This window comes from Phodopus roborovskii, unplaced genomic scaffold (genome assembly GCF_943737965.1).
Source record: "Phodopus roborovskii unplaced genomic scaffold, PHOROB, whole genome shotgun sequence".
Classification (NCBI taxonomy): Eukaryota; Metazoa; Chordata; class Mammalia; order Rodentia; family Cricetidae; genus Phodopus; species Phodopus roborovskii.
In genome coordinates, this window is record NW_026126407.1 from 21,819,325 (window position 1) to 21,963,209 (window position 143,885).

The following is a 143,885-nucleotide window of genomic DNA, read 5'->3' on the forward strand; positions in this document are numbered from 1 at the left end:
TGGTACCCAGTTCTGGCCAGTGTATCCACTCTGTGTATGCTATCCTCCCATAAGAACCACCTCAGTTCCACTGTGATACTTGAAATTTAGACAAATTAAAGACAAGCTGGCCTGGTGATGATGACATACAACTTTTAATCCCAGTGCTTGGGAGGCAGAGGCAGGAGAATCTCTGGATTCAAGGCCAGTCAGGTCTACAGAGTGAGGTCTAGGACAGCCAGGATTACACAGAAATAAAAAGAACCCTGTCTTGAAAAACAAAAAACGAACAAAAAGACAAGCTATAAGGTACTTACTAAGTCAAACTACAGAAGCTATAGAGTGCTGAGTTTGCTAATATCCATAGTAAGAATAAAGGTGTCCATGAAATTGAGAGGAAGGACAAAGGAACTTAGTGCTTGTTTTGCTGAGGTTCCTCAGTCTCCCCCAGTTCCAATCACAGGATAGAAATGTTGAGTTAAGGTGGAAAAGAAACTTAACAGAGTTTGGAATTCTCAGTAGCTTCAGGTATCCTGAAACAACCCCAGTGAAGATGCCTACTGTAGATCTCTTCTATTTGTACAACCACCAATATCCAAGCAAACTAAGGCATCCCTGCTAGTTAAGGAAGCACAACGGGCCACACACTTCCCCAGGCTTCCCTTGACTTCGCTGTTCCGAAGATTATAGATGAGGGGGTTCAGCATGGGGGTGACAAGAGTATAGAATGCTGATACAACTTTATCACAGTTAGCTGACCTGGAAGATGTGGGTCTCATGTAGATGAAAATGGCAACTCCATAAAAGATGCCTGCTACTGACAAGTGTGAGGAGCAGGTGGCAAAAGCCTTCTTGCAGGCTTCTGAGGAGAGCATTTTTTAAGACAGTGGCCAAGATGAGGCCATACGATGTCAGGATGAGGAAGAAGGGGGTCAGAAGCATCAACACACAGCAGATGTACATGACAAACTCAAAGGCAGATGTGTTACTACAAGCCAGGCATAATAACACAGGGGCCTCACAAAAGAAGTGATCTATTTCATTCCGGTTGCAGAACTGGAAACTCAGGGTAGCAGCAGCCTGCATGGCTCCATCAACTCCTCCCAGGAGCCAAGACCCCAAGGTCAGCCTCAAACATACCTGCCAATTCATGAGAACCAGATAGCACAGTGAGTGGCATATAGCCACATAATGGTCTTAGGATATGGCTGCTAAGAGGAAGCACTCTCCACCTCCCAGTGTGAGTGAAAAAAAAAAAAAGTTCTGGAAACCACAACCAGCTGAGGAGATAGACTTCTTGCCCACTAAATAACCAGCTGCCATTTGGTGGAGACCAGCATCATGTCATAAGGGAGAGCTGACTCAGGAAGAAGTACATGGGTGTGTAGAGCCGGCAGTCCAGTCCTGGTGGATCAGGAGAAGCAGGAGGGTGTTGCCTACCATGGAGTTGAGGGCCACAGTCAGAACCAGCACAAAGAGAACCAGGTGGGCTCTGGTGCGGTTAAACAGTCCTAAGAGAGTAAACCCTGCTGTGGCATTCCCCTTGTCCATGATTTATAGCAGAAGAGACACTGCAATTGAAGGGACAGAAGAGAATTTGACTGTTTGTGACACTGTGTGAACTAGGCATGCCTAGAAGGTTACTTATGAGAAATGGTGAAACCCACTGCAGATCCATCTATGCTTGCAAAATGTTCCAACATGGTCACAAATCAACACAAGCCTTTTCTCATTTCCAAGGTTTAGCTGACACATGTCACCAGCCCTGGCTGTCCTGGAACTCCCTCTGCAGACCAAGCTGATGGGAGATGTCCTTCTGTATATGTTTCTTTTATTGGTTGATGAATAAACACCGTTCAACCAATGAGGCAGGAAGATAGGTGGGACTAGGAGATGAGGAGGATTCTGGGAAATGTAGGCAGAAACAGTTGTCGTGTAGTGGAGAAAGGAGTAACAGGTCCGATCCTTCTCCAGTAAGACAGTAAGATAAGGCCATGTGGAAATACTTAGATTAATAATAATGGGTTAATAATTAAGACAGAGCTAGCCAATAAGAAACCCTAGCCACCAGTCAACAGTCTTAGCAGTTTTTCCCAACAAGAAAAATACCTTGAGAGAGACTTAACTAAGAATTGCCTGATTCTAACTTCCAAGGCAACAATGGGGTGGGGCTTTAAACACTGAAGATGGTAGAAGCCCATCTTAGCCCAGATACTGCTCACAGCCACTTCCTTAGGACATGGAGGTGGGTGCTTTTAGGCACACACAGGAGACAGACAACAAAGCCAATAGTCTACTGAAATAGAGGGGTTCCTGGGAGCACCAGCACCAGAGAAAGGTTGGAAACAGTTCGGTATTCACACACCAAGAGCATACCCTCATGGAAAACCCCAAACTCAGTATTCAAATGTTAAAGATGTAGGAGAGGAAGGATTTTCAGTTTGGGGGACAGGTAGGGACTGTGAAAAGGGTTAGGTATGTCTTTATATGTAGTGGTCCAGGGTCAGCTCAGACTCTGATGCCAAAGCCCCTCATAAATGCCTTTGTTTTGTTGAATGGTCTGTTTCTTGGTAGAAAGCTGGCACTCAGCAAACATAGATACAAATCGCAGACCCTCCCTAAGAAAATGTGTCTGTATTTCCTATGTCAAGCTCTGAGGCTGAAAGTTGGCTCAAAGCAGTCAACAGGGTGATAGACTGTGATGTTTGCCTCTGCAGAGGGTCCTAGACTTTCTGTCTCCCTTCCTATCCTTTCGCCTCTGTTGGGCCTTTTAATCCACCTGTACTTGGTGCCTCCCTCCATTCTTTGAGGCTATAACAAAATACCATATCCTGGGTACCAAATAAAGAATGGCATTGTTCTTTAGTGTTCTGCAATGGGGAAAAAAAATCTACATCTGTCAGGGACCTGCTTCTATGTTATCAGATGGTAGAAGGACAAGAAAAGACCAGAGCAGGCTGACAATGAAAGTACTTTGGATGGACTGAACTTTGAAGACTGACTGACAGGCGCTTCAGTGATTGTGGAGGGATTGGGATATTGCAAGTTCAGAACCAAATTATCTTTGGCCATCTTTAGTCTTCACCTGTACGAGACCCTAACATATTAATGACTGCTAGGAAAAGCCTTTGTAATAAGAGGAACACTAGCTTCCAACTGCTTTAAGACCAAGAATGCTGTCAGATAGCACATGAGCCCGTACCCAGATGCCCCTGCTTTACTGTAACCTGCCTACTTGCTCTTTACCCTAAATGTCTTTGAAAAGTATCTTGATGTTTAATTTTTCTTTATCCTATTACTATAAAAATCTTATGAAACTGGCACTATGTTGGAACATGGAATTGTGGGTAACCTATATCTAGAAGGGACATGGTTACTAATATTTGACGCCAGAATGAACTCTTTTTCATTTTGAGATGAGTTGTGTGTGGGATTTTTGGTATGGAAAGGGTCAAATGCACTATTATTTCATTTTATTATTTGAGACAGGGTCTTATGTAGTCCAGGTGCCCTAGAACTTAGAATTCTGTATCAGCTTCCCAAGTGCTAAGCTAGCAGGTGTTTGTCACCGTGTTGGGTGAACTAACATTTTTATAATGGCATGAGTGCTCTCTCATCATGAGAGTGGAGCCCTGAGTCCTAATCAGCTCTTAAAGATTTCATAGTTAAACACTATTAAAACAGAAATTTGGAAATTTCATTATAATTGAGTTTTTTTTGGTTAGTGATATTTGTTTTGTTGTTAAAGATGTTAAACATAGCTATAATTTTAAAGCCATAGTCCTATCTGCTTATCTCCTTTGTAAGAATTCTTTAAATTGTAAATGGTCTTGGAAAATTCCCCCAAAACATTTTGACATTCGTTTTATGCAGTTATGTTTTATGTTTAATATTCCTTACTGGCTATGTATGTATTTCATTTACAATTTACTCCACAATAACAATAAATTAGGCACTACATTTTAAAAGTTACTATCCATTTATTCTTCTGTCTCTTGCTGTTTAATGTCCTATGACAAAAAGCAAGTTACATGATTAAAGTCTGGCTAACAGGCCTGTGTCACTGGCTCTTAGCTCTAAGACTTTATTTTAAAACAGAGTAGTTAGCACAAGGGAAACTAGCAGGGCACGTTGATTTTCCAAACACTTGGTAAAAATTAGAGTATAAAATAACAAAAGAGCATCAAATAAGTTAGTGAGTTCAATGGAATAGATAAGCTGAGTTTGTGAGTGACGGGTGCTGTTTTGATGATCTTCCCTCTGCCAGTTTATCACAGTCTCTGTAGCCACTTCCTCAAGGCTTCCTTAACCTCCTTGTTCCTCACACTGTATATGAGGGGGTTCAGCACCGGGGTGAAGATGGTGTAGAAGGCAGACACCACCTTGTCACTCTCTCCTGGCTGGTGGGACTTGGGCCTCATGTAGATGAACATGATGGCCCCGTAGAATAGCCCCACCACAGCCAGGTGCGAAGAGCAGGTGGCAAAGGCCTTTTTCCTGGCTGCTGAGGATCGCATGCGGAGCACCGCGACAAGGATGACGGAGTAGGATGTCAGGATGAGGGAGAATGGGATCAGGAGCATCAGTACACAGCAAATGTACATGAAGAACTCAAAGACTTTGGTGTCAGCACAGGCGAGGCGCACCAGAGAAGGCGCCTCACAGAAAAAGTGGTTGATAGCTCGAGAGCGGCAGAAGGGGAAACTCAGGATGGTGCCCGCCTGCATCAACCCATCAGAGGCTCCCAGGAGCCAAGACCCCAAGGTCAGGTGTGCACACAACTTAGAGCTCATGAGGACGTGGTAGCGCAAGGGCTGACATATAGCCACATAGCGGTCATAGGACATAGCTGCCAGGAGGAAGCACTCGCCTCCTGCCAGGGTGAGGAAAAGGAAGATCTGGGAGCCACAGCCTACAGGCGAGATAGACCTCCTGCTCATTAAGTAGTTGGCTGCCATCTTGGGGATGATGGTGGAGACTAGCATCATGTCCATGAGGGAGAGCTGGCTGAGGAGGAAGTACATAGGCGTGTGGAGCCTGGGGTCTCTATAGATGAGAAGGATCATGAGGGTGTTGCCCATCAGGGAGGCAGTGAAGATTACTAACACAACAGAAAACAGGAACAAGTGGGCCTCTGTGTGGCTGAAGAGTCCAAGAAGAATGAAATCCACCCCTGTGGTGTTAGTGGAAATCTCCATGACTGTGGTCAAACCTGGAAGACAAGAGGATTTTTTTTTCTTTTGAGATAGGCTTTCCTGGAACTACCTCTGTAGAACAGGCTGGCCTCAAACTCAGAGATCTACCTGCCTCTGCCTCCTTAGTGCTGGGATTAAAGGCAGGTCTGAGAATCTGAGAATGTTTATTTTTTAAAGTGACTTGCAACAGTCTTAAAAAATATTTGTTCAAATAACAGTGAAGTAATTAATTGTTTTTCTACAACCAGACACTGGGGTTATGGACCTTGCTGCACAAGCTTGAAGATATGTGGATATGAGAACCCACATAAAAAGCTAGGTGTGGTCCTCATGTATCTGTAGCTTAGCTCTGTGAAGGGCAGAGATGGAAGGATTTCTATGGCTCCCTGGCTGCCAGCCTAGCTCCCAAATGAAAGAGCATGGTTCAGAGCAGTGTCAGCGCCCTCCTCTGGCCTGCCAGTGAATCCACTCACATTAGCATATATGTCTCTCTCTCATACACACATGCACACACACATGCACACTTCTGCATTATCCACATTTGTTGTACCATATTTTAACTTTCAACTGAATTAAATTAAACATGTAGAATAAACAGTCTACTGATTTCAATGTGAATGCTGCTATGTAAGGACCTTTGCATCTTTCTTGCATAGCTATTAAAGTGGTTCCCTATGAAGGTAAGACAAAACTCTTGTCATCATACTTTGCCATAAAGGGAAACCATATAACTGAATTTCTCTATTCCAAATGAGGTTCTGCTGTCCTATACCATATGTAATAATGACCACAGATATTTCATGCCCCAGAATCATGTCTCACACTATCAAAATTTCTTTCCTGATGAGAAAGGATATTGTTCCATGTAGATTTCTTCTCTTTCTCTTTCTCTTTCTTGGTTTTTCAAGACAGGGTTTCTCTGTGTAGTCATCCTGGCTGCCCTAGAACTCACTTTGTAGAGCAGGGTGAGCTTGCAGTCACAGAGATCTACCTGTCTCTGCCTTCCAAGTGCTGGGTTTAAAGGCATGTGCCACTGCTGCCTGGCTCATGCAAATTTTCTTTTCACACTAATTATCTTTATCAGGTACACTCTTAAAAATGATACTAAATTCCATCAAATATTCCTATAGAAGATTAACAATTTCATAGAAATATGGAAGTAGGGAAACATAGATTGTGTTGCAGACTTTCACACTTAAGTAATCCCATATTCTTAAAGAATCAGACAGTTAACATGTGTGCAAATGAACATCACACAAAGTCATGCAGATTTCCAGGGTCCCTCACAAACAACATGCAGAACACCTCACCAGATCCCAGCGTGGGGGGGGTCTATTCTCACTATCACTCTGGCTTAAATCTCTTTCCTGTGAAGATCTTAGTAGAAGATGACTCAGGACTTTCTCCTCTACTTGCATGAAGTTCATCATTTCCTTCCAAACTCATATAGCTGAAGAGCAGCAGGTCAATGGTTGCCAAGGAAATTCTGTTCAAGTTTGAACCATAATCTTTATGTAAGAATCATTTTTCTGGGTTTTCTTTAGTTTGACTGGAATAAAAAGATAAATTTGTGAGTGGGTGTTACACATTGTATAAATTCCAACAGATTTTTTTCAAGACCCTTGCTTTGTAGATGAGGTTGGCCTCGAACTTGCAGAGATCTGCCTGCCTCTGCCTCCCTAGTTCTGGGATTAAAGGCATGTGACAGCATACCCACCCACATGTGTGTTTTCATCTACCTATTTCGACAGTTAGGTGTTGCCAGGTGTAACAACAGTCATCTTTCATAGAATAACATGAGCATTATTAACTTTATGTCCCGTGTGTCTCGATGCAAGGCAGAAAAACTCTGCCCTCCTTAACCTTTCAGCTAACTTGAAAAATTGCATGTGAAATTTTGTTCTCACTGGATGTACTGGCCCGCACCTTAAATTCCAGCACCTAGGAGGCTAAGGCATGTGAATCTCTGTGAGTTCTAGGTCAAACTGGTTTGCATAGTGAGTTCCAGGACAGCCAAGGGCATACACTGAGAGACTCTATTAAAAAAAAAGAAGAAGAAAAATTCCCTTGTTTTCTACTAAAAAATGTTTCTTATGTATTTTATGACTTATGTACAGTGGCCTATTATAGTTATATATAGTACATATATCTTCAACCTATTTCACACATTTTAAGTTATTTTATTGCATTATTTTAAACCTATGACATGTGCTTAGAATACTAGCACATTACTGTTTCTCAGAGGTTGGATGTGTCTCACTACTGCAATTCTAGGAAAGCTAGTAGTTATTAAAACATGAATTGCATCTATGATCATTGTAGATTTAACATTACTGTGTGCTAACATTGCAAACATACTGTGATACCCATTAGACCCCCTTCTACACACACACACACACACACACACACACACACACACACACACAAGACATATACACACATAGACACACACATACACAGGCATGTACACACATACACAAAGGCACAGACACAAACACAGACATACATGGGAGACAGGGAGAGAGAGAGAGAGAGAAGAGAGAGACAGAGAGAGAGAGAGAGAGAGAGAGAGAGAGAGAAGAAATATAAAATAAGTTTAAATAAAAGTATTTTTCCAGGGTCAGTAGTGCAGCTCTGTGGTGGAGTGTTTATTTTCCATGTATTGAAATCTCAGTTTTGGTTCCCATAGCCACAAAATCCTATTACAGTTATCTGAAAATAGATGTGTCATACTCGAATATTTTTTATTAATTTATTTTTTTATTTTTATTTTACATATCGATCCCAGTTCCCTTTCTCTCCCTCTCTCCCTCTCTCCTTCCCTTCCTCTTTCCCTCCCCCTCCCTCTTTCCCTCTCTCCCACCCTCAGGGTGGGAGATGCACCCCGACCATCCTACCCTCCCATCACCCTCAGGGTGATGCCCACCAGGAGGGGTCATCTAAATCTGTCAAGTCATTTGGAGTAGGGATCAGGACTTCTCTCCTGTCTCTAGGTTAAGGATATTTTTAAGAATAAAAAAGACGTATCCCAGAACTAACTTACAATAGAACTTGTTTAAAAAAAATGTTTTCAGTGTCTCTTCGGACTCCCATGTCATTCATGTTTTGTAGATTTCTTCTTCTCTTATGTCTGAGAGTCTATAATTAGTATTTATGAGAGTTTCCCCTACACCACCACTAAAGCATTGCCTTTTAAAAGTCAATAAAATATTTATATGTCACAGAACTTATTAATGCTTCAAATTTGTAAGTTATTTTAAGTTTAGAAGCAATCAGGTAACAAACAAAATCTTATAATGAGCCACTTCATGACAAAGATATTTACTCAGGTGGACATAATAATGTGAGTTCAAAGAATAAAATGCAAGATAAATTTGGAGATCAAAATAATTGCCATTTTTGTACCCTGCTTACCTGTGCACTGAAAATAGAATGAATTTCCATTCTTATTCATTTTCTTAATAAAAAATAATATAATAAATAATAGGCTCTTGAATGCATAGGCTAGATGAAATGATCAACTTTCAAGTAATTGATAAATTGGATTTGGATAGGTTATACAATCTGTCACATAGGGGCAATAGAAGGCTGTTTTGCTACCAAAAATATGCTTTTGCAAAATGGAAGAAAGGAATAATTGTTCCTGCAGACTCCACATCTGGAGTGTGTCCATGCGATTACAGTGCTTTGAAGTCAAACACATTTCTTAGACCAGCCATTCTCAATCCCTTTGGGTTCGAATATCCAATATCCTGCACATCAGATATTTACATAATGATTCACAATAGTAGCAAAATTACAGTTATGAAGTAGCAATGAAATAATTTTATGTTTGGGGTTGCCACAGCATGAGGAACTGTATTAGTATTTGGAAGGTTGAGAACCATTGTCTTAGACCATAAAAGTCCCCAGCCAGTATTTTGAAATAGGGACTTAATTGTCTTCCATACTTGTTTTAGTAAAATATGGTAGTTTAAATGGAATACTCAACCAATGATTGTTCTCTAGGAAGCTACTCAAAAAACATCACTGGAGCCAGCAAGATGCCTCAGTGGGTAAAACACATTCTATGAATGTCTGAGGACTTGGATTTGATACTCAGAACCTATGTACAAGTGAAAGGAGGAAACAGACTCCACAAAACTGTCCTCTCACTTGTGTGTGCGTGTGTGTGAGTGCACACATGCACACACACATATATTGATAATGATGATGATAAGAATAATAATAGAATTTAATGGCAGAACTGTCACTAGTCCTAAAGGGAAATGCATAAAGTATTTAAGTGATGAAATAGAATGCAGCCATCTATCTTCGGGTTGGACTACATTTCACTCTCTACTTTCCTGGATCCTCCTTTGGTACTGTCTGAAATACTTCAGCTTGCTAAGAAAAGCTATATATAATCAAAATTTATAAATCTTATAAGTTTTTAGTTAAGTTCTGAAGATACATAGTCTCGATGGACATCAGGGCACAATTAAGACAGTTGTCATGCTTATGCGCAAAATACAGTACTGAGCTTTTCTGTTTCACATTATAAGTTGGATTGTACTGAACTCAATCTCAGGGCAGAAGTGAAAGCAAAACAAAATTAATATACTATATAATCAACTTAGAGTGGGAACATAGAGCTGGCTCTGTACCTGGGAAGGATAGAGGTTTGTCCTGGTTTTTTTTTTCTAAGAAATAACTTAAAAGAAAGGGCAGAAAGAACTTACATTCACAAAAGTTTTTAACATTTCTCTAAAATGTGTAATGAGAAAAGCTGTCGTAGAGTCACTACAATGGAACAACATGTAACAACCCAATAACCTTCTTTATTACATTAATAGGGACCAATGTCTTGCCTTGTGGATTTTACAAAAGCTTTTGACATAGAGTTAAGAGAGAATGCTTATGACATTATGGGGGGTGAGGTATAGATACATTGGCCTCTCTATTCTCAGAAATGCTATGAATAATGCTACAGTCCCTAAAATTGTGGAAATGGAATATATCATTACAAAACTCTGAGATGACACCACATGCAATTCTAAGCACACAGTCTCAGGGACTGAGCACTCACCTTTGTGGGGAACATCTGCTGTGTGGGACAGTCCTCACTCAGGTCATCCCACAGTCAGGCTACAGAATCCTCAGTGAGAGTGGTGTTAGTGAAAACCAGTCGAAAATAGTCCTCTGTTTATTAGCTCCCTAAAGTTAATTTTCAAATCCCAGGGTATTTGATTCCTGAAGTAACTGACCCATATTGGTAAGATCAGGATACAGCCAGTTTGAAAGGGTTCCACTTTTTAATATCATTACATGTAATAAACTCATGACCTCACTCCTGGGAATGCATCAGTCATGTTAGGCTGTACATTAGTGACAATTTGTGTGTTGAGAATGATCTGGAAGTTAGATGGAGATGGACACAGAATGCGAGAAATACTTTGCCTATAAAGCTACTCTTTGAAAATGGGGATTCTCAACTGAAGAATTAAAGTTTGTAGCCATATGACTACCATAGACTCAAGCTAATCATCTGTAAAAAGGGCTGAAATATCTGTCCTCATCTGCTTTATTTACAGAGGTTACTGAAAAGTGGCTGACATGCACCAGGTTTACTCAAAAAGTATCTGCTCCCACCTGGCCTTCTGATTTATGTATATAGTTAAGAGGAGGTGTTTGTCTAATGCCTTAACTTATTAAAAATATAAATTAAATCTATGTTACCTTACTTAACGAAGTTGTAACTGACTGGACACCATGCCTCTGGGTGTCAACTGGCTGAGAGGTGAGAAGTCTGTTTGAATTGTGTTCTGCACAATTATGCAGGGATTCTTGAAGCCAGCATATAGAGCTGTTTGCATTTTATACTTAAATAGATTGGTACCTATCGGCACAGAGAAGAACAATTAAGCAGTTCTTGCTGGTATACTGTTACACAGTAAGGTAACTAGTGTTAATAGACTATTTAGTTCAAAGAAACCTGGAACAGAAGACTCTGAATATTTTTTTACCACAAAATTATATATGTTGTATGCCATAACAAAAAAATTATTTTGTGCTCATTGCATAAAAACTTAACATGTAATTAAGACATTCGTAGACTAATAACTCTATCTCATTTTCAATCCCAAATCAAGAAAACAAGATTTTAATTTTAATATTCATTTGATTTGTGTGTGTGTGTGTGTGTGCGTGTGTGTGTAGGCATATGCACATGAGTGTAATGCCCACAGAGGCAAGAAGAAGAATTTGGATCCTCTGGAGCTGAGTCACCTGATGGGTGCTGGCAATTGAACTCAGGTCACCTGCACTAACTGTTAAGCCATCTCTTAAGCCTCAGGACGCTTATTATTGGCAATAGAAATTAAAATACTGTTTATGGATCTTTAAAATGAATCCATAAAATATCCTCTTTTTCTTGTTATTACTTGAGATCTTTCAGTATTATTGGGTGATACTATTATATTTAATATTCAGTCTTAGTTTAGTAATATCACAAAACATGATGCTTATTAGGCATGAAGAAGTCCTTGTATTTATTGGAATATAAGATATTAAGACTTGCCTGGTGACAGGAGATGGCCAGTTCAGGTTACATATTTACTATTGCTAGGAGTCTAAGCTGGGGTCATCCTTATAGATTCCTGGGAGTTTCCCTTGCACCAGGTTTCTACCTGACCCCCAAATTCTCCTCCTTTCCAGGAATCTCTTTCAGTACTCTCCCATGTTACTCCCTTCAAACCTGATTGCTCATCTTCCCATCCCCATCTGCCCTTAGTCCACTCATGAAATCTCTTCTGTTTCCATTTCCCAGGGAGATCTGAGTATCCATCCCCACCCCCACCATGAACCCTCCTTTGTTACCTCGTCTCTCTGGGTCTCTAGATTATAGCATACTTATCTCTTATTTTACAGATAATATCCACTTATGAGTGAGTACATGCCATATTTGTCTTTCTGGATCTGGGTTACCTCACTCAGGATGATTTTTTTTTCTAGTTCCATTCATTTGTCTGTTTTGAAATACAGCCTATAAAAAAGAGTTACAAATGTTTAGAAACTAAAGAACAACCTGTCTTAAAATTAGAGCTAGCCACTCCATATGAAAGGATGACTGTCTCAGAGTAACCTGCAGCTTTCCTAACATCTCTCTCTTCCCCCTCCTTCCCCATCGCCCCCCTTCTCTCCTGCTACTAACCATAGCCATTTTCTCTTGTTTGTTAAAAAAAAAAAACCTTTTGCTACTATATCCACCACTTTCTTAATTGACAAGAACTAGAGCCATCCTTCAATCAGGCTACCTGTATGCTTCCTCTCTACATTTAGTTATTTTATTTGATGTTGAGAATATTTGAAATAATTTGATTTCTCATAATTCTGCTTTCTTTTGGCTGTCTGGTTTCATAGCTGTAACTTCATATGGAGTGGCTACTTCTAATTTTAAGAAAGATTGCTCTTCCATTTCTAAACTTTTGTAACTCTTATTTGTGGGTTGTATTTATATTTGTTTTCTTGTGTCGGCATTACTCCATACTGCAGTTTGGAAAAAAACAAATAGAAATTCACCTTGTAGAAGAAATCAGACAACAACATGGTATCATTTTGACTTCTTTCCTAATAGAACTGTCCTGTACCCATGTATCAAATATCAATGGGGATAAGGATGGAAAGGAGCAGCTAAATGCATTAGAGGAACTGTAAAATTCTGCCACAGAAGGACCGATGATCCAGAGTCAGAAAAGTTAATGCAGTATAAACAGGAAACCCTTCTTTTTCAGGATTGTCATAGGCACAGTTTGCAAAAAGTGCAGCTATTGATTAATGCAGTGTAGTGCCAATTAGATGTACTTTCCTAAGGTTTTTTATTTATTGTAGCATTTTCTTTTTCATCTTCTTTTTTATTACATCAGGTATATTGCCCTGTAAATTGCAGTAGTGGTACCAGGAATAAAAAAAAAAATAAGGAACTTTTAACTTTTCACAAAAGAAAGAAAGAAACCCATTTCTTGTATGCTGATTTTACTTTCTTAGGTCAAACTGAGTTTTTTTTTCTTTTTCTTTTTCCTTTTCTTCCTTTTTTTATTATTACTTTAAATTTTAAATGTCGATCCCAGTTCCTTCTCTCTCCCTCCCTCACTCTTACCCTCTCTCCCCCATCATATGCTCCCTGACCACCCACCCCTCCCATCCCCCCACCCCAATTCCACATGTAGGGTAATGCCATACAGGTGGAGTCTTGTAAATCTGTCAAGTCATTTGAAGTAGGGACTAGGACTTCTCTCCTGTCTCTAGGTTAAGGGAGTATCCCTCCATGGGGGATGTGCCCGCAAGGTCCTTTTGTGTACCAGGAATACATCCTGGTTCCACTGTCTGAGGTCCCTTAGACAGCTCAGTCCTTTTAGCTGAGACCCATATTCAGGGGGTCTGAGTCAGTCCCATGTTCATAACAGCATTATTTGTAATAGCAAGAACCTGGAAGCAACCTAGATGCCCCTCAACTGAAGAATGGATAAAGAAGATGTGACACATCTACACAATGGAATACTACTCTGCAGAAAAAAATAATGGAATCTTGAAATTCGCAGGCAAGTGGATGGCACTAGAAGAAACCATCCTGAATGAGGTAACCCAGTCACAAAAAGAGGAACATGGTATGTACTGGCTCATATATGGATTTTGGACCTAGAGCAAAGGATCACCATCCTATAATTCACATCACCAGAGGAACTAGGATACAAGGTGTATTCTAAGAGATTCATATAAAGTCCCTCACAGAAGATGGAAGGGACAAGTCCCCCAGAGCACATAGGAAGTGGGGGGAGCAGTGAATGGAGAGAGAACTAGGAGAAAGAGAAGGGGAGGAGAGGAAAACATGTGCGACTAGGAAGATTGAGTCAGGGTAGGAATAGAAGACAGGGGAGAGAGAGAGAGAGAGAGAGAGAGAGAGAGAGAGAGAGAGAGAGAGAGAGAGAGAGAACATAAAAGAGGGAGCCATTATTTGTTTGAAGAGAAAACTGAACCTAAAGAAAGGTCTAGAGACCTACAAGACTGCCACCAACTAACAATTTGAGCAACTGTGGAAAGGCTATCATAAATGCCCTTCCTGGATAGTGAGATCAACAACTAAGTTTCCACCATCATGGAGCCCTCATCTAGTACCTGTTGGAAACAGAAAGAAACACCCGTAACTTAACCTTGAGTCAAACTAGAATCCAGATGCATTCTTCATAATTGAATTTCAGGCATAACATTCCTGTAACGTGTCATATGTAAATCCTATGTCAGATACACAGAGTGGGGACAAATCAGTCCCTGATTAGAAGGCTGCACCAGCCACCTCTCTCTCCAAAAGACTGCTGCCCTGATTTTCTAGATCCTAGGAATGAGTTTCCTTACTACAGGTCATAACATAGCATTGGACTCCTCATGCATTGAATGTGATGCTTGATCAACAAGGGACACCACACTGAAGTACCCAGAGGACAAAGACATGCACATAAAAGATTCTGTACCTGGTCAATGGATTAGACTTCCTGTGATTATGAAACATTAGGATATTACAAATACAAAGCAATTTTTACAGATACAAAACAATTTCCCACAGCCTATCTATACCCCCTTAGGAGTCATTCATTGCCAGTTTTGTTTCTGAGCCACATCTCTGTGCCTATCAGATGAAACATTTTGGAATGTTTTGACTCATCAGAATACTAGCTTTTCTCAAACCAAAAGCTTTCCATATCACCAGGCAGCATCTGACAACCATAGCAGAGAATTTCCCACTTTTCAACAACCCGATCCCCTGATGTCTCCATAGTATAGCTGGAAAATGCCTGCGGTTAGGACTTATGACTTGCTTGTGTTTTGTAATTTTCCATGAAACTTTGGAACATGTCATGGAGGGCAACAGCATGAGTCCATGTTCCTGGTCCATGATCACCCACATTAGTCCAAGAGTAAGCTATACCTCATTCCCTTGAACTGAGAGCTGTGTTTTGTTTTGAGACATACATGAGTACATTTATGTGCAAATACAGCTATGCTGAGAACTTGAAACCTTCTGGGCCTCATGCATGATGCAGATTTAAATTCTTTTAACCATTATCATAATATAGGAGCTGAAGGGATAAATCTGCATCTTGTTCTTTACTTTTCTCTCTCTCTCTCTCTCTCTCTCTCTCTATATATATATATATATATATATATATATATATATATATAATCAAGGAAACACACAATTTAATTCAATATGCCTCTTCTTAACATTGTTAACCACTTTGCTTCCAAGTCTTTCATATTGTATCATGGAACACCTCACAACTATTTATTCTTCAGTATGACATAATTTTGAATGATAAGACTACTGTTGCACAACATTAAACAGCTACCATCGACTTCATAAAATATAGCATTGACAGGATACAAATAAAGATTTTTGATTGTACAAGAAGCATGTCAATAAAATTTTTAGAACAGAGAGCTGATTCTTCAAAAGGAATGATCATGCAATGAGTCATGATGGATGAAAAAAAAAAAACAATAGTGTGTAACCTGGAATGACAGATGTTTAGAGACAAGAAGAAATTATTCATTCCAAAATTCTTGCTTTACTGTTTTTAGAAAGAGGGGCCTCCCATCCAACAATTTCTTCAGAGCCTCTTTGACATTCTTATTCCTGAGACTATAGATCAGTGGGTTCAACAGAGGAGTGAGTATTGTGTAAAACACAGATACCACCATGTCCTCTTCAGGGGTGTGGAAGGAGACAGGGAACATATAATTATAGACAGTAGCACCATAGAAGAGGATGACCACAGTCATGTGGGAGGAGCAGGTGGCAAGGGCCTTCTTCCTGCCCTCTGCAGAGTTCATCCTGTGAACTGTGAGGAGGATGGATGAATAGGAGCTTGAGATGATTGTCACAGGGATGAGAAGCATGAGCACACAGCACAGGTACATGAGGGTCTCATAGAGCCAGGTGTCTGAGCAGGAGAGCTTTGTCACAGCAGGGACTTCACAGAAGAAATGATGAATCTCCCTGGATCTACAGAATGGAAAGGTCATGGTGACAGGAGTGAGCATGAAGCCATCCAAGGATCCCAGGAACCAACAGACAGACATCAGGAGGAGACACACCCTTCGGTTCATGAGGACAGGATACCGGAGTGGATAGCAGATGGCCACATAGCGGTCATAAGACATGGCAGCCAAAAGGAAAAATTCTGAACCTGCAAGTGTCAGGTATAGGAACATCTGCATCCCACAGGCAGCAGCTGAGATCTTGTGGCTCCCCAGGACCTGGTCCATGAGCATCTTGGGCACAGTGACAGAAATGTACATCATGTCCATGAGGGACAGCTGGCTGATGAAAAAATACATGGGTATGTGCAGGCGGCTGTCAGAGAGTATCAGAAGGATCAGGAAAGCATTGCCAGACAAGACCATCAGGAAAACCACAAATATGACCACAGCAAGCAGAGCAGGGTGTTTGAACTGAATGAAGAATCCTTCCAGGATGAAATCTGACTGTCCAGTGTAGTTGTTCATCCTGGTGGTGATGTTCACAGGCGTCTCCAAGGCAACCAAGAATGGTTTGAGGTTAGTGACTACTTACTGATATGTGTACAAGCCTGCTATACTGAGGAAGTTCCCTGAACCTGTACAGTGATAATCTATATTTAGCAATTTAAAAGTGAAGAATTCACATCTTTGGTTAGAGCTATTACAACTCACAGTAGAGCTACCATAGTTCAAGGTCATGATCGTTCCTGATAACAAGCAGTGACCTCTATTAATAAGTTCTTGAAATCTGTTTATTGACCAAAATGAGCAAACAAAACAATAAAAGACAAATTCACATAGGTAAAAATAGACACATGTTTTAAGAATTTCAAAGTTAATTGTAAGAGCCATTGAATAGTTTTTGTAATATCAACACATTAGGGGATCCACTCTCCTTTTTGTATTCATTGAAGAATGTGTGTTTTTTTTTTTAAATAATATGGTAAGAGATCTTAATTGAAAAATCTATACAGTTCATTTAAAATTGAATTTGAAGTTTCTTACATATGTTTGTTTTGATAGATAATGCTCTTTAAATATACATTCATATAAGCATAGTCATATGAAATATAGATACAATAATACAGAGAACATGCTTGCTCATCTAATGTTGACTAGACTGAGATGATGGAAAGTCTCATCCTTCTCTGGCATCTACTTTTCTAAGTTCATTTCCTTACAGGGTCCACAATCGGATCTAAGCATCAACTTAGAAGTCCTTAAAGGACCGTGTCCAGCCAAACTGCTGATGGAGCAGAGAACATGGCCAGATCCATGACACCTTTGTATAAATATCAGACAAACCTGAAACCTATGGGAAGAGGACAGAGATACAGACAGACAGACAAATAGACTGAGAGGTAGGAAGACCTATTTCTATTTTAAAGGACTTATTTGTGAAAAGAAACCTATCTATTCTAAACTCAAGCTCTCCAGAAATCACCTTAAGGTACCTGCTGACCCAGGGTATAATTGTGGACACAGTGAACAAGGACTAGGGAGGCAACCACAGTCTATAAGAATCCTTGCACGGAGCTGGCTAGGTGAGTGGAGGCCAGGAGGCAGATGAGGAATGGGAGGTGTGCTGGGAAGGCAGTGCACTCTGTTTAGTGCACCCAGAGAGCAGCGAGATAAGGAAAGTGGTGTCTACACAAGGCACAGGACCAGCAGCTGGCCACACTTACCCATGCTGTACTGTTAGTTTCATGTGAACAGCTTGGTGCATTGTTAAAGCTGGGTGTTTCTAACAGTGAAAGCAGAAAAATGACAAAGCATTGTCCTAGCCAGGAGCATCCCTGAACCACCCTGTGCTTCTGTAGGAGACACCACCTTTCTTTCCTGTACAGTGGAGAAGCTCAGGGTCTCGGGGCATCTGACTAACACCACACAATAACGCACAGCATGAGTGCTTAGCCTATGAGTAGGTACCGAGTCAGTACCTGTCTGGGTTCTATGGGAAACACCATTTCCCATTGTTTGTGTTTAGATCACCCACAGTCTCCTTCATATGGTGAGTAAAATTATTTTGGAATTATTGTAACCCTCAAATATTGCTCACAACTGAAGTTAAATAAACCACAAAAGAGACAATTTGGAAAACCAATAGATTGTAGTATGAACATTAATAACACATAAAAAGGATGGGTATGTTGGCAGATGCCTATGACAATCCTAGCACTTTTGAAATTGGGGCAGGGGGGATCAGCAATGAAATCAAGGCAAGTCGTGTGTGTGTGTGTGTGTGTGTGTGTGTGTGTAAAACACATTGCTTCATCCATAACTTAGATAAAAAATCTCAGTAAGGAAGTACTAAAAGGAAGCTTTAGGAGATGCTGGCTGTGGTAGTGCACACCTTTTATCCCAGCACTGGGGAGGCAGGAGCAATTAGATCTCTCAATTTAATGCCTGCCTGATCTACAGGGCAAGTACAGGACAGCCAGGGCTGCACAGAGAAACCCTGTTCCAAAACACCAAAAAAAAAAAAAAAAAAAAAAAAAAAGGAGAGAGAGAGAGAGAGAGAGAGAGAGAGAGAGAGAGAGAGAGAGAGAGAGAGAGAGAGGATTAGGCAGATTTTTTTTTCTTCCACATGAAAATAGACATTAAATGATGGCACACTCCTTGAAGAATGAACAGACTGTCTCGTGTCCACCCTGTGCTGTGCCTGGTCTCCTGTCAGGTCACTTACCATCAGATGCAGCTGCAGCCTGGGTCATATGGGACAAGGGACAGCAACTCTTTAAGTGCACAAGGAACAGAAGGACAGTGACGTCATCCCTGGCTGGACCCTGCTCATTCCTGGATAAAGATTTTATTAATAACTCCCCTGTGGGACTTTGAAGAAGAATGTAGCTAAGTGGGCCCGGGATGGTTATGGAAACCTCTGACACAGCCTCATTTACCTTCAGTTTTGCTGAAGTGGAAAGTCAACAGCCAGTATAAACAATGGACTTGAATATCACCATCATATGTTGTGGATTATGTGTTTAACTAGACAAAGAAGTGTTGCATTTGCTTATACTGCATTTGTTTAACTGTGTAAAGATGTGTTGCATTTGCGTTAATTAAATAAAATTAATCTGGTCACAGAGAGGCAGTGTTAGAAACTAGTTGACAGGAAGTAGCAGTGAGGAGCGTAACCTGGGTTTTCAGTTGGGGTGGTGTGGAAGGAGAGAGGTTCCAGGGGCACCAACTGAAAGATAAAGTTAGCCAATTTGCTACTCTAACTCTCTGAGCTCACAACCCTGTTCACCCTAGCCTTTGAATCTCAAGTTTATTAGAACGATAGAGGTTTAGTTAAGGCTGTTTTTAGCAGTAGCAACAGAGCCATTGTCTGGGGGAACAGAATTCCACCCCCATCCCTGCCAGGCTACAGCCTTAATAGCCCAGGTGCTGGTGGTTTAAAGCACAGCCTCATAAATAATAATCATGTCCAACATGAGTCAGTTATTGTATTTCCAGACCCTTGCACACTATACAGAATTCTATTCCTGTCTCACTCCCCCACCCCGTGTGTGTGTGTGTGTGTGTGTGTGTGTGTGTGTGTGTGTGTGTGTGTGTGTATGCGCATTCATATAAACTTTCAGTAGTTTATCTTTCACAGGCATGGGTTCCAAACCTTGGGTTTAAAGTCCCCTTACAAGCATGTTGCAGACTGACCCTGAGGCCCCATCCTTAATGTGTCATCTTGCCTCTCACCGTCACTTCATCCCTGCGTTCTGCTGTCAGTCAGAAGCCAACTCATTAGAAGCACATTCAGTTAAAATTTTTACTTCGTTTTAAATAATGACCGGAAGATTATAGAATGACCTACAAGTACAAATGGCTTAGATGAGTTTAGATGAAAATGTGAATATTTATATTGCCACCAGCCAGACAAAAGTCCCACTTTAGAAAGTCACACCTCCACTGAAACTGCAGACCTCTGTGAAGTGTACACTGTGTGGATGATGATGGTGTAAAACAAGGGAGAAGATGGACCTAACTCCACACTCTTGATCCTGCAGACAAATTGCTCTGAACTTTTTCTGAATGCTAAAGGTTTCTGATTGTGTTCACCTGTCGTGGCAGTGTTCCCAGTCCATCCTCTGCCCACTAAGTGTCTCCTGCTCATTAGACCACCCTCCTGAGCTCAGCCCTCTCAGGCTCCCAGGGATCAAGGTTGTATATGGGGCAGTGTCTTTGATTCCTTCACACTTGGCTTGAGTACAGGCCCAGCGTGGACTTTGGCAGGGAGGGAAAGAAATGGTTCTGTCCCTGTTGCTGCTGGTCTGGAGCATTTGCACCAACTGCAGGTGACAGAGGCTCTGTGGGACTCCAGGCTGTGTCCAGCACCTAAGACAGCTGACTTGGCACTGTTAGGACATTGGAAATCTTGGGTGCTGCATGGTGTCAGGGCAGGGCCACCAGATTCAGAGAATCAAGCATCCAATGCACAGCAAGGGGCACATATAGCTGCTAGGGTGACAGAATTCCACTCCAATGTCTCCTGCCTGTCCTACAGATTGTCACTCCAGTATGACCAATGTCCTGCAGGTTGAAATATGAAGGCTTTGTACAGTCCTGAAGACTGATTCATGAGGGTCTTTGTTAAAGAAGGGATATAATAATAATACCAGTCTCATCAAACAGTCAAAGCCTATGTAACTAACAAGTTATGGATTCATGCCACAAGGTGATGTGTCATACAAATGCAATAAAACAGTTAATGGAAACAAGGGAAGCTGATGCACAGTACAGTATGGTTTGCCCACAAATACACAGAACTGACTGTTATTGCTAGGGATGCACTGGCCATGGGAATCATGCTGCCACTGTATGCACATGTCACCTGCCTCCTTCTGCGGAGAATTTGCTAGGGAGTCTTTCTTCCTTCATGTTCAGTGTTATAAGGATCTCAGGAGTTCAGTGAGGCTCACTAGTGTCCCATAACTGTTTATAGCTTTAGCGGCAGGTAGTGAGGACGAAGAATGGCTGCTTCCAATTCTGATTGATTCAAGAGTTCCTCCACTCTGTCATTAATGACCCCAGTCACTAGCTCCCTCCAAATAAGAAATCAGCTTTATTTGTGCATTTTTCTCCAGAGAAGCAAATATTACAAGGAAATAGTTATAAAGAAATTTTTAGTAAAGAGATAATTTTCATCTGATATGACTTATATCTAAATTAAGATGGCTAAAGGTCTCCAAAATCAAACATTAAGGAAAAAGCTAAAAATCCTCACCAGGTCACTGAAGGTCTGGGTGTTTTATATAACATGTGTAAAGATGAGCAGTAAAGATCATTAAATGATACTAATCAAATTTTTAATGTCAAAGTTTAATAAAACATCTATTTAAATCATTAGAGTTGTGGAAAGTTATTGATCTGTTCTTAGAAACATCTATAAGGTCTAACTTAGTGGACAAAAAAATTCCCCCCTCCCCAAATATTATACAAAATTTTAAAATACCAGACCATCCTGGAGCAACTAACTTCTGGGTGTTCATGAACCCACTTGGAGCCTACTCCCACGTGGACAAAAGGATTAAAGGGGCAGTACTTTTTACACTGGTATTTCAGATCCCTAGGTCCCATGTGGCTGTAGCACATCTATCAAAAGGGGTCACAGTTCTAGTGAGTCACCTGTCCTCTCGATCAAGAGGCCATGGAGGCTCCGTGGGGAGAATGCTAATCAATGTACATTCTACAATGAAGAGAGTCAATACTGAGGGACAAGCTCCTAATGCTTCCAAAGGCGGTTGTGGTCAGAAAGGCCCATCCCCCAAATCTTCACACAATTGGTCAAAGAGAGGCTAAAGGCCTGGTGGCTCCTCCCTAGTCTAAATGACCTTGGAGGAACAGATCCTTAAGCCTTGACAGGAAAAAAAAAAAAAAAAAAAAAAGGTTTGTATTGCTTATAAGTATGCTCTTAAACACTTAACAGGAACTGTAACCATGTATTGGTCATAAGACAGGGCAGCCAGAAGGGAAAATTCTGAACTGCTAGTGTCACATAGAGGGACGAATGGGTGATGACAAAGAACATGGATGTGTAGAGGTGGGTGTCAAAGTGTACAGAAGGATCAGGAAGGCTTCCCATACAAGTCCATCAGGAAAACCACAAACAAGCAGAGGAGGGTGTTTGGACTGACTGAAGAATTCCACCAGGGTGAAATCTGACTGTCCAATGTAGTTGTTAATCCAAGTGGTGATGTCCATGGGTGTCTCTTAGGCAACCAAGAATGCTTTGGGGTTAGAGTCATGTGACCCAAGAATGAATACTCAGTGATGTGTGCATCAACCTAATTGTGCTAACAGAGGAAGGTCCCTGGGGCTGGAGATCTGAGGTTTATAATTTCCCTGCATTTAAGAATATTTCAAAACAGAATTCATTTCAGCACTTTGAACCATAACTCCTAGTGAAACTGACACATTTCAGGGTTCTGAGGTATCCAGGTCACTTACAGTGTCCTTTATCCAGAAGGACCACAGTCTGTAGGATCACTGTCCTAGACTATCACAAACCAGTGCTCCAAGGGAAGTCAAATTTATTTTGAGGATTTATTTCAACTTGAGCTGTGAACTAAATCTGAACCTCTATGGGCTAAAGACATAAATTGGACTTTTAAAAATCTCAGAAACATAATCCATATGATGATTACCCAGAAAGTGAATTGAATATAATGTGACAAAACTAATCTGAGACAAGTGCAGTCAGTCCCTGTGTCTTGGGGATTATGAGACACTGACAGGTTCTGTTCTTTGTGGAGCGGCATCATCTCACAAGTCAGTTCTAGTGACCAGGAAGACCATGGAAGATGACCCCACTCACTGGCCAGACCCAGCCATGGGTCCATCCGTCCGTCAGGCATCCACTCCTCTGTGCATTCTACTAAAAGGAGGAGAAGAATCTCAGTTTGTATTTAGCCAAAATTTAGTGAAATAATGGATACTCTTAGAATACTGACAGATTCAAACAGACCACTGCGCACACATTAGAGAGTTCATGAGCAATAACTTCCAATAATGTCACTGGATTGTGAAATGTGTAACTGGTTCTCAGTGTAAGAATCTGTTTACACATTCACAATTTTTATTTTCAAGAAATGTCACATGGCCTCTCTCATCTGTGGATCATAGTGTTGAGTCTTTCAATTTGTGTATTTAATTTACAAACCTGCAGAATACAGGAAACTGGGAGGTGTTTATTGATGGAAAGGGAAAGATCTTAGGGTTAGGAGAGAATAGAATACAGTGGTACAAAGGACAGAAGAATGGTGGGGAAGGAATTTGAAGTGGGGAAAGGGATGAAAGTGAGGACAGTAAAGGGATCATCTAACTCTAAGGATGTTTGGAAAAGCCATATGAAAAGGCTTGCTATTCTTCTTTATATATTCATATGGATTCAATTCTCTACATAAGAGATATGGCCCCCAGAAGACATGGACTTCCCAACAGCCCAGTGCCAGGAGTGGGATATATGTTATTGACTTCTTTCTCACATGTGTCCTGGAGACCCTCAAAACTACACAGGCTGGTGCTATCGCTCTTGATCACCTCCTAGAACTTAATGGTAAGACCTTACTGCAGAAGACACCATATACTGTGTTCACAAGACATGGAAAAATTAGTTAGTGATGACCAGGAAGTCTTCTCCCCGCTGTGTGCTTTCACAGTACCAGGAGCTGCTTTGTAGACAAGTGCTGACTTATCTGGCCCCAAAGCCTACACAGCACCTCATGGTACAAGGAAAGCCAGTTAGCAGGATTAACATGAGTACAGTTTTGTTTCTGCATATTGCATGACCAGAATGTGTAGACTCATAAGACTATGGATTTTCTCCAGGTGACTGTCATATACATATTTACATTTTCACTGAAGTCATTTGTTCTTGTAGATTGTTCTGTAATTTGAATGTCACTATTTACAATGGAACAAGCATTTAAGTGCCATGCAGCTCTGAAAAACATGGATTGTGACTGACTTCATAGCACAGGGATGCTGTGATAGGGAGAGGACAAGATGGCAGACGAGGGATGGGACCTCTCAGTCTGTTGGGCACCAGTAAGGGGCAGTGTCTCTGCCTAAGTAGCTGAACCCCAAATAAGAGTCCACACCTGTGAAAACCACTCGAAGTTTATTTTTTGTTTGGTTATGAGCCTAGTCTTTGACAGCTGAGCCATCTCTCCACCCTGTCTACTGGAAGTTTATATATGAACACATACGAGAGAGAGAGAGAGAGAGAGAGAGAGAGAGAGAGAGAGAGAGAGAGAGAGAGAGAGAGAGAACAGACAGACAGCCATACAGACAGACTGACAGAGAAAACAAATCAATTCTGACAAATGACTAGTTCTTTGGACATGAATTACCTGACTTATCTATCTCATGCTTGATATTTATCTACAATGTTCAAATTTCAGATCGTTGCTAATTTTGGTTACAATTACACTTTTACTAACCTGGGAGATTAAAAAAAGCACAAAGACAAAATGGAGATGACTCTCAGCATTTTTTGGTTTTTGTTTTTTGTTTTTTGTTTTTTAGCTCCATTAATTACATCTTCAAAGTCTCCAAGGAACATTATGGACAAAAACCTGCCACACCAGCCCTTAATGAGAAGAGTCCAGCCAGGGATGATGTCACTTCCCTCCCTTCTTATGCTCTTAACCAGCCACTGCCCCATGGCCCATGTGTCCAAGGCTGCCAGCAGCATCAGGGGTAAGTTATACCTGAAGGGAGACTGCACAGCATTCACTGTAACCGACTTAACATCTGGTTTTTAATCTTCCAGTAGTTCTTGACAACATTCCTTTGATTTTCCACTATCTTTTTTACTTTCTGTAGAAAAGAACATGTATGTTCTTCCAAAAACATCAAATTCTATTCATTTAATGCAACAGACTTAGCATGTTTTATTCTCAGCTACTTAGAAGAACATGTATGCTGCCTTCTCAACTAATCTTATGGTGTTTGCTACCAGACATGGAAATGCAAACTTACAGAGTGTCACGATGACACCAAGAATTACATGCTCACCCCATGTTTGCAGTGATGAAATGGGCAGGGCATTGTCTACACTGAACTGCAGACTACAGAGGGAAATGGGGTTTCCAAGAGAACTGAGGGAGGGGCATGCTCTCTGTCCCCCAAATAGTGAAATATACTTCTTTTGTCAGTTGGTTGTTTCATATTAGGTACACACTCTGAAATCTGAGTTTACCTCTGAAAATAAAGGAAGTAACTCAGTCTTCTGGGGGAGATGTGCTGTAGGTCAGCTTCAGAATAGACTCTGATGCTGCTGGATCCAGTATCTTGAGGTCACTCTAAGAGAGATGCTAATGACCTCAATGTGAATCTGTACCTAGCTGTCCACATGAGATGCAAACTGGAGAGTTGGAACAAGACTGATCAGGCTGCAATCTTCCTATGTGCCTCCGACACCATGTTCTAGACCTCTGGTTGTCCTGGGTGTCTTGATGTCAGAAACTCCCTCTTGACAGAGTGCAGTGCTGGTTTGACCAGCACAGAACCAGGTTTCTTATGACCTCCAGCCTCCCTAGTGTTTAGGTTTCTATATGTGGTGGCCACTACCCTGGCATGAGATCTACCATGTCCACATATAAACCTGTTTGCTGACTCTGCAGTGTTTTGGAATGTTTAAATATTGAACAGAAGATAATTTCTATTTGCCAAAGAAACTTTGGTAGAAAGGAAATATGTCTGTCTCTCTGTCTGCCTGCCTGCTTATCTGTCTGTGCATCTATTCATCATCTCTCTCTATCTTTCCATCCATCTTCTACAATGTGCCTCCAATTTTTTTTAAGCAAGGCATTAGGAACCTGCATCTCTCTTAGCTTCCTGGGCATCACAGATAACATTGTGTTTTAACCAATCCAGCAGCAGGAGTACCTTAGGAAACTCTCACAAAGGTGTAAACACCTGTGGAACTTGCGGTTCTTTCTGAACTCCCCCTGCCCTGTAACCACAGCTGAACTCTTCTCAGGAAGAGGAGATATTTGTGCTGTGTGTGAGAGCTACGATAACTCAACATTTATAGATTCTGGAATCAGAAGGAGATGGAGGGAAGAATCAACTGTTAAGAACACTTGTTTCTCTTGCAGAAAACCCAGGTTCAGTTCCTAACACCCACGTGGCAGCTCACAACCATCTGCGATGGTTTCCAGAGGATCCTACAATGCACTCCTTGGGCAATAGTGACACATGTAGTGCACACACACACACACACACAAACACACATACACTCACGTATGCAGTCAAAACACATATACACAATAAAATAAACATAAATATTTTAAGTTGAAAATTTGAAACCATTTAAGTAGAAAACATGGCTTAAGCTTTAGCTGGCTTCAGAAAGGCTATGAATATTTGTACCTGTTGCTTTTACTCATTTTGCAGCAATTTAAGCATTTGTCGTTATCATATTTACATCTTGTCCTGCACAGACTGGCAGGAGCCTATTTAAGCAGCATCAAGTTCAAAGTCTCCTTGACTTGTGTTCAGAGTCCAGTGTAGTCGGACTGTGAGCATGGAGCACAGGGAGCAGGGAGCCCGGGTCAGAGGCATCTCAGTGCTGCTCAGAAACTCACTGCTTCCTGGACCCCATGAGACAGGGACTGTGACAGCCACAAAGCAGAAGGTGCTGCAGCACAGCCTGGCCTGGCCTGTGAGCACAGTCACCTCTGAGTCCTATAGAGTTAGAGCGAGTGGTGGGACCTGTGAGGAGGTGAACGTGGGGACGATGACCTCTTACACAGGTGAGTTTTTCTGCTAACTGCTCATCAGGGCTAAATGTGCAAATATATTTATTTGCAAATTCCTAAGTTCATATGAACTTTATATAAATATACATGTAAAGTTTTTTTTTTACATCTATACAAAAAACACACTTTTAGACATATAGAAAATTTCAAATCCAAAGTCTTTTTCAAGTAGGCAGTAAACATTATTTATTTGAAATTCTCATCCTTATTATTTTGAAAACAAAATTCTTAAATTTGTACAAGATATTTAAACTGTACCACAAAAGTAAAGTAGCCCATAATAGAACAATATTACCCATCTCTAAGATGACCCTCCACAGATCTTAACACAGTGTTGTGTGCACTTTGTGATATTGAAAGAACTTTCATTGTTTTGCTTTATTTAATCTTTGCTAATCAGAAATCAAAGTTATTAACATCATTACCACTACCACCATCCTTATCAATAGCATTACTTTACATAGCAGATGGAACACTACTGGATTGAGTGACAGCTGGAATGGGGCAATATTTGGCCACAGAGTGGGTTTCTTGATGAAGCCTTCTTAGGGTTCTAAGCATTGGTCTTGCTTGTGTGAATGTGAAGCTTCTTCAAGCAACACAAATTCTCAGAGAAGCTAGATCTTGGGGACTGAGGAGGTCCATCTGCTGAAATTTCTTCTTTAAGTTATAACTTTTAAGTGCTTTTTTTTTCATATGAAATACACCTCAGAGTTTTTAAGATTCCAATGCATCCTTAATTTGTGGAGTTCAAGATTTATTCTAAAACCAAAATTTTCAAAATAATTTTGAATTTTTTTGTCACTCAATCACTATTTGTGTTAGCCTGGAGCAGCATTCCTCAAGTTTTGTCAATGAATCACTATTTTTGTTACCATGGGGCAGTACTCCTCAAGTTTATAGTACTTGACAGAAGACACTGTCTGTTGTTAGAAAAGTTCATGACCTTAAACTATGGAAAAATTTGTCCTGAACCACCAATGGTTCTGACAAAGACATGAATTCTAAGTTTTCAAAAAATTGATTGAACTATGTATAATATGCAATCCTCAGATCTCCAGGCCCAGGGAACTTCCTCTGGTGGTATAATCAGGTAAAGGGGTACATCACTGAATATTACCTTGGGTCACATGATGACATTAACCCCAAGGCATTCTTTCTTGCCTAGGAAACATCCATGAACATCCATGAACTACTCTGGACAGTCAGATTTCATCCTGGTTGGATTCTTCAGTCAGTCCAAACACCCTGCTCTGCTTGCTGTGGTCATATTTGTGGTTTTCCTGATGGTCTTGTCTGGCAATGCCCTCCTAATCCTTCTGATACACTCTGACAGCCGCCTGCACACACCCATGTACTTTTTCATCAGCCAGCTGTCCCTCATGGACATGATGTACATTTCTGTCACTGTGCCCAAGATGCTCATGGACCAGGTCCTGGGGAGCCACAAGATCTCAGCTGCTGCCTGTGGGATGCAGATGTTCCTATACCTGACACTAGTAGGTTCAGAATTTTTCCTTTTGGCTGCCATGTCTTATGACCGCTATGTGGCCATCTGCCATCCACTCCGGTATCCTGTCCTCATGAACCGAAGGGTGTGTCTTCTCCTGATGTCTGTCTGTTGGTTCCTGGGATCCTTAGATGGCTTCATGCTCACTCCTGTCACCATGACCTTTCCATTTTGTGGATCCAGGGAGATCCACCACTTCTTCTGTGAAGTCCCTGCTGTGACAAAGCTCTCCTGCTCAGACACCTGGCTCTATGAGACCCTCATGTACCTGTGCTGTGTGCTCATGCTTCTCATCCCTGTGACAATCATCTCAAGTTCCTATTCATCCATCCTCCTCACAGTTCACAGGATGAACTCTGCAGAGGGCAGGAAGAAGGCCCTTGCCACCTGCTCCTCCCACATGACTGTGGTCACCCTCTTCTATGGTGCTGCTGTCTACACCTACATGCTCCCTGCCTCCTTCCACACCCCTGACAAGGACATGGTGGTGTCTGTGTTTTACACAATACTCACTCCTCTGTTGAACCCACTAATCTACAGTCTCAGGAATAAGAATGTCACAGAGGCCCTGAAGAAATTGTTGGGTGTGAGAACTCTCCTTCAGGAAGCAGTAAAATAAGTCATTTGGATAAGTTTCCCTTTTTTTTTTTTGCTCTACACACCTGTTGTCCCAGGTTCATGCTTATGTCATTTGTATGATGTGCATATGCCTGAGAGAATGATATATCCTCTCATCATGGACTTTTGTTGTACAGGAATATGGTCTTTATGCATCAGGTTTGCTGAGATATTTTATCAGAATTTGATGCTGACTTGGTAAAATAGGTTTGCTATGTATATTTGTATATTTACACAATTGTATGGGTTTCATTCCTTCCTTGTCTATGTGTATTGAACAACCTGCCATTCCTGGGATGTGTTCCATTTGGTCATAGTGAGCAATGTTAATGGGACATAAATATAATTTGCCAGTATTCTCTTAGAAGTTATCATAAATGTTTATCTTAGATATAGTTCCATGGTTTTTGCTCTGTACTTCCTTGTATATATCTGAACAGTATCAGCTCCTTGTGAAGGTTTGGGAAGTATTTCCCTTCCAGAACTGTCAGAGAATTGTTATCACTCTTGTAACACTTGCTAGAATTCAATAATTATACCATTCTTCTGTGCCTTAAAACAATGATTATATTTTTAAGAGTATGTATGTTTGTGTGTGTGTGTGTCTGTGTCTGTGTTTGTTTGTGTGATTTTCTATGTGTGTCTGTGTTTGTGTGTATACATACATGTTTGTGCATGTGTGTGTATATATTTGTATGTGTAATGTGTGTTTGTGCTTGAGCGTGCACATATGCTTGTGTTTCCGTGTGAATGTGTGCACCTGAGTGTGATTTTTCTGTAGTAGTATTATTTATGTCCTTTTCTCTTAGTTTTCAGTTTGTGTGCAGGATTTTATTTTATTTTTTAAAATATATGTATTTAATTTAGAAATAATTTTTTTTTACATATCCCAGTTCCCTCCCTCTCCCATCCTTTCATGGTCCCCACCGACCCCAACCCCACTCCCCATCCATTCCCCAGGGAGAGTGAGGCCTTCTATGGGAGATCATCAAAGACTGTCACATCATTGTATCTGGACTGAGAGAGTATCCCTCCATAGGAATGGGCTCCCAAAGTCCATTTGTGCACTAGGGATAAATACTGGTTCCACTGTCAGAGCTCCAATAGACTGCCCAGGCCTCATAACTGGCACTCACATTCAGTGGTCTTGGTTTGGTCCCATGCTGGTTCCCCAGCTTTATGACTGGAGTCCATGTGCTCCCACTTGGTCAGGTCAGCTGTTTCTGTGGGTTTCTCCAGCCTGGTCTTGACCCATTTGCTCATCCTTCCTCTTATTCTACAACTGTATTCCAGGAGTATGGCTCAGTGCTTAAATGTGGATCTCTGCTTCTGTTTCCATTAGCTATTGGATAAAGGCTCTAGGATGGCATTGAAGGTAGTCATCAATCTCATTATAGGGGAAGGGCATTTAAGGTATCCTCTCTGCTATTGCTTAGATTCTTAGTTGGGGTCATCCTTGTGGATCTCTGCACATTTCCCTAGTGCCAGATTTCTCTTTAAACCTATAATGGCTCCCTCTATTAAGGTATCTCTTTTGTGCTCTTCTCTATTCTTCCCCTGACTCAGTCTTCCTGATCCCTCATGTTCTCTTCACCTCTCCTCTTCTCCTCTTCTCTTTTTTTCTCCCTCCCTCCTCCCCCCCCCGTGCTCCCAATTAGCTTAGGAGCTCTTGTCCCTTTCCCCTTCTGTGGGAGACCATGTATCTTTCTCTTAGGAACCTTCTTGCTGGTAATCATTTGTTCTATACCTAATACCCATATATGAGTGAGTACATACCATGGTTGTCATTCTGTGATTGGGTTACCTCATTCAGGATGGTTTCTTCCAGTTCCATCCATTTGCCTTCACATTTCAAGATTTTGTTGTTTTTTTTTTTCCCACTGAGTAGTTCTCAATGTGTAAATGTACCACATTTTCTTTACCCATTCTTCATTGAGGGACATCTAGGTTGCTTCCAGGTTCTTATACAATGGAAAAAAGAAAGTATCTTCAACAAATGGTGCTGGCATAACTGGATGCTGACCTGTAGAAGATTGCATATAGATCCTTATCTATTACCATGCAGAAAACTTACATCCAAAGACTTAAACATAAATCCAGCCACACTGAACATCTTAGAAGAGAAGGTGGGAGGTACCCTTGAATGAATTGGTACAGGAGACAGTTTCCTGAACATAACACCGGTAGCACAGACACTGAGATCAACAATTAATAAATGGGATCTCCTGATACTGAAAGGCTTCTGTAAGGCAAAGGACCCAGTCAATAAGACAAAATGGCAGCCCACAGAAAGGGAAAAGATCTTCAACAACTCCATATCTGACAGAGGTCTGATCTCCAAAATATACAAAGAACTCAAGAAGCTAGTTACCAAAACACCAAATAATATAATTAAAAAGTGGGGTACAGAACTAGAGAATTAGCAATAGAGAAATCTAAAATGGCTGAACATCCTTAGCCATCAAGGAAATGCAAATCAAAACAACTCTGAGATACCATCTTACACATGCCAGAATGGCTAAAATCCAAAGCAACAATGACAGTTTATGCTGGAGAGGATGTGGAAAAAGGGGTATATTCCTCCACTGCTGGTGGGAGTGCAAAGTTGTACAGCCACTTTGGAAATCAGTATGGTGGTTCCTCAGGAAAATGGAAATCAGTCTACCTCAAGATCCAGGAATTCCACTCTTGAGCATATACCCAAAGGATGCACAGTCATACAGCAAGGATGTCTGTTCAACTATGTTCGTAGCAGCATTAGTTGTAATAGCTAGAACCTGGAAACAACCTAGTTGCCCCTCCACTGAAGAATGGATGGAGAAAATGTGGTACATTTACACACTGGAGTACTCTTCAGCAGAAAAAACATGAAATCTAGAAATTCGAAGGTAAATGGATGGAACTGGAAGAAACCATTCTGAGTGAGGTAACCCAGTCACAGAAAGACAACCATGGTATGTACTTACAAATACATGGGTATTAGATATAGAGCAAATGGTTACCAGCCTACAATCCACACCTCCAGAGAAGCTAGGAAACAAGAAGGTTCCTAAGAGAAAGATACATGGTCTCCCACAGAAGGGGAAAGGGACAAGAGCTCCTAAGCTAATTGGGAGCACGGGGGGGGGGAGGAGGGAGGGAGAAAAAAAGAGAAGGGGAGAAGAGGAGAGGTGAAGAGAACATGAGGGATCAGGAAGACTGAGTCAGGGGAAGAATAGAGAAGAGCACAAAAGAGATACCTTAATAGAGGGAGCCATTATAGGTTTAAAGAGAAATCTGGCACTAGGGAAATGTGCAGAGATCCACAAGGATGACCCCAACTAAGAATCTAAGCAATAGCAGAGAGGATACCTTAAATGCCCTTCCCCTATAATGAGATTGATGACTACCTTCAATGCCATCCTAGAGCCTTTATCCAATAGCTAATGGAAACAGAAGCAGAGATCCACATTTAAGCACTGAGCCATACTCCTGGAATACAGTTGTAGAATAAGAGGAAGGATGAGCAAATGGGTCAAGACCAGGCTGGAGAAACCCACAGAAACAGCTGACCTGACCAAGTGGGAGCACATGGACTCCAGTCATAAAGCTGGGGAACCAGCATGGGACCAAACCAAGACCACTGAATGTGAGTGCCAGTTATGAGGCCTGGGCAGTCTATTGGAGCTCTGACAGTGGAACCAGTATTTATCCCTAGTGCACAAATGGACTTTGGGAGCCCATTCCTATGGAGGGATACTCTCTCAGTCCAGATACAATGATGTGACAGTCTTTGATGATCTCCCATAGAAGGCCTCACTCTCCCTGGGGAGTGGATAGGGGTGGAGTCAGGGGCATGGCTTGATGGGAGGGAGAGGGAACTGGGATTAATATGTAAAATAAAATATGATTGTTTCTAGATTAAATTAAAAAACTACTAAAAGAAAAAGAAAGAAAATGTGGTACATTTACACAGTGGGCTATTACTCAGTGGTTAAAAAACAAACAAACAATGACATCTTGAAATTTGCAGGCAAATGGATGCAACTAGAAAAAAGCATCTTGAGTGAGGTAACTCAGACCCAGAAAGACAAACATGGTGTGTACTCATTCATAAGTGCATGCTAGATATAAAGCAAAGGATTACCAGCCTACAATCCACAACACTGGAGAAACTAGGTAAAAAGGAGGACTCTAAGAGGGACACAGAGGAGGACCCAAGGAAAGGGAAATGGTTAAGATCTCCTGGTGTAAACTGGGGGTGGGGGTTATAAGGGAAGGGATGTGGGATGAGAACACAGGGGATTGAGATAGCCAACTTGGGGGAAGGCACAGAGAGGGAGAGCAATGAAAGAGTTTTCTTGATAGAGGAAGCCATTATGGGGTTAGGGAGAAACCTGATACTAGGGAAACTCCCAGGAATCCACAAGGATAACTTCTAGAAATAATGAAGAGGATGCCTGGACTGGCCTTCTTCTGTAATCAGATTAGTGATCACCCTAACTCCCATCATGGAATCAATATCCAGTAACTGATGGAAGCAGATGCTGTGGTCCACAACCAAGCACTGGGCTGAGTTCCTGAAGTTCTGTTGAAGACAGGGAGGAGAGATCATAGGAGTAGGAGGGCAGGTCAAAATATGATGGGAAAACCATAGAGACAGGTGAACTAGTGGCAGTTCATGGATTCTGGATTGACACTTGAGGAAACTGCATGGGACTGAACTAAACCCTCTGAATGTGGGTGATGGTTATATGGCTTGATCTGTTTGGGAGGGTCCTGGCAGTGGGACCAGAACTTATTCTTGGTACATGGAACTAGCTTTTTAGAGCCCATTACTTATGGTGGGATAGCTTGTCCAGCCTGATTTGTGGTGGTGGGGAGAGTATAGTCCTGCCTGAACTTGGTATCCCAGACTTTGTTGAGTCACCAAATGCTAGGCACCACCCACAATGTCTACTCTATTTCCCCTTCCCAGAGAGATTCTTAAGCCCCCCCCCATTGAGCCCTCTTTGTGACTTAGCTTCTCTGAGTCTGTTGATTATAGCATGGTCATCCTTTACTCTACAGTTAATATCCATTATTTAGTACATACCGTGTTTGTCTTTCTGGGTCTGGTTGACCTAAGATGATTTTTTTTTCTGCTTCATTCATTTACCTGCAGATTTCATGATTTGGTGTTTTTAACATCTGAGTAACACTCCACTGTGTAAATGCACCACATTTTCTTTATCCATTCCTCAGTTGAGGGACTTCTAGGTTGTTTCCAGGTTCTGAAATTACAAATAAAATTGTTATGAACATAGCTGAGCAAATATCCTTGTGTTATGCTTGACTATCCCTTGTATGTATACCCAAGAGCAGTATAGATGGGTCTTGTGGTAGGTTAATTCCCAATTTTCTGAGGAGATGTCATTCTGACATCCAAAACGACTATACAAGTTTGCACTCCCACCAGCAATGGAAGAGTGTTCTCCTTGCTCCACATCCTCTCCAGTAGGAGCTGCCACTTGTGTTTTTGATCTTAGCTTGATAGGTATAAGATGGTATCTCAGTCATTTTGATTTGCATTTCCCTGATGGCTAAGGAAGTTGAACATGTTTTTAAGGGTTTCACAGCCACTTGAGATTCTTCTGTTGAGAATTCTCTCTTTAGATCTATACCCCATTTTTAAATTGGAATATTTGGTTTTTTTATGTCTAGTTTCTTGAGTCCTTTATACACTTTGTAAATCAACCCTCTGTCAGATGTGGGTAGTGAAGATCTTTTCTCATTCTGCAGCTTGCCATTTTGTCCTATTGACCTGTCCTTTGCATTACAGAAGCTTTTCAGTTTCATGGGGTCCCATTTATTAATTGTTGATCTTAGTGTCTGTGCTATTGATGTCCTGCCCACAAAGTAAAAACATCAGTGTAATGATGCCTAGTGATAGTCCGCTGTACTCCTAGACTGGTGCCTTGCCCAATTGTTATCAGAGACTTCATCCGGCAACTGATGGAAACCGATGCAGACTCACATCCAAACATTAGGCGGAGCTCAGGAAATAACTGCAGAAGAGGAGGAGAAAGGATATAAGAATCCAGAGGAATAAGGGCTACAACAAGAAAACTCAGAGAATCAACTAACCTGGGCTCATAGGGGCTCACAGAGACTGAACGGACAACCAGGGAGCCTGCATGGGACTGACCTAGGCACTGTGCATATGCTACAGTTCTGTAGCTCAATCCTCTTGTGGGACTCCTAACAGTGGGAGCAGGGACAACCTCTGACTCTTTTACTGGCTCTCAGGACCCTACTCCTCTAACTGGTCTTCTTCCCCAGACTAATACACAAGGAGGTGCTTAGTCTTACTGCCGCTTGATATGCCATGTTTTATGGACATCCACAAGAGGCCTGCCCTTTCCAGAACAGAAATGGAGGAGAAGTGGATTAGGGGATGGGACAGAGTGGGAGTGGTAGAGGGACTGAAGGGATGGAAAACTGTGGCCAGGAGGAAGATTAACCAACTAATTAATTAAAAAGATATTATTAAGACTATTTGTATACACACCTGGCTGTCTCTATTAAAGGGATTTTTTTTTCTTCTCTACAGTCAAGCAGTTTTAATCCTGGATTGTATCCCGGGGAACTTTTACTATATATTCCCAGATAGAGGTCTCTCCAAGAGCATCTGGCAGTATGATGGTCAGTCTTCTCACCTTGGTTGATTTAGAGATGCTTAGATGAGTGAAGCAAACCTCTGGGGTGTCTCGTCTCATGCAAAGCCTCTGACTGAACTGATGGGGTTCCATCTGAGAATGGGTTCACTTTTGAGGAGACTCTTCCACTCTGGTGGAAGAAGAAGCCTTTTTGGAACTGGTAGAAATTCTGGAGGGTAGAGTCTGCTTAGAGATAGTGCATCACTAGGGGGGAAATGCCTTTGAAGGTTGTACCTGATCCCTAGTCATGTCCTCTGTTTCCTGTCCTTTACAAGGTGAGCTGCTTCAGCTACATATTCCTGTGCCAGTGAGGCATGCCTCACCATGGGCCTAGAAGCAGCACAGCTAAGAAAAGAGTGCATGCTAAAGCATGCAGGTGGAAGTCCATGTGTTACAGTCAGTTCTCTTTGACCACGTGAGTCCTGGCTATTGAACTCGGGTTGCTGAGCTTTATAGCAGCTGCCTTTTCATGCTGAGACATCTCTCTGGTCTGTGCTTATTTTTAACTAAGGAGCAATTTGAAGATTGTGTGCCAAGGTTAATGTTTTAAACTTTTAAGTCACCTCTGGGAATCTACCTCCTCTCCCAATTCCATGACTCGTTGCCTACCCTAGCAATAAGAGATATTTAATATAATTTTAGCAGGTCTCTGTGAATTTAAAATTGAAGACTAAATTGTCATACACTGACAACGTTTTATGAGTATTGTGATAATAGACACTCTCCCCATAGAACAAATACTTGCCCCTCTTATCTGCAAACAAAATGTTTCATGGGTTTATAACCAGAATTCTGTGACAAAGTAAGAAGCAGATGGCAACAGTTACTTTGCAGAAAGAGCTGACATGTGGTGAGGCCTTGAAGTGGGACAGCATTGAAAATGGAAGAGTATAACTCTATGAGAAGCATGGCCCAAAGAGGAGAGAGGGGCCTCTTTCCCAGGCAGGAGCATCATTAAGAGGGGCAGCTTGGAGTCAGAGTGAGACAGAGTGATAAAGCCTCCACGAGTGGGACAGGGATGGAGAAGTGAGCCTTCAGACAAATCGTCTAAACAGAAAATATCTGACTTACAAGTTTTCAGGAGCTGATGGGAATTTTACATCACATGGTTTAGTCAGGAAGAATGTATGTGACAGAGAATGGAGGAACCAGGTTCTGGGAGAAGCATAAATTAGAGGTGTATCACAGAACAGCTGCTTAACTCTAGCTTCCAGAAGGAGCCCTTCAGGAGGGTGTGGCCCAATTTCTTTGGGCTATGGGATCTGGACTCCAAAATGACCAGTATCTTAAAGGGACAGGCCTGTGATAAAATTCTCAGGTCATCAGGCCTAGTACCAGGTTCAAATGCTCATGGATAAAAAAGAGAAACAGACATAAAATATAGAGAAAATAAAAAAGAATGTATTTCTAGTTCTGCACAAAGCTAGAGAGAAGGAAATTTTCAATCTATTTCTGTCTTGCTCCTGGAGTAAAGCCTCTTTTTTTTTTTTTTTTTTTAATTTAATTTATTATTTTACATGTCGATCCCAGTTCCCTCTCCCTCCCTCCCTCCCTCTCTGCCTCCCTCCTTCCCTCACTTTTACCCTCTCTGCCCTCTCACATGCACCCTAACCACCCTCCCCTCCCATCCCCCACCCCAATTCCATACGTAGGGGAATGCCATCCAGTTGGGGTCATGTAGATCTGACAGGTCATGTGAAGCAGGGACTAGGGCTTCTCTCCTGTCTCTAGGTTAAGGCAGTTATCCCTCCATGGGGGATGTGTTCGTAAGGTCCTTTTGTGCACCAGGGATATATCCCTTAGACGGCTCAGTCCTTCTGACTGAGACCTATATTCGGGGGGGGGGGCTGAGTCAGTCCCATGCTGGCTTCCCAGCTATCAGTCTGGGGGCCCATTAGCTCCTCCTTGTTCAGGTCAGCTGTCTCTATGTGTTTCTGCAGCCTGGTCTTTTCCTCTCCATCTGCATCTGGGTTCTAGTTCAACTCAGTGTTTATGTATGGGTGTTTGCTCCTGTTTCCAACAGGTATTAGATGAGGGCTCCACGGATAAGTTAGTTGTTGATCTCACTATCCGGGAAGGGCATTTATGGTAGTCTTCCATGATGCTCAAATTGTTAGTTGGTGGCAGTCTTGTAGAGAGAAGTAGGAGAAAGCGAGGGGGAGGAGAGGAAAACACGTGCGACTAGGAAGATTGAGTCCGGTTAGGAAAAGAAGACGAGAGAGAGAGAGAGAGAGAGAGAGAGAGAGAGAGAGAGAGAGAGAGAGAGAGAGAGAGAGAGAGAGAACAAAAAAGAGGGAGCCAATATTGGTTTGAAGAGAAAATTGAACCCAAAGAAAGGTCTGGAGTAAAGCCTCTTAAAGGAAAGGAATAAATCAATAGCCAGCAGGGGGCCAGAGGGGCCACTCTGCAGGGGAAGAGCTTGCTATTTGAACCAGAATTCAGGTTCCCAAGAACTGACTCCTAAATCTGCCTATGATCTATATTTGTGCTTTGTGGCATGTACACACCTGTGTACACACACACACACACACACACACACACACACACACACACACACTGCATACAACAATAACATTAATTTAAAAAATTAAGCCAAGACCTACGTATATGGAGATAGTCTTTGTCCTGGAAGATGATTTCTTCTCCTGTCCCAAGGCCCATGTAGGAATTCGACTCCCAAGTTGGAATTTCCTACATGAGTCCTAATTACAATGGCCCATCCTAAAATCTCTGTATATTCCTGATTTAATAAAGGTGAGTCTTAAGTCCCCAAAGTAACACAAATCATCTACCAATGCATATTTTTAAACACCGAGGATTAGTAGTCTAATTTTTCTGGTTTTTAATACAATAGAATCTTTTTTCTTCAGTTGCAGGGATGTAAAATGAAGATTCAGAGCTTGGATTCTTCAGCTTGGATAGACACACACCACTGATTAATCCCCAGATAAAACCTGACCCTCTAAATCCCTTTAAATATCAGATGCATTAGGTTAGAAGTAGGTAGAATAGTAGTATGTTCTTTTTCTTTCTTTCTTTTTTTTTTCTTTTAGGGTGTGTGTGTATGTGTGTGTGTGTGTGTGTGTCATGTGTGTGGTATCCCAGGAGGCCAGAAGAGGGGCTAAGATCTCCTGGAGCTGAAGTTATAAGTAGCTGTGAGCCACCCAACATGGGTGCTGGGAGCTGAACTAAATATGGGGACAAAGGCTGTGCTGGAAATCTCGTGGAGAGCTGAGGCCCAGGAGCCCTCAGAGGTTTCTGCAACTGAGCACTCTCACTGATTCATGTCTCCTCTGGCTGGAAAGGAGAGAGTAGCCACTGGGCTCTGTGGGCTGGCCCCTACTAGCTTCACCCCATCACCACCAGTTAAGGGTCTTACAGTATCCTTATATCCTCGGGAGTATTTTTATTTATCTTTTGTCCATCTCTTCAGTATCTCTTTTATATCTTGTCCCTTCTTTCCACATCACACAGGGCTGAGAATATCAACAGAATGGCAGTTGTGGTGGATAAAAAGAAAGCCTCCAATTCTTCAATGGCCAAAACTTCTATATTTACAAGTGTTGGAGAGGCTCAGCTATGTAATTGTCTTAGGAAGGATACATTCCTCATGCCCCAGTGCTTTCTTAATAAAAGAACTAGCCTTTACTTTTATTTCTACCCACATATTCTTGATCTATTGGGCATGGGAATCAAGATTCACTAGACTCCGTACAGGTGAAGTGAAGTTTATTCAGGAAGAATGCACTTACACAGGAAACAGATGACTGCTGCAGGTTCCCGCTCCAAGGATGCCAATGACCCTGCCATCAGAATGCTCTCCCTGACTGGACCGAGCAGGACTGGTTATGTCCACACCTGTGACCACCCCCAAATGGGCGTGGTCAGCATTACAAGTGGATGTGGTGAGAATATCTCACTACAGTGATCTGATTCTTTGCTGGAGGCCCTGGGTGAAATATTTGCATATAAAAGGTCCCCTGATGGAGAGAGTAGTGGTGCTAGGATTTTCTCTTTATCAACCTTAGACACTATATAAATTACCATTTTGTTGAAAGTTTAGGTAAATTCTATTTCCTATGGATTGTATTTCAGGATACTGGAAAGAACCATTTGAAACATCAATACCATAGAACCACTAAGAGGACAAAATTTTGTGCTGTTGTTCCATTAGATATATAAGCATGATGAGAACAGAGTCTCTGGGGTGCTTTTACAAAACACTAATATTTACATCCACCCAAATTGTTTTCATGAGCAGCTTTTAATAGAATCTTCAGTCCACCAGGCAATGCAAAACTAAAAAAAAATTTTTTCAGCCAATATCCATCATCCCATCTGTCTTCTCAGGGCCCCCATGACTTCCTTGTTACGCAGGCTGTAGATAAACGGGTTCAGAACAGGAGTGACAATTGAGTAAAGTACAGCTACCACCTTGTCCCTTGCGGGAGAATGCAGGGAATGTGGCTGGGTATAGGTGGAGAGTGTGGTGGCATAGAACAGGCTGGCCACAGTCAGGTGGGAGGAGCAGGTGGACACAGCTCTACTCTGTCCCTTCCCTGAGCGCATCTGGAATACAACAACCAACACCCGAGCATAGGAAGCTAGAATGGCCAGGAAGGGTAGCAGCAGAATGACCAGGCCACTCATAAGGATCGTGTGCTCATATTGGGATGTGTCTTCACACACCAATGACAGGAGAGATGGAACCTCACAGAAAAAGTGGTTAACAACCCGAGACCGGCAGAATGGAAGTTGAAAAGCATAGAGCGTGTGCACCAGGGCATTGATGGAACTACTGCTCCAGGCACAGACGACCATGGAGCAGCAGATCTTCCTGCTCATGAGAACAGGGTAGTGCAGGGGCCGGCAGATGGCTATGTACCTGTCATAGGACATGAAGCCCAGCAGCAGGGCTTCAGACCCACCCAGGCTAAGAAACATAAAGGCTTGGATCTCACAGCCCAGAAAGGAAATGGTCTTGGTGTCTGACAGGAAGTTAGCTGACATCTTGGGCACTGTGGTGGAGATGTACATCATGTCGATGATGGAGAGTTGGCTGAGGAGGAAGTACATGGGGGTGTGGAGAGTTTGTTCCAACCTGATGAGGTGGACCAGCGTGATGTTGCCTATCAGAGCTACTGCAAAGAGGATGGCGATGACAGTGAAGAGGAGAGTATCCATCTGGCCATACTGGAAAAGACCAACCAAGATGAAGTCTGTCTTCCAGCTGTGATTTCCTATCTCCATGGCTTAGACTGAACTATCAAGACAGTACAATCTAGGAAGGGCATGGTCTGATGAGGACTGCCCTTGGGGAAAAAGAAAATGACAACTATTACAGGGGGTAGATTTTCTGGTAAAACTCTAGGGCAATCTCTCTTCAGTCCTGTGTATTAACTTTTCATATGTTGAAAAATGCAGAATGTATGCATCAAATCAGGGGATGTACTTCCATACTCCTGGTCTTTTCTCACATTTGAAATCTGCAAAGTCTTCCCTTTTAAAGTCTTTGTAAATACAAAGAGGAAATAGAAGCAAAGATCTTTTTTCGGGATTGCAAAATTAAAATGCAAACAACAAATGCGTTTATCTGCTTTGTTTCTAAAAATTATATTTTTAGAACTTAGTTTTTTTTTGGCAGTGAAAACATTCTCTCACGTTTGTCACTAGTGTAGCAGAGTAGATCAAATACAGTGTAATTTTAAATGACTCTTTATTCCATCTCTCAGTTTTAATTATAAATAGGAATTAAGGTTTTTGTAGTATCTGCATAGAAGTTTGCAATCCTTATGAACTAGAATTAACTTATTCATGTAAACTTAACATGGAGTAAAAGGTGCAATGGCATAAGAAATCAATTGGTCAGAGATGAAAAGATGGATCAACAGGTAAGACTGTTTTTACAGAGGACACAGTTTAAATCCCAGAACACACATGGAAGCTGTGTGCGACTCTTGCTCCAGGGTAATCTAATACTCTATTCTGGCCTCCGTGGGTACATATAAGCCAAGCACCCATGCTAATAAAATAAAGTAAAATAAAAATCAATTGATTGAATTTGACTTGTTATTTTTTATTCTTTGAGGTACTGTGAGGTACCAGCTCTGGGCTGGTACAAAGCCTGGCTTCAGCATATTTGCAGGGGGACTTAAGCCCCTGGTAACTATTGGTTCTAAATACCTGATAAAATTATCTGAAATAGTTTTATGTTTCTTGGTATTTGTTTGACCTTGATTATCTGACCACAGAGAGTAACCATTCCTGAAACACAAAATAATGGAATTACTACAAGACTGAAACATTTTACTGTTTTGTTTGTTTGTTCTTTTTTTTTTTTTTTTTTTTTGAGACAAAGTTTCTCTGCATAGCTTTGGAGCCTGTCCTAGAACTCACTACGTAGTAGACCAGGATGACTTAGAACTCATTGAGATCCACCTGTCTCTGCCTCCTAAGTGCTGGGATTAAAGACATGTACCACCACTTCCTGGCCATTTTACTCTTTTAAAACTGAAAAGTGAAAAAAAAAAACTTGAAAACATTAAATAGGCTGGCTGTATGAATTATTAAAGTAGCAGAATTTTTATCACACATTTCTTGCATTTGCAGTAGCCTAAAACACTTCACATTACTAATACACACCTGCACCAAGGGACCCAAGTATGTTCCGACCTTGGATCATCAGGCATGTTAGTCACACTCAGAGCCCATTAACCCTTTCATGTTCTCAAGTAGTACTCTCAACCTTCCTAATGCTTCGATCTTATACAGTTCCTCATGGTGTGGTGACCCGCCCCACCTCCCAATCATGAAATTATTTTAGTTGATACTTCATAACTGTAATTCTGCTACTGTTATGAATCTTAATGGACATATCTCAGTTTTCTGGTGGTCTTTGAGGTCACAACCCACAGGCTAAGAACTGCTGTTCTGAAGTCTTGGGAGCTAGAAAAGACACATTTGCCTCTCTCTTCTTTTCACCACAAATGAGGGCAGAATGGTGTTCAGTGTATTGGGAATCATCTGATCAGGTTTCACCACCTCTGAAGACCAAACATAGTCACTGTAAACGGCAGCTGCAGCGGTCTTGAAACCTCCCCTCCAGATGCTGATGGCTGGAACTTCCACCCCAAATCCAACATGTTTCAGAAGTGGATATTTCCCCTGTGTAGCTCAGAGTGTCCTGAGAGGCCCAGAGCAGCAGGCACACCCTGAGCTCCCCACTCCTGGTGGATTTGTGTCACAATCACCTCTTCTACTGGAAGAGAATCTAAGTAAAGGGTCATTTAAATTATTTGCTACAATTTTGTGTAACTCATTTCCATTTTGGACTACTATGTAGCCAAACATAAAATTATGAACTTGTTAACATCTTGCCTTTGCCTCCCAAGAGCTAGGATTTTACAAGTGTATATCATCACACTCATGTTATTATATGCTGTTGGTCAAACCTAAGGCTTGCTGTGGCCTAGGGAAACATTCAGTTTCAGCTGACCTAAAGCTCTAGTCCTACATGGATCATTTGAAATCAACATAGAGTAAGTTAGGCACCTGCAATGTAACATGCATCAAGTTAATACACTATAGCTCAGTAAATTAAAATCACAATTCAAAAACACTGAGAGGAAGCATCTGACACACATTCACCATCGTGTTAAACACATTGCAGTCTCCAGCACCATATGTCTATGGTGGAGGAGCTCCACCTGTGAGGTCATAGCCAAGGCCAGCAGCATGTGATCAGCCACATACAGTCCTGTCTACTTAAACTGCACTGACAGCCCATCCCAGAGCTTCTTACAGAGAGATTAAGTGATTTGGCATTTTTTTTATGATCATCATAGACTCAGTTTCTTATCAACAAAATGAATAGCAGGTTGGAGGTGTCTCCACTACGGTGCTACCTCTCCTCAGAGCCTTACTGTTCGCATAAGTCTGTATCACTGGCCCTTTGTGTTTAGCACAAATTCTGAATACAGATTCATCAGGCATTGTACCATGGAATGGTTTAGCCTTGTCAAGTAATTCAACAAGGCATCTAGGACCTGGACAAACTCACGGATCTAGAACCAGGAATGTGTAAATTAGTTTTTCCTCACTAGTAAAGTCAACAAAAATCAAGTCAAAAGAAGAATTAAATGCACCATCATGCAACATACAAATAAATACAAATATTTATTCTATGCAGTAAATGAAAAGCTTTCTACTTTAAAACTATTTTAAAGACATAGTAGAACCTCCTGCATATCAGAAATATTGTGGAATGCATTCATATGGTAACACTGGTTTCAAATCCTGAAGTCAAAACAAGAAAGAGATGGGCTTCTTTCCCCTAAGAAAGAATATGACACTGTTGGGCCCTTCTTCTTCTGGTGAGAATTCACTGGCCTACCATATCTGTACTCCCATGCTGGGACATTGAGCCCCAGCCCTTGTTCTTAAAACTGTGAGATGGTTACACTCTTTAGAACACTGAGTAACTCCATGCACATGCCTCGATAATGCAGATATTTTTAAAGCAATACCTGGCAATGTTTCTATCCTGAAATAAATCTCAATCAGAACATGAGCCTACCAGGAAAGGACATGGTGCTTTGTACTGGGTGATGCCTGTCAGACATACCTGAACCAGTAGGGCAGGGCTAGCTTGTGTCTTCTCAACAATTCTCCATCAGTTCACATCAACATTTCACTGGCCATCCAGCTCATTGGTTGACAGCTGAAGGAACATGCTGTGAAGCCACCTTCTGGACTCCACCCACCTGAACCTTGAACATGGGAAATGATGATGGGCCCTTCCCTCCAGATGTCTAGGTATATGGGTTGTCTGTCATTTCCTAGAACAACTAACTCAATAATAGCTCAACTATGGTGTATACAGCCACTTTGTTGCACATGAACCTTTTCCTTGGGCAGTTTCGGAGAAACAGACCTGCAAAGGCAGACACAGAAGAGCTTCCTGATAGTTCGCCCCTACCAAGAGATGGTCACTAGAGAGCACAGCTATGTGTTCCTTGAAGAACTTTTAAATTATCATATATGTGATGTGCTCTGAGGGATGGAGCCACCCGAGCTGAATCTTCTGAAGAGGAAAGGCTAATGTCCTACAGCTTCTAATCACAACCATATTTTAGAGTTATGACTACTCTATGAATTTGGAAACTGTTGCTTTGGCCTTCAGTCAGCAGTAAAAACGGCAGTGGAAAATGGAATTTAAACAGAACACTGTCTTTTTTTCTCATCCTCTCAAGTGCTTTCAATGTCTCCAATCATCTGGCTGCCTAATGAAGGTTGGAACTAAGCCCTTCTGGGAAAACTAGTCTCTTGTCCACAATTAAATGTACTGTGCACAAAAGATGTGTTTCATTAGAGCTGGTGTCTGCATTTCATTGCAAGAAAGCATTCAAGATAGCTTTCATAATTAATGACAAAATATTTGTTTAAATTAGAAACAGTCATAATTGAAAGTGTAAAAGCCTGTTCTGGTTTTGATGTATGTGTGAGATACACACAACTGCTCATATGTAACAAATAAATATGTAGATCTTTGGAAAACAACACAAAGTAACAATACGATAGTTCAAGGGGTTGAATAATCCAGGCTTTAGTGTGTTTCAGATATTATAACATCGGGTCCCTGAAAACCATCTTGATGACTGAAGTAGACTCACACTTCTGAAAGTCCCAGTATATTCAAATGTGCTCATATTTCTTTGCATTCCACGGAGAAGAAGTTAGAGTGTGGCCAAGTACCCACTTATTCTCTTCCTGTTGCAACAACGTTTATTCAGGTGCACTGCAGTGAGATCTAATGAAACGAATTTCCTTGTATACTGAGGTGACATCAGTGTGCATTTTGCTCAGGTGGAAAAGGAGAAAGGTGTTGGGGCTTGAGCAGAGTGGTGACTGGAGTTGGGATCCAGAGGAAGCCAATGTGGGTTCAGCCTGCCTCATAGGCAGCTGGCTCCTATGCTCCTAGCCAATACACATGCTTTTACTCTCCTTTTCCTTGATATAACATATGCTATTAATTAGTTTGAACTATTTTCCTCTCTATTTTCTATACAATATTTTATAAAGGTATCTATGGCAGAAATCTTCCAGTTTTCATTGAATGCTAACCAAGAGTTTGGGTAGTGATCCTATGCTGAGGATATTTGTAGACTGTAGAAAGACAATACATAGTTAGAATCTCATCTTAAGTAAGAGAAAACAGGAGAACCCCCCCCCCCACCTCCCTGGGAGCCATGTGGCCAGAGTGGGTGGGACCCAGCCAGCCGCTGGCCGAAGGGGAAGCATCCTAACTCCTGACTGGAGTCTGGAGAAACCCCCCACTCTGTGCCATGCAGTCAAACACAACAACCAGAATCCTATGATGCCAGGTGATTGGGCACCAGGGTGAACTCTTTGTGATAAGGTTGCAAGGCCAAGCATACCACCAGGGTGACCTGGGTGGGACAAGGAGACTTACATGCAGGTCTGGGACTGTCCACTCCCGGCTGGGGGTGGAGGCAGACAAAGCACAGTCCCACCAGATACCTGCAGTGCCAGCCAGAAGGACAACATTGGTGTGGGCAGAGGTATGGTATGGTGGTTCATGGGAGACAGAGAGAGTTAGAAAGGTTCAGGTCCTGCGGACAGGGGCATATCTGAAGAGACAAGAGAGGAAGGGAGTGGGCTGAGAAGGTAATGAAGCTGAACCCTTGACCAGCAGCAACACATGGAAGAGCTTCCCCTGCACTTTGTATGGACAGCACAGCAGAGATCACCCTGTGGATGACAGCACAGCTACCTAGGCCTAGATCCAGTGATACGGCATGACCTACCCCATCATCTACCCAATCTATGATCTTCTGGACCACATGAAGGGACCTGATCTGCAGACTTAGAGCTGCAGGATCTCCAAAATACAGTCCAACAACAGAATATCCAGGAGGAGCCCAAGCCAGTGCCCAGCATTGATAGGGTAATAGGAACTTCCATGACAAGATATTTCAATTTTTTTCCTTTTATTTTATTTTAATGTTTTCCTCTTTCCCTTTTTTCTCTTAAAATTTGTATTATTTTCGGGAAATGCAGGGGTGGAAGGCAGATGGGAAGGGCTGGGGGAAATGAATGGGATCAAGATACATGATATAAAAGACACATAGAATAAATAAAATGTAAAAAATAGAAACAGAAAGCAGCATTGCACATTGTTTGAAGGATTCCCACACCCATCATGTGGAACCCCTAGGGATTGCAGAAGTGGGTTGATAAGGTTACGGAAGAAAGCACTCAGTAACAAAAACATGGGACTGATGATGTGGCCAAGCAGAGTTAAAGGCAAGCATAAGGATCAAAGTTGGCACCTCAGCTCCCAGGTACCAAGCCAGGCATCCCACTCACACCTGTAACCCCAGCTTCTACCAGGACGGGACAGGACGATTACTGGAGCCTATTGGTCTCCGGTATAGCTGAGAAAACATGAGTCCCAGGTTCAGAGAGAGCCTCTGCCTCAGAGGAATAGGTGGAGAGTGATAGAAGAGAAGATGTGACTCCTTCTTCTCCCCCTCTCTCTCTTCCTCTCTCCCTCTCCCTCTCTCTCTCTCTCTCTCTCTCTCTCTCTCTCTGTCTCTCTCTCTCTCTGTGTGTGTGTGTGTGTGCACATAGTCCCACACCTCTCCTCCCCATCATGCTCACATTCACTCATATAGACACATAAACACACAAGTAAATGAGTTATACCTCTGCCAAAGGAATGGCAGACAGCATGGATAACTAACTTGTTTTGTAGTTGAAAATACCTAAAAGTATTTTTTCTTAAATTATCCATCAAAGTACATTTGGTGATGACACACATGTAGTAAGACCCCAAACTCAGAGTCACATGTGTGATAATTTCTTCTCCTCTTGCTGTGATAACATACCCCGACAAAGCAGCCTAAGGGAGGAAGGACATGGTTTGGTTCAAGAAGGATATAGAGCATCAAGGTAGGAAAAACGACAGTAGCAAGAGAAGGTGTCATGCTAACTGGCAGAAGACTGTGCTCAGGAAGCAAAGCAGAACAGGAAGCGGGGCCAAGCTACAAAACCCCAAAGCCCATTCCCAGTGACATGCTTGTTCCAGTGAGGCTCTGGCTCCAGCAGCTGTGGACCAAGTGTTCAAACACATGAGTGTTTGGGGGACATTCCTCATTCACACCTCCACTTTCCGTGCCTGGTTCTTGATGCAAAGTGTATTTTGTTCAGCTTCAAAATGCCCCATTGTCTTTAACAGTTCCCAAATGGTCAAGAAGTCCGGATGCTCTCCTGAGACCCAAGGCAATTTCTTAATTGTAGCCCCTGTAAAATAAAAATAATTATTAAGTCAAATTAATACCTTTCACTATATGATGGCATATAATATATACTCCCCATCTAAAGGAGAGGGATGAAGGGATAGTCAGGAAAGATCAGACAATAACAAGAGCAAAACCCAGCAAGGCAAACACCTAACCCTATAGTTCCATGTCTGGCATGTAGGACTTGGAATCCTCTGAGTTCCAAAAGTTTAGGCTCAGATGCCTGTAGCACATAACCTCTGTCTTGTGCCTACTCCTCACCATGTCCACAGTTATCCTTGGCAGATGTCACACAGTTCTGGCATCTCCAATATCCTGAAATTTTCATAGCAATCTAGGTTTCACCTTCACAGCTCCATGTATGCGGGGACTTTGACCATGCCACACACTTGCCTGACCTCAGCTGCTTTCCATGCCCTCCTCCAATGTTTCATCTTTCATGCCTTCAAATCCAGTTCCATGTGGAGAACTCTGTAAAGAATTGCTGTTAGCGATCTACATGACCCCAACTGGATGGCATTCCCCTACACATGGAATTGGGGTGGGGGGACGGGAGGGGAGGGTCTTTAGAGTGCGTGTGAGAGGGCAGAGAGGGTAAAAGGGAGGGAAGAAGGGAGATAGGGTTGGGGGGAGGGAGGGAGGGAGGGAGGGAGGGAGGGAGGGAGAGGGAACTGGGATCGACATGTAAAACAATAAATTAAATTAAAAAAATGCTTTGACTCCAAAATTTAAGTTCAAGGACAAGTTACTGGGAAAAAGGATTTCTATTTTTGTTTCCACAGAAAATGAAAAGATGTGGATTCCTTCCAGACTAATGAGGTTTAATCACGCCAGACCGCCTGAAACAGAGTACAAGGTGATCCTACATTCAAAACAGCTGGACAAAACAGCCCTACAGACTACAGCCAGGATATCTGAATCTTCTTCGAATCCCCCCAAGACAGCGCCCCTTACCAGCAGGAAGTAGCTTGGAAAGAACGACGCCCAAATTCCCAAATATTGTGTATAAATGTTTGTTTTCATTTAATTGGACTTTGTTATATAAAATTAAATAAAAAAAAAAACCTAAAAAAAAAAAAAAAAAAAAAGAATTGCTGCTAGCTTGGCACAGGGCCTGTCTGCACCATCTCCTACCTGACCAGGGCTGAATCAGTACTGGCCCTGGAGAAACATCCCCTGGGTGGTTGCTTTTAAGGAGCTAGAACTCAATTCAGGCTTTCTCTTTTCATGTAAATGTGCTTCTTTACAACTTGGAGCCTTTCATGAATAAGGTTTTGCCATCAAGATACTTTTTCTGTTGTCAACGTGTCATGCATCTTTAATGTCACTAACCTATTTAATAGTCACAGCAGCTTCCCTTTGTATACACAGTCTAAACTTTAAGCTGGCACTCACACCTTTCCTCTGTCAAACCAATTAGTCAAGTATTCCTAAATTTAATCTCATTCTAATCAGACCCAGAAAAACAAACATGATATGTAGATTAATAAGTGAAAAGTGTGCTTCATTAACCTTAAAATGAATACCTTGTACAACATAACAGCCAAGCCTTTTCTTGAATATTTCTGTGGCTTAAACATTCTTATATGGAGTGTTATTTATGGTATCTCTTACCTTTTAGTCCTGGATTTTATGGCCTCATCCACTTCAGTGGAGAGTTTAACCTGATTAACTAATGACCTATTGATCTACTACCTTATAATCATAGTGCTACCACGACCAAGCTTTTGATGTTCTGATTTATGCAAATTTCACTCTGCAAATTTAGCCTTAGAAAGTCTTTTTCACTCCCTTTTCTTGTTTTATATTTTTTCTTAATTTTACTAATTCTTTCTCTTGTGTATTTAAATTAAAATTCCAAATTCAGCCAATAACTAAGGTGTATTATTTATGTGTGTAGATAGTCATCCGTGTCATGATTTCTATACTAAGTGATGAATGGTCTTGTCCAGAAAAACCATTAGCTACACATGAAGTTCCCAAGTGTAGCTGGCTTATGGGGCAATAAAAATAATTGCAACACCCTATTTGCCACGAATTACCAGATTCATCTAATTTTATTTTTGTAGGTGTATGATATGTTCTAGTAGTTGTATCACTTTCCTGGTTACAATTTATTTGCTATTTTATTGTATGTGTATGAGTATTTTGTTTACATGTGTTTCCATGTACCATGTACATGTCTGGTGCCAGAAGAAGTCAGAAGAGGGTGTCAGATCCCCTGGATTCTACAGATGGTTATGAACTGCCAAGTGGGTGCTGGGAATTGAACTTGGGTCCTCTAGAACAGCAACCAGTGCTCTTAACTGCTGAACATCTCTACTTAAACACTCCTGATAGCTTTAAAATTTCCTGACTATTGTTTGTTTGTTTGTTTTTATGTTTGTTTTTACAAGAAAGGAAATTTCTGCTTAGCCCTCCCTGTTCTGGACCTCAATCTGTAGGCCAGGCTGGCCTTAGATACTTAGATCTACCTGCCTCTGCCTCCTAAGTCCTGGGAGTAAAGGCGTGTATCATCAGTGCCCATCTATCATGAGAATTAATATATGGCAAGTAAATGCTATTTACAAGAATAACTTTTTCCTTAGGAGGTGAGAACATAGCACAGAACCACCAGATGACATCACTTCCTGAAATATAATAATTGTCATAAGAACTGAGCCTTCTCTTTTTTTTAAGTTCACAATTATTATTTGCAGTACTAGATACTGTATTTATCTAGGCATGGTGACATATACCTGTAATCTCAGCATTTGGGAGGTGAAAGTGGGAAGATCAGAAATTCAAGTCCATTCTCCACGACCCAAAACAAATGAACATATAATCAAATAAACACCAAACCAAACAAAATAAGATATTTATGAGTTTGATTATTTTAAGCCAAATACAAATATAACTTGCTGTCTTATAGCATGGACTGGAATCAGCTGTTGTATTTCTGGTTTGTTTCTCCATTATGGTGTCAGGAGTAAAAATGTGTGTACCTTTAAAACATATTTTTTAAAGTGCATATGTATGTCTGTGGTTCACTTTTGTGTCTCATACCTGCCAAGGCCAGAAATGGACATTAGATTCCTCTTCTTAGATGCCCTTTGACCGGAGTTACAGATCATTGTGAGCCACCATAATGGGTGCTGGGAATCAAACCCAGGTCCCCTGCAAAAGCAGTGAGTGTTCTTAACCGCTGAGATAGTCTTTTTCCCTCTTATTAAATCTGAGACAGGTCTCATGCATCCTGTGCTGGTCTTGAACTGATTATGAAGCCAGTGTTGACCCTGGCCTCCACCTCTCTGGGTGATAGAATGACAGCATTTGTTACCACACTTGGCCTGTGCATGCCAGGGAAGCACTCTAGTAACACCTGGCTTCTGCATGTACCTTTACCACAAACATCTGACTGCTCTAGGAATTTGAATTCCCTGCCACATCATTTGCACACTACACTAACACAATCTTTTTATAGTTGGTAAATAGAGATAGGTTTTTGTATTCAGCCATATGCATCTTTAATCTCAGGCCCAGAAGGACTTTATTGTTCATACCTCCACAGAGAAATTCGCAAAGTGTTTGGAATATTGGTTGAAGTTGCTTTACATTTGTTTGTGCGGTGGAATATTTGTTTAATGATGCAAAGATGTGTTGCATTCTTTTGTGTTGCATTTGTTTAACTCAGTGAAGCTGTGTTACTTTGCCTGTCTAAAACACCTGATTGGTCTAAGAAAGAGCTGAATAGGCAATAGCAAGGCAGGAGAGAGAAATAGGCTGGTCTGCCATGCTGAGAGAATAAGTAGAAGAGAAGAGGCTAAGAGCAAGAGAAGGAGAGGGGGATGCAAGGGGCCAACCACCCTTCAATACAGCCAGCCACAGAGTAAGAAAGAATGAAAGAGATACAGAATAAAGAAAGGTAAAGCCCAGAGGTAAAAGGTAGACGGGATAATTTAAATTAAGAAAGACTGGCTAGAAACAAGCCAAGCTAAGGACGGGGATATTCATAAATCTATGTGTATTCATTTGGGAGCTGGGTGGTGGGCCCCCAAAGAGCAGAGAGTAAAAGACAGAAAAGAAAAGGAAAGAGAAAGAAAATGTAACTACAGCAAAGCCTGTGGAAGTTTCATTTTGCATGCATCTCACCAAATGCTGAAAGGACAGAGAACAGTAGCTAAAAAGAAGTAAAAAAACAAAAGCAAAAAGAAAAATTTTTCTCCCAGTGAAGATATGTTGGACTTCATGTTCTCTCTTCAAACCCCCAATCTACTCCATGATTTTATATCTCCCCACACTTCAGCTAGTGACCAGTCCCTTCAAATGGAGAAAAAAAAGCAGCAGCAAGAAAGCCAGGCACAATCTCCACAAATGCAAACACTCACCCACATCTCTTACATTATTTTCTCTGTGCCTTAAGTGTTTGTATGGTATATATTGCATATTGAGCATATTCCCCTCATAGGCCCCTGCTCTCCCTTTTCTGGCTAACCTATGCCCTTGTGCCTTTGGCCTGTAGCATGGTACCCACTCACAGAAGGAACAACTCTGGAAAACTGTGATGCACATTATAGGACTTAGTTTTCTTTCTAATGTCTGCATCTGTACTCAGAGATCCCACTCTCTAGCCCTGCACACAGGCCCTCCTGAGCAGCAGCGGTTGCTGCCCTCTCTCATGGTTTTCTTTTTCTCCTGACCTTTAAAGCATCCAGGCTCACTCTGACATGAAGAAACATGAACTTCCCTGGTTCAAGAAAGATGTATTGGGACTTTCTTTTTATCACACAGATAAAATGCCACCTCAAAGCTGTCCCCTGGATGTCCCTGTCAAGCCTTCCCTATCCCATGCATGTCTCTTTATTTGTCATGTATTCTTGAACAACAGTTTTATCCCTGATACTCATAGTCACCAGCACACACAAGCAGCAGGTCCATCTTACAGATTCAGTGTCTACAGGTTTAATCAGATGTTTGATCCTTCATTGGAAATACTTTCTGAAACAAGACTTGACAATTAAAGTGCTTGGGGCCATTTGTGATGATCTGAGATCAGTCCCCAGGACCCATACAGTTGTATAGTTGAAGGAAAGAGCCAGCTCCCACTCAAGCTGTCTTCTGACCTCCACACGTGAGCCACGGCATGTACGCCCCCACTAAATAAGTAATTGCAATTAAAAAGAAATAAAGGTCCTTCACTAATGCTGTTGCATGAGGAAGTGGTTGTGAAAGTATAATAGGCACATCATGATAAGGAAAGATCTTGCGGGAGAGCAATAAAGGCTGGGTGAAATTCTTGCTCATGTTGACAGTCACTTGTCAGGATTTATGCATCTCAGAATGGATATGGTGGGATGTGAAGGCTAAACACTCAGAAAGTCTGTTAAGGAAATTCTATTTCTCTCAGTCAGTTACTCATTCTCCCTCCCAGACTGACATTAGAACATGGCATGGTCCTCATTCTTAGCCTTCCTCAGCAGTACATGTTGGCATTTGAGCATTAGGAATGGTCAGCAAGTCTGACATCAATACATACTGTTTTAGAACATTAGAGATCACATATTCCTTCACAATTCACACATAAGAAAACAAAATGGGCCAAAAGTCTGTAGCGAATGCTGCTTTCAGTTCAGACAGATGCTAGTGGTATTGCACATGGTTGTAAGGTTTTAACATCTTGGGAGTTCCAAAGTTCTTTGATTATAATTTTTATCTTAAACCTACATTTCCCCCAAATCAGCCTCCTGAGCGCCCCCTTCACCTCCTTGTTCCTGAGCGTGTAGATCAGAGGGTTGAGGAGAGGGGTGACCATGTTGTAGAAGAGGGCGAGGAACTTGCCCTGGTCTTTCGAGGAACTCATTCCTGGCTGTATGTACATGTAGCTGATGTTTCCATAGAAAAGGGAAACCACAGTGAGGTGCGAGCCGTAGGTGTTGAAGACTTTGTGCCTTCCTGAGGATGACGGCATACTTAACACGGCCATCACTATGTAGAAATAAGAAACCAAGATAAACACCAGAGGGGACAGCATAATGCCTATTGCCAGGATGAAGGCAATGCCTTCAATGATAGCTGTGTTGGTGCAGGCCATCCTGATAAGGGCTGGCATCTCGCAGAGGAAGTGGTTCACCTTTTGGTACCCACAGCAAAGTAACCACAGGATCATTGGGGACACAATCAAAGAGTTGGCCACACCACAGCCCCAGGCCACTGAGACCAGGCCCACGCAGAGCTTGGGGCTCATAACCACCATGTAGTGCAGGGGTTTACAGACGGCCACAAAGCGGTCATAGGCCATGACAGCCAGCAGCAGGCACTCCACACCCCCCAGGCCCAGGAATAGGACCAGCTGCAGAGCACAGCCCACATAGCTGATGGTCTTGTCCTGCCCGCTGAGGTTGTAGAGCAGCTGTGGGATGGAGCTGCTGGTGAAGCTGAGGTCCAAGAAGGACAGGTGTGTGAGGAAGAAGTACATGGGGGTGTGCAGGTGCGGGTCCAGCCTGGACACCAGGATGATGGTGCTGTTGCCCAGCAGGGTCAGGAGGTAGGCGGGCAGGATGACTGCGAAGAGGACCCTCTCCAGCTGGGGCTGGTCAGAGAAACCTAGAAGGATGAAATGGCTGAAGGTGCTGTCATTGGCTGTCCCCATCTCTACTGCGCCTAAGAAAAATGTGAAATAATTATATACGCATACATACATACATACATACATGTGTGTGTGCTTATAGATAGATATACAGAGAGATAAATTAGTATTACTAATGATACTTAAAATTTCTATGAAAACTTTTCATCCATGTATAGTTTACTGTGTTACTTATAATAGTGGATAAAATACTTCCAACTTGACGATCAGAAATCCTGTCAAAAAGCAACAAAAAATCCGAAAATATTTTTTTTCAAGACAGGGTCTCTCTGTGTAACAGCCATGGCCATCCTGGAATTAGCTCTGTACACCAGACTGCCTTCAAACTTAGAGATCTGCCTGCCTCTGTCTCCTGAGTGCTGGGATTAAGACCTACACCACTACTGCCCCGCATTTTAAATGAACAAAACTTTTGCCCAAAGATTCTGCATATTTTTTGAGACAAAGTCTCACTCCATAGCCCAAGTTGTTCAGGAATACAGTATGTAGTCAAGGTTGCTTCAAGCTCATGGCAAATTATGTGCCCCAGCCACATCTTTTGAAAATGAAAATACATTTCAAAATTTGAGGAAATAATTTTGCTTTTAATTCTTTGGAACAAGGTATCACTATCACTAAAGAAACTTCATTTTATTCCAGGCATCTATCTTGGTACTCACTAGCCATTTGTCTCTGACTCCAATCCTTGGAAGATAAATTCCCAGGAACCCTGACTCAGTGACCCCCACCCAAAAATGTTCATCTATGGCTATCTAACTTGTTAAGATATGACTAACTGGTTTTTTGTTTTTTGTTTTTTTTTTTCTTCTGTAACTTTCTTAAACAGATATATTGGAGGTCTTCTAGTGGCTTTTTCCCATTCAAAAGTCCTTCTCTTAGCCTACTTCTATGGCAATCTCAAGTTTGACTCAGACATTGTTCATCCCACGTAGTTGATCAATACATATTTTAATTGCAGTTGGATTGATCCTATGTTCTTTTCCGGGGTGGGTTGTCACAAACTCTATAACATTATGTAGCTGAGTTTTGCCTAAAAGTTAGGATTCTCCAGCTTCAGCCTCTTGAGTACTGGGATTGCAACCATCTGTCTCTCCGGCTAGCTTCAAGGGTATTTTTTTTAAAACACTAGAAAATCCTACATGTTTCCTGTAAGTCCTGTATCCTCTGACCCAGGCTCTATGTAAACACGTCAAACTGGTTGCTTTGCCATTTGTCCTAGTACCACATTTGCTTGTGAGCAAAGCTGGTTAAAATGATTGGTGACTTTGGGCAGTCACAGAATTTTCAGAAAAGTTAGCTTCTCCACTGTCTCCTCTTAGACTTGAGAGAGCATACATTAGATTCTCTATATTTTTTTTCTTTATTTTTATTTTGTATGCTTGGGTGGTTTTCCTGCATGTATATCTATGCACTGTGTGTGTACTGTGCCCTAGGAGGCCAGAAGAGGACATGAGATCCCCTGGAACTGGAGTTGTGGGCCTCCACATGAATGCTGGGAACTAAACCTAGGTCCTTGTAACAACTGAATTATGTCTCTAGCACCATCACTCCCTTCTGAGGCATGGTCTCATGTCCCCAAAGCTGGATTTCACCTTAATTATGTAGTACAGGATGATCTTGAACTTCTTTCTGATCCTCTTGTCTCTACCTCCTGAGTGTTGGGATTACAGGTATGAGCCACCATGCCCATTTTACCCACAATCTGTAATCCACACCAAATGGGAATTTATCTACCTGTTTAATTCTACCACAGGTTGTATAAACTTTCAGCCACCCTCCACATTTGGTCTTTGATGGATTTGCTTCTAAGGGTTTATCCTACACCTGGAGTTTTGCATGTGGTATTCAGTGTCTTGTGAATCTCTCTTCTTAAATTAGATCATGGTTAGGATCATCCCCTGATGATGGGCACTTGATGTGTGATCAAGAAGAAACCTTCATTCTGTATTACTTAACATTTTTTAATTAACTAACATAATTAATTAACAGTAATTAACAAGATGATGACTGGCCTCTAAAGGACCAACAAGAAGGATGTTCCTCCAGTACTTAATTAAAACAAAATATTTTAATCCTTGTAGGCCCTGCATGGACCCCCAAGGCACCTTGAGCAAGCCTGAAGCCATTGGCTGGAACATCTTGCCCCAGAGTTGTTACTGGTACTCTGGCCTGATTTGCTAACACACATCTGCTGAGGAGGAACTAAGCCGGAGAACCTGCACACTTGACTCTTGTTTTCCACTGTGCTGTAAGTCAGTATATAGGCCCACTCCTCCCCCTCAATAAATGGCATTCGGCATTCCAGCATTCCAGTTGCACCAATGACCCTCTGCCTTGTCTTTTATTTAAATCTCTAGGCCTTTGCCTGATTAGTGGAACAGACTATGGCTTGGGCACTACAGATCCTTCTTTAAAGGATCACAGATTTGAACGATATCTGTTTATGCCATAAGTATATCAATAAAGCTCCTCCCATCAGAGTTCCCTCCTCCAGCCTTGGAGCAGGGGCAGGAGCAGGAGAAGCTGTGCAGGTAGGCCCGCTAAACCAGCAAACCAAGAAATCTCACCAGAGGAAGAGTACTGAAATTTGGTACAAGTTAGGTAAAACATCGATATATAAACTAATGGCAGCCATTGAGAAAAGCAAGCACTTGGCCATATACCCTTCCATTTTTCTATGTGGTAAGGGGATGATAGAGTGAGGTCTTGGCCAAACAAGGGGAAATGCTTCTTTATGCTTAATTTCTTTCTTACTGCTGCCAGGTTTGATTGTTTGTTTTCCTTACGGGAACCAATTTGGCTTTCTCCTGCTTTCCATTGGAAGCAAACCTTACCCATCAACCACTCTTTCTTAAGAGTCAACCTCTTTCCCAGGTAGTAGTCAATGTAATTCCAGTCAACAGAACACACCGAAGTCTCACAGAGCGTAAGGAGCTCAATTGATTGTCTCAATTAACTAAGGAGTCAGTGTTTTCTGAAATGTAAAGCTTTATCTAGACCAAAGTTTTAGGCGAACTTCATATGACTAATATTAAACATGAAAGCCTACGAAACAAAAAAATTTTCATGTTAACAGAGAAGGCAGCATAGAAAATGACAGAGAGCAAGGCTGGCAATTTACACTAAGCCAGTGTCCTGTGTCACCAGTGTCTCTGTTGACTCAGTCTGCTCCTGACAGGGGATGCAAGGCATGGAAAGAGAATAAAAGGATGCTCTGCAACAGCTATTTCCCAGCATCCCTTGAGTCATGAATACCAACCTTGTCAGCTTCCTCTGAGACAAACAGCACGGCTGACTGTGGGTACCCCCTTTACAAATGCCTTGTTCAGTGGTTGAAATGTCCTGAGGACTTAGACAATGGGTGCTTCCTCTGTCCAGAGCAGTGGTTCTCAATCTTCCTAATGCTGTGTCCCTTTAATACAGTGTCTCATGTTGTGGTGACCCCCAACCATTCATTATTTTATTGCTACTTCATAGCTGTAATTTTACTACTTTTATGAATTGTAAAATAAACATCTGGAATACAGGACATCTGACATGTTACCCCCAAAGGGCTCACTATCCACAGGTTCTAGACCACTACCACTGGTCTAGTCTTAGGAAGAGAATCTCCCCCCTCCCAGGAAAAAAATCCTGATTTTCTTTTTTTTATTTTACTTTATTATTATTTTTTAATTTTACATGTTGATCTCAGTTCCCTCTCCCTCCCTCCTTCTTATCCTCTCTTCCCCATCACATGCACCCTGACCACCTTCCCCTCCCACCCCCTACCCCCATTCCACATGTAGGGCTATGCCATCCAGGTGGAGTCATGTAATTCTGTCAAGTCATTTGAAGAAGGGACTAGGACTTCTCTCCTGTCTCTAGGTTAAGGGAGTATCCCTTCATGGGAGGCTGAGAAAGAAATCAGAGAAACATCACCCTTTACAATAGCCACAAACAGCATAAAGTATCTTGGGGTAATGCTTGCCAAACAAGTGAAGACCTTTATAATAAGAACTTTGTGGATTTAAAGAAAGAAATTAAAGAAGATATCAGAAAATGGAAAGATCTCCCATACTCTCGGCTAGGTAGGATAACAGAGTAAAAATGGCAATCTTGCCAAAAGCAATCTACAGATTCAATGCAATCCCCCATTAAAATCCCAGCACCATTCTTCACTGACTTGTAAGAATAATAATCAACTTTATAAGGAAAAACAAAAGACCCAGGATAGCCAAAACAACCCTATACAATAAAAGAACTTCAGGAGGCATTACCATCCCTGACTTTAAGCTCTACTACAGAGCTATAATTCTGAAAACAGCCTGGTATTGGCACAAAAATAGACAGGTAGACCAATGGAATCAAATTGAAAATCCTGATATTGACCCACACACCTATGAACATCTGATTTTCAACAAAACAGCTAAAAGAATACAATGGGGGGGGGAGGAAAGCCTCTTCAACAAATGGTGCTGGCACAATTGGATTATGGTGTGTAAAAGATTGCAGATAGATCTATGTCTATTGCTATGCACAAAATTCAAGTCCAAATGGATCAAAGACCTCAACATAAATCCAGCCACAATGAACCTCTTAGAAGAGAAAGTAGGAGGTACCCTTGAACAAATTGGTATAAGAGACCACTTCCTGAACATAACTCCAGTAGCACAGACACTGAGATCAACAATTAATAAATGGGACATCCTCAAACTTAGAAGCTTCTGTAAGGCAAAGGACACAGTGGACAAGACCAAACGGCAGCCCACCGATTGGGAAAAGATTTTCACCAATCCTACATCTGACAGAGGGCTGATATCCAAAATATACAAAGAAATCAAAGAAACTAGCCAACAAAAGACCAAATAATCCTATTAAAAATGGGGTACAGAACTGAAGAAAGAATTCTCAATAGAGAATATTGTCAAGTTGACGTTTGTGTCTGAACAGGACAGGAGACTTCCCTGCAGCGGGCCACTTGCTCTGGGATTCCTGCCTGCTGTCCTCTTGCTCTTCCATCCACCCTGAAGCTGATAAACTGAGAGTGGTTCTTTTAATGTCATAAAGCAGAAAGACACCGAAGGGACAGGGGCAGATTCCCCAGAGCTTTTCCTATTTATACCCAGGGATCCATAACTTTCCTGTGGAGGGTCATGAGGAGAAAGGCACCACAACCATGGTTTCTCCAGTGAGACCGAGGAGACAGTGCAGAGGTGGGGTGGGGTGGGGGTTCAAATTCCCCATGGATCATTTGAGTGTCATCTGGGAGGTACAGAGACAGAAACCATGAGAGCCAATTAGTGTCCTTCTAGTCTTTGTATAGCCATGCCTTTCTCCCTGCCTGGGGAAGAGCAGGAGGAAGATAGAGTTCTTCCTTCTTGCTAAGAAAATAAATTTATAGGTTCCTTACTCAAAGACACAAGATTGTCAGTGATTCCTGCAAATACAGAGTCCTTTTTCCTAAGCAGCACTTTGTCATCTCAAGTCCATGAAAGGTCACCGTCCCATACTGGAGTTCCATGCGCTTCATCCCGATTTTTCTGCTTCGAGACTCACCCACTAAGTGTCTTATGGAAGAGCAATGGGAACCTTAGCGGGTGTTTGTTTTGGACCTGGAATGATTGGTCCATACATTAGCACTTTAATACATTCATATCTTAACTTTGAAAGTTCCCTGGATGAATTCAAGTGAGAAAACTAGTCTTTGTTTAGTAACTTGTTAATGCAGACATAGCTTAACCTTTACCCAAGTTTAATAGTTTGACTGCGTTGACCATCCTACTAACTTCATGAAAATAGGGTCTTATGTTGGACAGAAAGATGAGTGAAAACCTTCAGTTTATTGGCCCTGTGCTTGTAAACTAAGACATTTGTTGTTTCCTCCTGGTATGACAGACAGAGGTGGGGCCCACAGGAAGCAAAGCACACTAATTATCTGATACAGTCAGGGAAGAAAACAGTTTAATGAGTGCTGGGGCTAAGAGTTTTTCCCCTGGAGATTGGAGCAAATTTACAGCTCAAACTTTGCAGTGCTCATTCTCTCTCTGAAGGATGATCTCACCTCCAAACAGGTCCAAAGCATTCTACTACCACCACCATCACCACCATCACCATCACCACCCCACCACCACCATCGCCACCATCATCACTACCACCACACTACCCTACCACACCCAGTCAGGTCTCTGCAGACTGGGTTTTCTGCACTGAAACATAATTAATTGAGACAATAATAATGTAATTGAGACAACAGACAAGGTATTATTTTATTTGTTTTTGCATGCATTTGTAAGACAGAGATAGGATGTAAGTGAGTACACGCCACAGTGCCTATGTGGAGGTCAGAGGACAACTTCTCAGGGTCTGGATCTCCTACTTTTTTAAGGTGGGTCTCTGGTTGCTTCTGTCACTTTATGTGATTGGCGCTTGTTGGCCTGTAAGTTTCTGCCTGACTCTTGTCTCTGCCTCCCATCTCACAATCGAGTGCTGGGATACAGATGTGCACTACTACACAACTGGAGTTTGAATTCAGGCCCCAGGCTTGGACAAGTGCTTTTACCCTTGGAGCCACCTTCCCAATCCTAACAGTGAACTTGTTGCTGCACTTTTCATTTACATAATCCCTGCTATCCTCTTCTCCTTGGTGCACATGCTGATAGAGTTTAGGACTATGATTTATCCTCGTTTCCACTGATGCTACTGAACCCATCCTGGCAGAAATGGAAATATTCCAGAGAGAGACACTTGTGTCCCTCACTTCAGCTGCCAGACTTCTGGGACAATAAATGCAAAGAAAGTGGAATTTCCCCGCATCTGGACCAGGACTTCTTAGCTATACATGCCTCTTACCCTGTTAAAAGCTAAACTTCATGTCAGGAACTGAAGATGGACTCAGGCATCACTGGTCCTCATTTCTTCTCTTCACAATGTGGTCACATTGCCTACACTTTCTGCCTTTGTTTTTCCTCTGGTACTTACCTCTTGCTTTGGCAAAGAGAGAACAGATGGCCACACCTGGCTTGTCAGGGCTGTCAGAGCTGAGGATTTGACCCCACAAAGGTAACAATAGAACCAAAGGAACAGAAGCTAGGTCATTTGGAATATTATGATTATATCAGAAAGAAAATAAATATGCATAAGCTTAGAAAATCAACAAAACCACCCTGGGATCTCAGCTAGGTTCCTGGGCACGCCTTTAAAGGTGATAGTCTGTGTGACCATAGTGTAAACACAACGGAGTGTGACTCTCAGAGAAGTCCACCCTCATGTGCCTTCTCCCAGCACATTACTTCTCTTAACCCTCGCACTTAAAAATCTAAAGGTTTTCATAAACTGGATTCTGCCTCCTAGTAACTCATTCTGAATTCTCTTCTTCGTGAAAGCCAAGGATCTAGTTTTCCTGCATTGAGATTCCCAAAAGATGAAGGTAACTGAAGAAGGTAACCCTCTCCTGCCCCTCGCCAGCTGCTAGTGTCACTGTGGATCTGTGTTTTGGTTCCCATGTTGTAGAATATTATTTTAAGATGTGTTACATTTGTTTACACTGTGGAACATTTGTTTTTAATGATGCAAAAGATGTGTTGCATTCTCTTATGCTTCATTTGTTTAACTCTGTGAAGCTGTGGTTCTTTGCCTGTCTAAAACACCCGATTGGTCTAATAAAGAGCTGAACGACAAATAGCAAGGCAGGAGAGAAAATAGGCAGGGCTGGCAGGCAGAGAGAATATTTAAAATTTAATAGGAGGGGAAGAACATTAGAGGGAAGCCAGAGAACAAGGAGAGGAGGGTGTTAGGGGACAGCCACCCAGCCAATCATGAACTAAGAGCCAAAGTAAGATTACAGAAGAAAGGAAAAAGCCCATAGTCAAACTGGCTAGAAATAAGCCAAGCTAAGGCGGGGCATTTCTAAGTAAAAATAAGTCTCCGTGTGTGATTTTTTTGGGGGGAGCTTGATGGCAGGTCCCCCAAAGAGTAGAGACTAAAAAACAAGTCCGTTATTGTCTTCCCCGCCACATGGGTGCCTTGCATTGAGTTCAGGTATCAGTCATCAGTGGGAAGCAAGCAATTTAACTCTTGGACAAAGCACGTCACCTCTTTCTTTTTCCACTAGGTGGCAGTACTGCTTGACATTTTGAACACAGCACCCTCTGTTTAGATCCCCTCATGGGTTTCTGAATTTAAATACTTCAATTCCAGTTCTTTTTGGTATGACTAACTGTAATAAAATTCTTTGTCATTTAGGGATGGAGAGATGACCCAGCAGTGAAGAGCATTTGTTGAGCCGAACCTGGCTCAGTTCTCAGCACTCACATGCCTCACAACTGTTCCTAGCTCTTATGTGTTCCATAAGACACATGTGGTGCATAGACATACATGCAGACAAAGCTCTCACACATGTAATCTAAAATAAATAGACCTAAGGAAAATACTTTTAAGGTATTTGCCACCGAATCCCATTAAGTAGCTAGTAATTAACAACTAATTGGTGCTTGTATACACTCCGTATAATGTTCATTTAAATAGCACCTGTTGACTTTCAGGAACAGCATGGGGGAATGTCTGGCCTGTCCTCACACCTGCCCTCACTGTCTGTATCTAGTAGCCAACCTAGCTTGAGAATTCAGGTGAGTGAAAGCCTATGTATGATGATCTTGGAGTTGGGATGCTAGATCCCTCCTGTCCACTGTTACTATACCTGGCTTATCTAACTATATACTAAAAGGCTTCTGTGGGATCATATGTTGAGACCTCTAGTGAGAAGGCCACCTAAAACACTTTTCTCTTCTGCCTTACATCTCAGATTGAGACTTGCATGGTCCAGTCTTCTTCAATCACTAGCCCTTCCCCAGAATCATTTGGAAGCAGAAGAATGGATTTGTAAAACTTTCTGGGTTAAATACAAAGCATGGGGATTTTTTTTTTATAGATATGTGATCAGTTCTATACACATGTGCCTCGGTTACCTATTCTGTAAGTCAAGGATAAGAATATGTCAGACCTGCATGGTGGATTACAGCTGCTGCAGCAGCTGCTCCTGCTGGAACAGAGGAGGGGTGGGAAATGGAAGAACCATTCTTGTGGGGTTGGTCCGAGGGCTCATGGGCAAAATGGCTGAGGCATCAATGCAGGGATCAGACACCTGCTTGACACTGGAAATCCCCTCATCAAGGTTATGTGGTAACAATAATCTCCATGTAAGATTCCTGGCCTGAAATCTGTTACTTCAAAGGGACAACCCTGTAGTCAGTAGACTCCTCCACCATGGAAAGGGGTGGTGACTCTCTTCCATCCATAAGAACACTTTGGGAGGAAGTGTGGAGAGACACTGATGTCCATGGCCAGATGTAGTTATTGTTCATTTTTGTGAAATAAATCACAGCCTGAATGGGTTGGAGTTTTCCTCATGAGGCTTCCCTGCCTGTGGTTGTTGCTGGGTCTATTGTAGACTCAAGGATCCTGCTTCTCTAAGACAGTGAGAATGAGACTGGCCCAGAGAAAGCCTGGCCGTTTATGGATATAACTTTGAACGTGCTATGTAGTCAGAGCTTGAAATTTTGATCCTCCTGACTTCATCTTCCAAGTGCTGGGATTACAGATTTTCACACACACACACACACACACACACACACACACACACGTAATCAAAAAGAAATTAAACACAAACAGATAAGATAAAATTCTACGGAAAGTTGTGTTCTACTTGGCACCAAGGAACAATTTAATGGGACCTTATCTTTCCTGTTTTCCTGGTTGCATTAGTTACCTTTCCATTGCTGTGACTAAGTCACTTAATGTTAATAAAGAAGGAATGGCCGCCCCTAGGCTCTGGTTTCAGGCGCTTCTGTGTATACTGTCAAGAAAGGGTGGCTGAGCACCTCTGCTCACTTCCTGGCAGCCAGGAAACAGCAGGGAGAAGTGGCCTCCTGTTTGTTTCCTCTTTCTTAGTCCTGTTGGTCTGTCTGGGGCCCAGGGCCATCAGACAGTGTCTAGCCAGATTCAGGATAACCTCCCCCCCATTATTAACCTCTGCAAACACCCTCACTGACCCACTCTGTCCCTTGGTCTCCCAGGTGATTCTAAACCTAGGCACATTGACTAGAGAGACCAATGAGCATACTTTGCTTTATTTATTCGTGGATCATCACAGGACAGGATGGGAAAGGTTGGGAGACACACAATGTTTAGTTCACTTATAAAGCAGACGATTTGGGACCTTGCACAGGTTTATAAAAGTCCAGAAGATTCAAATCAGTGGAGAGCTGCAGACTAGAGTTGATCAGACCCAGTACTGCCAGTGGTACCCAAGGCCTCACATGGAGTGACATCCAGGCACCTATTGTCCCCTTGCCTTTCCCCAAGAGCACATTTCACCTTGTATAACACCAAGACATTATGGAGACAAACGGTCAAAACTGCTTCTTACATGGGAAAGTCCCCTTTAACCACTATTAAATCCCAGAACTCTCCAACAATCCAATATCGTGTCTGTGTTTTCTCTGCCACAGGGCAGCCTGAATTTTCCCCAAATCATCATGGAACATTTTTCTCAGTCCCTTTCTTTCCCTTTAAAATATTCGCCTAAGAGCTTGAGTTGGGTCTCAGTTTTCGTTGCCATCCTCACCAGGACAGCTTCCTTCTGTTCTGTCTGGAACCAGCCCTTACTACTTTTGTCTCTCGGCTACCCAGCAGCAGCCTCCTGAGCGCCCCCTTCACCTCCTTGTTCCTGAGCGTGTAGATCAGAGGGTTGAGGAGAGGGGTGACCATGTTGTAGAAGAGGGTGAGGAACTTGCCCTGGTCCTGGGAGGAGCTGTTCCCTGGCTGCATGTACATATAGATGATGTTTCCATAAAAAAGCGAAACCACAGTGAGGTGCGAGCCACACGTATTGAAAGCCTTTTGCCGCCCCGCAGCAGAGCGGATCTGCAGCACAGCTCTTACGATGTAGCCATAGGAGACCAGGATGAACACCAAGGGAGAGAGCACGATGCCTACCGCCAGGACGAACACTGTGCCTTCCACTGCAGCGGTGTTGACGCAGGCCATCCTGATGAGAGCTGGCATCTCGCAGAGGAAGTGGTCCACACTGCGGCGTCCGCAGCGGGGTAAACTGAGGGTTACTGGAGACATGGCCAAGGAATTGGCTACCCCACAGCCCCAGGCCACTGAGACCAGGCCCACGCAGAGCTTGGGGCTCATAACCACCATGTAGTGCAGGGGTTTGCAGACGGCCACAAAGCGGTCATAGGCCATGACAGCCAGCAGCAGGCACTCCACACCCCCCAGGCCCAGGAATAGGACCAGCTGCAGAGCACAGCCCACATAGCTGATGGTCTTGTCCTGCCCGCTGAGGTTGTAGAGCAGCTGTGGGATGGAGCTGCTGGTGAAGCTGAGGTCCAAGAAGGACAGGTGTGTGAGGAAGAAGTACATGGGGGGTGTGCAGGTGCGGGTCCAGCCTGGACACCAGGATGATGGTGCTGTTGCCCAGCAGGGTCAGGAGGTAGGCGGGCAGGATGACTGCGAAGAGGACCCTCTCCAGCTGGGGCTGGTCAGAGAAACCTAGAAGGATGAAATGGCTGAAGGTGCTGTCATTGGCTGTGCCCATCTCTATTGCGCCTGAGGAAGATGTCGATACTGACAATAATCAGAGTGGACAGTGCTTCGTCGTTCATTACTCAGTTACAACAACGATGTAGATAATATTGGCAGACAAGGAAGCTGAGTCATGCATGTAGCAAGCCAGTTGTCATGAGTAGAAAAAGGACCAAGTTAGTTTTGAACCCAGCCATTGCAGCTTAGTGTGTTAGCCTTAGTCACTCCTAGCCTGCCTCTAATTCCATGAAGAGGGAGATGGATGAATTGTGCTGTGGCCCAACTTTTGATTCTCTGGAGACCCATGATCCCAAACACCTACCCAGATGCATGAGGAGCAAAATACATCCCCAGATAATCCACCAATAAGATTTGAAGATGCCCAGCACGGCTGACTGGACACTTGGACATCAGCCATCCGAACCCATGTGGGTTCATTGACACACAGACGTTTTTAAAATAAATATGTTGGATTTTTTTTCTGGAGATTTTCAATAATTTGGTAATTCAAGGACAGAATGGTGTTACCTAGAAATATATTTAAATGGTTTAAGTTTGGGATGTTACAAATATACAAACTATATGTAGACATTGTGCACTTTATAATTTATTGCAAAACAAAAAGAAGTCTATTATAAGCGAGTTTGTCAAAATTGACAGGAACAAAGACCATCTAGAGTATTATTTCCAGCAGAGAGGAGCTTAAACAAACATGGTGGTGAAGCTCTGTGTCATGTCAGGGTCAAATGAAATGTGGTCTATGGCTCTGCTTCAATATTTCAGTCATTCTTGCTGCTATTGCTGTGAGCTAAAGGGTTCAGAATCCACCACAAACACCACTCAAGCTAACTTTCATCAAAGAGTGACTGAGATCCTCATGCATTTTCCACTCTGAAAAACAGAGACACTCAAAATATGCTCTAGCCAACTGTCACCATTATCTGCATGTCTCCGAACAGTCTCAGGCCAGCAGTAGTTATGAGTGTAGTCAAATGTTTAAACCAGATTTTCAACAGCAAAGGTGATGGGCAGCTTTAATAGCTGGGTCTAGTTATTTATTTGGGATGCTTTTGATTTCAAAGACACATCCTGTCCTTCTGATAATTATTTTTTAGGTAATCTTAGATATCTGAGTATAAAAATGGCGTAGGGGATAATAGGTTATCAGTGAAAGCATATGCTCATAAAAACCTCTTTTTGGGCTAGCTGCTTAATTAAGTAACATGGTATTTGTTTTTCCTCCAAAGAACCCAGTTTAAGGTATTGCTTTTATTTAATTATATTTAGATTAGATAGATAGATAGATAGATAGATAGATAGATAGATAGATAGACAGACAGACAAATAGAGAGCACTCACCTTTGGAGGGCCAAGGATAACTTTCAGCAATCTGTTCTCCCCTTCCACCATGTGGCTTAGGGGTCAGATTCAGATTCAGGTCACCAGGCTTGGCGACAGGTTCCTTCACTCACTGAGTCTTCTTCCAAGGCAAAACAAGAAATGGAGAAGACACACAGTGCCCCATTTTGCATCTTGCCTGGAGAAGAATAGCTGATCCATCGCACAGCTAAATAGCACATGCATAGTTCCTGGCCTCTGCTTCCTCTCTTTCTCTGAAACTGTAACACATTATAGGAAATGCAGAGAGAACGAATGGAAGGGTCTTTCTCTCCCAGGTTTGTAAAAATGTAAAGAAACTCCATTTCTTTACCAATTTCCATTCCCTTGTTTCCTTGGCATACAGGAAAGCCAGGGTGGCCTGCATGCCATGCATGCATGGGGCTTAGAAAGGCATGGATGGGAAATGAGCCCATTCATGCACTCTTGATGGGGGCTTAAGCTGAAATCACAGTGTTTAAGAGATCACTACTTCTGTGAGAAGCATACTTCTCAATATTGTACATGTTGTTTTAATAATAGAAAAAGAAAAAGAAAGGTATTTCTTTCACAGGATTGAAAATTGAATGTTTTTCTTTGCCCCATTAATCTCATGAGTAGGAATTTGACCCTCAATCAAAAAACACACCCTCCACACCTTCTCCTCAGCATCAAAACAGGCAGGTGATTCCCCAGAAACCATATGTGTATAGTTAATAGCATTAGCATTTCACAGGCAATGCTGTTACAAATGAGAAACGAGCAACTACTAAATTCAAATAAGCATAGGCATGTGACATCAGTTGAAATTTTGTCTACCCAGATATATTAATTTCAAACATGTAGAAAACGGGAGCGCTGGGCCTCACTTTTTTAAGGTGTTTGCTAGCCTGCACGAAGCCCAAGTTTTATCCCTGGTGCTGTGTAAACCCAATGTGGTGCATTCCTGCAGTCCCAGTACTTCAGAAACAGGGGTGGGAGAATTAGGAGTTCAAGGCCATCTTTGGCTACACACAAGTTTAGGACTATCCCGAGCTACACAACAAAACAAAATGAATGGTGAGAACACACACATAACTAAATAATAAATTAAATAATAATTCTGTTTTTCTTTCTTTTTCCTCTCTTCCTCCCTTCCTCTCTTTCCTTTCTTTCTATCTTTCTTTCTTTTTGAAACAGGGTCTCACTATGTAGCCCTGGCCGTCCTAGAACTCACTATAGAGACCAGGTTGGCTTCAAACTCACAGAGATCTTCCTGCCTCTGCCTCCCAAGTACTGGAATTAAAGGGGTGTGCCATCATGCCTGGCAATAAATCTTTATTGAATCACTCGTTGGAATATTTTCTGGGTATCATATTCTACTTGCATACTTCATTTCATATTTCTCTTAAATACATAACTCATGGTTATTAGTGATTATACATCAGTGTCTTTATGTTTTAAATTTCTGGTCCTCAGTCATCAATGAGAACATTTCTCATGTTTAAAAGTCACTTGCTTGTAAACCTTTTGTTTTCCTATAAATCACTTCTTCATTCTTCATTTCTTATTTTGTTGTAGGTTTTCCTTATTATTTTTTTCTTTTGAAAAGATGTAAAAATGGATCTCTCCTGTTTCATACCTTACCCTATTTCTGGATCATTCCAGATATTTGTTCTAGTTTAAGAAAAGTACACATATAAGTGTGTATGTGTGTGTGTGCCTGTCTGTGCGTCTGTCTGACTGTCTCTGTGCAGGTGCCTGCAGAGGCCAGAAAGGGGCATCATATCCCTGGAGCTGTAGCTATAGGTAGTCAGTGAGCCTCCTAATGTGGGTGCTGGGAACCCAACCCAGATTTGTTGCAAGAGCAGTTCTCTTAACCACTGAGCCATCTCTCCCACTATGAGAGATGTTAACCTATCTTTTTTCTTTTTACTCTTCATCGTTTCTTCTCAGAGATCATGACCTCAACTCTCTTTGCTTTCTCCTAAACCCTGACGGAATGAGAAGGGAGCTAGGAAGGAAGATGAAAGAGGCTGAAAGCACAGATGGCTGCGGTGGCTCTCCAGTCACTAGAACAACAACCCGGGGCTTGGAAGCACTGCAGTGTTTGCCTCAGAAATCTGGAGAAAGTCAGAGAATGGAGGACTGAGAGCTGAGAAGAGTCTTAGCTCATGAAGGGCTTGGGTCCAACTTTCCCCGGAGTTCGGACGTCCTTCCTCACATTCATTCTCTTGACTGAAACAGTCAAGAACGACTTTCCCCTGGGAAGGTTTGGTATCTTTTTATGTTCATTGTCTAAAGGGGATGTTCACACTAGTGCTTCCTTCCCTTGGCATCAGTTCTTAAAACTCACTCACCCTCTTGAAAAAAATTCAGCACACTCTCATGTTGCTGGGGGTTTCTGTCTCTGCAAAGCCCGAAGCCATTACTAGGATTCCAAGATCTTACATAAAAGACTATTTCAAATTTGATTCTATTGAGCTGTTGACTCTTCTGATATGAGAATTGTCTCTCTCCCTAAAACAAACAAACAAACATAAGACCTGAAAGGGAGACAGAAAGGCCATCTCCTCACAGAGGTTTCACAGGGTTTCCCACTAGCCCTGGCCTATCTCTGAGAAAGGGGTTCTTGGACCCACAAAGCACAGCACCTTTGCTGTCAGAAAGGCTCTGGGAGGAGTCCCCCTTGCTCTTTCTAAAGGGACATCCTTTCTTCTGCTGTGCCCAGGACATTAGCATTTAGTCCAGGATTTCAGGTCTCTGTGCAAGTTTCTCTTGTTCAGAGCCAGTGTGAGGCCAACTCTTCCCAGAACAATTGGAAGCAGAATGCTTGTCTATACCAATGTCATGGTAAAAATGTTACAGCCCATGACTGACGAGATCCTGTCTGACGATGACATGGGTGCCTCTGACACCTGGAGACCCCTCTGGGACATATGAATACTAACATGTGCCTCTTCTGAGACAACACTAACATGATGACCTCTTCTGAGAGAACTAGCATGCTTGGTCAGTAAACCACTTTACAAATGGCCTGGTTGTTAACACCTTTGATGTTAACAGGGCTTCTCTTGTCCAAGCAAAACTAAGACCTCCTTAAGACAAGGAGACAAGCCTGAAGTCAAAGCTGAAGGAAACAAACACTCTTGAGGACATGATAGGAAGATGGGGGCAGTTGTTCCCTCAATGAAAGATGTGCTTCTATACCTTAGGAGGCCCTCTCCCAGGACAGCTGCTTACAGGTCCTCACTGCTAAGCCTGCTCAGAAAGAGCACATTTTTTTCTTTTTCTTCTATTTCCCCTTTCCAGGTATTTGCCAAAAGCCATTCATGCTCTTTGAACACACCTTCAACCTCTAGTCATGCAACTACATTACAGAGTCTGCTGCTTCCTTAGCGCTAATTCAAATTGTTCCATCACTCTTACAGTTAAGCAATGGAACATTGTCCCTATGCTGCCACTGTCCTCTGGGTCAGTCTGAGATTCTCATCCTCCCCCCACAATCCCTCAGGACCTGGCACAAGCTGGGCGAGCACTCCTCCACTGAGCTAAGACTATCTGTGTTTCACAAACCAACTGAGAAGGGCAGATCTGGGCTCAGCTCCCAGATTCAAAACCTACTCACCACCACGGTATTTGGATGCTTCTGGTACCACTGTTCACCCCAAGGCAGAAGGTGTGGCCCTGCAGAGGTGACCTAGGCCAGAACATGCAGTATCTTCCCCAATTAGAGGCACATAACTGCTTCAGTTGGAGCTGCTGTGGAGAAAATCCACATGTCTATCCCTGGCTTGGTATCATCCTCCGTCTGATAGGTCTTGATGTTTGCAGAGGGGGAATGCTGAAGCTGAAAACATGCAGCTCTCTAGAGGAGATGGAGAGAGAGTTCTGTGGAGGGATGTGGGTTCATCAGCATCCCCAAGGGAGGCAGGGACCACATTCCCTCAGCATCTCTAAGCTCTGGGCAATCTTCTGAACCCACCAGGGTCATTAGCACATTCAGTTTGTTGTAGTCCTGTGCCATCTCAATGTCCCAGTCCCCACAGGTCCAACCAGAAAATGGGGGCCATGAGAATTTGTCACTTGATAGAAAAATAATTCAATACAACATGCAAATAGAATTTGGGCACTCAGTCTGTTGTTCAAAAGACAGGAATATACAGGGGATGATTTTCTTCTTTCCCTTTCCCACAAGAGTTACCATGTGGCTTAAAAAAAATCAGCTGAAGCACAACTACTCCACTTCTACCCAGGACAGGATCACACACTTTTTTTTTCTGAGACAGGGTTTCTCTGTGTAGCTTTGGAGCCTGTCCTGGAACTTGCTCTGTAGACATAGGCTGGCCTTGAACTTACAGAGATCTGCCTGTCTCTGCCTCCCAAATGCTTGGATTGAAGGTGTGTGCCACTATTACTAGGCTGATCACAAACCTTTTGAAAAACCTAAGATTCATGAAAAAACAGTCAATTTTTTGTGTTTGTGTTTTATATCTTTAATCAATAATTTTATGTCAAAAAGAAACTTTTTCTGCACAGCAGAAAGATTAAGTTAATCAGTTGGCAGGTAATCTTGTATTGTTTCTTAGTTTTATTATTGAATTTGGGAAAACATCATAGATTTGTTTGTATTTTAATTTTAGAGACTGAACTAATATCTTGAGCTCTCTGGTTTCTTTACCTGCAAACACACACACACACACACACACACACACACACACACACACACACACACATATATAGTTACTCTATGTACTGTGAGCGGAGTTCAGGACTTCATATAGCCAGTCAAGTGTCCTCCACAGACCTTGTTACTAACGCTACTGTGGAGGGGGGAAAATGATGTCACACACACACAAAAAAAAATTTATAGGAAAAAGCTAAATAGAAAATAGTTCTAATAATAGGAGCCAAGATCTTGACATCAGCAAGGCTATATTAGAGACCAACAGAAGGAATTAAAGCCATTGGTTAAGGAATTCATCAAAATGGCTGTGGAGGCACTTTTGACTGAATATAGCTACAGAAAATACTCCCTGCCAGCTACTGTGTACATTGTGGGTCCCTGGGTGAGTATTTGCACACATGCTGGTTGTCTACAACCTTTTCTCCATTGTGTACAGTAGAATAGAATGACATAAGGCCCCAGAAACAAACACCAGCCACAAACTGAGGGACTAATGATGAGAGCAGGACAAGTTTAACAAATTTTCTACTTCATTTTCTTTGCCCTGGGGGATGCTGGGGGTAGGAGCTGCTACTCAAAGTTGGGCTAGTGGGTAGGGCCAATACCATATACTGTCTTCTCCTAGTATTCCTGATTCTGGGTCTTTTCAGTATGCTGAGAAAACTGGTCTACTTAGGTAATTCGTGTATTAAATGAGTGACTTGATTTAGGAGAGTGGGACTGAAGAAGAGGAAAATATTCATGAAATTAGTCCTGCAATGAACTCATCTAGTCTACTGGAAATACGGGTAGGAATACACAGACACAACTTGAGATTTATAGCTTAGGACAAATGAAGCTAATGTTGGGGGTCAGCTTTGTAATTATTGTTTATAGAGAAGAGAGTATACTAATTGTCAGAGCAGGGTGATGGAGGTAAGATGTTAGGACCCATAAAGAGGGGTCCATTTCATCTTTCCTTAAGATCAGAAAGTTCAAAATTGTCTTTAGACCTAAAGGTCTAAAACTTGGCTGCTACAGGATGTGTTAGCCTTGGTAGCAGATGTCTTTATCTAAACAATAACAAACTTGGGCTCAAGTGGGTTTACTCTTGACCCTGAAGGCCAGATGGCAGGTGTGGCTACTAAATACTTGGATGATTAAGGTAAGGATGCCTATTTGCTCCTTATACATAACAATAGAAGTCTTCTGCCATTGTTCCCACTTTTGATTGGGTTCTTAAGAATGTTGAAGAATAAACTAAGTTCAGAATTGACTGGATTTGCCCTCCTGACTCTATCCTGTGTCTCTGTCTTTCTCTTAATGTCTTTAGCTAGATTTTCTCAATCCATACTCCCTCTTTCAGGTACAAACCATGGGCAAGTCAGCTGCCTAAGATTGCAGCCCCACAAAGATAGCCCCCCACAGTAAGGGAATGTAGAAAATGATGATATTGTAGACTAGAAAAGTACAGTTTGTACTAAGAAGGATGCACAATAGGATAAAGATGATGGGAAGGAGAGCAGATACTAGGCATCCCACAAGGGTGAGTGTCCTGCCGTATAGCTCAGAAGAGAGGCCCATACACCATGAAGGTATTTACCTGAGTTCTAGGGATCCAAACTTTCAAGATAACCACAGAGAGTCAAATTCTTTATAGAAATGTTTACTCTTAAGTTCCTAGGAGCTTCTTAGCATTCCAAGTCAATATTGAAAGACTTTAGTTTGCAGAGCAAGGATGTAGGAAAGGGGCAGGAGAATAGTTCTTGCAAGCAAAACATAGAAAATCACAAAGAATGGACATGGGCATGGGTGGAAAGATCAGCAATTATGAGAACAAGAAAGGTTACTATGTTGATGGGGCTAGTGGTTATATGTTAGGCTGATCTTGATAAATAGGGCTAGTTACTGAATCATCAAACCTTTGTGGAATAACTGAAGGCTCTAAATGTACATCCAAGGGAAAGCCAGAGTATGAAAGACTTTAGTTTGTCAAGAAAAATAAAGATAAGAAGTTTTTCACAGGTCTTGGCCCATAGCAAGGAAATAGGCCCCAACCCTGGAACAAATGGTTCCAGATGAATGGTCCTGTCTGGTTCACACCTGGCCAATGGACAGTCTGGGGACTTTCCAAGTCATTCTATGGTTTTTCCTTTGAAGAAGAACATGTCATACCTGGTAATCTCTCAAACATGAGATCATACTTTGTAATCAGTCACCTTGTGCCCCATGCATGTATGCTGATTGCGGTCTTTCTCTATAAAAAAGAGCCTGAACCCTTTGGGGGGGTGCAGCTTTCCCTGAGATTGCTGTCACCCGAGTGCACACTCGTTCAATAAACACCTCCTGCTTGTTGCATCTCCTGGTTTTGGTGTTTGTGTTGCAGGTCTCTCCCATCAGCCCATCAGGACCCTGGAATTAGGGTCTTACAGTTAACATCTGACACAAGATCCTGAGGCAATGCACAATAGTGTCATTGTGACATTGCAGAGACCCAAAACTCCAGCAGCCTGGATATGCAGCATTATCCCATCACTGGAATCCAGTGCTTCTCCAAAGATATCTCTCTAATTAGATTGTTTTTCCTGGATCTAAAATAGACTTGACACATTTAGCACCTGGTATTAATTTTTATTGGATGTTGGCTGACTGTTTATAAGTAGTATCTGCATATTGCATTTTGTAAAGCATTTCTAGTTGCAGCATTTAACTCTCTTTCCAGGTTAATCATTTACTCATTCAACAAATATACATTCAGCAATAACCACATCCAACCAGTGTTTGATATCTTGGGATATGCTTAGGAATATATTGTGATTAACAAATATCCTGTTCTCTTCATGATGCTCACATCACACCACAAGAGAACAAATACATTAGTAATAAAATAAAACTTCATAAATAAGAGTTCAGCATGGTGTACTGGGACCTGATATGTACTGATTTATATGTGGGGTAAGCAAGCCTCACAAGCCCGGTGAAGGGGAACTGAGAAGGTGTGCCCCGGGGGTGTGGAAAGAGGATGTCTCCACTGAGAAGCCTTTGAGTGGGTTAATAAGAGAGAAGGAAACAGACGAAGAGGTGTCAGGAAAGGAGAGTTATAAGCAGAAATGACAACTTGGAGGAGTCCTGTGGTGGGAAGTACTTGGTTTGATGTAGATCCACCATGGGGCAGAATGAAAAGGGAAGTAGGGGAGGAAGACAGAATTGGAGGAGGGATCAGGTTCTGGTCTTTGAGGGCCCAAGAGCTCACCACGAAGGGTGAAGTTTTCACTAGACTGTAACCTTACTGAGAGGGTCAGTGCAGTTAGCGCCATTGTCTGGGGCCCGAGAGGATGCGTTGAAGATGAACATGGTCAGGGAAGGGCCAGCTGGGAAACTGGAGAGGTAAGTACAGTAGTACAGAGGGGAGGGGGTAACAGTGCAGGCTGAGATTACAGCAGCTGAGATCAAGGCTGGACTCTTAGACCTGTAGAAAGCAGAGCACACTGCCACAGCGGAGGGATTAGAGGTGGAGAGTGGGGTCAAGAACACAGTAAGGGTGTTGCTGTTTTCTGAGCAACTGAAGGGAAGATGCTGCCATGCACAAGATATGAGACTTTTTCTGTTATTAATTACAAGGAGATTGTACTGTGGTAGGATCTAGGGCTAAGTTTTAGGCAGGCTGGATTTTAAAGGCCTGTGCAGTTCAAGTTAAGCGTTATATATAAAAATGTATTGTTTAGGAGGAAGGGTAGGGAAGATAGGGAAACAGGTGTTCATTTGGAGGGCTTTACAGCCAACGCCGAGACTAGAATTCCAGAGAGGATGTTGAGAACAATTCAGGATTGGAAAGGCAAGGAGAAGGATCAAAGCAGCAGAAGATGCAAGACCTGAAATTTTAGACTACAGAGGATGAAGTCTTCAATGACTCATGCTTGGTTGGCGACTGACATCTTGCTAGGAGGCACTGTGAGATGGAGAAACTCAGAGACACCACAGAGACAGGAACTAAGGTCTGCATGGCAGGAAGTGTGGTCCTGGGACTCAGATGTATCCATTATCTCAGTTCCAGCAAGATGGTTTCTATGTCCCTGTGAGTGGTTAGAGATCCCATGGGAGATGTCACCTCAGGCCAGTCACTGATCTAGGCTCTACTGATGGGCTAAAGCCTCTCTGTTCCACCCATGTCATGCCCTAAGATGGCTTGTATGGTCTGTGAACTATACACTGGGACATATGAAGACTTGTCATTTCCTATCTGTAAATGAGAGACGGAACAGAGAACTATCTGCATAACACTAATTTTTAAAAGCTAGAAAGCTGTGTCAGTAACATGATGAGATATAATAATTTGGGCCATAAAAATAACCATGCAAAAGGAAAACATCTTGCATTTCAAAATTGAAGAGGAAATTGAAATTTGTGATAGACTATTAAGATAAAGATGACTGAATTTACCAGTAATTCCTATAGGGCTGGCATTCTAGAACATGACACTTTGACATTGGTTTGACACGTATTTACCATGCAGAGAGGAGAGATAGCAAGGGAGTCGTCACTGGCCTTCAAGGGTTTTGTTAGAATATACTTGAAAAATAAGTTACACATCATGAGCCTTTCATCACCATCCTTACACAGTATTTAAATAAGAGTTACATTCTGGCCACTCATCGATGATAACCTCAGAAGTCTCCGTTACACCATGAAGGTGTCATTAGTGCTTCCCATATAGGATCGTATCCAAAGGCTGAGTTTGGGTGAGAAGGAATATTATTTGCTGAGGTCTTAAGAACCAACATGAGGTGAAGAGGCAGAAGGCAAGCACAGAGTAAGCACATGCTGTTCCTTCCCAAGGAAATTTCTCACTGTGAGTGATGGCGCTTAAATGGGAAGTCAGCTTTCAAGCCAGTTACCTAGTCATTAGATCTCTAAAGAAAAAACTTAAACTTCTGAGAAATTCCTACCTGTTTAGGTTTTGAGGACTGAATTCAGGATGTTGAACAAGATAGTCAAGTGCTTTACAACTAAGCTATATTCTCTAACTTTTTATTTTATTTATTTATTTTTTTTTGAGGTAGGATTTTTGCTAGAGAGCCCACACTAGCCTCAAAGTCCTGCCTCTCCTCCCTGATGGTAGGATGACAGGCATGCACCACCATTAATGCCAGAGCACAGGCTTCCATTTAAAAAAATTAACCACCACTAATGCCAGAGCACAGGCTTCCATTAAAAAAAAAATTTTTTTTTGGAAATTGGCGTCCTACTGACCCCGCCCCCTGAGGATGGGTGGCACACGCATGGCCATGTCATTGCTATGGCATGTCATTGCTACATTATGGGGCTGTGTTGGGACTCAGTTACACCCACAAGTTTCCTTTTTTTTTTTTAAAGCAAGGGTCCCACACATCCTACCCTCTCTCTCTCCAGCTACCCCTCTTTCTCTTCACTCCACCAATAAACTCCACGTGGGCTCATTGAGTCTCGTGTTGTGTTTCATTGGTTATGGGTGCAGCAAAGGAACAACACTAGGGTCTGGAGAGATTTCTCAGCAGTTAAGAGCACTTGCTACTCTTACAGAGTTCCAGGGTTGGTTCCCAGAAGCCACATGGTGGCTTACCGCTGCTCATAACTCCAGTTCAAGGAGATCTGAATCCCTCTCTTGACCTCCTCGGGCACTGCACACACATGGTACACAAGCATACATGGGAGCAAAACACCCATACACATAAAATAAGTACATCTTTAAAAGGCATTTAAAATAAACAATGAATCCAAAGACAAAAGGGGAGGTCTAGGAATCAGTGATACTGAGTTTAGAGTAATGAACTTCAAAATAGTTGACAACAGGTTCCAAAATGAAGGGGACAGGGACTGGAAAGATGGCTCAGTGGTTAAAATGTCTTGCTGCTCCAGAGGAGTGGAGTTCTGTCCCTGGCACCCATGCTGAGGCAGTGCACAACTGCCTGTAATTCCAGCTGCAATGATCTGACGCCCTCTTCTGGCCTCTGCTGGCACGTGCACTGATGTAGCATTCACATGCACAGACTTGCACACATATACACATAAAAATGAAATCTTGTTGAAAGACAGAAAAGACGGAGCAGTGGTGGTGCCTTTAATCCCAGCAGTCGGGAGGCAGAGGCAGGCAGATCTCTGTGAGTTTGAGGCCAGCCTGGTCTACAAAGCTAGTTCCAGGACAGCCAGGGTTGTTACAGAGAGAAACCCTGTCTCAAAAGAACAAAAATAAATAAATAAATAAATAAATAAATAACACCAGAAAATAAGATAGAAAGTAATCGACTATGGTACTGGGAAATATAAACCTATAAAGGAATGATTCTGAATATAGTAACCTAGAAGGAACTGTAAGACTAAGCAGGATGAGACAAAGCAAAAGAGGGAGAATGAAATCAATAAAGGAAAATAAAAAAGTTTCAGAATTATGGGTTTCACTAGAATAATATCCAGTTATTTTTGAAGCAATCTCATTTCTCAGCCAAGCATTGTGGTGCACACCTGCACCCAGGACACTGAGGCAAGAGTTTGGGGACAGCTTTGGCTATACAGGAAGACTGTATCTCAAAAATAAAGCAAATAGAAACGAGTAGAATTGATATTCTTAAATCCCATTATGAGGACTGTTGAGAATGAACGGGCAATCTCATTTAATTCTAGCTTATTACTGTGAACATGCACCAAGGAAAAATGTGACCTCTATCAACAGGGTTTGATGAGGCTGCTGCCCTGTCGAAGTCACTCACTCCATATAGTGCCTCAGTATGCGAACCACCCTGGATCCACTCCGTAGTCCCCACGGGAGAGAGAATTTCTGCAGAACAGGCCCGCAGAGCTGGAGTTGCTGTGGTTCGCTGAAGCAAGGCATAGCCGTGCTCCCCGTCCATCCAGGACCCCTGTGAAGCACAGCACTTCTGGATGGTTTTAATGTTCCTCACTTCTAACAGCAGCCGCGAGATCAAGGAGACCCCTAGGAATCCAGTTTCCAGGTCCTGCTTCTGTCATGGGTGGTAAGATAAGAGGAGTCGTGTCACAGACAAAAAAGTAGGGCTTGAGAATACCAGAGAAGAGATGACTGAACGTGTAGATGTAAGACCCATTCGTGATGTTGTAGAAGGAGAGTTCTCCTGCTTCGTAGTCCAGATAGATCCCAATGCGCCGAGGTCGCTCGTCTTGAAGCACAGGCACCGAGGGAGAAGCCAGGACCATGTACTCGCTTCCCCTCAGCAGCCACATGGCCCAGACACCGTTCTCTGGAGATGGTGTAGTTTCCCCCTTTCTCGGCACTGAGTCTTGGCAAACTCCTAGCCCCCACTCTGCTCTTTCCCCCACGATGACTTCCCAGTAGTGTCTCCCAGAGGAGAAGCCCTGCAGGCCCAGGATGCAGGGCCAGGTATCAAAGCGCTCAGGGTTGCTTGGAACATCCCTCCAGACCTCCGCATCCTGCACACTGCGCAGGTCGGCCGTCAGGAGCAGACTGGGGTGGGCAGTGGCGGGATCCAGCTTCACATCCACTGTGGAGTTTTGCCAAGCATGAGAATGAGGAGAAAGGCTTAGCAAAACCTTACCCCTCCTTCCCTCTCGCCCTCCCTCTCTTCCCTTTCCCTCCCTCTCCCTTCTTACTTCTCTCCCTCCTCTTTCCCTCCCTCTCCCCACTCACTCTACTATGCTGCCGATGGACCCTAGAGCCTTGCATGGTATCACTGAGCTTCAGTTCCAGCTGGTAAAAACTCGGACACCACTAAGAACCCTCAAACACTTTCTCATTTCTCTCATTCAGAAAAGCCGGGCCTCGTACAAGCCGTGATTTGGGCCTCACACTACTCTGCTGTACACGATGGGATTTCTATTGCCAATGACACAGTTAAACCCATTGCTTTGTGTGCAAAGGAAAGATATGTGTGGCCTCCAGACCGCTAATCTCACAGAGGTTCCTGGAAGGAGCAGTCCAGAGTAGGGATGGGGAGGACAGAAGCTGAACCTCCTCTCCTTGCTTCCTATTCATTTCTTTCTGTCTGCCTGTTCCTCTGCATCCTCTGTAACTCCTTCACAATAAGTAGCCAAGTGGTGTTCCCCTGCATTCTGTAATCAGGCCTCACAATGAATTGGATTAATTGGCCCTGAGGAAGGAAGTCCTAAGAAACTACCGACAACTGATCAATCAGAAATACAGGCCAGGTCCAATCAACCGCTCTGCCATTCTACCAGCCATTTTAGGATGAGTTAACACATGTACTCCACAAACAGTGCTATAAATAGAAAGGGAAATGATGCTACCAAATGCATTTGATGGAGCCAGTATCACCCTAATACCAAACCCAGAGAAGGACACAACAGAAAACTACAGACTTCCTTAATGAAAATGGAAGCAGAAAATTTCAGTAAAATACTTCCAAATCAAATTTAAGAAAACATTAACAATGCCATATTCCATTGTCATGTTGGTTTCATTCTAGCTATGAAAAGATGGTTCCATACCCATAAATAACCCAGCTGTGCTGGCTGATCTTATGTCAACTAGACACAAGCTAGAGTTATTTGAAAGGAGGGAACTTCAGTTGAGAAAATGCCTCCAAATGATCTAGTTGTAAGGCATTTTTTTAAATTAGTGGTTGTCAAGGGAAGGTTAAGCCCATCCCCCAGATGGTAGTTCTGGGTTCTATAAGAAAGCAGGCTGAGCAAGCCAGTAAGCAGCACCCTCCATGGCCTCTGCATCAGCTGCTGCCTCCAGGTTCCTGTCCTGCTTGAGTTTCTGTCCTGACTTCCTTTGATGGTGAACTATGATGTGGATGCATACACTGAATAAACCCTTTCCTCCCCAATATGCTTTTGGTCATGAAATTTGATCACAGCAACAATAGCCCCAACTAAGACACCAGCACTTAAATAGACCTAAGGAAAGAAATCACATGGTCATCTCAACAGATAGAGGAAAGACTTTCATGATGCTGAATATCCCTTCATGATACCTCGACATAACAAAGGTTATAGAAGATGAGATGAGAAAAGAATACACACAGTCCTCACTATGTAGTGTTTGAAGTCTTAGCCAGAGCAATACAGCAAGATAAAGAAATAAGAGAACGAATTTGAAGAAATTAAGTTAGCCCTATTTCCAGGTGGTACAATCATGTATCTAAAAGACCCTCAAGACTTCACCAGAAAAATCTTAGACATGTTAAACACCTTCAGCAAAACAGTGGGATACAAAAACCCACATCCAATGTCAGTATCTTTTCTATCTGCAAACAATGACCTTAATGAGAAAGAAAGAAAAACATCATGCAAGATAGTTTCAAAAAATCCAAAATAAAACAAATAATAATAATAAGAGTCCTCCAAAAATTTCAGGAATGAACCTATCCAAGGAGGGGAAGGGCTTCTACAAAGAAAACTTTAAAGCACGGAGGTTGCTTTAAAGAAGTTGAAAGATACTACCAGTAGATGGAAAGACTTCCCTGCCCATTAATTATGATTAATAATAATTATTATTAATATTATGAAAATGATTATGTCACTTAAAATAGTCTGCAGATTATTATGATGCCAATCTTAGAACTAGGAAGAGCAATCCTAGAATTCATATAAAAGTGCATGGGACACAGAGAACTCAAGCAGTCCTAAGCAAAAAGAGCAATGCCAGAAGCATCATGACACCTGATCTCATAGTGACAAGATCAGTGTAGGGCTGATAGAGAGTAACACAGCGCAGCTTTGTAGAACAGTGGAATAGAAGAGAGGGCCCAGATGTAAACTCACACAACTACCACCAAATAGATCTCAACAAAAATGCCAGAATCGTGCACTGGAAAAAAGGAGTCTCTTTAGCAGCAGTTCTGGGAAACTGCAGAAGAGTGAAGCTAACCCTTTATCATCCAGCTGACACAAAAATCAACTCAAAATAAGTCAAAGACCTATCTAGAGCTCTAAAATTGGTAATGGGAAGTATCTGTCATCTATCCAGCTGTAGGACATGAAAGCGAAAAAGAGGGTGGGGATATTTCGGTAAGGGATAGGGACAGACAGGAGGCAAGGAGGTCCTAGAGGGTCATGGGGCCAAATAAAGCAAAGTATAATAATACACACATATAAAAATGTCATAAAAACCCATTGCTGGGGATAAAATGATGGGTCAGTGGCTAAAAGTACAGGGAATCTGGGGTTTTGTTCTCAGCATCCACATTGTGTCCCATAACCATCTACAACTCCAGTTGCAAAAGATCAAACCCTAGTTTGGTCTCTAAGGGAACTGTATGCACATGGTGCAGGCAGAGCAACTCATGCAGAAAATAAAGAAATCACTTTTAAAATAAAGAAACCCATTACTTTGTATGCTTACCAAAACAACACAAAACAAAAACCTACAGGCCACAATATACTTGTTGGCGATGGGTGTCAGTCCTCTGGGGTGGACTGTCAGCCTGATTCTGTATCTGGGAAAAGGAACTGGGTTAGAATCCTAGTTGGGGAACCCACTGGGGCATCAGTCAGCCATCAGAGGGAAGAAGCTACCACATTTCAGTGGTCAAAGGTGCTGGAATTATTGAGAGAATGGGGGAAGAAGAAAAAAAAAAAGATAATTTTTGCTTTATTTGGCCTTATCCCTGATGACAAGCAGAGGTTAAGCTTTGGGTCCCACAGTCCACTCATGATAGCATGCTCTCAAATAAGTCTTGGCTGACATTTGCCTCTAGTACTGTGGGCTCTGATTGTTACCACTGTGTGACAGTATTGGCTGCACTGAGAGCCTGGCACAGGCATTAAGGGTCTGTGTACAAATGCAGCCATGCTTTGGATAAGAAAAGGACAGAACTTAGGAGCCAGAGAGGAAAAGATGTATCTAACAGCTGAGTCTGTGCATGCACACACGCAGGCATGCACACATGCACACAGGCACGCACCCTAGTCTTTGTTTATCTTTTCAACACATTGTGAGACTTTTACAGACAGCGTGGAGAGAGATTGGGAGTTTTTCTTTTCTGAGTTCTGACCCAAACTAATTCCTGTTCACCTCTCCCTGTCTCTCACTTTTTGTAACAGGTGGACCTGAGGGGACCTGGATGCCTACCCTGGAATTTCTTCAGCATCTCCCTCATCCCAGGGATGCGGCACACTGTCTTCAGCTCCAAGGGAACAGCCTCTGGTTCCAGCCTTGTGATAGTGTTGCTTCTGGAAGTATGCACAGCCCACAGGTGTCAGTGTGGTCACCAGGGGCCCACCTCCCCTGCACCAGCCACCCCACACTGATTCAGAAATGAAACATACCTGGTCAAGACTCCTCTAGCTCCCTGGAAAGGAAAAGGAAAGACACACAGGGATAAGTCAGGCCTCTGACTTCTTTCTGAAGTCAGGTGGAGGCACAGTAAAGATATCAGTAGAAATATTTGAAAGTTGCTAGTGCCTAAGATGAAACTTTGGGGAACAACGAACCCCTGCTCTTTACAGGAATAAAAGGCTTTAAACAGCCAAGAGGCTGGACAACAAATCACTCCGTCACAATCGAAACAGAATCATGCTGCACACACTTTACATCCATTCCCCCAATATTTATCAGTTTAGCTATTTTTGCATTGATAATTCTGCCAATTGGATCTTTTTGTAGAGTTATACCCTGTACTTAATGAAAATAGAACTGGGGGGAAGTCATCAAATTATCTGAAGGGTGTATTTGAGGTAAACACACACACACACACACACACACACACACACACACACACACACACACACATGTTACCCTTAATGCCTTTGTAAAGGAATAATACATGTCTGATTCTTTGATCTGTCACACCAAAGCTGACCATTTGATCTACATTGATAAGAAAGGACACCATTAATATCTGATGACACTTTCTCTGTTAGAAGAAATATATTAGTGTGTGTGTGTGTGTGTGTGTGTGTGTGTGTGTGTGTGTGTGAAATCTAAAGACAGTCAACATACAACTTTTTGTAAACACTCAATTGTTTAAGGGTCCCCTCAGATTCTCATGTCTTCTACATCGGTTCTACATTCTTTTACTAAGAGCAAGCGTGCCTAGGTGCTGGCATCCAGATGACAAGATCTCATCTCTGTCGCTTAGCCTCACATCTGCCTACACCCCCAGAGCTTGGCTCACCTCCAGCAGCCCCAGCGCTGGCTGCTGGCTCCGCTCTTCTAGCTCTTCCGCTAGCTCCTTCAGGGCCTTGTTCTGTTGGGCCAGCCTGTTCCTGCTGTCCCGTAGTCTCTGCAGGGTTGCTCGCTCCTCCTCTTCCAACCGCCTCAGCTGCAGCTGTTCCTCCTGGGCCAGAAAGCCCCGGTGTTTCTCAAACTCCAACCTGAAGCGCTGTCTCTGCATCTCCACTTTCTCCTGTAGAGACACAGCAGGCTCAGCCATGGAGGATGCTGTGAAATGCCACTGGGGCCTCCTACTTTCAAGTGTGGGGCAGAGGAGCTGGGGGGGGGGCATGCCTAGAGTCGTCTCTGCTTTTCCCTTAAACTGACTCTTGGCTGTGTTCTAACAGCATGCAGAAGCCGGAACCATTTGTATGGGGGATAAGGGGATGACACAGCAACAGCTGAAGAAAGACTACTGGACCCGGGATCACAATTAGACACAGATTTGAAAGCCAGCATTCCCAGATACAAGCTTCAGCATCATATGAAAAATAGGAGAGAAGTGTGGGGGTGGGAGGTTGGTGATCATCAGCTCATCTGTGAATGGTGTCCAGTCATCACACAATGCTAGTTACTATTTATTCTACCAGCCACCATATCTACTAGAAACAACAGAGAGATTAAAGAAATAAGAACAGATATTCTTTTTAGTGCTCGTGTGTGTGTGTGTGTGTGTGTGTGTGTGTGTGTGTGTGTTCACCAGAGTGCATATGTAAAAGCCAGAGGTTTGCTTTAGGTATCTCCCTCAATTGTTCTCCACCTCCACCTCATTTTGAATGCAGGGCTTCTCCCTGAACCCTGTGCTTACTGTTTAGGCTAGGCTGGTCAGCATTCCCCGGGAATTCTGCCTGTCTCTGCACCTCCAACCCCAGCACCAAGGTTCCGGGCATGCACTGCCACCCCAAAATTTTGATGTGAGTGTTAGGCATCCAAATTTTGATGTGAGTGTTAGGCATCCAAATGCAAGTCCTTGTGGTTTCATGATGAGCACTTTAGCCCCTGAGCCCTGGCTCTCAATGTCCTTTACTACATGCTGATGGTGGTTAACATTTTCTGTACAGCTAAGAAAGAGCTAAGTGTCCCTCAGGCACTGGCTTGCATGTTAGATTCAGATTGTTATCCTGGTTTCCACCTTTAATGTCTACAACTCCTAAAGAGATCCAAGGAATATTTTGTTATGTGTTACTGTATCTCAGTTTGATTCTTGTAAAATTAGTGTTTAGGAAACCAGCTGCAAACTAAGAGTAAGAGGAAAAATTTTCCCCACATTGCTCTGCTTCTAATGTTTACAATTTCTTGGTTTCACTGAAGGATGGGGATTTTTTTTTTCTTTTTTGAACCAGCTGTGTTAACAGTTGCCTCTCTTAAGACAACACCTCCCTCCAATTTTCATCCCCTCTCTTTTCACCATTTTCTAAGTCGCCACATTCATATGGTCATGGCCACTTCCTAAAATCAAATAAATCCAAATTTCATGCCCTGATTTCCAAAAATCGAGGCTCCTGTTAAATACATATAACACTCCCTGATGTGGGAGGGTGCTACTGTTGAGCCAGACCAAGAGCATGGCTGTGGGATTACAGTGAGTCAAACCAGGCGCACGAGAGGAAATCATAAGGAGAGACTTTTGAAATCCTTCCTCCTTCATCCCATCCTTCTGCATGTGGGAGTTAAAAGTGCCAAGACAGGAAGAAGGACCCTCTAGAACTTACGATTGTATTTACCCAACTTTCCCTATTGCCTATGGACATGTTACTGACTATAAGCCATGCAGGAACACTTACTTGTCTTAACAGGAATTTTAGCATCACATCTGTGTTAGCATAGCCATTAAAGGGTCTAGATGTGAGGACCTAGTCTTGGATGTGGGACTCTAATTGCCTAGGCCCATGGGCAGGCCAAGATCAAAAGCAAATGACTTGGTTTATAAGCCTGGATATTATTGAGAATCAGTGTTTAACTTCGCTCATTTTGGACACTGTGATTAGAATGGAATGAGGCTTACCCAGAAAAAAATGTAGAAAAACAAAAACAACAAGAAAAGGTTCTTATGAAGGAAATAATCTGTCTATGAAGGGCTATACTTTCAACAAAAACAAGAGAGAAAGATCCAAAAAAATACACAAAAAAGACTAGAGGAGGTTATTTGTAGAAGCAGAAAATTAAGAATATATCTTGGATATCACACAACACATTGCATACATAATATGCCCATGATTTCTAAGTTCCACTGTCTGATACCACTGAGAGTCTGATCAGACAGCCCTGTGTCACAGGTGTGGGGAGAATCTTGTACACTGTAGTAGGTGTGTCCAGCTCACAGCCCATGAGCTGGCTATGTGCATGCTGGGACAGCTGTGAGTGCAGCCCAACACATTTGTAGATAACACTGCTACTACTGCCTCACTGTCAGAACAGCCCTGCCACAGTATTCAGCAGCATCCCTGACTCTGCCCAGTAGGTGGCAGCAGCATGTTCCAATTTGTCCACATCTGGAGATATCCCAAGCGCAGAAGCACTGGACCCACAGGTATGCAAATGAGACGCATAAAAAAAGGGTGGGGCAGGGTGGAGTGCAAAAGAGAAATTGGTAGATTTGCAGCTGCAGATGGCTGATCGTCCTTCTGGGATGGCTGCTGTACTCTGTTACACATGTTGTGTAACGTTCATTGTCATTCATCTCACAGATCTGTTTGTGAACCATGGATTGAGGTGACTGGCTTATAGCAGTGAGTTTGATAGTAAGATTCAGAGAGCAAAGCTACTTACTTACAAGTCAGGTCATATCGACAGGATTTAAAGGGAACAGGTTGACCTAGGAGGGCACTGTGGTACTTTCTGGAGGAGACAGCCACTCAGGAGTTGGATCATGAGTGTGAGAGAGTTAAAGGTGATGGGAAAATGTCTCACACCCTTGGCCTGAAAGCTCCCTGAAGCCACAGTTCTGTCCTCACCTTCCAAATGACAGTCTTCTTCCCCACATTGGTCTCCTGCATCAGAGCCTCTTCCATTTCCTTCCTCACAAGTTCCAAAGCTGCTCGGAGCATCCTCTGTTTGGGAAGACACACAAGACCACTGCAGATGAACTCCCAGGCCTTTAGTTTACTTAGGTATAAAGTAAACAGAGCAGCCAGGGAGTCCCTAAATAGGTGCTCACTAAACTCAGCAGATACTGTGTCTGGTGCCAGACACCAAGACGTGCCTAAAAAATTCTCGTTCAATAGTGAAACAAAATGTTAAAACATGAGGTGAAAAATAAAGTAACAATAGAACACATATAAGGTGTTGTAGTATACTTAATGGTTAGAAATACAATTATGATGATCGTTGTATCTTATATAATGCCAATTTTGAAAAGAAGGTGTTTACAGTAAATTTATAAAATCTATGATGCAGTAGAGGAATTGCCATCTACTACTGATAGAATGAAGTATAATGAAATTTCTTATTTATAACTTAAGAGCTTACATATTTTTTGTACGTGTGTGTGTGTGTGTGTGTGTGTGTGTGTGTGCCAGAGACACATATGAAGCTCAGAGACAACTTGTAGGAGTCAGTTATCCTTCCATCATCCACATGGGATCAAACTCAGACTGACATGTTGCCAGAAAGCGTCCCTACCCAAGGAGTGCAGGGGATGCAACAAAAACTACATTTCCTTTCAGCAATAGGACCCAGCAGGAGGCACATGTGTATACTTGAGTACAGAGAACACATACACAAATAAGCTTTGGGGAGGAAAATATGTGAACCCTACCATAGAAGTTACTCAAAAAATCCCACTGGAAAGGAGGTCACTGTAGAGTTCCATAGAATGTGCATATGAAACAGCCTCGGAACTCGTGGTAGTGCCTGTCAAGACTGACATGGGGTTTGTTTTGCTACGGGAACATTTTGCTCTGTCAGCCCCAAGAAACCATGAGCCACACCAAGGAGGTGACAAACATCGTGGCAGGCCGGGGGACAACAGTGACAGGGCGGATTCTGCTGGATCAGTGTTTGGTTAGGATAAGAGCTGCGCACACTTAGCAGGGGCCTTGGGCAGTTATAGCTGATTGGACGAGAGGCCTAGATGGTGTTTATTTGACATTTGATTGAAAAAGAAAAAAGAAAAAACCCTACAGAATATTAATATAAAACAGTATCAGAAATGTCTTGCTAGCCAAACTGTGTGACGTTTTCAGAATTTACACTGGTAGGATCATAAATTTTAAATCTGATTATAAAAACACCCCATGCCTGAATTCTTACAAAACCAAGAGGAAGCAAGCAGTAAAATCAAGAGAGAGATTTCCAATGAGTTGAGGGAAAATACCCCGTTTTAATTTTAGAGAGACTAGACCAGCAAACATGTTAAGAACGCCAGTGCTCCTTTCATCAGGGTGCCAGAGGAAGGAAGGCCACACTGGCATCCCTGCTAAGGGCTGTTCAGGAAGTTGGAAACTTAAATGTACTTAAAGCGTATCCGGCAAGTTTGGAGGAAGATAAGTGGGCAGCCTTCTGCGGTTACGGGGATAATACTCACGGAGACTGGATGCTCTAGGGAGCCCCTCTTGGTAGAGCTTGGCAGCTGTGCTCTCAGCAGGGGGCGAGCCACAGGCAGCACGAGGCCCATAGTGATCAGAGACTGGATTTAGCAGAAGCCCAGCCCTGGGGTTCCTAGAGGCAAAAACCTCAAGCAGCTTCGGTGAGTGTGAGCTAGTAAGGAAGGGGAGACCAGGGAAGGAAAGCACCTGGGAGTTACTTAGAAGACTAGGTCGCACGTTTTGGATCTGTTTGGAGAATTTGCCCCTTCAGTTCCCAGATTAGCCTGCCCCAGTGTCTTCCTATTTTCCACAGAGTCTCACCTGGTAGCGGCTGGCAGCCTCCTGTAGCGGTTCAGTGCGGTGGCTCTGGTGCTCAGGGCTAGTGTCACAAATCCAGCACAGCATCGCCTGGTCCTCCTCGCAGAAGCGGCTCAGGTCCTCACCATGCCTCGCACACTGACGCGTCCCCGGGTGTCCAATACCCAACCCCAGTTGCCGCACGCTGTCCACCAGACTGGCCAGCTGCCGATTGGGCCTGAAGCTGGCGGGCCTGAAGGGACCCCTGCACTGGGGACAGGCGTAGACGCCGCCCTGCGCGCTGTCCGACTTCTCGCAAAACTCGGAGATGCAACGCAGGCAGAAGCTGTGACCGCAATCCACACTTATGGGTTCCTGCAGGAAGTCCAGGCACACGGAGCACCGAGCCTCCTCCCGCAGCCGCTCCCCGGGTGCCGCGGCCATAGCCCTGGCCCGTGGCAGCAGCTCCTAGCAGCAACTACTGCCCTAGCGGTATGCACAGAAAAAGAGGAAACCCATAAGGAGGGGAGCAGGCCCTGGGGGTGTTATCTCCTGGGCTGGCCAGGATCCAGCAGCCAAAAAAGAACCTCTACTGGTGACAGCAACAAGTCCAGGGACTGTCTCCCCTTCAGAACCCCAGCAGCTCCTTTTCTATTTTTTCTATTCCTTCTTCCAACAGCTTTGTTTGAGCTCTTTAACATAGCACAGCATTCACACCATCCTAACTCACATTAAACAGAGTAGATTGAAATTTGCACTGTTTTGTAGTGTGCATGGAATCCAGGTCTTCACACGAGCCAGGCAAATTCTACCACTGAGGAACATCCCCAGTCCTCTTTTTACCTTTTATTTTGAAATGGGGTTCTATCAGATTTGCCTAGACTGGCCTTGAATCTATGCTGTAGTCCAGGCTGGCTTTGAACTCACTCTGCCACCCAGGCTGATTTTGAATGCTCTGTCTTCCTGTTTTGTTTACTCTTTTGGGGGCCCCCATCCAGCTCTCACATAAATCACACAGAATCTTATTATTACTTATAAATGTCTGGCCTTAGCTTGGCTTATTTCTAGCCAGCTTTTCTTAAATTATCCCAACTATCTTTTGCCTCTGTGCCCAAACCAAATATTTCCCTATTTCTGTATATATTTTCTTTCCTTCTTATTCACTATCTGACTGAGTAGCTGTGTGGCTGGCCCCTTCTCTCTTTCTACCAATCCTTGTTTTTCTCCTTCTGTTTATTCTCTCTATCTGTCAGCCTTGCCTATCCTTTCTCCTGCCTTGCTATTGGCCATTTAGCTCTTTATTAGACCAATCAGGTGTTTTAGTAACCAAGGTTTTAGTCAAGTAACACAGCTTCACAGTTAAACAAATGCAACACATCTTTGCATTACTAAAACAAATGTTCCACAGCATAAAAAAATTTAATACATCTTTAATTAACATTCTACAACATTTCCCCCCTTTTGTCCAAGTGAAATTGAAAGGTTTTAACTTTAACATAGTAAAGCTACATACAACAAAAACAGTTTTCAAGTAAGAATTACACTTACAATATTCAGTCCATTTGTATTTAGCACCTTTAGAGAAAACACTACATTATCTTATCTTAGTGAGTCCAAGTTTTCTGACTTACTTTTTATCATAACTAAGAAAAACTGAAACCCTAATTATTTGGTCTTTAACTCAACTCCATCAAAGACCCTAGAAGGAATTAATATTACCTAACAACAGAGACATTTGGCTGCCTGGACAGTCACCCAAAGTTCCTCTGCAATGTTAGGGCAACCATAATCAGCCTACAGGCCTAGAGTGTCTGGCAGACTTTTCAGTGAAGCAGGAAATTTGAAGGACTGTCCCACCTGGTTTTGGCAAAGATCAGTAGTTGCTTTTCCATGGATCCTGCATGTCAGCTCACAGTCAAGCAGTCAAAGCAAAAGCAGTTTTTTGCCCAAATGGCTAATTTTGTAACAATGAAGGCAAACTCCTATGGAGTTTCTTCAATGCCCATCATCTTTTTATAAAGTAAATTAGTGCTGTCAAGAGCAGATGTGTCTCACTGTCATGAAAAGCCCTAAGTTAACAAAACATTTTAATGCCATAGTCTATAGGTCTTTGAAGTGTTTGAAGACTATTTATCTATCTAAAATATATCTGTATGATCTTACAAACATGCCTAATATATCTATAAATTTGATTGTTGTAAAGGACTAACTGCTAACCTGTGTTTCTTTGTCATCCTAGTTTATAATAGCTTTCAAAAACTAGAATTTTGTCTTACATTTTAAAATGAACTGCATAGGTATAAGCTTTAAACAAGAGCAGGAACATATAGTGTAACAAAAATAACTCTAAATTTGAATCAATATACTATAGTCTCCTAAATGATAACAAATATCCATAACCCACCAAGTGACCAAAAGCCTCCCACTCCCTTCTTGGGGTCCCTGAGAAAACAGAAATAATGGCTAAGTCCTGGGAAGACAACCAGTATCCTTTGCTGATAGATATCACCTGTCAAGTTTCAGGAGGCTTCCCCCCTCCCAATCTGTACTTTTCTACTACATATCTCTAGTCTTTTTGTTTGTTTGTGTTTTGGTTTGGTTTGGTTTGGTTTGGTTTTGGAGACAGGCTTTCTCTGTGTCTTTGGAAGCTGTCTGGGAACTAGCTCTTGTAGACCAGGCTGGCCTCAAACTCACAGAGATCCACCTGCCTCTGCCTCCTAAGTGCTGGGATTAAAGGTGTGCGCCACCACTGCCCAGTTCTCTAGTCTTTTTTTGACTGCATGAGCAAACTTTAAGCTGCTAAAATACACCTGGATCCTCTGCACTGTTCTTGCCTGGGTCTCCCTTCTCTCGGGTCAGGGAGTCAAGCCTAAAAGCCTGAAGCCCTTGTCAGAGGGGCTTGACCAGAACTGCAGTGACCAGGAACTGCTTGACCAGGAACTTCCTATAGCTCTAGAGTGCTGATGTTTGGATAAAGTGGGCATTTTTACTTCGCTTCTTTTGTTCCTACTTAATGTACTGGCTGCCCAAGGACTCCCCAACAGGCAAAAACTCCATTGGTAAGCCAAAATGTCGTTGGTGTTTTTATTCTTTTGGCTATTTGGTGGGCCACCAAAAAACAAAAGAGGCAAAAGATAAAAAACAAACAAATACTCAACAACATGCCCCTCCCCCAAAAATATTTAAAGCCGCCAAGATGGCTTAGTAGGCATAAGTGCTCGCCATCAAGCCTGAAGACCTGAGTTTGATTCCCCAGACTTAGACAGTGAAAGAAGACCACTGACTCATAAAAGTTGTCTCTGGTCTCTGTGGGTGTGCTGAGACCCGCTCTCCCCCCCCCATACACACACATAGATGATCTCTAAGTTCAAAATGAACAAAAGCTCTCAGAGTTTCCTGAAGCACGTGGACTCAGGGGTAGCTCTCAAGTCTGTCAGCACATGGCCTTACACATGAAGTTGGATTGGGGTAGTAGGAATCATAATAGGGCAAATTCAGACATGAGCCTGCCTTTTCAGAGTCCCTCATGACCCTGTCAGCCAATGTGGAGACCATCTGCCCTCCTTCCTCTTTCTCCCACAATGTATTGAATGGCACCATGGACTTTTCCTGCTGTAATCACTATTTTTAAAAAATCTTACACAAAATATCCATATTTTTTCTTAATCTTTCTTCTTCCAAACTTGAGATTTTTCTACTTTCAGAAACAAACTACCTCTTATAGAGAAGATACATGAAATGATGCAAATGGTAATGATGGGGGGGGGTTTGCCCAGCATGGATGAGAACAGGTGCTCTTCCTGCTGGAGGGAGGCAGAAGATGTCATAGGATCCCCAGGATCTAGAGTTACAGGAGCTTGTGAGCCACCTGACCTGGGTGCCAGGAGTGAAACACATACCCTCTGCAAGAGCAGCAAGCCCTCTTGACCACGGAGACATCTCTTCAGCCTCTGGAATGAACAAGCCCAGCCCGTGAAAACTGCACCTACTGAATGGGGGAGGCTGGGGCTTGGAGTAAAGTAATTTCATAGAGAATGTGTGTGGCTCAGTCCCAAGAGCAGGCAGGAGCAGGGTAAGCATGGTGAGGTAGTGAATGTCTGTCACCTGAGCACTCTACTGGGGTTCTGTTTGGTTGCTGACATGCTTCTGCCACATTCATCTGTATGTCCCCTCCCCAGCATGCATGTATTCACTGGGAGTCTTGAGTCTCAGAAGCAGTGCTGGGGACAAAGGCACAAGGAGAAAGCTGGACATTGGATCCTATCCCTCCAGGAACCTTGTGCTCATCTGATGAAGACAAACCAGAGTCAGACAAACAAGGACCAGTACTGATCCTGTGGGAGCATAGCAAAGGACTCTAGTATGATACTTCAGTGGTTGAGCCTCGAAGGCCTCTGAGCTAACAGGGGAAAGGTGGGGACAAGCTGGCTCAGAGAAAGCCCCTGTTGCAGGCTGTGTGGCCTCAGAGTGTCCCAGCAGAGGGGCTGGCCATATCCAGATGAATAAGAAGTCTCCAGAAAGGCTGCCCCTGACAAACAGTAGCAGACAAGATTGTAAGAAACAGCCAGGCTGGTGACTCAGGACCTGGCAGAGCTTTATCATGAGATAAATATTGGCTTGGAGCTTTTATGGGATGAAGGGTCAAAGTGCTCTTGAGGCCATCTGTCTCAGGGTTGGGTGGATAATTAAAACAGATTCTTCAGAGCTAAATGCAAAAACCCCTAAAGATGTGACATCAGAGAAGAAAGCAGGGGCAGAAGACTTAGGGGGAGCAAAGTAGCTACAGAATGAGTGGCCTGGGGCAGACTTGCCTGTGTCCTGTGCTGCATTTCATCTCACATCCAAGGAGGATAGTGTTAACCCCACCCCAAATCTTCAGAGTATTAAATAGGTACCACATGCTTAATAGATGTTTGCCATATAGCAACTATATGCAATTGAAGAAAAATTAAACAAATCGGGATATAAAGAGAAGGATGAACCAGAGTCGTCTAGCTGTGTTAGTACTGGGAGGTTTCTCCCCAACTTCTTTGGCCCCGGAACATTACAGAATGATGGGAACATGTGTACTCAACAAATGCTAGCAGAATAAATAAGAAAGTGGGCAAATAGAATCAACACAAATTATCACAGATGCTACAGAGGGGGGAGTCCAAAGGTGAACATCTGTGCTTTTCTACAGGGTACACAAATGTTCTCGCTCTGTGTCTCCATCGCTCAGACAGGTGCTGCAGCATTGTTCTATCTGACCAAACAGGAGACAGTGAAATCCATCAGGCAATTGTCTGGACCTGTTGCTCTCGGGCCTCACCTGAAGCCAGACTTCCACACCTAGGAAGCTAATGGGAGGGACAACACACGTTGGGTGGGGGTGAGGGTGAACATCGGGGCAGGTGAGCTCACTGCTAGTTTTATAGTCACTGGACTTAAACTGTTTTCCCTCCCATATTTGTAGACTAGGACCAAGAGCTGTAGCATTATTCTTTTAAAAATAAAATGTAAGTTATAGTGTGTGTGTGTGTGTGTGTGTGTGTGTGTGTGTGTGTGTGTGTGTAGGTGTGTGTGTACCATGGCACATGTTACCATACTGAGGTCAGAGAACAACTTGTAAGAGCCTGTTCTCTCTTTCCACCATGTGCATTTAGGGGTTCAAACCCAGGTTATCAGGCTTAGCAGCAAACACCTTTACCCACTGAGCCACCTCACTGGCCCGATTGTTCCTGAAATTACATAAAATTCCCTTATGGATACCCATCTAGATTAGTGATGCCCAGAAATGGGATGAATTGTAACAGAAGTGTGATGTGTCAGAACGATCCCCTGGCACTTTCTAGCTCTCTAGGGAGAAAGGATCTAATTGGAGTTAGCACTTCCCGAGATCTCTTCTCTCTGAAGGCATGCCTGCTCCCATGCAGAACAGATGTGCCTGGATACCCACTCTGCCCTCCCTGCTCCCTCTTCAGTCCCACAAGCTGGCTCATGGTCAGGCTGCCTGGGTCCAAGTCTTATTCCAGGCTGCATCTCTCCTGACCCCTCCTCTCCACCTGGGTCCTGTCTTCTCTGGCCTTGCATTAGTTCACTGACATCTTCTTCACTCCTTTGGGTCCTTGATCTGGGTTCACTGCTTCAGAACATCAGTGGGTTCTTTTCAATGTGCCCCAGGCTCCTTAGTTTCACCTTTGTGTCACTAGGGGGAGCCACAGCCCAGTGCTCAGCTCAGCTTTCTAGTCTGTGCTACTGGGCAGCTGCCTCCTTCCTCTCCCTCTCCCCCTCCCTCTCCCCTTCCCCTCTCCTTCGCTTTCCCTCTTCGTCTCCCCCTCCCTTCTCTCCCTCTCCCTCTCCCTCTTCCCCCATCTCTCACCACCAAACTCAGGAGCAACCGCCTCTGACTCAGCAAGTCCCTTCCTGCTTGTTTTATTTTTAGGACCTCAGTTTGTTTGCATTTAAGCAACTGTACCCTACATTTTCCTCCTAATTAAAAAAAAAAAAAATTGTGATAGATGTACATTACAAAATTTACAACTTTAAATGTATTTGAATTTTAATGTTTAAAACTTAAAATTTAAATGTACAATTAAAACTTAAGTGTACAGGTCCATGGCATTGAGGATATTTATAATGTACTGGTTTTCTCTAAAGCTCTTTCCCTCTAACCCAATGGAATCTCTGTGCCCACTAAGCAATAAACACCTCTTCCTACCTTTCTTTCTGTGTTTAAGCTGACTCTAGATTACCTGGCATAAGGGGACCCAGATATCTGTCATTGTGTGGCTGAATTATCACACTTGGCTCACACCCTCAGTACTCATTCACAAAGTGACCTTCTGTATTCTGTCCCCAGGCCCTTCACTAACTAGTCCAAATAATGAGGCTTTTATCGCCCTTTCTGTCCCATTAAAACCATTTACCACACCTACTTGGGCTAAGAATGAAACTGAAATTGGGAGAGAGACCTCAGAGGATATTTGAAGGTGGTTTCTCTAACAAGACATGACATTCTCAAAAGAAACAAGACAAAATTCAGCCCACCCCCCCAAGATCAGAGAGTATAATGTAAATTTATTTTGGCTTTTAGAAATAAAATTTCTTAAATTTTTTTTTTGTTGTGAAATTTTCCTAAAAAACGGGTCTTTTCAGATGAATATAGTGAGATGGGGAGTACCAGCTCAAGGAGCCATACCCAAAACTCCCCAGCTCCCTGTGGGGGAGGCTGTCTCCATACCCACCAGATTCACCACTCTGATTTGGGAATTGATGTCTGTGTATTTCTTTCCAGCTCCAGGCTGCTTGGCAGGCCTGGTATCTCTTGAATAGCTAACATGCACTCACTTTCTTTGATGGAGCAAGTTAGATTCCACTGCTGAAACACCTGCAATTCCCATAGGTGTCCCCCAGAGTTGCACAGTGAAAGACAGTGGCTTCAAAGCCGAGCCAGACCTGTGTTCTAACCTAGAGCTCTGCCAAGTGCCTTCAAGGGCCCTGGTGAGTTATGCAAGCCCCCCTGCCTCTGCCTTCTGTACTTTTGCATATGTGTTGTGGATAGAGATGTGGAGTCTATGCTGCAGCTGCTCCCCCACCCCTGTCTCCACAGGGGAGAAGCATAGGAAGGGCAGACCTTTGGGGAACACATTCAATTGTCTGCAGGGTCTAATTGTTCTGAAGTTCTCTCTTCTCCATTGTGCATTCAACATGGGGTATTCAAAAGTGAGACTTTCTAATTATGCGCCAGTGCTTTTGAAGACAAAACAAATTATCTGCTAATTTCAAGATGTGACTGTCTTGTAAGGAATAACTATGACTCCTAGATCAGGCATTTTTCTTCTATGACTTTTTTTTTTAAATTTAATTGGTGGTTTAATTCATTTGCTTTTGATTTCAGCAAACCATTCTAAACTGATAACAGATCCTTTGCCTCTAGTCTGCCTTTGGAATGCAAACACATACTAATAAAATTCCAGTGTTATCTTATATTCTCCTGCAAGGCAGATGTTGCAAGGCAGTGTTGTTGACAGCCCCTCCACACTACAGAAATTCACCCACAATGGCAACAAGATTGAGCCAATATGCCAGAAGATAATTCTCCCAACAACCAGACTCTGGGTTTCCCAAACCAAGTCAGAAATAAGACTTGGTATGAGTTCTGTGCCAGTCAGGGCTTTTAGGAAATGGATCTGAATTTTAGAAAAATCTCCTCCTTTGTCTTCACTCTGCAAAACTGTATTGAGATTTGGTCAACAGTATGCATCTAATGAGTTAAACAAGCAAACAAGCTCCTTTGTCTACAAAATCATAGATTACATTCTAGAAAACACTTGGCTATATCCCCCCATCTGTCAAATTACTATTCCTTGTATGGTGCCCATGTAGTGTAGTCTTCTGAACAACTGAAAGCCTGAGTTTTGGAACATCCTTCCCTTTAAACACAAATGCATTTATTTAAAGTCACCAACTACTGATGACATTCATAAATTTACATATAGCTGGGTGCGACCCCAAAGTTGGGAGTCAGAAGCAGGCCAGATCTCGGTGAGCATGAGGCGAGTCTGGTCTATATAGCAAGTTCCAGGCCAGTCTGGAACACATAGTTAAACTCTGTAAAATAAATAAATAAATAAATAAATAAAGTGTAGTAAATTAGCAAATTAATTGCTCTTGTAAACTCATTCAATTCCTCTCTCTAAACAATTTTTAGCTCCTTTTCTGCATCAAATGAACACCTCTTTTTCGTTTTCTTTTCACAAGTTTTAAATCCTCAGACCATTCTCATCATCTAGACGCTTCTGGAACACAGCCCTGAGAAGTGAAAGCCAACAAGAGAGATGCCATTCCCTTAGCTTTAGTGCATAACACTCAGTGTCTTCACAGTCAGTGTTTTATGACCAGTACAAACAGGATTCTTCCACTCCCTGCATTTAAAGACAAAAAGTTATATGTACAAATATGTATCTACATATTCTGGATTAAGGTCTTGGTACTATAGGAAGTTTGCATGTCTATGAACAAGATAGCTTTCCAGTATTGTGATAAAATGCCCAAGATAGTCGATTTAGTATGGAAATGTTTATTTTAGTTCACAATTTCAAAGCCTCCAGTTCATGTCCATTGGCACTGTTGCTTTCATTCGAAGATGGTAAGAGGAATCCTGGGGCAGTAGCATAGGAGTTAGGCATTCTTAGAACAAGAACAAGGTTAGGTATTACATTTCTAATTATGTCAATGAGAACTCATGGTTGCAATCATTCTTTTTAATATACATCTTTCTTTCACATGAGCTTAAAATGTGGGGATCAGAATGACTTGACTCCCTGGCTTACAGTTTATGATCCTTTTAAATTTTATATTAAACGTGTGTGTGTGTGTGTGTGTGTGTGTGTGTGTGTGTGTGTGTGTGTGTGTGCATTGCTGTGGTGGGCATGTGGAGGTCAGAGGACAACTGTGGGGGTTCTCTCCTTTTATCATATGAGGTCCAGGGACCAAACTCAGAGCATTAGTGAATCACCTCACCAGCCTTCATGGCTATTTTCCCCCACTCATAACCATCCACTCCCTTCTTAGAGGTGATGTGTGTTCACCTAATCTCTCCTTCTTGCCCCAGGAAAGAAAAGCCTGGCTGAACCATGGCCATCAGCTCCTTGATACCCCCTCTCCCTGTCACACCTTTACCTGGGAGGCCTGATGCCTGAGGAATCTAACTGCACACTGCCACATCCCAGGTCCCCTTTGCTGGCTCTGGCTCATGACTGGGCTGTGACTTTATAACCCTCAGGGCACTCCAGTCTCTGTGTTGGTTTGTTTCTGTAGCTGGCAGGGGAAATGAGTGTGGCCTGCTTTTCAGACTCCATTCTCTGCCAGCACCCAGATCTTAGGCCTCGATGGTATTTACCCCAAACTGTGAACAACTACATGAGCCTAACTGCTTCCAGGCCAGTCATAACAATACCCATATTACCACAGTGAAAATTATTATAAGATTTCAACATTTTTCCTCAAAATATTTTTAAGACCGCTAGGATAAACATTAACTCTGAAAGTAGTCACAAAAAGAACCAAAACAGGTCATTCCATAATCTAGCTGTCAACCTCACATGTGAAGACACACAGACAATCTCAAAGGAACGCAGGTGCTTGGCTTTGGAGCACAGAACCATGGGTATTTCAAAAGGCGTAGATTTGTCTACATTTTATTTCTCCTCTGAATTTTTGTCAAAGTTACACATACAGATCATATTATTTGAAAATATTAGTTACATGAAGCACTAATCAATACATGAGGCAGTCCACACCACACACAGTGTTGATGTATCTAGTGCCCGAAAGGACCACAGGCATTCAGTACTGTATATGAGTTGGTTGAATGAATGAGTGATTTTAAAATCTTCCAATGTGGAGTGGGCTGTGATGGGGGTGGGGGGTGGCACAATGCCTGTGGTCTCAGCTCTAGGGAGGTGGAGGAGCAGGAGTTCAGGACCATATGGAGACCTTTTAATATTTTTCTTTAAATTCAAATGTATACATTTATGTTAATAAATTAATAAATGAAGCAGCTGTCCTTCCAATGGGTTTCCTTTCAAGTCCTGCTAGATGACAGATGAGTTTAAGATCTTCCCTTCTCCAATTCATCTTAAAAAAAACATCAGTGAGTGTCACCTGCTCCTACGACATTAGCCTTGATAAACTGAGTGTTCACAGACATAGAGCTCTTAGCACAGATTTGTGTGGCTGATGAGCTAATTCGTTTGCAGGTGTGTACATATTTAACCTCATTTGTAATTGTAGTAGAACAGTGAGACTCCACTCAACAAAAACAAGAACTACACAGCCTTCAGAATGCTCATCACAATTGTGTGGCCACGGGGCTTACATGAAACACCTTTTTGTTTGACTCGAGTCAAAATTATTGGGACCTACCATGTTTTAAAATTCTGGAAAAAAAATCATTTCACAGAGAATGTGGCAGTGGTGTCTCTCCCATGAGTTTTGTCATCGAAGGCTCTGGGACAGAGCTGGATCTGGCAGGAGGTTCTCATTGTTTACTGGGAAATTATGCAAGACTGTCTAGGGAACAAGGGTCTCAGAAGGGCCACGTCCCCAGGAAACCCAGGGCTAGTGAAAGAGGTCTGCTCCCTTCAGCATGAAGCAGCAGTAGCAGGAGATGGCAGGTACAGATCTCACCATACAAGCACAGCATTCATCTGGGCAAGGGGAACCTTGGTCCACAGACCTCTGGGGACTGCTCAGAGGGACAGGTATAGGGGGCAACGTGGATGTGTCAGTGAAATTGCCTTCAGGAGATAACATGGTATGTCCTCTAGTGCCTGTCCAGTGTCGCACACTTTCTGTTGCATTTGTAGATTTAAAGTTATACTCACCCCAGCGTGTTACATCTAATAATCACAGCAGTTTCAGCCAGGACATGTGCTCTGTTTATTTAAAAAAAAAAAAAAAAAAAGAGCAGGTAATTTTGTTGCAACTGACCAACAAGTAAAACCATAACAGCAAAAAGCAACTCCAAGGGGCCACTTACTTTACTATATGCAGAACTGCAGAGGTCAGTTGCATTCTTGATTGTGAAGACTTTGTATATTTTAAAGCAGAGTGGAGCGTAACAGCTGAGGTCACACATGTGCCCCAGGGCTTCAGAACACAGCGTTTGGGAGACAGAAGCTTTTCTCCAGCCCAGTAGACATGAAGTCACATGGACATTTGGAAGCAGCCACCACTCAAGGGACCTGTATTTTAAGAAGTGATGAGCAGATCGTTTCTGAAGCACCCTGTGCACTGGGATGTGTATTGTGTAAGGACTTCAGGTGGATGGGAACTCAAACTGACTTTCCATCAGTCTCGGTGTATTTTAGAGTAATGCCACTTTGTATTCACTATGGTCTTGCTAACCTGCAGATCACTCCTCCTTAAGTCTAAGTTATTCTTTAAAAACATGTTTATTGTTCATTTTAATGAGTCTAGTGAAGACATAAGTATTGCAAAGCAAGAGGAAGCTAAGGTAAGAACCTTGTTTTAAGACATTGCTGATTTGCCAAGAGACTTTGTGAACATAGCCATGCCTCTTTTTTTGCTCACATCTCCCACGTGAGGACACTCCCATCTGTGTGGATTGAAGGACTTGGTTCCTACTCAGGCAACACCAGGGAGAACACTCATGATAGCATGTGTGAAGATTTAAACCTATCTCCTTCAGAAGATTTAAAAATGCAGGGCCACGTGAATATGACACGTACAATACTTTTACTCCAACATGTAAGGAGAAAACAGAAGTAACCAAATTTAAACGGCAACACAGATGAAGAACAATGTGGTCAGTTAGAGAACAGCTCGGTGACTAAGCTGAATGGTGGCCATGTCCTAGTTATGTTCTCAGCATGATCTGCCTGTGGTTTGGAATTTTAGCTCAGGTCCCTTTACTTAGGGTTGGACATGAAGAGCTTTGAAGAAAGCACTGCAGAGAGGTACAAGAGAGACAGCAACACTTCCTTCACAGGGCAAGCAGTGCAGAACAGAAGGTAGGCAGGAATTGGGGATATTTGCATCTGGAGCTAGCTGATGTAACAAAAGAATCTAGTATTGAGGTTGAGACACACAAATCACAAATTTTGCACTGAATAAGAGGGCAGAGGGAGGTGGGATAGTCCTCGGTGGAGTGGAAGGCAATGGGCGCTGAGGGAGACATGTGCACTGCCAAAGGCAGTAAGGTGAGTCAGTGTATGTGGAGACCAACTCAGATGCTAAGTCTGACTAGACATGTGAAGGTGTGTTCCAAACACAGCCTTGGTCATGTTAGCTTCATGCATGGAATGAGAATGAAGAGCCAAGACAGGATTTAGAGTAAAGAGGAAGCGGCCTCTGGCTTCTGACCCCAGAACCACAAAAAAGTTAAGTAGTTAGAAGGATGCAAGAAGCAGAGAGATAAGCTGATGGAGAGGCATGCTACCAGGTGGATATGCAGATGCCAGTGTGGAGGCTGGCCTGGGAAAGTGGTTACGGACACTGAGTGGCCAGTGGTCCAGGAAGAGGGAGAGATCATCTAGCTGTGAGATGCTAATGACAGATGAAGAGGTTTAGGAATGAGGACAGATCAGGGGAGCTCAGGAAGGACATGGCAGGGCCCTTGAGGAGTAGAGATAACAGAACAGCCCTGTAGATGAAGGAAGTTGAATAAGTCAACTTATTGTGGAAATGAGGGAACATACGTAGTGTTTGGAAAACATTAGCTTCAAGACCCTTCTTCTCAGTGGTACAGTATGTTACCTAGTAGGTAAGAAGGGCCTTTGTGTGAGTGAGGAATAAATGAACTGATAGCTGAGTACATATACATTCACACATGCTCACACATATACACAGCCACACACGCACATGCTCACATATACCTACAGGCTTATGCACACATACACACACAGAGGATTGGCAGACAAGAAAAGCATTTTCTTCCACATAGTCATGATTTTAATAAAGTTTTGCTGTTTTCCTCAGTTTCTGAGATTTTTCAGTGTTATTGACATAAAACATACATTATACATTTGAGGTATGAGAATTTAGTTTTGTGTGAGAGCCTAGAGCTCTCATCCTGCTCATCTTCCTCATCATCTCGGGCAGCTTGTCTCCTGTACTTATGTGTGTGCTACTACTATGAATGTCTTTTTCCTTATGTCTTTGGATCTAAGACTTCAGTATTTCACAAACTGCAAGGTTTGGGTACAAGTTGGGTGTGATGGTGGGTACATATCATCTCAATGCATGACTGGATGAGGCAGGCAGGAGGTGGATTCCAGGCCATCCTAGACTACCTAGTGAGATCCTGTACTGCCAAATTAGAAAAAAGAAACCCAAATAAACAAAATGTGTTTGTACAGAGGAAAGTTGAAATAATACGTTTTCCCCTCTGAAAACCTGCATGTGATATTTTCAACTTGATATCTAGATCATCAAACAGACAAGCCTGTGGGCATGTCTGGGAGGGAGTATCTAGATTATGTCCATTAGGTGACAGGACTCCCAGCATTGCCCATGATCTGGAGACTTGGACTAAATGAAAAGGAGAAAGCTGAACAGCATGCTCAACCCCTACGACCCTCTCCTCTCTCCTTCCTCTCTGATGATACAACAGTAATAGCTGCCTTATGCTCCTTCTGCCATGCCCTCCCTCCCCACCATACCATTCCCATCATGCCCGTCCCACCACGCCCTCCCTACCTACAAACTTGGAGCCCTCATAAACTCATCCGACAAGTAACCAACACACTATGCAATAGCTTCAAACTGCTAAATGACTAACATCAAAAGTTGCAAATGCTTTATGCCTTGTGTATTCTGTTTTTTTTTAAATGTGTTCTGCCTTGCCTTTACAGAAAAATGGAACCCCAAAACCTGTCCAAGGTCACTGAATTTCAGCTCTTAGGATTCCAGAACCTTCTTGGGTGGCAGTCCTTCCTCTTTGCCATTTTCCTGTGCTTCTATCTTCTTACCATCACAGGCAACATGGTGATCATCATAGTGGTGAGTGAGGACCCGCGCCTGCGCTCTCCCATGTACACTTTCCTCCAACATCTGTCCTTCCTGGAGATCTGGTACACATCCACCACAGTGCCCCTGCTGCTGGCCAATCTGGCCTCCTGGGGCCACACGCTGTCCTTCCCTGCCTGCATGGTTCAGCTCTACTTCTTTGTCTTTTTCGGTGCTACTGAATGTTTCCTCCTTGCCGCAATGGCTTATGACCGGTACCTGGCCATCTGCAGTCCACTCCGCTACTCTGTGCTCATGAGTCCTGACAACTGCATTGCACTGGTCACAGTCTCCTGGGCGGCAGGGGTGGGCACAGGCTTCCTGCCTTCCCTGATGATTTCTAAGCTGGACTTCTGTGGGCCCAACCGCATCAACCATTTCTTCTGCGACCTTCCCCCATTAATGCAGCTTTCCTGCTCCAGTGTCTATGTGACGGAGACGGCCATCTTTGTCCTGTCCATCGCTGTGCTATGCATCTGCTTCCTTCTAACCCTCATGTCCTACATTTCCATAGTGTCCTCCATTCTGAGAATCCCTTCCACTTCCGGCAGGATGAAGACGTTTTCCACATGTGGCTCCCACCTGGCTGTGGTCACCATCTACTATGGGACCATGATCTCCATGTACGTGCGTCCAAATGCACACCTGTCACCAGAAATCAACAAGGTCATTTCTGTCTTCTACACTGTGGTCACTCCACTGCTGAACCCCATAATCTACAGCCTGAGGAACAAAGACTTCAAAGAGGCTGTTAGGAAGATCACAAGAATGAAGTGTGGTGTCTACAGAGCCAAGGTGAAGGGACGTGCCCTCACTTAGTAGGGAGCCCTGCACACACAATTCTTCCAAGCCCAGCACTAGGATTTGTTCCTCATCCATGCAGCTTGGGTAGAGAAGTTTCTCTAAGGCACTACTAGACAGGCCTTTTAGACACAAAGTCTGGTGCTATTCAATAGCTGACCAAAGAATGGATGAAAAGAGACAAAAGTTTGAAATGTCCCCATGGTAAGAAAGAATAAGTAAGGATGTCTGCAGTGCCAAGCATTTCTTTTTCAGATGACTTAGAATTTTAAGGCGTATTAATTAATGGCAATCTGGAAATGAATCAGACAAAGAAAAAGACAGAGGGAAGGGGAAACAGAAGCTTTACAAAACTTCATGTCTTGGGGTTCACAGCTTTACTTACTTTCCCATTTTCTTAATTTAGATGATAGTTAGGAGATCTGGGTTAGTCTTCTCCTGTGATCTAGCCACTAACCCTGCAAATGTTTTTAACCCCTTGACCTATACCAGGTCTGTGCTACAGTCTGACACAATACACAAAAGGCTGGGGAAGGAAGGCATTTCCTTAATGGATGCTCTGGTCTGTAAGGGTAGAGAAATACATAACACGCATACACATGCAGACGCACTTGCACACACACACACACACACACACACACACACACACACACACAGGAACTTTTGACTTGAGTTTGCTGGAGGTAACCACTGGGAAACAGTCAAACAAGTGGGGACAGGGAGAAGGGACAAGCACACCAGCACATGTGCTTAGAACAGTGAGGTCCACAGGCCTTCAACCTCCACTCCAGCTTGAGAAGACTGGGAGGAGCCCCAGGCAGAGGACTGGCACTGAGGACAAGAAGAAGGCATGGAGGACCAAGGCAAGCTCAGAAAAGGATTTGGAGAGCGGCAGGGTTAGATTGGATAGGTTAAAAAGCCCTGCAGAATTTTTTAAATCTGTCCAAATGATCACCAAAGGGTTGTATATAAACAACTAAATGGTAAACATTACAGTTAAAAAAAATCTCAGTGATGTTTAGAAAAAAAGAGACAATAATCCCCCCAAACTGCTAGGACACCGCAGCAGCTCATGCTGGGGAGGAAACTGGCTTGATTTTAGCTTTAATAACACAGCCCTCCAAAAGAAGTGTGTTGATGGAGAATGTCCAACAGAGAACCAAGTGAAGAAAAGGCCTCGAACGAGCTTCACATCATGCAACACGAAGGAAAAGGAAACCCAGCCTGGAAGCAGAGTGAAGCATCCATGGGGGGGGGGCGGTGCAGGGAGTGAGGGGTGAGATTCCTGCAATGGCTGCACCAGCTCCTGGAAGGGATGGGAGTGGCCGTTGGCCGGCAGGCAGGAGAAGGATGGAGTTAATTAAGCATCTCAGAACAGATACTGCTGCTATTCCTTTGCAGGGTGGTGGCCTCTTTGTGGGAAGGGTGACTGTGGAGGAGGGAATGACATAGAGGCAGAGGCATAGGTGAGGAGTTGTCCTGAGAAATGTGCTTTTGAATGGTGGGGAAAAAATAAGTTTCTTACTGGAGGGACAGTTGTACGTTTATAATTTGTAAGGTTTTAAGCATCTGGGTGCGTCTAAATGCTTGTGGGGAAGGTCAGTTAGTATATAAAAATATAAATGATTACAAGAAGTGCTAACCAGAGCCCGAAATACAGCAAAAGGAATTGTGGGCAAATGTGGACATGCCAGCACACAGCAGGAGATGCTTTATTTACTGTGGGGTGTGGCGGTGTGTGTGTGTGTGTGTGTGTGTGTGTGTGTGTGTGTGTGTGTGACTTCAACGCCATTTTATGACATGGAGAGGGGATTTTCTTCTTTTTCTGAAAAAAGATTGGTAATATGTAGTTGATCTGAAATTGAAGAATGTGGTGCCCGCACGTAAGAGGACAGGGACAGTAGTAGATGGGCAGCTCTCCCTCCTGAGGGAGAGTGAACTATGTGCTAAGACAGAATCAGTTTAAGGAAAATGGTTTCCAAGGGGGCTGGAATTAGAGGAAGAGAGTATTTTAAATGGAGCATTAAACAGCTGGAATCTAATATGAAATGATCACAGAGGATACAGGTGTTAGTGGATTCATAGGGCACTGTTTATACTCAGCTTCCACTAGGCAAAGTGGGTGGGTGTGTGATCTGGAAGACAGGCCCCCTGAGCAGGAAGCCTAAGCTGAAGCAGACTCTGGACCACTGACGTCCTCCCACACCAGCCCTCTAATGACACCACCTCTCTTCATTCTCAGGAGACCACACCAAGTAAAATACTGTCCCCCAGCATGTACAGAGGTGCCCTTTTGGTGACTGAAATTTAGCACAGTTCTCAGTTTCCTTCATCAGACAAAAAAAAAAAAAAAAAAAAAAAAAAAAGTTGCAGGGTTGACTCAGCCAATATAACACTTTAAATTTTTTTTAGATTATTTTATTTTGCGTGTGACTATTTTGCCTGTGTGTTGAATGTATGCCATATGTGTCTGGTAAGTGCTGGGAACCAAATATGGACCCTTTGTAAGAAAAACAAATGTTCACATATATACTGAGCCATCTCTCCAGCACTCCAGTATCACATTTAAAAATACTATTTGTTTTCATTCTACATGTATTGTCTTTTTTTTTTTTTTTTAAAGATGTTTTCTTTTTTGAGACTGTGACTCACTATGCAGCCAAGGCTGGCCTGGAACCTGCTTTGTAGACCAGGATGGCTTTGAATTTGAAGAGCTCTGCCTTTGTCTGTCTCTGGGTTCTGGGATTAAAGGTGTTCCCTGCCTGTATTATCTTTTTAAAGGAGCAATTCCAGAAATTGGTACTTTTCTGGTCATAGAAACGTTAGGGAGACTAGTTCAGAACCTCGGACAAAGCCCATCCACTAGTGTGAAGGACTTCTTTGTACCCCAATATACATTTACCATCGAAACTCAACCATGTAACTTACCCATTGTGCTATAAAATAAAATATACTTCATTATTTTTTTTCAACTTAAATGGGTTTTATTTGCTTCCCACTAACAAATCTTTATTTCCATTCATGAGAGCAGTAAGTCGACCATATTCAGCTTCCTTGCCCAGTTATTCAAAGGAAAAACCCAAAAAGATTAGTAAAGAAAAATGTAGAAATTAACACCTCCTAAATTTTTAAAAAATATGTGTAAGGTTGAAAACTGTTTTAAGTTTGTAATTCCTAATAGGAAAACATTATCTGAATGAAGACCCTAATGGCAAACCACTGTAAAATGCTTCAGCTGCATTTGATGCAGAAAGGGATTATCTTGGAAGCACCCCAGCTCTCCAGATGAGGTCAGAGGTACACTGGTTTGTATTATTGCAACATCCAGTAAGTGAGCTAAGCTGCTCTTCATTCAGCATTGTTATGACATTACGCTTGACCTCCAAACTTGGCTGACAATTTACTGATGAGATTCATAACCTTTGGGTTACTCTGATATTTTGACATATTTGCTGGGTTCTGGGCCACATCCTGGAAAGCCACCATGACTTCTGGATCCTGCATGGCCGCAAGAACCTCTGGGTCACTGAGGATTTCATTGAGTCCAGGCATTCCTGCCATTCCAGGCATGCCCCCTCCCATGCCAGGCATTCCTCCAGGAAAATTACCAGGCATTCCCCCAGGAAAACCACCTGGAAAAGAGCCAAACTGAGCTCCAGACTGTCTTCTGGCTTCTTCTTCCCTTTGGGCTCTCTCATGCTCCTCTCGAGCCTTCTTTACCCTTTCTATTCTTTCTTTTATCTCTCGCTCTTCACGTTTGCGCTCATACTTTCTCCCATGTTCAGCAATTTTTTGTGCCCGAGGCTGAACTTCTCTCAGCACTGCACTGGCGTCCTCGTCATAATCCATCTTACAGGCAAGGGCGAGGTCATGAGCTGCTTCTTCCCAGTGACCCAGGAGTCTGTGTGCTTTCCCTCGCCACTTGTATGGCTGAGCAGAATCAGGGTTTATTTCAATGGCTCTGTCCTGTCACAGTCTCGAATGGCAGCATTTGGCTTCTGTAATTTGACGAAGACACTGGCTCTCTTGGCATACAGAATAGCCAAACGAGGATTTAGCTTGATGGCATCAGTGAATAAATCAATTGCTTTCTGCAGCTCACCACCATTTAGGGCTTCAATGGCAGCGCCCTTCTTTTCATTTGCTTGATCCATCATCGCCACAGTTATCTCTGCATTTTCATCTCCCATTTCTTGAGGGGCACCAGTGTCTGGCTCAATTACACCGTCATTGTCTATTTCTAGATCACTCTCCTCACTTGATGGTTCATCCGTCTTTATGTTTTCCTCTGTTTTATTATTTCTTTTTTCTTCCTTGACATTGTCTTCTGGCTTGGCTTTATGAGTAGCAGGTGGTACTTTACCCCCCATGCTCTCCACCCACTCCCTCAGGAAACGCATTTCTTCGACGTGCAGGACGCTCGGATCCTGCTTACACATCTTCACGAAGGCCCGAAGCTCGCTCACTTTGCGGGGATCCATGGTAGAGAGGCGGGAGGCTGGAAGCTGTGGGAGGCTGTGGAGGCCCAAGGCCAGGCCCGGGCGTGGCTAAACATGACCGAGGAGAAGGGGGCGGCTGCCATGAGGCAGAACAGACTAGAACCTCCTCAGCCGCTGGCTCCTCCCCTACAATGGCCTCGTGACCCCGGTCCTTGGCTTGCTCATTCCTACTCCCTCTGCCTCTGGACTTGGTGCACCGCCTAGAACCAATATACTTCATTATTAATATATGATTGTCAGTGATTTTTGGTCAATATTCTAGCTCACCAACTGTTAAATGATAAATGGGCAAACTGGCTTTGAACTGCCAACCAATCAGCCTATCTACTCTCATGAAAACCACAGGAAACATCATCATTTCCTCACTTACAGATTAATTCATATTGTATTTCAAGGCCTGGAACTTACTATGTATCCCAGGCTGACCACTCTTATGAAGATGTCAACCTGAGAGTGGGGATCAACTTTTTCTATGGTTTAAGGAAAAATAACAATAGAAATTACAAAAATCCTCAACCTTAAATCCTAAAAGAAGTAAACTACTTTGAAGTTATTAAAGACAGTTTTAAAAGTCATGTAGAATCTTTCATTTTTCTTATTTTTGTTTCTTCATGTAAAATATGTATGTAAGCTAGACATGTCTGTGGGTCTATGTTGACATGCATTTTCATCCATGTTCCATGAGGCTTAGCTCTTCTCTGAGAAATGTAGTCTCGGCAGATGAGGGTGAGCATCATTGTTTATTCTCTCTCTACATGACAGAAATTCAGATTTTTCTGCTGTGGATGACTATTGTAGCTTTGTATTTGTTACTGAAACAGCTCAACTGATGCACTTAATACAGGTCAAATGATATATTTAATAGAGGCTTGACACTTCCAAAATTATAATACCTGAAGTTACAGTATTTTGCTTGTGTGTGTGTGTGTGTGTGTGTTTACATTTGCATGTATGTACAATTATGTGTGCATGTAGGTGGAGGCCAGAAGGAAATCTCAAATGTCATTCCTCAGGCTCCATTTACCTCTTTTCTTCCTTTAGTCTTTCTTCCTTTATATTTAGTTAGTTATTCAAGGATTTGGTACAATGCATTTTGATCAAATTCATTTTCTCTTCTCCAACTCTTCCTAGATCCACCCTTTCTTCCCCACCCAATATTTTGCCCAACCACCCACATTGGAACTATTTTGTGGTGTCCAAACATTCTTTGATGTGTGGCCTTCCACTGGAGTGTGGTTGACTCCTCCATGACTACACTTTCAGAGAAAACTAACCCCTCATCTCCCAGAAGGCAACAATTGCCAGTAGCTTCTCAGCTAGAGGTAGAACTTCATACCCACCTCCCTTTTCCATGCTGGGATTCTGCCTTGTTTAGGCTTGCAGAGGTCTTGTGAAAGGTGTCACAGCATTGTGACTTCATTATGTGTAGCTGTCCTTCTATGTAAGGATCTGCTGCTTCTTTGTGATCAACCATCACCCCCTTCTTCTGCAGACATCTCTGAATAGCTGCTATTTGGAATTTAACAAGTCATCCAGGCTGTCTAGTCAGTAATCGCCAGAGATCCCCCTGTGTGTGCTTTCCAGTGCTGAGATTTCAGGCTCACACCATCCTGCCAGCATTTTTATGTGATTCTGGAGATTAAACTCAGATCCTCATCTCCTTTACTAACTGACCATCAATTTCTATCTCTTAATGAAAAAAAACTGCTAAATTTTTAAATTTTTGTCAAAAAGATATCTAGCTATTTATTTGATTGCACAACCTTTGAACTGTCTTTGTAGACTTTTACAGTTTTTTAGACTGTCCATGTGGCCCAAAATTCTTTATAGATTGGACAGTATATTAAGGATGAAGCTGAGAGGCTGGGGATAGGGCTTAGCAGTAAAGAGCACTTGTTGCTCTCCCAGAGGACTGGAGTTTGATTCTCAGCACCCATGTGGTGGCCCACAACCAGCTGAACTTCAGTTCTGAGGGACCCAATGCCCTCTGTAGCCTCTGACGGTACCAGGTGCATATGTGGAGCATGGGCATACAAACAGGCAAAATATCCATTGCCACACTAAAAAGCAAGCAAACAAACAAACAGAACAAAGAATGAAAGGTCCAACTCAGATCAAAGAAGATGTTTAAAGAGGTAGGAACCATGGCCCTCACTCAGTCATTATAGACATTTAAATACACCCAGCCCTCACAACCTTCCCCACAAGATGCACTATTATTATGTATCAGAGCCTGGCCTACATGGTGAGTTCCAGGTCAGCCAGGGCTACCCAGTGAGACCATGTGTCAAAAGAAAAGTTCCTAATGTTTCCTTTCCCCCATAGAGTTCTTCTAGGCCTGTTTTTCTCACTCTCTCCAATAGATATTTTCTGTCCACCTAACTTCATGTATCTTATAGGTGTCCCTGCTGTCTGTTACTCTTCTGGCCCCACATGAGGAAAGAACAAATCCTCTACAGTAATCTCTGTTGAGATCTTTGGGAAGCAGCCTGATTTTGATTAAAATTTCCACTTTCTCCTGTAAATATCAACTCACACTTACTCTTAAATAAAAATCCAGCCTCACATCATGGGCACATTTTGTACTGACTATAGGCATCACGTGGATACAGAAAATAATGCCAATTTAATAACAACTGTTACTGGAAATGTCAAAATATATCTGCAAAAATGTGTCCTGCAATTATGGAAGAGGTGGAGGGGAGCCAGTGTCTGAGGTGTATTCACGAGGGACACTTTCATTGAGAAGGAATTATGTGATCCTCTCAGAAATCTCAGTGAGATCATGACATGACAAGAAGTTTCTTCCTTTTGGGCTCCCTGTTTTTACGTATACATTAAGACTTTTTTTTTTTTTTTTTATAAAGATTTAAACACAATCAGTTTGAATGGTTGGGATGAGCTGACTGATTGAATAATAAATCAGGAGTCTATTAAATATTTTTCTCTCTAGCTTAGAAAGAAGATAGGCTGTGTGTGTGTGTGTGTGTGTGTGTGTGTGCTTGTGTGTGTCTGTGTATAGGCACACACACATACACACAGAAGTCTGTCTCTTGTGATCCTTTGTACTTCTCAAGATGAAAAGTGAGTGCACGGGAGAGGCTCCTCCAGGCATCGGACAAAACCAGCAGGATTTGTGAAATGCCTGTTAGAGAGATTTTAACAAGAAAAGACTTTCTGCAAACCACATAATAAATATGGTAAATGACCAGTGCCTTTGTCCTGAGTGTAGATGTCTCCATAGCCTTGTAAACAGAGAGCTCATATCGGTTACTCAGATGCATGCTTGACCTAAGTCATTAGCAAAAATGCCAAGCTGTCCATCTGCAAGTGATCAAAAAGCTTGAGCCAATGTGTTTTGCTTTTATTTATTTTACAGGGTTTCTGAAGGCATCTGTCACACAAGCACACACTATGTCTATCTACCTTTCCCACCTCCACCTCCTCCCCGTCACCGCCCTGCCATGCCCATTAGTCCCCTTTGCTCCTCACAGTTTTCAGTTCTATTTTCATGTCATTTGTACATCTAGCATTTTATGTACCAATAAAGATTAGGACCAACAAATGAGAGGGAAAGTGAGACCTGTCTGATATGGACTTAATTTGCTGAGTATGGTGATCTCTGCTTGAGTCTGATTTCCTGCAGATAGCATTACTTCATTAGCTTTATGGCTGGAAGCATTGCATGGGCAGGGATGGAATGTGTTCATCCTTGAACTCAAGTTTTTACAGAGGATCTGCTATTGGGGAACAAAACTAACAACTGCTGGAGTAAAATTGCCCCCCCCCACGCCTGCTTTGTCTTTCAATTTCTGAGAGCAAAGGGATCTGTAGATAAGTGTCCCATGTCTGCGTCAATGCTGATATGAAGGGGTCTGAAAGACAGAGGAGCAGGTGGTTCCTACAGGTGGCCTTTACCCTAGGACTCCCACTTGGCATGCTGTCCTGTGCCCAGCCAGCCAGCTCTGGATCTGGTCCCATGACCTCCTCCCAGTGTACTCACCCACCTCATGCCCAGGTGTGATGGTGAAGGTCACCCTCCCTCTCCTTTTGCTTATCTTGGTGGTATGTGACTGCCCTCACTGCCTGGCTCACAGACTTCTTGGCAGTGGTGGACGTGATTTCCTTCTTAGGAAGGACTGTGCTGTGTCCCCTGCACTTTGGATTTGGGGCCCTGTGTCTCAGCCTTTGCTGTACTTTCTAGCAGCCTTTCCTTCCCCTGGAACATTCCAGGTTCACCAACAAGTCTCCAAGAGCTTGCATTGATTACCTGGTGCAGTAGGGTCCATCTTAATTGTGAGCTTAGTCAATGGTGGTCAGTGGTAGGGATTCCTGGGTTCCCTCTCCTGCCCCTGAACATCTGTCTGCCCAGGCTGAGTAAGGATCTTTCCTCATGCCTCCTGGCTTGACTGTTCAACAGGAGACTGCCTCTGCCCACCCACTTCTGTTCTTTGAAAAGAAGACATGTTCCCATTCATTGTTGCCTAACAGGAAAGGCATACAGTAGGTGCTAAATAGATTATCTTAATTAGGACAGTCAGCACTCCGAGAACGTTAGCAAGCCAGGCATTGTTTGCTGTGAGTGTTTCACCTATAACTTGTGTGAGCCTCTCAACCACCTGTGATAGATCCTCAAGCTTTTCAGGAAACTGAGACACAGAACTAGAGTCACGGTGTGATGGTGACAGTCACACAACAGAACTAGGATGTAAACCCAGATTGTCTGAGTCTAGAAATCCTCATGCTGGGGAGCCAAGTGTTCTTCTGAACCCTTAAAACTGTGCATGCAGGGAGTGTCTGCAAGACTCTCACTCAGGCTTCCTTCCCATCAGCCAGGAGCAGACACAGAGCTTCTAAGAACAAATCTCTATGCCCCCAAAGCATCACCCCCAGGTGATTCAAGAGCAAGGCCAAACTAACATTGAGAAACCACCTTGAGTGCACCAGCCCTCTTCATACCTCATCACACAAGCCCCTAGCCAGCTTGGACATCCATGCTGAGGACCTGGCAGTACCTGCCATGCCACTCTGCTGGCCCTCTCTGCTTCCCCTAATGCTTCTCTGGAGCCTATCCTCAAAGGGGGGGCATCAGCAAAGTTGATGAGAGAGCAGATGTCAGCAGAAGACGAACTGGAAAAGTGGAGCAGAGCGTAGAGAGGCTCCATCCCAGGGCCCAAGCCCTCATTTAATCTCACTTGATAGCAGCCATGGCCTCCCAGGTATGGAGTACCATCATGTCTAGACCCCAGGGGCACTGAAGGATAAGTTCCCAAGGTCAAAGGAACCTTCCAGAGCCCCTACTTCCCTTGTGTGAAACCGACGGTAGCCAGGCCTAAAGGTGATCAGGCAGGACACAGGGGTGCTTCTCCTAAGTTTGCTTACTGTGGCCAGTGCCTCTTCGAGACACCAGATAAAAAATGTCACCAAGGAGGAAGGAAAGTGGGAAGATAATGAGGTCACAGAGCCCTCAGCTAAGGACTCCCTCTGGCTTAGCAGTACATAGAGACCATTTGGATGGCAGGTTACTAGGTGGGGATATTTACACTAATGTGACTCAGTGGTCACCGACTCCCTTCACCTGCTTGGAGTTGGCTTAATATTGGCTTTTTTTTTCCTCCATGACCTGGAAATGTCCCCTAGGGGATATGAGCTGGGCTTCTACTGAAGCCAGAGGATAGATAGGGTCAGGTGAAGAACCTCCTAAATGGAGTACTCTATTGTCATTGCACCCAACTCTGGCTGGGCTGGGTCACCAACATTCTGCTCTCTTCCTTATTCCCCAGTCTATCCCTCAGGACCCACTGTCTATCAGGAAAAAGTGGGTGCTGGGTTGTATCTTGTTGTAGCTGGAAGAGAGTCACTGAGTTCTAAGTCCGGCATGGCCAAGTGTAAGTTTAGAGCAGAAGAGCGGGATCAAAAGATGGGAACTCCAGTGCTAAAGGGGAGTTCTGGGTTGCCAATTCAGTAGGACTCTTGCTGAAATAGGCTGGGTGATGATACTGTCGCCGTCACTGTCTAGTTGTCTTCATCCGAGTTATTTTCTCCTCCAACTAAAGAATTACAAAGTGGGAGAAGTCTCAGACACAGTAAGCAAAAACAACTGTCAAGTTCTATTAAAAGTGAAGACGTGCACACAGCAAGGCACACGGAGAGAAAGGACTCTCTGCAGAGCAGACAGGGGACAAAGTCTACCCACCCACACACCCACTCGGAAGGTTTGGGATTTTAAGTGTTTTGAGTAGCCTGGGATGGGTCTCCTTCTCCCAATTTTGAGTTGATCAGCTTGAACAAAGAGAGAAGACTGAAAGACCCACAGCTCAGAACCAGCCTTGGACCAGTCAGCTGGAAGGGGGCCCTGATGGTGAGAGGAAAGCCCAGACAAGAAGGGAAGGAAAAAACCAGAAGCTTGCCATGTTCCGTATCTGTCCTGATCACTCTCCATCCCTGTCTGTTTGCCAGGTGTCTGTCTGGCTCCTGATCCTTCAAAACCTCACCTTGAATGTGGTGAAGAATGAAGAACTCCTCAGCAATGGAGAGCTCTGGCTCTGTAAAAGAGACTAAACCAGGTTATTGATGAGATGGATGGCTTCCCCCCCCCTCATTTCTGTCACTGTGACAAATACACCCTGACAACAGTCAGCATACAGGAGGAAAGGGCTTTTGTTTTGTTTTCCTTACAATTTCAGGTTGCTGTCATCTCTAAGGGGAAACTGTGGCAGGAACTCAAGCAGCTAGTCACACCACATCCACAGCCATAAAAAAGAAAGAATAAATTCACCCTTACCTACTTTCTTCTGTTCAGCTGGGTTTCTCAGTGTTTGTACTGTTCAGGACCCCATGGCACCTCTTACATCGGGCTGGGTCTTCCTATATCAGAGCCCCTCACAGTCATACCCACAGACAATCTGATATTGATAATTCCTCATTAAACCTCTCTTCTCCGGTGAGTCTAGGTTGTGTTGTATTGGTAGTTAAAGCTAACAGCACACTGGACCCCACACTAGCAAATGCGGCAGCACAGCTGTGAGAGCCTCAATGAGAAGAGCGCTCGCGGGAGCCAGCGTTGTCTGACCAAGAACAGCACAGTCACCTGAAGACCAAGCAGCTTGAGTCCCTCTCAGGACTGCTCGTGGGAGCCAGACCACAGGGAGGACAGCTGCTCTCTCCTGAGAAGTGTCTTTATCTGGGATATCAGGAAGAATGCCACTTCTGGTCCCAAGAATGACAGAACTGAGAGCTCTTGATAGGGCCGGTAGGAGCCTATCTGAAGCTAAATGTGTATGTGATATGCATCAAAAGGGAAGAAGCCTCTAGGCTAGGTTTTGTTTTGTTTGCTTGTTTTTTTTTTCTTTTCTTTTTGCTTTTTCTAGACAGGGTTTCTCTGTGTAGCTTTGAAAACCTGTCCTAGAAATCCCTCTATAGATCAGGCTGGCCTCGAACTCACCGGGATTGCTTGCCTCTGCCTCTTGATTGCTGGGATTAAAGACTTGTGTCACAACCGCCTGGCCCTGCCTTTTTTGTTTGTTTGTTTGTTTTGTTTTTTTGTTATTTTTCTTTCTACACACCATCTCTACTCTTCTTTGAGCCCAAGAGGGTATCTGTAACAGCTCAGATGGAAAGGTATCCAGGCAGTCAGGAGCCAAGGAATTCCACAAAGTCATGCTACACAACAGACCTCACACAAGAGATTTACTGGGAAAGACACAAAAGGGTGGCTGCCTCTGCTGGGGCAAGACACAGGGGGATCTGAACAGAAGCTTTATATAAGAGTTTCTTGGGAGGTAGAACTTTCCCGGGTGGCCTGGGATTGGTGGGATTCTGCGGCCTGATCCTGAGGGAAGCTTGGAAATTGGTGGTATCCTTTTCCTTGGCTCTGGTCTTGGGGTCAAGCCAGCGTCAGGTCAGGATGTTCTTTCCCTCCTTTGACCCTGCAGTATCCATCCAAGAAGCTCTGTCATATGCAAGAAATCCCTCTGAGACCTTGCCTTGGGAACAGAAAGTTGTCAGAGTTGTTTGGTAGATAAGGGCCATTCTCCATTCTCCATGGATGAATGATAGTGGCCTCGTTTGCTGCTGTCCTACTCAGCAGTGTCCAGGCCAGCATGGAACTCAGACGTGGCCATACCTTAGAATTCTGGTCTCTTGGTTCATAGCCTATATTCAGTAACCATCCTTATCTCCAGTCCCCTCAGTTAATTGGTAACTCAAAATTAACTACTAGTTACACAAAGAGGTTTATTAAACTGAATCAATAAGGAACCATAAAATACAGTCTTCGGCTATGACTTTGACCCTGGGAGAGGGTGTAAGGACAAGTGTGATAGGATGGGAGTGTGTGGGATTGGGGCCACATTATGAAAAGTCACAAGGATTCCTTCTTAGGAAGACAAGATTCAGATTAACCCTTTGAAAAGCAGCTGTTTAAAAAGTAAGCAACCACCATTATAGTGAAAGACTTGCAGAGCGTGGACCTTCATGCTCCCACACAGGAGAGGTGACATTCATTCATGAGAAGTGGTCTTGATATAAAAGCATGAGGACTTTTAATTCCAAGTGCACTGGGGTCTACAGTCCTACACTAAGCAGGGGTAGAGGACTGAGGACCCTGAGGGCAGAATTGAGATAGCTTTTATAGGATTTACAGCAAAGCTAACAAGGCCAGTTTTAAAGCTAGCCTGTTATTTTCACTAGGCCTAAAAGCAAGGTTTAAAACTTGGATGGTTAATAAGGTTTCCTAGGTTACAGAGATTCAGAGATTGTATAGAGTAAAAAAATTTTTCAAGGCACCTGTTTAGTGCACCTGCAAGGTTAGGGTTTTTTTTTTTTTTTTTTGTTTGTTTGTTTGTTTGTTTGTTTGTTTTTTCCTCTAGGACCAGTGGGCTCAGTGGCCTTGAACTTAAAATAATGGGGGAAGGAAGAATGTACCCTCCAGTCAGGGAGTTATCTATATCTATTGGCAGAAGCACCTGTTCTTTCTAGTTTTTCCTTCTTGCCATGAGTCCTGTATTTTTTAGTTATTAATTTTTTTTATGGACAGGATGACCCATAACAATTCCCAGACTGTTGTTGTGGATAACAGCATTCCTCAGAAACTAGGTGGTTATGAATAATAATAATAATTTCCAGAAACCAGGCATTGTGACCAAGCTATTTCATGTGTTTTCTTTTTCCTGAGCTTTGTATGTAACTAGGGTGATTTTTAAATACATGTTGGTGGATTTTTAAAATTTTTAACTTTTAGTGGTCATTAGAGAGTTAGGCTGTATTTTTATCCTTTCAGTAGCAACTCTGAGTTTTTGACACCCATAGGTCCTGCTGACCTAGTGTGTATATGGGGCCACATCTTTGCTTCCCCAATTCCCGGTGCAGGTCTGAGACAGCTGCGGTGGCAGCTTCTGTGAGGGGGAAGGATTCTCACAAAACTTTCAAATTATAAACATTTCTGTACTTTCTCCTGCTTTACTCCAGATATCCTGGCTATTAAAATATACTCAAGTAAATATACAATCATCTGACTAATATTTCCCTGTCTCATATCTCTAATTGTATACATTTTTATTCTCAAGGTTAACTAAATCCCTTCTTTACCATCTGTCTGATATTTCTGTTTCACATCTACAATTATATACAATTTTATTTCTGACATACGTCACCCATCATTTCTGTTCCTTGTTTTCAGCCCCAAGTTCGGGCGCCATATGCCGGCGAGTGGTCTTTGCGGGGCTGCAATTGGAGCCAGTTGAGTGGCCCCAGGTCCGTACCTGAGTGGGGGAATGTGGATGAGGGAAAGGCTAGCTGTAGACAATAAAGAAAGACAAAGAGACTGAATAAAGGTCAGGAGGGCAGATCAGTCAATACTGAAATGCCAAGAGTTTATTTTTTGCTACTCTTAGGTGGCAAACAGGGGAACACAGTATCATGTATACAGAACAAATAGACTTTTCATCCTCAATTATTCTAAGGGTTCAGTAACCAAACTTTAGTTCTAACTTCTTGTTCCCTAGTTTTAAGGTCAGGAGTAGCCACACCTCAGATTCAGCTTCTCCTTCCTTAGCCTTGACAGTCAGGAGTAGCCATACCTCAGATTCAGGTCTGTTGTTATTTAGACTAAGACTGCCAAAACATCCTTCTGAAGCCACACCTTTGACCTTTAGGTCTTGTGGCTTGCTGACAGCTTTGAACTCTATGTGCCAAGATGGAGTGCAGCCATCTTTATGGGCACCCACAGAAAAAGGCCTTGGTTATATTTTGGGGAAGAATATAGAGCATGTCTTAGCTGCCATCCCATAATCTTGAGCAATGGTTCAATTTCTAGCCAGGAACTGAAGTAGACTTCATCAAGGAACCCATGATGTCTTTACTTGGCATGCCTTGAGACTGTGGCAAGTCTCTCCCAGCTCATGTTTCTGTTTCCCCTGAAATATTTTCTCAACTTACTTTGAACACTAAGAATGCATCCCCCACAATTTTAGGCCTGTGCAGAAATTCCAGGCAAGTTTCTGCTAATCTCTGTGACCATCAGGGTATCCTTCCTCATCCCTTTACCTGTGATACGGTCAGGTGTCCTTGCTCACTCCTTCATCTCTATGACAGATAGGGTATCCTTTCTCATCCCTTCCACACTCCAGCCTCTGGGGCATATAGACATCCCATTCCTTCCCTGTGACTCGCACCTTCTTCAAAACTCTGCATACTGATTTCTGAAAGGGTTGGGAGTGGTGGGGGGATTCTCTCTGTCCCTGGCACCTGAATTTCAAGAGAACATGCCCAAGTTCTGGATGATTAGAAGAGACTAGAGGAATAGTGATTTCCCTAGCTAAACTCATGTCTCCGTTGCAAATAAGAAGGCTGGTGAGCTATGCCCTAGCAAGAGGCTGGCATGAAAATAGATGGGAAACGTAAAATTGTAGAGAAGCATACCCAGTTCCTTCTAGGCAGAGAAGTATATGAATTCCAGGGTCTGACTCTAGGAAGAAATGAATGATTGGAAGAGGGAACACTAGGAAAGGCGAGGATGGTTATTACATACTCCAAACTTGCTGTAGCTTGCCTCCAGCACAGAGGCATTATACCTCCACTACTGTCCCCCAAGGCCCTACCAACTGGAAGTTCGAGAATACTTGTTCTCATGGTATCACTTTCGTTTTCTAGAAAATCAGTAAGCTCAGTGCACTTGGCTTCATGTCAAAATACTATCTGCAGTAGCTTAATTGCCAGGCAATAGTCCTCTGGGCTATAAGAGTCAGTGACAGTGAGAGCAGAGAAAGTAGTGTTTCTTTCTTCCTCTCTCTGGTGAGATCACTGGCCTTCCTCTCCATCTCAAGGCAGACCTTTCAGAAGAGCAAGACTACTCCTTGGTGAGTGTTTCCAGTGTGGGCTGTGATACTGGTGATGGTGGACAGCTGTTAGGGGGAAGGTGGCTGTGGAAGTGATGATTCCTTAACTAACGGGCTGATTGCTCTTAAGAACCATGGCCCAGAACTTTCTAGTACATAGAGAGCCTCCACCTGCTCCCCAGAGGAGTGGTTTCTTGATTTAGCCATTTCAACTGTGGAAGGAGACCTATGCCCTCCAGACCCATGCAAGAAGAATCCCTCCTGGGTGAAATCCTTCTCTGGGAAGGAAGACCCTCTCAGTAGCCCCCATGCCTTGATAAAGGATGTGGTGTCTTTTCCAGTTTTGCATCCTTCCAAATGACCACATCTAGCATCAAGGCAGTGTTCGATAAAGTTCGGCTTTCAGAAAGAATGAGTGAATGAACGCATGGACAAACAACAGTCTAGAGTGTTGGTGGCTGGATTACAGGTCTGAGCCCCATAGTTCTGTCCCATTGTCATCTCTTGCATCTCATTCAGTGTTCTCAGAAGTCACCATGGCCTGGTCCTACAGCCTGAAGAACCTCCTCACAGTCTTTGGTGTTACCATCTTAGCTGTGGGCTCTGTGGGTAAGAGTAAACAAGGCATTCCTTTCTCCTAAAGGGGGGGTGGGAGGTGAGCAGTCAAGAGCCTTGGGGAGATAACCAACCACATGGGACTCCAGTGGTCTGTCTAGCCCCTCATGGCTTGACTGTTAAGAAACATCAACTACACGTCTCTGGGATTACCTTTTAAATTATGTACATTTCTTCCTTGCAGAGTGTTACCAGTGTACAGTACAAGAATGTCAAAGTACATCATGTCCTGGGAATACAAATGTTTGTACAGCCACTAATGGCTGCTTCAACCAAATACAGAAATTTGATACACCATGTAAGCCAACTCTCACACCTTGAGAGTCCTCTGGTTTATCCTTGATTCCTTTCCAGGATGAGACTGGGCGGTCTGGGGTTCTGTGGTGTGGTGTAGATGGAGCATGTGTTTGTTGTAGGACATGGATTCTACATGATGAGGCTCATTCAGGTGTCACTCCATTCTTGCTTTTACAGTTTCGGGGATTAAACTCTGGGCATCACTCATGCCAAGCAAGTACTCTACCACCAGTTACTCCCTTTGTAGCAAATGGTCCCTCTGTTGGTTCATTCTTTGAAACAGTCTGTTGCAGAGGGACTCTTGGAAAAGTGCAGTACTCAAGGCAGAAGGGATGAAGGAAAGGTTATTTACCATGAGTTAAGGAGGAAAATATACTTAGTGGTTCAATTTTCTGCAGCTCTGTTTACAGACCACGTGTTTAAGCAAAAAGGATGTACCAAAGAATCCAGCTCATGTAGTAATCACTCATTCTCAGCAACTCTGGGGGATCAAAGGAGATTTACTTTTGAAAACCGTTGCTGCAAAACTGATCAGTGCAACAAAGATGACATAACATGTGAGTACAGCTTGTATCTGTGCCCAGCACCTGCTCAGGGGTCCTCTGCCTTTCCATAGGTCCTCTGTTGATGGGTTGCAGCCCTGATACTTGTATTCCCTTTTTTGCTTGAAGCTTCCATTTGTAAGGGTCTGGTTTGGATGCATGTCTTTCTCTTAGGTATGTGTATACACACTTGCATACACAGACTTAGTGGCACCTGGGCAACAGTAATTGGTTCTGGGCCTATTCTTTAAAGAGGTTCATTGATATATAGGTTTAAGTGCTTTGCTCTCTGCTCCTCCAGTCGAGAGAATTTCTTCACCTTATCTTGGATTTCTTATCCTTATCTTGGATTTTTGTATTGTTGAGATGGTGTCTTGCATGTATCCAGGCTTGTATCACTGGGATCAGGTAAACATCTTGCCTCACCCTCCAAGGTTGGAGCATCTGGGAGTATAAGAGTGCATGACCACACCTGGCTCATTTCTTACCTTATGAACAGCGTTTGTTTAGAAACCAGATGATCTGTTTTTTCATTACCTAGAACTTTTTATTCAGGGCAGAGGACAGAGTAACTGACAAAGATGAGGACAGCACTAGGTTTCTATGACACCCTTCAGTGCACTTACATACCAGTCTCTTTCTCCTGGGCCTCCTTCTACCACAATGCGTTTTGGTAGGATCATGGGGGGAAATACTATATTAGATGATTAGTAGATAGGTGTATTCTTGGCTGTTCTGCCTGTTCCCCAAGGTGAAAACTTTTGTCTCTCAATTCAGCATCTCCATCTTCCCAAGCCAATGGTGTTGAATGTCCTGCCTGCTACAATGAGAAATCCCTGTCGTGCTCTTCAGTTACCACCATAAAGTGCACAGGGAAAGAAACTAAGTGCATTGAGTTTAGTGGCAGCACCCTCGCAGGTATGAGTACGTCCTCTAACATTTTTATGTTCATACCCTTGCTTCTTCTCCTCCTCCTCCTCCTTCTTCTTCTTCAAGAAAATGATTGGTACACTTGAAGGGTATAGTGCACCACTGTTTACTTCTGTATACCTGGAGCTTAGCCCCTGAAAATAGCAAGCATTCATTACATCCCAGGTTCTGCAGGTCTATCTAGAATCTGAGCCCTGTACTGTTTCTGGTTCTGGCTCAAAGTGTCTTCCTGGGCTCTGTGAGTTGTCAGCAGGCTATGGTCCTTCAGATGCTCAGGGTGTCTCCTGGGACTGTATCAGTTGTCAGCCTGGATTGTGTTCCTTCAAATGGAGGATCTGCTTTCTAGTTTACTCACAATTTGGGTGGTGTCAATTCCTCTTTATGCAGTGGCCTCATGACATATCAGCTGACTTCCCTCCAAGCTAATGATGAAATGAAAAGGCACCAAGTGAAAAAGGACCTGTAGATTTTAGTAGTCTAATCTCAGAAGTGGCATGCCATTTCTGCTCCTATATGTTGTTTTTTAATCTTTTAAATTAAAACTTAAATTGTAAAGAACTTACAAATGAAAAACATCATGAAGTGAGATTAGCCAGATCGAAAGATTACACATCTCAATGAACTTCCATCTATACAGTTACAGGAGTCATTCTGAATCTGTGGGGACTTAGACTGAATTTTACACTTTCACCATCAACTATAGCTGTATGCACTTACACTGTCACACACACACACACACACACACACACTGAGCAAGCAAACAAACAAAAAAAAAACAACAACAACAAATCTAGGACAGAATCAAAACTGGAAAAAGAAACTCACTGCATAGCCTGTCATGACTCTTGTGTCTGTATGTCATCCTTTCTTAACACCTATTGCTATAGACCCCTCTCAAGAGTCATATCTTGTCCCTCTTATCCACCTGTATCTTGTTGACCCATCGACCAATCCTGATTCAACGTGAGTGGGTCTTACAGAAGGCTACTCTGTCAGCTGCTGGAATGAATTGGGGAAGGTTTGCCTTAAAAGGTGCTTTCCACACAGAGCAAAGGGTAATGAGGAGAAATGAGAGGGAAATGAGAATATTAACTCCTGGATCTTTCTTTGCACAATAGGACTTTCTTCTTTACTGCTGTATGGGAAGGGCTGTGCAACCGAAAATGCCTGCAATATGCAACAGAATGTCCTCAATGGCATACAAATCAAAACCTCATGCACCTCGCCTGTTTCAAACAATGGAAACCCTACCCTCAAATTAATGTCATCATTTCCCATTGTTCTGCTCCTGCTGAAAGTCTTGCTTTGATCACCCAAGGACTGGCAATCTCACAATCCAATGCACAGGGACCCATCAGCATACTTGGATGGCTGACAGAACAAATAAAAGCTGAGGATTACTTCTCTGTTCTTTATGTGAAAACATATATCCAGTTTTGTAATATCAGGAAATATACAGAGATGACAATTTCAACATTTTCCCTCTTCTCCTTAATATATAGTACTAGAAGTCCTAGTCAGAGCAATAAGGCAAATCAAATAACTAATTAAATATATTTAAAACGGAAGGAAAGAATAAAGAAAGGTGAAAAAGAAAGAAAGGTAGGGAAGGAAATTTATTTATATTGGAAAGAAATTTGTGAAACCACTAGAGTAAACATATGTATGTGCATGTGTGTGCACATCTATACATGTATGTATATGATAGTGGAGAGAACTCTGGAAGTATGGTGCTACTGAGACACAGTTCTATACACTTTTTGGTGTTTGCCCAAGAGGGTCCTGTCTTAGTCATGGTTTCTAACAACTTGGGGAGAAAAGGGTTTTTGTTCAGCTCATAACTCTCAGATTACACACATTATTGGTCTTTCTTAATTTGATTAAAAACAGTTAACCCAAATGTGCCGGCTTTTCTTTTCTTTCTTTCTTTCTTTTTTTTTTTTTTGGTCAACTTGACACAAACCTGGACATATTTCATATTTTCCCTGAAGCCCTGTGAGTCTGACAGAGCAGAGCCCTCCCCTGTTCTTGTTCAGTTTGCTCCAGAATAAAAGTACAGACAACAGAGTAGAAGGTCCTATCTCAGGCCTCCTTGGGACTCCCAGTAGCAAGAGCCTTCTCTGCTTTCTGAGGCTTTCAGGTCACAGGATGACACCATAGCATATCTTGTGTGTATGTATGGAGTGGGGAGGGGGGGACTGTCATCCCTGCACAGCTGGACCTCTGCTGTAATCTACCATTCATCTGGAGAACAACCTGCATGTACCCATAGAACATTCCAGAACCATGTTGGGAAGCAAACATTCAACATGAAGTGCTGTCTGGTCTCTCAAGGAGAGAGTGATAAAACTGTGTGCTATCTTCAGGAGGTGTGATCCGCACACAACCTAAGGGCTGGGTCAGGCCTTCTTTGCACTTTGTAGTCTGGGAGCTGAGAGGTAGCAGTGGGTAGGTGTTGTTAAAGGAAAAAGATTATTCAGCTCTGCTGGAGATAACAGATGAAGTGCTCCCTTCATGGCTTAGAAAGACAGGACATGCTCCAGACCAACACAGGCAAGTGAGGAATACAGGAAGCTCAATTCAACAGGATTCTCGCCCAACAAACTGATATGGTCAAAAAAGAAGAGCCCATCAACGATGGAAAACTGTAAGGTCCCTGTGTGAAGTGACAGAGACAGGTCCTTCATAACATGGGGAAGTGTCCAAATAAACATGGCAGAGCACTGGTGATGTCCCCACTGACCTGACTGCTCTGAGGAACTGAGTTATGTGAAGAGGAGAGTACCTTGCCAGAACCCTGGAGAACAGGCAGTGGGCTTCTCCACGGACTGCTCCCAGGTGGAAGGCTGACAGGAGGATGGTCCTTCTATCGCCAAGAAGTGTTTTTAATGGGGACATGCAGCAGAATATTGTTTCTGGTCTGAGAATGAGGAGAGAATGAAATCCTGTCAAGGGAGCTCGTGGGACTAATCAGAAGACAAATTTGTGTGTGTGATACACTTCAAGGAGAGGGATTGCCTATTGTCACCCCAAGTATTTTGAACACTCCTCTTAGACACTAGAAGGCTGTTCTGAGCATGGTCTGCCAGCTTCCCCACAGTAACCAAAGACTAGCACATATCTGAATAGCTGCCACCATGGAGATTTTGCTGAGACCTTGCCCTGGGATCAGGAAGTTGGCACAAAGATGAGTGCTTTCCATCCATTGGGGGGCCATGCTCTATTCTCCACTGATGAGTGACATTGATGAGTGTCTATCAATGTCTGTCTGTCTGTCTGTCTCTCTGTATGTCTTCCTGTATGGCATTAATAACTCTTCTGAAAACTACTTATCTCCAACAATCCTTCTCAGTGTCTTCTTGAACCCTCTCGTCTGATATCTTAGGCACATACCAGCTTTTCTTCATTCCCTCCCCTGTGGGACATTGAGACTGACAGATGATGTAGTCTCTGTGACTAAAGCTGAAATAAATATGGGGCATCCCTGAGTTTAAGGGAGAGGTCTTTTCTCTCATCTCAGTTAGGCTTTAACTTGAGTTAGGATGCAGGAAGCTCACAGCCACATGAAACTTCCAAGGAGTCAGTGGCCTCTAGATACTTCACTTGCATAAATTCAAAGAATGAATTGATAGACAGCAGAAGAATCAGTTTTATTATAGCTTTATAGGTAGGAGTTTTAAGAGAAGACAAATTCGGGCACAACTGGAGCATGTCCCTAGGGAATTGGCACCATTGGGAGTCACATTGGAGTTAGCAAGGCTTTACTGGATGAAGACATGGAGCAGATGGCAGTCCAGTTCCCACCCATAGTGTCTATATACATCTGAGTTCCAGTCAGGTCTTCATGTGTTGATTTCAGGAATAGGAATTCATTTAGGGGAAGAGAAGAAAAACCAGTTTCTCCTCCCCCGACCTTCCTGGCATCCCTGGTTTCTGCCTAGGGGTTAAACACTTTTGGCATCTCTTGTTACTGGCAGGGATGAAGCTGCTGACAGGGCCAAGGGCATTTGCAACTTTTAGCCAAGGATGGGTACTATTAATTTTCGGGTCCTCTATCCTAAGCTGCCTCATCAATTTCTATGCCCTGCTCTCATCAGCACGATCCTATGTGGACTTCTTGTAAGTGTCAGAGCCCCAGGGTTGAGGAGGGGCCCTAGGTTGGCTCTTAGTTTTGAATAAGAGGTTTATTAGGGGAAATACTAATACATGGGCAGACAGGATGGTCTCCAAAGGGAGTTCAGGCCCCTGAGACAAAGCAAGGATCTATTCTTATAGACTTTGGAGAGAAGGGGAAGTTCAGGACAAGTAGTTGACAACACTATGCACCAGCAGTCAGCTTTTCTTCTGGCTCCTGAGTGGTGGTAGGAGGGACAGAGTTTCAGCCTTTTGTTTATTGTGTATCTATCATAGTAGATGAGCCATTCAAGGTTCCTGATCACTTTGGGAAAACCTCCTTTAGGGACATGAGAATTACAGTCACAGGCAAACTGTATTCGAAAGGTGCCTGTCATTTCTCTATAGCAGTGGGACAGAGTAGAGAAGTGGACATGTCCTGGAGTAGACCCAACGTAACATTTTATTTTTAAATTTTTGAGGACCCCCATTATTTTCTGGTCTGAATTAGTTGCTTTCCCACTGATAATATGCTCAAGTTCTCTCTTTTGAATGTTCTTGTTGATACCTGCTGTATTTTCTCTACATGATAATCATACTTGCAGGCCTGAGCTGGCATCTCACAGTGATTTGTCTGGGATTTCCCTTCACATTGGCAATCTTGGTGTTCCTGTATTTTGTACCACATGTCTGGACCCATTTCTTAAGGGAAACTTTCTCCTTTGCATTGAGGTATTTGAGCTCTTTATATGTTAGGAGCACCAATCCCTTCACAGATTTGCACTTTATAAGGATTTCCTATCATCACATAGAGTGTTCCTTCAGTCCGTGTTGACTGCATCCTCTTCTGGGTAGGAACACTTTACCTTCATAAAATTCCACTTCTCTGCTTTTGCTTTTTGTTGTACCTATGCTTTTTTTTTTTTTCATTCATAGTAAAAGTAAATTTAAAACAATTAAAACCTCAGCTCCTGGAGCAGATTGATGGGAACTGTTCCCAAACATACCCAGAGAAGCTTCATATTACAGTGGAAGGAAGCCAGCCTTCCCACCCTGAGGGAGTTCCTGAGACAACCCACTCCCATCACACTTCTTGTTACATCTTCTCCATGGGTTTGAAGTCATAGTCCAAGGCTGTACATTTCACAGGTTTCTTATCAGCTCAGCTACCTATATTTCCTCTCTTTGTACTATTAATACTGAACTGTGAACTCCAAAGAGGTTAGTGAGTTGGTGATAAGGATGGTGCCTGGCAAAGAAGATGCAGAAGCCAAAAGGCCACACTTACACCAGAGTCTGGATTCTGGATTGCTTCAGCTGTTCTTCCCTCAGATGTCACTGGCCCATAGCCTGCAGAGTAGGTCACAGTCATAGTGAGCTGGCTATATCACCTCAGGAAGAAAACTCAGTCACTCATCAATGTCACTCACAGTGGAAACAATCAGAAACAGCAGGAAGTCTAGTCAAGCAGGAACTCATTTATTGTCCCATAGTAGGCATCATTTGAAAGAAAAAAAAATTGCAGAGTGAGAAAAACAGTCAGCCAATATTTTAAAAGTCAGTCTATCACACACCTATGTGGCCTTATGCCTTACCTAGTGATCTGGAGCTGTTCATGAAGTGACCTCATCTGGATCAATCTAGGCAACCAATCATCATTTTTTGTAAACAACTCAGGACTTGCCCCCTTGATTTCCCCTCAGCACCATCTTTGACCGGCTCATGTGCCCTACACAAGGCCTCTCTCTGTATGAAGTGTTTCTGAGTAAACATTTCTATGAAGATTTTAAATGTTCTCACTGTATAAACTGAGGACATGACCATACTAAGGTATAATTGGGGGAATGTTTTTTATTATAGATATGAGAAAAAAGAATAGCCAGAAGCATCTAGAAGTGTCCAGAGTACAGAGAGAAACTATTAGACTAAGCATGGGCAGCAGACTAAACTGGGGCAAGAGGGGAGGACCAAGACATGAAGGCAAAAATAGGACCCAGAGATCTCGTGGCTTAACTGATAGGTTGTATAGAAATGAGAAGCTGGGGGCAGGGAATCCCAGAGCTGTAGTGCTTAGGGGAGAGGCGAGGTAAGAAGAGCCACAGGAAGTTGTGATATTGAGAGAGCCTGGAGGCTGGCATGCATTTTCCTTTGTTAATAGGCACCTCATATAGCTATTTGTCCAGGGTTTCTTATGGGCCTGACTCACTACATATAAAAAGAATAGTATGTGTGGCAATGAATCACATGGATCTGATCATTAGGCACTATATCCATATAGTACACCATCACACTATATATAGTAAGCACATACTTTTTACCTGTCAATTCTAACTTCTTAAACTAGGAAAATATGAATCATAAAATATTTTAAAGTTGAAAGAAAAACTATTTTTTAAAATGTGCATGACTGAATGTTGACATTATACCTGCAATCTGAAAGGAGAATGAGCAAATCCTTGACTGTTTAATTAAAGCACGCTTCATTTTAGAGGTGACCCAGCACTGGACAGTGGGCTGTTCCACCCTAAGTCAGGATTTTAAGGAGAAGTCCTCAGTGAGCTTTTGTGGTCCCTTTGAAGGGTCTCTAGGTGGTCCAGATATGGCAAACATGGCTCTGGCAGTCCTTGCGTTTCTCTCCCATTCCCTCTGCCTTGCTCAAAACTGTTAGATTTCACTTCTAAAGCTAGCCATGAAGTTCTATTCCTTTATTTGGCCACTTCCTCCTCCTGAGGCTGACCACCAAGGTCCAGCTATGAAAGTATTGAAGTACAGCAATCAAAAGCCCCCTTTGGCTCACCTAATTAACATGCCCAATTAAAATTAAACAGCTCATTCTAATTCAGGGTTTCCACTTTCTCTTTATAAACTGCCATTGCATATGGGTCACTCTGTCTCCTCTCTAACCAGGGGCAGTCCTTTGTCCCCCCCCCCCAGGACAAATACCAATGTCCCACCTCCCTTGTTCCTTTCCCCTGTCTCTCTCATCCTCTGCCTCCCACAGTTGTCTCTTATCCCTTCCCTCTGTGGCAAATACATCTCCTTTGTGCTGAGAACTTGGCCTTCGGGTGTCCTGAGCAGGTACCAGTCCCTTTTGTTGGGAAGAAATAAAAACTTATCAGTGATAAGATAAGCATGCTTACAGGGGCAAGAGGACTGGCTGTTAAGGATTGTTAAACAAAATAGTGAATGAATATAGAGAAGTTAGGTGAAGATGAAAGAGTAAGACAAGGACATACATCAAGTAAACGGTGCCACACCCTTGAAACAAAGAAACGGTTGCCATTTCCTGGAACAGGAGAGGCAGTGCATAATCATTTGTAATTAAGGTGGGGCATAGCCCAATCCTTGAGAAACAGAGGAAGGAACCAAATCTGTCTTTGCTCTATGATATCTCTTAAGCCTAAAATGGAGGCAGGCAGGTGCCTCACTTTGCTGAGATTGAGGGGGCATGCCTGCAAGAAGACGGGATACTTTTTTGAGCTGTAAACTCAATACAGTTTTCTTTAAGGGATTTCACATTTGATTCCCTCACTGATCAGTAAGGTCACGAAGTTCAAGATTTCTCACCCCATCCCTCTTAAAACAGGTGAAGAACCAGCCTGACTCCATCTTAGGCTTAAAAGCCATCCTATACCAAAGACAAACTAGGTTCATTTCTTATTATGATTAAACTGAAAGACCCCCACCAATCATATTGTATTAGCTTAGCTTAGCTGCTGCAGCACCATTATGCAGGAACCTTTGTGCACGTAGCCCCAGGTTCAGGACAGGGTCAGCAAGCTAGGGCTGCCAAACAGGATATCTGTGCCAGCCAGGAACGAAAGTACCTGAAAAACACCCTGTGTACCCTAGGTAGAGCCATTCATCTGGTTGCTATTCATCTGGTTGCTATTCACCTGGTTTCTATTCATCTGGTTGCTATTCACCTGGTTACTATGTACTAAGGGAACTTGTCCTCAGAATAACCCTGGCCTCATTTGAATTGACCAATGGCATCCCTGTAACCATGCATCTCGCTTCTGTACCTGCGCTTTTGCTTCCCTGTCTCTATAAAAATCCCTCTCCCCAGCCTGTGGGCGCGCAAGTCTTCAAGGAGATCTTGTTGCCCCAGGTACCTGTGTATCTGAATAAAGCCTCTTGCTGATTGCATCCGAGTGGTCTCGACTGATCTTGGGCACGGGGTCTCTCCCGAGGGAAGACACTCCTTGAGGGTCTTTCAAAACTTCTGTGTTATATCCCCAATTTTAGATCAAAAACTCTTAAAGGAAGTAGTCTTTATTACTGTAAAAGGCTTTATCAAGGAGCCAGACTTACTGCCCCCTGGAACAAGAGAAGAGAGACGCTTCCATATTGAGACCCATAGACAATATATAGGAGCACAAGAGTGCTGTTTTCAACCAAAGATCATCCAAATATTCACAAAATTCACAAAGGCAGAACTGAGCACTTGCTAGAGTTTAACTAAGAATTGGCCCATCAGAACAGGCAGCACATTTACAGTTTTAAGATTAGCACACATTTGGTGTCCTGATTAGACACCAGGGTTTTCTTACCTCATGTTTTACCATCTCTAAGGTTATAAGCTCACCATAACAGGCTTTACATTCCCATGTTTTACAATCTCTAAAGCAAATGTTTCATCTCCTGCCTTACTTAGGGAAATTCATTCAATTCTTAGTAAACATGGGTGTCAGACCAGATCCAGGTGAGGAATTTAACCATTTCACTCTGTTTCTCAAGGATTGGCCTATGCTCCACCTGGAACTTAAACTACTAAAGGTCCTATACTGCCTCTTCCAGGAAGAGGCAACCAAAGCCTTTGTTTCAAAAGGTTATTATTGTTACCTGTTGTTATGAATGCCTTAAGATCATATTGCAATCGTGTCTTTCTTTCAAAAAGCTGCAATGAACGTTCTGCAACCCTACCTGTATTTTAAAAGTTGTTATAATTACCTTGTTATGACTGCCTTGATTTCACCACCTTCTTATGTTCTACTCCTGTATCCTTGCCTATTTTGTCCACCAAATCCCTAGTTTGGAGACCATTTACCCCCGAGTTACAAAGCCTTGTCTTCCTCACAGGTAATGCTGATCTCTTTGAAATCCAATTTCTTCAAATAATTTACTTCAGGTACCCATGAGTTCTGTTAGCTTCCTTCTGAAAGACTAGATTTCTCAGTTTCCCTTGCAGATCACAGAAGTCATTTCTGTCTTTTTAAGAGACTGAATTCCACCGTTCCCTGTAGGCATTTTGGCCAATTCACAAGTGAAGGTCAACAAAATGATCCCTACTTAGGACCAAGCCTCTATCTTCCTTCTTTTTCTTTGTACAGATGCTTTTAATAACCTAAGCATGCCTTTAATCTTAGCACTTGAGAGGCAGAGGCAGGTGGACCTCTGTGAGTTTGAGTCCATCCTGGTCTACAGAGCTAGTTCCAGGACGGGCTCCAAAGCAATACAGATAAACCCAACCTTGAAAAACCAAATAATAGCAATAATAACAACAATAATAACCTAACAAGTTCAGCTCCTGTCACATACAGCATGCTATGGATCTGTTTGCAGGAAATGTCAGGGCTACCTTGAAACAAGCATCCATTCTCAGGAAGACACATTTTAACTCCACCTGAAGTTCATGACAAGCCTTGTTTTTGACATCATCATATCCCTTCGTGCTGTTTTATGATTCATGTTTCTTCTTGTTCATATCAAAACTCACACTGAGCAATGAGTTCTGGCTGCCTTTGTCCACCATTACACACACACACACACACACACACACACACACACACACACACAGTACTACCACTCTTCTGCCATCTTTGAAATGACAGAGAAATAAGTTATTAAGCCCTCCAAATTACTCATTATATTTATATTATATGTATTTCATTGTTCATCTTGTATTAAGTAGTTAGAACAACTATTTATAGATCTGGTATCCTCTAAGAGATTGTCCCAGACCAGACAGCAGGTAAAAGCATTGCTGTCAAGCCTGACAAGCTAAGTTTATTTCCCAGGACAGAAGGAGAATTGTCTCCTGCAAGTTGCCCTCTGATCTCCACATGCATGCCACAGCACTTGGACACATACACACACTAATAAAAATAAATATTTAAAAAAGCTTCCATTTTGGATAATCCCATTAAGATTTCAGGCAAGTCCACACAATCATTCCTTGAGCATAAACTCTCCTAATTAATCCTCAGGAGACTAAGCTACTCTGCACCCCTCCCATTACCACTCTCCCCAGTGTTGATTTTGGTCCTTGTTTTCCCCTACAGATGTATCTGTTAAATTGATTGAGAATTTGTATCCACATTTCATCACTAGCTAGTTTTTACAGAATTAAGTACACGTTCCAGTAGCTTCTCAAGTGTATTAAGAGTCGGTGTATGAATTTAATTGATTCAGGAGCTGGAGGCATGCGTCAGTGGTTAAGAGCTCTGGCTGCTCTTGCAGAGGACCCTGGTTCAATTCCCACGTAGTGGCTCACAACCATCTATAACTCCGGTCCCAGGAGATCTGATGTCCTCTTCTTGCCTTCACAAGCATTAGGCGTGCACGTGGTACATTCACATACATACACATAAAATACTCATACACATGAAATAAAAATAAATAAATTTTTAAAAAGAATATGAGAATTATATATGATTTGTTCTTTACTGAGGTTAAGTAACTAACAGACAAGGAGAATCTGTGCTCTTGGGACTTTGATTTAATAGCAGTTAAATGTTTAGCGTCACTGGAACTGAAACAAAACTGTGGATCTAACAAAACTCCATAAAAAGCATTATTTGCACACTGAGCTCAGGCTGTGCCTGGAACTGCTTCACAGTGTATAAGGCAACGGCCTTTCCAGTTGTGCATTGTCCTAGGAGACTCCATGGTACAAGCAACCTTTAGTTCCATTTTGAGAGAGTAGGATGACTACAACCCCTGGAAAGACCCAGAGACTTCTCCACCCACCTGGTTCAGACTGGTGGCTGACTTATTCCTGGGACTAGGAAGAGGGCAACCCTATAAGTTTATTGGAGAGAATTTGGAGGGTGGGGACACATGGATATATTACAATCATATCAGAGAACTGGTCCCAAGAACTTACCAGACACACCAGAAGAAGAAATGAGTTTCACACCCTTACCCGAGAAATAGATACCTAGTAGTGAGATAGCATGGCTTCACACCAACCACTGACCTGACTGACACCTGTGAACACCAGGAGCAGGGAACTCCCCAGCTCTCCCTGGAGTTTCCTATTGGTTTGGGTCTCTGACTCTGAAAAGGCCTACTTGACTCCCTGCCTATCCACCTGTTTACCCTCCTGGACCTGACCTGACCCACTGTTCCCCACTCCTGGAATGTTTCCTGCTGTGAGCAGGTTTGAGTATTGGCCTGAAGCTGAACTCTGCAACTTCTCCTTCAAACTTGACTCAGCAGCTTCAGCAGCAGCCCTTCCCAGCGCTGGTCTCGTTCCTTATCTTATCAATACAGACTCTCTGTCCACTTCTGAAATCCCTTGAACTCTCAGCCTCTTTACCCACAGATATGCATATAGATACACAGATATGTTTGTTGTGTGTTATGGTTATGTGATATGATAGTATTAATAATTAATATTGGAATTTTTTAAAGGATGAAAAGTGACTGGTTGATATTCATGGGAGGCCTGAACTTTTCTGAAGAGAAACAGAAAAGGAGGAGTAGATGCGGGGAGAGAAAAAGCTGGGGGGAGGAGCAAGGGAGAGGGAACTGGGATACACATGTAAAATAATAAATTAAATTTAAAAAAATGCTTTGACTCCAAAATTTAAGTTCAAGGACAAGTTACTGGGGAAAAGGATTTCTATTTTTGTTTCCACAGAAAATGAAAAGATGTGGATTCCTTCCAGACTAATGTGGTGTGATCACACCAGACCGCCTGAAACAGAGTACAAGGTGATCCTACATTCAAAACAGCTGGACAAAACAGCCTTACAGACTACAGCCAGGATTTCTGAATCTTCTTCGAATCCCCCATGACAGCGCCCCTTACCAGCAGGAAGTAGTTTGGAAAGAACAACGCCCAAATTCCCAAATATTGTGTATAAATGTTTGTTTTCATTTAATTGGACTTTGTTATATAAAATAAAATAAATTAATAATAAAAAAAGAATAGCTGTAAATTAAACTCCAGAGGATCTGATGCCCTCTCTGGCTTCCTTGGGCACTACTAGCCCAGATATGAAATTTACTCACACACACACACACACACACACACACACACACACACACACACACAAATAAAAATAAATCATTTTATAAAAAACCTACTTTGTTCTAAGTTTTCAACAGTTACTTTTTGTTACACCCACAAATTTTCCTTTGATTTTCAAGGGTAATCTTTTAAACAAACCTTGTAGTTCTTTTCAATTGAAATGTTGCCTGATTATGGATTATATAATGTAAAAAAAAAAAGAAAAGAAAAAGAAAAAGCTGGGGGGAAAGGACTTGGAGGAGAGGATAGGGGAGGAGAGGATAGTGGTTTGGATATAAAGCAAGATAATAATAATAATAATAATAATAGTAATAATAATAAAAAGGATGAACAAAACCAATATAAATATAATACATACTATATAAGAATATATGTATACAATACATGTACATATAATGTGATATTATATATATTCTCTTCAGACAGGATTTTACCACACAGCCCTGGTTGGCCTGGACCTCCCTATGCAAAAGAGGCTACCCTTGAATTCACATAGGTCTACCTGCCTCCATCTCCAAGTGCTGGGAGACGCCTCTGCCTCACTCCAATATTGCCTTCTGTCTCTAGTCTTCTGTCATTGTACATAAAAGTATAACAAATGCTCTAACATAGAAACAAACCAAGAGTCTTGGATAGGTGTACAATGGTCTCACTGGAGATACTGGGTTGCTTAGGCTTTACATTTGACCTCCATGAGATGCTAGAGAGATGGCTCATTGGTTAAGAACACTGGCTTCTCTTCCACAGGACCTGGGTTGGATTCCCAGCAACTACATGGTAGCTCAAAACTGTCTGTAACTCCAGTTCTAGGAGAACTGACACCCACACAGACATACACATTCAGGTAAACACCAATGCATATAAAGTAAAAATAATAAATAATCTTTAAAAGTCTATTCTGAATGCACTGCCAGCCTATAAAAAGGAATGTTCACTAGTGTGAAAACATTAGCTGCCAACAGCAGTTAGTTAGACAGTAGAAAGTGACACAATGTCTTTAAAATGAAGACAACACGTGTTTATTTTTAAAATGATATATGCTTATCTACATGTATATTAGCTTTCCTGATTTATTCAAATAGAAATCTTTGCACAAAGAATGGGTGAACCTGGAATTAAATGTACACTTTGTCTCCAAAATTAGCAATATTTCAACAACCAGTATATAGCCTTTTAAAATATTCACTTGTTAAAATAATATAACCAATCTATTTAAGTATATATAAGTAAGTTGATAAAATTTACTGTTATCTGTTTGAGCTATCATTCACATGAAATAAAAGTAAATTAAAAGAATGTCTTTTAATTTTACTATATATGTATATATTCATGCATATGTGTGTTTGTATGGAAGTGGATGTGCATATGTGAGTGCAGTACCAAGAGAGGCCAGAGGAGGTCATCAGTTCCTGTGGAGCTAGAGTTACAGATGGTTGTGAGCCACCTGATGTGGATGCTGGGAACCTAACTTGGATCTTCATAAAAGCAAAGTGTCTTTCTATTTTAAATTTAAGGAAAGCATACACTTTTCCTAAAATAATTCAAAACAGACAGATATTTAAACAAACAAGCAAACAAATAAAACAAATGAGAAGGGAAGTCTGTTTCTTTAAATGTACTCACTGGTGCTTGGGATGAAGCTCTGTGCTTGCCCAGCAAGCAAAATATCTTGGGTTCAATTTTCAGCACCACAACACATTTCTCATTAACAACTTTAACATGGTTTCATCTTGTAACATTGAATCCCACACAAGTTGCACAATTTTTATTGCTTTTAATTCTGGAAGAAGTGGGATTTACCTTGAGATTGAGTTCCTCAGCGAAGCACAGCTGATTAGGGTCCACCAGCATTTGACACAGTACGACTCTTACAAATGGAGATAAAGCTGAGCCAGCCCTAAATGTGATGATATACAACAACAGAGCCAGCCTAAGGAAGCCAGGAACAACCTGAGCTGCAGAGTAAGTCATTGTCTCACAAAACCAACATGAGACAGAAAAAAGGAACCATGAAATAAAGAATTCGATCAGTGACACCACTGTTGACATGAAGTTTTCGTGCTCGTGTATTTTCTTGGCTCTCTTATCCATATTTGATTGAGGCGACAGACGACATGTTGACTGGTAATTAACACATGCCCATATTTGCCCATAGAGGTGACAAATATGAAACAAACATGGTGTGGGGGGAGTTTGTCAAGATATGATTGTCTTCATCAGCAGTTCTGGTAAAGCTGAAATTGCTACTGCGAAACCTGTTAGGCAAATGAACACAGTGCTCAGCTCCTGAAGACCCTAGAATGTGATTCTTGTTTTGAATCTCTCTATCACTCTCCTCATGGCACTCTGAACTTCCTTGTTCCTCAGGCTGTAGATGAATGGGTTCATTACAGGACCGATGACTGCATAGAACACAGAGATCAGCTTGTCTCCCTCTGCTGAATAAAGGGACTTGGGCCTCAAGTACCTGATCAGCCCTGTTCCATAATAGATGGCCACCACAGCCAAGTGTGATGCACATGTTGAGAAGGCCTTTTTTCTGCCCTCGACTGAGTCTATTCTTATCACAGCTACGAGGATGCGAAGGTAGGAGAAAACAATCAGGAGGAAAGGGAAGAGCACTGTGCCAGCCCCTCCAATGGCCATCGTGGCCTCCAGCAAAGATGTGTCTGCACAGAACATATGCAGAAGAATAGGCAGTTCACAGAAAAGATAATCAACGATGTAAGGACCGCAGAGTGGAAGGATTGTGATGTAGAGAGGTATGACTGAGGCACAGAAGCCTATGACCCAGACGGCCACTGCCAGTGCTGTACACACTGCCCAGCTGATGATGAGAAGGTACCTCAGTGGATAGCAGATGGCCACGTAGCGATCTATGGCCATCACTGCAAGGAGAAAGCACTCAGTTGACTCTAAGAATAGGGTGAGGTAAGTCTGAGCCAGGCAGAATGGGTACGATATAACCTTCCTGCTTGCAAGAAAATTGAAGAGCATCTTCGGAGTCACAACTGTGCTGAAGAATCCATCGAGGAAAGCCAGGTGGCAGAGGAAGAAGTACATGGGTGTCTGCAGAGAGGCATCTAGAACCACTAGTGTGATGACAGCTGTGTTCCCCAAACAGTTCACCAGGTAGACCAGAGAGAAGAAGAGGAAGAGGGGAATCTCAGTTTGGGGGTGATCAGAAAACCCCACCAGGACCAGCTCAGTGATGGGGCTGGAATTCTGGGGTCTCATGCCTGCTACTGAGCCATACCTGTTCAAATGAGAAGAAACCAGAGGACCCCACATGAAAACTCTTGGGTCACATCAGTCCTCTTCACATTTGCTTTAATACTGAAGGTAATGTGGGTCCTAAATTTAAATGATGGTGTCTGTGTGAGACCCTTTCAGACACAAATTCAACCCATCACTCCCCTAACTATGAGTGACCATTTTGGGGAAATTACACAAGATCTTGTAGTTCCACAGAGATAGTTTTACCATTGCTACATCATATCATACAGACTACAGGGCACTCCTTTGTCAGTTTTAAGTATCTGACTCTTAAAAGCCACCAGTGACTTCAGTAAGATGAAGCAACTTATCTGACATCACGAGTAAAAATGTGAATGTTGAAAATAATTGCATTCCCCTTCACCTAAGCTGGTAATTGATACCACAGAGTTCATGTAGCCAAACAAAGAATCCAACAATTACAGTCCCTACAGGAAATAGACTATAGGTTTATACAGCTGAACTGCTACAGTAGTATTTAAACTGCTTAACCAGATCAGTATTAGGAAAAAAACAATACAGTTAAGTAACAAACACACACTTCTGGCTTTCAGATTTTTAGTCTTGGTTTCAGAAAATATTGTTGTTTCAAAGCAAGAACTTTCTTGTTACTTTTAACTTAGCATACAGTGTAATGTTTCATCAGACATTTTCATATACACTTTGCTCTTATTCATCCTCCTTGCTCACTCCACATCCCTCTCATTCCTATCTGGCTGGTCTCCCTCCTCACCACATAGTTCTCCTTCTGGCCACTCCATTACCTTTATGAATCCTATTACCCTCTCTTCTGCTCTCACTGCATGAAGATCTCTTATCCTCCTGTCATGGTCCATGATCACCTTTCTAGTTTCATGAGTACATCTGTATACTATATACAAATTTAAATCAAAGGTCTGCATATGAAAGAAAGCATATAGTGTTTATCGTTAAGAATATCAATGTCAAAATATTCTCATTATATTAAGCACATTGCAAAATAGTCTTTGCAAGGTCATGCTTCCTAAATGCACACTTAGAAGTATACACTTGTTCAAGAAATTATGAATTAAATTTTTGAATGTGCTGAAATGGCAGGTCTAAGCTGGTTCAATAACACAGGAGCAATAACACAACACAGGAGCAAATACTAGCTTTTGTTGTCATAGCAACACAACAATTAAAAAATTATGAGTTTGAGGATATTTCCTGCATAGAAAGCCCAGTCTTCACACAGCTACATCCCTCCTACCTCAACATGGATCTTGTCTCCACTCACACACCACTGATAGTGTTTCTTCTTTGTCTTGCTAGAGTTCTCTGTTTTCTTACTTCCTTGCTTAGATTCACATAAAATGCTTCATGGGAGGGAGGGAGGAAGGGAGGGAGGGAGAGAGAGAGAGAGAGAGAGAGAGAGAGAGAGAGAGAGAGAGAGAATGCTCTCTGAATGAGGAAGGAAGTGAGTTTGGCAGAGAAAGGCAGTTGACATACTTGCCTAGCTCCCTGATGCTGAGAAAGCCAGCCACAAGTCTGTGCTCAATATTTCTGAAAAAGACCAGTTTCTTGGCTCTGTCTATAAGGAAAGCAGCATCAGGACCACAACCACCTGCCAGCATGAGAGCGCATGTGTGACATATCCAGAGACTCCCTTCTGTACTGTGTGCTGCTGAACTGTGGTCACAAATGCAGATCTTGTTCCCAAGCTCCCATGACTTTATCACGATAGGCATCCACATCCTCTTTATTCCTGTTCACACTCATCTCAACTTTACGTTTATCAGGATCTTCCTGAAATGAAATAAATAAAGTTGGTGTCTAGACATAAATCCAGTCTGGAGACTACTGAGTTTTGTAAAACCCATTAACAAAGAAAAGTTTTAGGTCGATCCCCAAGGGAACCAGTTACTTTTTGCAAGAAAAATAAGAAGCAAATTAATTATTTTTCCACTTACTGTCAGTGTCAAATGCGACTTATAATTACAATTAATACAGCTTACATCATTAATGCAACTTATAATTTCTCATTAGTGGTGACATAATGAAACTGCATTTCTTCTCCTAGAAAAACATCTCAACTTGGAAGTTTGTAAGGAGTACTGGTTTTTTCTGCCCGCCACCACTGGTCTTGTCCCACCGCCGCGCCAGCCCCAAATAACACACAGAGACTCTGTATTTGATATTATGCTGTTGGCCAGGTGCTAGTTTCTTATCAGCTAGCTCTGTCTTAATTATTAACCCATTTCTATGTATTTCCACGTGGTCTTACCAGCGAGAGGCGGCTGGTGGTTCTAGTCTCTCCAGACTCTCCATGTTGACTCCTCCTTCCTATTCCATGTTGACTACTTCCTATTTCCTCCTTGTCTCTCCTATCGTCCTTTCCTATTGGCCAACAGTGCTTTATTATTAACCAGTATGAGAAACATATACAGAATGACATCTCCCATCAGAAGTTTAAGTGTAAAACATGCTGTTTTTCTTATTTTATATTTTAATTTTTTATTATAGTTATTTAGTTGCATGTATTGCAGGGAATCTGCAGATTTCACCGTTATCAGTGTAGACATGGATGCATGCATGGTGCTGCCCTCTTTCTCCTCCCTCCTTCCCTTTGTCTCTCTGGTTCCCTTTCATTTACTTAACAGTTTATCTTCTATTTTCAATGATTCCACATATGAGAAGAGACACACAATGCTTTTCTGTCTATGTCTAGCTCATTTCACTCAAGGTGACAATTTCAATTACATCGAAGTTTCTAAATATGATAAGATTTGACTCTTTATGACTGAATGCACCATAGAATATATATACCACAAGTCGTTATCTATTCACTTGTTGATAGGCATGTATCCTGGTTCCAAATATCTATTTGAGTAGTGCTATAACAAACATGGATGGTGCACCTCCATCCCTGCAGGTATGTCTCAGGAGAGCTACAGATGGATCACATGGCAGTTCTATTTTCAGTGTTTAGAGGAATGTCTCATTGTACTAGTTCCTTCTACCTCATAGGTTCTTACATTTTGTCACTTCTCATATTTAAGGGTGCTTGAGAGTGGTAGTCTCTCATTGTTCATTATTTTCTTCCTTTAATTTTTTTATTTATTTAATATTTCATATTTACTTCGTGTGTGTGTGTGTGTGTGTGTGTGTGTGTGTGTGTGTGTGTGTGTGTGTGTGTGTGTTGTATATGAGTGCCTGTGGACCACAGAGGAAGGCGAAGGCATCAGATCCTCAGGAACTGGAGTTACAGGTGGTTGTGACCTGCCTAACATGGGTGCTAGAAACCAAACTAGGATATTTTGGAAGAGCAGGAGTGTCTTAGAAACCAAACCATCTTTTCAGCCCTCTCTTTCTTTATTGATGTTCGACTATACTATTTCCTGACCTTTCCCTCTGTCCTTGATACTCCTTCTTCTGCTTGGTCTCAGCTACTCATTGTAGTAAGATATTCACCTTGTCCGCACCTGTGGCATAGACCACGCCCATTGGGGGTGGAGACAGGGCAGGATGAGACCTGGGGGAACTAAGGCTGAGGAGCGGACTCACCACTCACATGTTCTGTAAGTAGTTGATGGTGGAGCTCGAACACAACCACAAATGGTAGGTACCAAGCAATCTGCACTGTTGAAGTAACTGCTGAGCTAAAGCCAGCAGTTATGCCCACTATGTTTTATTTAACTCATTGAGCCTTCTGACATTTCTATTTATTTAATTTTTCCATATCTCCATTTTCTTGCTCAATTTCTGATCATGGTGCTGACATCTTTATTCATGATGCTGACTTAATCACACATGTTTCTGTCTTCATCATCCATGGTTCTGCCTTCATCACCCATGGTTCTGCTTTTATCATCCATGGTTCTGATTTCATCATCAATGGTACTGCCTTCACCATTCATGGTTCTGCCTTCATCATCCCTGGTGCTGACTTCATCATCAATGGTGCTGTCCTCATCATCCATATTTCTGCCTTCATCCATGATTCTGACTTCATCATCAATGGTGCTCACTTTGCCATCCTTGGTGCTGACTTCATCCATTCTATTGACTTTATCATCAATGGTGATGAGTTCATCCATAATGTTAACATCTTCATCCACAGTGCTGACTTCTTCATTTGTGGTTCTAATATCATCATTGATGATGATAACGTCTTGGTACATTATACTGACTTCTTCATTTATATTGCTGACATTTTCATGCATTATAACTTTCTTCTTTTTTATTTTTAATTTTACATGTTGAACCCAGTTCCCTCTCCCTCCCTCTCTCTCTCCCTCCCTCCCTCTGTCCCTCCCTCTTACCTTCTCTGCCCCTTCACATGCACCCTGACCACCCTCCCCTTCTATCCCCCACCCCAATTCCACATGTAGGGCAATGCCATCCAGGTGGGGTCATGCAGATCTGTCAAGTCATTTGAAGTAGGGACTAGGACTTCTGTCCCTAGGTTAAGGCAGTACCTCTCCATGGGGGATGTGTTCACAAGGTCATTTGTGCACCAGGAATACATCCTGGTTCCACTGTCTGAGGTCCCTTAGACTGCTCAGTCCTTCTGGCTGAGATCCATATTCAGGGGGGCCTGAGTCAGTCCCATGCTGGATTCCCAGCTATCAGTCTGGGGGCCTGTTAGCTCCTCCCTGTTCAGGTCAGCTGTCTCTATGTGTTTCTGCAATCTGGTCTTGTCCTTTCTGTCTGCATCTGGATTCTAGTTTGACTCAGTGTTTAGGTATGGGTGTTTGTTCCTGTTTCCAACAGGTACTAGATGAGAGCTCCATGATGGTGGATAAGTTGGTTGTTGATCTCACTATCTAGGAAGGGCATTTATGGTAGCCTTTCCACAGTTGTTCAAATTGTTAGTTGGCGGCAATCTTATAGGTCTCTAGACCTTTCTTTAGGTTCAGCTTTCTCTTCAAACCAATATTCTCTCTCTCTCTCTCTCTCTCTCTCTCTCTCTCTCTCTCTCTCTCTCTCTTTCTTCTGTCTTCCATTCCTACCCTGACTCAATCTTCCTGGTCGCACGTGCTTTCCTCTCCTTCCCTTCTCTTTCTCCTACTTCTCTCTCCATTCACTGACCCCCCACTTCCTATGTGCTCTGGGGGACTTGTCCCTTCCCCCTTCTGTGAGGGACTTTCTATGAATCTCTTAGAATATACCTAGTGTCCTAGTTCCTCTGGTGGTGTAAATTATAGGCTGGTGATCCTTTGCTCTAGGTCTAAAATCCATATATGAGCGAGTATATCCATGTTCCTCTTTTTGTGACTGGGTTACCTCATTCAGGATGGTTTCTTCAAGTGCCATCCACTTGCCTGTGAATTTCAAGATTCCATTTTTTTCTGCAGAGTAGTATTCCATTGTGTAGATGTGCCACATCTTCTTTATCCATTCTTCAGTTGAGGGGCATCTAGGTTGCTTCC

The 143,885-nt window shown here is 42.8% G+C and overlaps 11 protein-coding genes and 1 pseudogene across 12 annotated transcripts; 3 read left to right on the forward strand and 9 right to left on the reverse strand.

Annotated features, from left to right (window-relative positions):
• Window positions 1–536: 536 nt before the first annotated feature.
• On the reverse strand, window positions 537–1,530 carry LOC127219759 (olfactory receptor 2T8-like; annotated as a pseudogene).
• A 2,720-nt stretch (window positions 1,531–4,250) lies between these two features.
• Window positions 4,251–5,177, reverse strand: LOC127219760 (olfactory receptor 2T33). The gene has a single exon (XM_051181527.1). It carries the CDS (start codon window positions 5,175–5,177, stop codon window positions 4,251–4,253), a length of 927 nt encoding a protein of 308 aa, XP_051037484.1.
• A 10,575-nt stretch (window positions 5,178–15,752) lies between these two features.
• Window positions 15,753–16,727, reverse strand: LOC127219761 (olfactory receptor 2T29). The gene has a single exon (XM_051181529.1). It carries the CDS (start codon window positions 16,713–16,715, stop codon window positions 15,753–15,755), a length of 963 nt encoding a protein of 320 aa, XP_051037486.1. The 5' UTR covers window positions 16,716–16,727.
• Window positions 16,728–28,179: 11,452 nt separating this feature from the next.
• LOC127219762 (olfactory receptor 2T29) lies at window positions 28,180–29,121 on the forward strand. The gene has a single exon (XM_051181530.1). It carries the CDS (start codon window positions 28,180–28,182, stop codon window positions 29,119–29,121), a length of 942 nt encoding a protein of 313 aa, XP_051037487.1.
• An 11,005-nt stretch (window positions 29,122–40,126) lies between these two features.
• LOC127219763 (olfactory receptor 2AK2) lies at window positions 40,127–41,047 on the reverse strand. The gene has a single exon (XM_051181531.1). It carries the CDS (start codon window positions 41,045–41,047, stop codon window positions 40,127–40,129), a length of 921 nt encoding a protein of 306 aa, XP_051037488.1.
• A 12,681-nt stretch (window positions 41,048–53,728) lies between these two features.
• LOC127219846 (olfactory receptor 2W3) lies at window positions 53,729–54,748 on the reverse strand. The gene has a single exon (XM_051181601.1). The coding sequence runs from the start codon at window positions 54,746–54,748 to the stop codon at window positions 53,729–53,731; it is 1,020 nt and encodes a 339-aa protein (XP_051037558.1).
• A 10,596-nt stretch (window positions 54,749–65,344) lies between these two features.
• On the reverse strand, window positions 65,345–66,336 carry LOC127219764 (olfactory receptor 2W3-like). Its single transcript, XM_051181532.1, is given in 2 exon segments — window positions 65,345–66,157; window positions 66,159–66,336. Coding segments are annotated over 2 exon segments (984 nt in total). The 5' UTR covers window positions 66,330–66,336.
• A 12,347-nt stretch (window positions 66,337–78,683) lies between these two features.
• Trim58 (tripartite motif containing 58) lies at window positions 78,684–90,031 on the reverse strand. Its single transcript, XM_051180596.1, has 6 exons — window positions 89,334–90,031; window positions 87,441–87,536; window positions 84,449–84,679; window positions 83,601–83,623; window positions 83,404–83,504; window positions 78,684–79,849 (listed from the first exon to the last, which is right to left on the reverse strand). The coding sequence occupies exons 1-6, from the start codon at window positions 89,751–89,753 to the stop codon at window positions 79,260–79,262; spliced, it is 1,461 nt and encodes a 486-aa protein (XP_051036553.1). The 5' UTR covers window positions 89,754–90,031; the 3' UTR covers window positions 78,684–79,259.
• A 13,642-nt stretch (window positions 90,032–103,673) lies between these two features.
• On the forward strand, window positions 103,674–104,642 carry LOC127219765 (olfactory receptor 11L1). Its single transcript, XM_051181533.1, has one exon. It carries the CDS (start codon window positions 103,674–103,676, stop codon window positions 104,640–104,642), a length of 969 nt encoding a protein of 322 aa, XP_051037490.1.
• Window positions 104,643–107,597: 2,955 nt separating this feature from the next.
• Window positions 107,598–109,122, reverse strand: LOC127219236 (hsc70-interacting protein-like). Its single transcript, XM_051180597.1, is given in 2 exon segments — window positions 107,598–108,590; window positions 108,593–109,122. Coding segments are annotated over 2 exon segments (1,110 nt in total). The 5' UTR covers window positions 109,106–109,122; the 3' UTR covers window positions 107,598–107,993.
• An 11,216-nt stretch (window positions 109,123–120,338) lies between these two features.
• LOC127219766 (protein RoBo-1) lies at window positions 120,339–124,737 on the forward strand. Of its 2 annotated transcripts, XM_051181534.1 has the most exons (6): window positions 120,339–120,480; window positions 120,979–121,068; window positions 121,259–121,372; window positions 121,770–121,928; window positions 122,691–122,831; window positions 123,962–124,737. In XM_051181534.1, exons 2-6 carry the CDS (start codon window positions 120,996–120,998, stop codon window positions 124,150–124,152), a joined length of 678 nt encoding a protein of 225 aa, XP_051037491.1. In that variant the 5' UTR covers window positions 120,339–120,480; window positions 120,979–120,995; the 3' UTR covers window positions 124,153–124,737. The 2 variants fall into 2 exon arrangements, with proteins under 2 accessions (XP_051037491.1, XP_051037492.1); XM_051181535.1 differs by lacking the exon at window positions 120,339–120,480 and having other exon boundaries at window positions 120,918–121,068.
• A 12,774-nt stretch (window positions 124,738–137,511) lies between these two features.
• Window positions 137,512–138,507, reverse strand: LOC127219767 (olfactory receptor 2A12). Its single transcript, XM_051181536.1, has one exon. It carries the CDS (start codon window positions 138,505–138,507, stop codon window positions 137,512–137,514), a length of 996 nt encoding a protein of 331 aa, XP_051037493.1.
• Window positions 138,508–143,885: the final 5,378 nt, after the last annotated feature.

Bases quoted from the DNA above. Each gene is read 5' to 3' on its own strand.
- LOC127219760 (XM_051181527.1), bottom strand. From the start codon at position 5,177: ATGGAGATTTCCACTAACACCACAGGGGTGGATTTCATTCTTCTTGGA.
- LOC127219761 (XM_051181529.1), bottom strand. From the start codon at position 16,715: ATGAACAACTACACTGGACAGTCAGATTTCATCCTGGAAGGATTCTTC.
- LOC127219762 (XM_051181530.1), top strand. From the start codon at position 28,180: ATGAACTACTCTGGACAGTCAGATTTCATCCTGGTTGGATTCTTCAGT.
- LOC127219763 (XM_051181531.1), bottom strand. From the start codon at position 41,047: ATGGAGATAGGAAATCACAGCTGGAAGACAGACTTCATCTTGGTTGGT.
- LOC127219846 (XM_051181601.1), bottom strand. From the start codon at position 54,748: ATGGGGACAGCCAATGACAGCACCTTCAGCCATTTCATCCTTCTAGGT.
- Trim58 (XM_051180596.1), bottom strand. From the start codon at position 89,753: ATGGCCGCGGCACCCGGGGAGCGGCTGCGGGAGGAGGCTCGGTGCTCC. The intron at 84,680-87,440 runs GTGAGGACAGAA...GTGTCTCTACAG, and splicing joins AGAAGACTGTCATTTGGAAG to GAGAAAGTGGAGATGCAGAG. The intron at 83,505-83,600 runs GTATGTTTCATT...GCATACTTCCAG, and splicing joins GCTAGAGGAGTCTTGACCAG to AAGCAACACTATCACAAGGC.
- LOC127219765 (XM_051181533.1), top strand. From the start codon at position 103,674: ATGGAACCCCAAAACCTGTCCAAGGTCACTGAATTTCAGCTCTTAGGA.
- LOC127219766 (XM_051181534.1), top strand. From the start codon at position 120,996: ATGGCCTGGTCCTACAGCCTGAAGAACCTCCTCACAGTCTTTGGTGTT. The intron at 121,373-121,769 runs GTAAGCCAACTC...AATTTTCTGCAG, and splicing joins ACAGAAATTTGATACACCAT to CTCTGTTTACAGACCACGTG. The intron at 121,929-122,690 runs GTGAGTACAGCT...CTCTCAATTCAG, and splicing joins CAACAAAGATGACATAACAT to CATCTCCATCTTCCCAAGCC.
- LOC127219767 (XM_051181536.1), bottom strand. From the start codon at position 138,507: ATGTGGGGTCCTCTGGTTTCTTCTCATTTGAACAGGTATGGCTCAGTA.